The sequence below is a fragment of the Podarcis melisellensis genome (assembly GCF_964234715.1).
Source record: "Podarcis melisellensis genome assembly, chromosome: 4".
In the NCBI taxonomy this organism is placed as follows: domain Eukaryota; kingdom Metazoa; phylum Chordata; class Lepidosauria; order Squamata; family Lacertidae; genus Podarcis; species Podarcis melisellensis.
Window position 1 is genome coordinate 37,036,816 of NC_138531.1, and position 144,179 is coordinate 37,180,994.

General features: G+C 40.4%; 1 protein-coding gene across 1 annotated transcript; it reads right to left on the bottom strand.

Moving 5' to 3' along the window:
- Nucleotides 1-34,618: 34,618 nt before the first annotated feature.
- ANOS1 (anosmin 1) lies at nucleotides 34,619-114,342 on the bottom strand. Its single transcript, XM_081907600.1, has 14 exons — nucleotides 114,050-114,342; nucleotides 100,148-100,195; nucleotides 70,338-70,400; nucleotides 66,048-66,270; nucleotides 61,135-61,319; nucleotides 59,260-59,389; nucleotides 47,524-47,729; nucleotides 46,176-46,320; nucleotides 43,046-43,189; nucleotides 38,144-38,241; nucleotides 36,741-36,912; nucleotides 36,061-36,281; nucleotides 35,786-35,924; nucleotides 34,619-35,338 (listed from the first exon to the last, which is right to left on the bottom strand). The coding sequence occupies exons 1-14, from the start codon at nucleotides 114,293-114,295 to the stop codon at nucleotides 35,280-35,282; spliced, it is 2,079 nt and encodes a 692-aa protein (XP_081763726.1). The 5' UTR covers nucleotides 114,296-114,342; the 3' UTR covers nucleotides 34,619-35,279.
- Nucleotides 114,343-144,179: the final 29,837 nt, after the last annotated feature.

The following is a 144,179-nucleotide window of genomic DNA, read 5'->3' on the forward strand; positions in this document are numbered from 1 at the left end:
AGCCCAAACGTAGATTCACAAAATGTTTAGGGGTATGCATACCCCTGTACCCCCCCCAAAAAAGCACTGAAAATAAGTATTCTCATTCATGCTTGAATCCTGTTTACTGCACATGACCTCATCTGCTGCCATCCTGAAATTCTTCAGCTATGCTTTAGTTATATCCTTTATATCTTGCTATATGGTGCCCTCCCCTGAGTTAGGGGTGACCATATTTTCAATCCCCACCCCCGTTCCATTGAAGTCCAAGCATGGATTGAAGAAGTGTAGAATACGGTGTTTGTATGCTCCTCTCCTGTGCTGCCCAGTTCCCACACACACACTGTTTCATTCGTATCTTTGCCAATAGAGCAGCTCTGTTGGTTCACCATTCTGCCAGTGTATCTGAAGGTGTTCCATTGCATTTATCATGGTACCACTGTATTTGGAGCTTCCTTAAAATCACAGGGCTTGTGCTGAATCCCTGAACCCCATGCTGGCAGATCTTCACATATAGGATTATGCCCTTTGCTAGATTGACCTCTGCAAGAAAAGCAACAGTGGAGGTCCTATACATGCCCACTCAGATGAATGAGTTATTGAGCGCAAAGAAACTTACCTCTGTGTAAGGACTGTAGGTTTAGTGACCTAATCTTACTGGCTGTATACAATAAGCCCACAACTTATGTGGGTTTACATTCCAGGAATCGCACCTAGGGCCAAAATCGCATGTAGTCAAAACTCATTGAGTTCAATGGCGGGTGGGATCGCCAAAGTCATTTTTCCCAGAACTGCACCTCCTTCTGTCCCCTTTTTATTTTTAAAAAATAGATTGCCATGTACGTAAAGTTGGATGTGCACAAGTTAAATGTGTATAAGTTGTGGGCTTACTGTATAAGTGTATCTCAAATTTTGATATGGTAATGTTTACATTACTTAGGCTAGTTGACCAGCCTCCATGGTATATTAGTGCATTATATTGTGGGAAACTGCTTTGCCAAAATGTATATGTTTAGAGAAACTCACTGATGAATATATATATATTCGAATGAAATAAATTATTTAGTAGTGATTTCAACTTCTAGCATCGTGTCATATTTTACTAAATCTAGCTTAAATCGTAGCTGTCTCCTTTAAGTCTGCTTCCTTAAATATTTTGGCTCCGTAATCATTTTCCTCTTTATTGGCTCTGGCAACACACAGACTGTATTATTAGTACAGGAAGTGGTTTATGCTACTATTCTTATATGCAAAAAGATCAAAGCATTTCTACTGATCATTAGGTTGCTATTTATCTTCATGGTATTACAGGATGTGGACTTTCCCTCCATCTTGAAAGACTGTGGTTTTGATTTTTTGCCTCCCACCTTCCACCTACAAAGAATATTGGTCTGGAAAGTACCATCCACAGAACGCAGGAACCTGCCAAGGTTTACAGGAAACTTTCGTTCAGCAAATCAACCCTATTCATCAAAACCATTAAATATGTTCGTATTTTCTGTACTACTAAAGGACAGAATTATTTCTGAAGGCTTTGCACAGAGGAAGCATCATAATAAAAATGATAGTAATCATAATAATGCACCAGCATGAGCAAACCAAAAAATTGGAAAATTCCATTTTAACCTATGGGGATTTCACAGATACCTGAGACTTTCTTTCTTCTTCGCCAGCAGACCAATACCTATCTAGGTCTGTAGGTAAAAAACAGACAGAAAAGCACAATATTCTTCCAAGTTTTTTTTTTCTTTCAGACATTTCTTTCATTCATATTTGATGATTCAGCACTAAAATATTCGTGTCCTCTATCTCTGGCACTGTGGATAAAATAAATCAAAAATGTTCATTTCCCTTCCAACCCACACAATAACCCTCAGTTATAGCCAAGTGTTGAGGAAGTGTGCAATTTGTGGGATGACCAACCTCACATAACCAATGTGCTTAAGTCTAATTAATGCATGAAAGAGTTAACACAGTAGAGTAAAGTGTCCTGCCAGGCTTAGCTATATCATTTCCCCTTACCTTGTGAGCAAATAGGTAATCAAGCCTATTGTCCCCCCTCCCCAGTGTTCCTGAGAAGCTCAGTGTGTGAAAAGGTTGCTCCAGCTCAACCGCATGGCTCTTACAAGCCTTTCTTGTGTTATTTATTATACAAATAATTATCTAGGAACTTTCACCACTTTGTAACTAAGCTATGTTTTATTGCCTGTGCAACTTTCCTGAGTGATGTATGAAAAAGAACATGAACCTGATCTTTGAAGTATTTTCCTATGCTAGGCGAAGAGGGAGATTTTGGAACTCACTTAGAAAGGCATATTTTAAAGGTCTAACGGCCTATAGTTCCATGATTTACTTTGCTGCGGATTTTGTGACTTTAAATCTCTGCTAGGGGTTCTCTCACCAATGAGTAGATAGACACACACACAGAGAGACAGACACACACACACAGACAGACAGACAGACACACAGAGAGAGAGACAGTCAGACAGACACATCAACATAATTCAGGAGCAACACTAGCTTAAAACTGTAGTGGAAGTTTCTTCTTCCATTACTTGTTTCTTGTTCCATTACTCACATTTAAAAATGACTTTTGTGTGTTCTTATATAATCAACCAGACTTGCCACGACATTTTGCTGCCTAAGGTGAAAGACAAGTGATGTGCCTTCCACATCACATGATTCAACTGGCAGTTGAATATTACTTCACCACTAGTGGCGTTCAGCACCCTTGAGGCAGAAAGTCAGATTTAGAGTCCCAGGACTAGATTACTCAACAGGAACATACAAAAACTTGTTATGACCAGAAGCTTTTCAAATATTACTAGCTTGTAAAATGAGGTTGGATGCCAGTGAAGCCAAGCTGGCAAACGTAAGTCATTATGGTATTGGTTCCAGAGTTCCAGTTTCCCTCTTGGCTTCCATTTTTCACATGTGATTATTCATCAGGAACACCTAAAATACTATTTAAAGCTTTACAAGCTATGACTTGGTGACTGCATAATTGAAATCAATACACACAATATAAAACGGGATTATAAAAACAAGAGCGAGAAAACTGACAGGAGCACACACTATCAAGTGGAAAGAGATGAGACAGCGATTGCAAGCAGGCAGTGAAGTGAGATGCACAGTTCATTCCACCCAATGCAAGTAACAAACACCTGGCCATGTCTCCTGTGTTTTCCTCTTTTTATAGCGTTAAAGTGCTGGGACCTGTCTCAGGCACATTCGCACACCAGCGCCAGCCAATCTGGCAATTAGTAAGAGTGCTAAAATAAAGTCATGTGTCTCTTAGGTTTGCTCCTTTCCCAACACTAAAAGGTGGGTCTTGGCTCAAGCATATATCATGCCATGTGTTTAAACAATGTAGTTTATGGCCTCTTCAGAGTAATCACCTTTCAGGGTCACTGTGCTAATCACTACTCATTTTAAATCACAGCAAATGAGGGGGAAGGGGAGAGGGAGGAAAAGGAAAGCTGGCTGATATATTGTCACTGACATTTTCCTGGTTCATAGCTTACTTCTTCCCAAGAGCTTTGCTTTCCGAATTCCATCTCCCAAATAGCCATAGGCTAAATTTACAGGACCTACGGCACCTTTAGGTAATGTGTACCAATCACTACAAAGCCATGCCTGAAGCTTACCATCGTGCAGAAGACATAATGTAAGACATGGCACCTTCCAGTATTTAGCTTTCCCCTCACTCTCCTGTAATTTCACTAAAGAGAGGCAGCTTGAAATGTTACAGATAGGTAGCCGTGTTGGTCTGCCATAGTCAAAACAAAACAAAATTCCTTCCAGTAGCACCTTAAAGACCAACTTAAGTTAGTTCTTGGTATGAGCTTTCGTGTGCATGCACACTTCTTCAGATACACACTTTCTTCAGTTACACACTTAAAGAGAAGTGTATCTGAAGAAGTGTGCATGCACACGAAAGCTCATACCAAGAACTAACTTAGTTGGTCTTTAAGGTGCTACTGGAAGGAATTTTTTTAGCTTGAAATGTGTTGAATAAAGTTCCCTTCACAAATGGCTCAACTCAGATTGGGACTCTATCATGCCTTCAACCCCCTGATTTTCCCTCTGTTACTCTTTTCACAAGTCCCCACTTGTGAAAAGTAACAGAGTAACAGGTAGCATTACCAACCATATCAACAGATTGGTAACCAACAGTTCCCAATCATACCAACAGTAGAGGCCCCACAGGGTGGCCTCCTCAGGCGGGATTTTTCAGCCACAGATCAGAGTGTTGGCTTGACCACAGACCCCACTATGGCTGACCCTTCCATTAAGAAAAGTGAGACTATGCTTCAGGTGGCAGATGTTGGTGAGTGGAGAACAGCAGGAAGATGTTTGAAGACAGAACTTGTATGTAGACAATGGCCTGCATTGTGCTTCCTAAGCCAGCCTGCTGCTCTCTGGTTCAGTCAAAGACAGTCATTCTGGTCAGCTTTGATACATGGAATGGTAGGCAGTGCCATCTTGTCCTTTGCTTCAGGCAGCAAAATGCCTTGAACAGTCTGGCCCAGAACCCCATGATGCATGACTACAAAAGATGCACCCTAGCCTCGCCTGTTGGGGTGGGACAACATGGAAGCAGGAGCAGTGGCTAAACTGGGCCGTTGAAGTGCTCTGTCAAACACTCTTTTAAAATCTGTGCACCTAATTGAGCATTCTTTGGAATGTTTGAATTGCCTGATTTCTTTTCTGGGACAGGCAGGAAGAGCAGACTCCTTGCTGTAGCACTTTCAATGATTACAGGAGCACTTATTAAATATTTTGAATTTATTTATTCAAAGGATAAGCTGTTCCAGAAATCCAACCATGACTGCATTTGGATGTTATTCTCTTCACCTTATCCCAAGGGACAGTCAGGTCATGTTAAACCCAGGAGATTTGGGCTTTGTGAATTGCCACAATTTATGTCCACATCTCTGGGAGGAAACAAACAGGCTGGCCAATATCAGCATATTTATGCTTTTTTTTTTAAGCTAGTGCAGGAAATATCAAAATATTTTGAGATAATTTAAAAAGAAAATCAGGGGCTGCCTGGGAAATTCATTTAACATGAAAATTCTCAGAATAAGTAGGTGCACACACACACACACACGCACACACACGCACAGGATCACAGCTCACATGTGCAATCACATCAAGTAATAAATGCTTTTCCTTCTGCATGGTTGGGAAGTGTAGATTTAGTTACCTTGGGCACGTATTCGTTTTATGATAACGTTATGAGTCAGTTTATGAATAACAATAACTAAAGGCTACAGAAGTTTCTCCAGTCGCTGACAGGGCTGAGAAATGGGAGCCAGGTTTTCCTTCCAATGCCACAGAAACAACACAACCCGCAAATGAAATATTAGCAGATGCCTCATCAATAATGTACTCGCAATCTGATTTGTAGCCACCAGAGGTTGAAGAATTGCAGCAACAGGGGGAAGGACACATCATCCAGGGAATCTCAATTATTTTCCTGCTTTCCAGATCAGAAGAAACCGACAAGCACAAAAAGATGGTGTTTGGGCTTCATGCTGCAGAGCTGTGTCACTTTACATGATGTCTAGTGTCCTCCTTCAGATTGGCCATCTGGATCCAATTCAAGAACATTTAGGTTGTGAACATTTATTGTGAGGTAGCATAGCTGAATGGAACATCTAGCTTTCATCCATAGAGCAAATAAGCATAACACCCGTTGGTGGATGCAAACAAGCTATAGGTTCAGGGGCAAGCTACCATATCCACAAAACACAAAATTAGCTCTCCAGTTAATTCTTACATTAGGTTTAAATGGGACAGATCACCACCAGATACATGCTTTCATATATATCTGATACTGAAAGAAAGGGGTCTCCAAAATTCACCATTCCATTTACAGGTAGCAAACGTGTGGGGATAAGGGAGCTGAAATTGGCTAGATAATTTTGGTTTACAGGGTGCCTATCGCAGCAGTGGGTGGTAGTATCCTCTTTTTCACACCTGTTGGCCTCTGCCACTTATCACTATAATAAGTGAACACCAACCTTTCCACTAAAAACATTTGAATTATTTTTCAGGTCTCACTTCCAAAGCTTCACAAACCAGTTTCAAGACTCGAAATAACTGAAAGTTCAATTTCAGCCCCTTTTTGTCTGGGCCTAAGCATGTCCATTTTCATGTTATATGAAGGCGTGGAAGGAAGGGGAATGAAACTACACATGGCTGGTCTTCAAACATTCACATGTAATCTGAAAATCCCCTTGCCATTTACTGTTCTACATTCAGAAAACTTTCCTCAAATAATCAGGAATCCTCTGAAAAGAGCCTTTTATTTACTTAATTTCAGACAACTTTGAGTATGATCATTTTTTCTCTTGTGTGGTACATATATCATTCTTCACCTCATAAGACACATTCAGAATATTTCCCATATGAAACTCATTTCATGGTAGCTTTATCACATCAATTAGTAACATGACAATTAGGCTTCATTTCCCTCCAACAAGTGTAAAGAAGCAAATGACGTCTATCTCCAAGCTTTAATCTTTATTTTCAGGCTGCTGAAGAGAAATCAACAGATGGCTTTTACACCCTATAAAATTTCTTGTTTGACTTTATTCAGTGAGTAAAAATAGAGATTTTCCTAGTAGTCTTTGCAGAGATTGGCCTTTAATAAATATCAGATTGCTTTTATTTGTTTATTACATTTTCTTATACTACACTTTCCCTAGTGCACTAGGGGAAGTGTACATGGTTCTTATTCCTAACCCTGCTTTATCCTTACAACATCCTTGTGACATAGGTTAGGCCAGGGGTCAGCAAACTTTTTCAGCAGGGAGCCGGTCCACTGTCCCTCAGACCTTGTGGGGGGCCGAACTATATTTTTTGTGGGGGATGAACGAATTCCTATGCCCCACAAATAACCCAGAGATGCATTTTAAATAAAAGCACACATTCTACTCATGTACAAACACACTGATTCCCAGTTACAGATAGGTAGCCGTGTTGGTCTGCCATAGTCAAAACAAAAAAAGTATCTGAAGAAGTGTGATAGTATCTGAAGAAGTGTGCATGCACACGAAAGCTCATACCAAGAACTAACTTAGTTGGTCTTTAAGGTGCTACTGGAAGGAATTTTTTTTGTTTTGACACTGATTCCCAGACCATCTGCAGGCCGGATTCAGAAGGCGATTGGGCAGGATCTGGCCCCCAGGCCTTAGTTTGCCTATCCATGGGTTAGGCTTTGAGATAGTAATTAACCAAGAGAACTTCAGATCTTAGTATGATTTGGAGCCTAAATCTTCTTGATTCTAATCATAAATAACTGCTGCATGCACACACCTACATTTCAGCTGTGCTTCCCACTATAAACTTGCAAAGTGTGAAGGACCAGGGTAAGGTCCTTCAGATGTTGCTGGACTTTAACTGATAGGAGGTAGAGTCCAACTACATCTGGAGATCCATGGGCTCCCTTCTCCTTTGACTTTCTAAGTCTATGTATATCTGAAGACATATTGGTGTGTATCCAACAAAGCTGTCCTGCTAGAGCAAGGACCTCCACTTGTACAATGGAACTCTCTTTCCTGTCTCCATGCCTCCCCATACTCCTCAATATGCTCCAGAGGGTTTGGAGCAGATTTGAAGTAGAGTTCAGGGGAAGGAGATGGAGAGGAATTTCTGCTGTGAAAGCGGAAGTCCTTGCACTATTGAGATGACTTCATTTGATATAGCCCGTTGCACATTGGTATACAACGACATTTCACACAGAAACACCAGCATGATATCTGTGCAGAATATACAGCCGTCATGGTTTCAGCATAAAGATAGAGCTGTCCTGGGTGATTCATTTTTGCAAAGGGTAAAAATATGCAGTTCTGACAGAATCGGAGTCTAAGATGTAAATTGGTGGTGTAATGTCTGTTGTCTGCCAGATGTCAAGGACCAGAATGTTCTTGTTCCAGACTGTCCATGTTGCCAGTGGGCAGTCTGGAACAAGAACATGCACGTCATGGAGTTACTGATATTACTTCAAGCTGTCCCATTTACTAACCCCATCCAAAAATTCACAAACAACTGAAAGTTCCAGTACAATATTGTAGCCTGTTTAAATTTCATGCATGGGTGTTGGGATAATGAATCATTGCTTTGAAACATTTTTCTGATGTGCACTTATTATTACTATTTATTAAATCTATTAGTCATTTTTTCTTGCTACAGGCAACTCAAAGAGATATAAAGAAACTTACCCCCAGTAAGCACCTTTGAAAATAATGAGATTGCTTCTGAATATATATGCACAGGGTTATCTTTTTAGCTCTACACATGCACACACCAAAATCAATGTCTTTTTAATGTGACTGAGCACTATGACCTTATGCAATTAAGATCCAACTTTATAGGCTAGTTAATGCTGTACAATCTATTGAGAGGATGCCAAAATGGGATGTGGTGTTTAATCATCAGATAGGATGAGACATGAATTGAATTATCGGTATTTGTGATAAGAATATTGCAGAGTCTATGATTTGCTTGTCTGAAGTGGAGATGTTAATAATTTTAATCAGTGAAAGATTATATTAGCAAGATGTTGTACCACCATGCAATTTTAGCTAAAGATTATCTTTGCACACGCCAACTCTCATTTTTTCTAACAAAAACAAAAGCAAAGAAGCCCTATGCGTCAATTGGAAGTTTTCAAAATTGTGGGTTTTTTTAAAAAAAAATTCAATAGCACCCATGTCTTTATTATTTTTATAGAATGAATATATATATATATATATATATATATATATATATATATATATATATATATATATATATATATATATTATAAATTACATTATTTGTAAGTAATCAAAGGGGGAGAAAATGCAGACATTTGGTGAACTCTGCACATTTGAATAAACACCATTCATTATTCTAACATATCATTTCTACTCTCTGATGATACAGCCACAGTATAACTCTCTTCAGGTAAATAATAATAATAATAATTGTACCCTGCCCATCTGACTGGGTTGCCCCAACCACTCTGGGAGGTTTCCAAGAGAAAATAAAAACACAGTAAAACATTAAAAACTTCCCTATAAAGGGCTGCTTTCAGATGTCATATAGCTGTTTATCTCCTTGACATCTGATGGGAGGGCGTTCCATCTTTAGAAAGTCCTTTCTTTCTTTCAAATAAAATAAAAAGTTACCACAAAGAGCAGCTGGATTTAAGCCCAGAAGCGACATTTCTAACAGAAAGTTTGCAAGGTCATGATGGAAAACTTATTTTCTGCCACACTGCCTCCTACCAGGCTGAAGGGGTGAGGTAAAATTTGGGCCACTGAAGAAAGTGAGTCTTCCCAGCTAATAGAGGGAAATGCCCTTCTCCAGAAACTGACGTTCAAGCTGGAAGAAAGAAATCTAGATTTCTGTAGTGGCTATTTTATCAGGGCAGGTGATATTTGGCTCTCCCACAGCATTTTCTTTGGAATGTGTGGTTTTTCTTTTTAAAAAAGGAACTGGGAAAATTGTCTCTTCAAAGACACTGGCTTTATAACAATATAAATAACATGAGAGGAGACATGAAATTTTCTCCTACTCCACTAGATAGAGCAACAATGAGTTGATAGTTAAGGCTGTAATCCTGACCCCACCTACCTGCAAGTAATTCCCACTGAATTCAACAGTAGACGTAGTTAAGATTGCAGCCTTACTAAAAAAAAATAAAGTCTATCTGCCAAGGAATGCTGAAGTCCTAGAGTCTCCACACATTGTGAAATAATCCTAGAACATCTATCAACAGCTAATTATCTTTGGACAGCTAATCAATTTAATTCCTATCTAAATATTTCAGGTTTCTTGGCTTATTAAGTTCTCATCTACTTTAAGTATTAACCCACATACATATAATTCCCAAGGCAGCAATCCTAAATCCCTCAGTGGGAAATAAGTAATAATGTAAGTTTAAGTTTAAATGAAAATGGATAAACTATTGAGAGCATAATTATCCCAAGCTGGGAAATGTAGAGCTGAAATACAGTTTACACAGATACAGATAATGAGATGATCTATTTTTTCCTCTAAACTCTCAGGTATATTTTAAGTTTTGCAAGTATATTTAAGGTACAAACAGTTGTGTAAAATCAGTTCATGTAGACTTTGCTAAAACTATTTTTTTTATCAACTGCATGCAATAGAAACAGCAGATATAAATCGCAGCCCAGTTTACCTTAGCTTCCTTGACTTTGGATGTTTCTACATACTTTTTGCACATCAAGGTCCCAAGCCACCCCCAAGGAAATAAATTCACACTGAAACGTAATTTTAGTTTAAATGTTACTGGACAAATTTTGGCCACAACTTTATTGATTACAGCAATGTGAGCGGTATTGGCTTAGGCATTGGCAACAGACTATATCGAACTCCTGCCCCCCTGCAGGGTAAGCCACCAAAAGAGGGAGCTCCGTCGATAGCGACCAACTGAAGCTCACCCCGGGGTTCCCACTGTGTTCTGGCATGGCCCTAGCCCCCCCTTGGACTTCGGACTAGATCCAGACCCCTGGATTCTTTTAACGGAATACCCTTATTCATGGAGGGGCAGGTGATGGCCGCACCTCCCCTCTCCCCCACATCACTAAACCAATGCCTAACCGCCAGACCTTACAAAGTTGTGACGATTGCTAAGAGGTAGGCAAAACCCAAGTGGCCACTGCCAAACTTCCAAATGAAATAAAATTCTTACCCAGCCGCTGTTCCAAAACAGACGAGCAACCAAAGTCCAAAGCAAGGCCAAAGGAAAATCCAACTACAGGGCAGGTGGGTGGGTGTTCATTGGCTAGAAGCAAGCACTAGTCTCATGTCATGCAGCCCGCCCACCCAAAAACCATTGGCTGCAAGAGCCTGGCATGATCACGGGGCCATCCCAGCAGGGTTAGGGCAAAGCCCGGCCCCTGCCAGGTGGGGGGTGGACCGCAACCCATGTGCAAGCAGGACCCTCGTCTAAGAGGATCCCATTACCCAACTTCACCCAAGATATGAAAAAAGGCCAAGTTTACAGCTTAGTATGCACTATCCAGTAAAAGTTAGTGGTGAATAAAGTTTTGTTCACACAGCACTAGTAAAATGGGAGTCACTTCCACATGGGAAGAGTTTAAAGGCATCTCAGGAGGCATAAAATATTGTGGACATTTTCCTCTCTACAGGCCTAAAGGGGAGGAAGGACTGTCCTCAGATATCTTCTTGTGGTCACAGAAACCTCCATGACCATTTGCCCTCTGACGCTGGAACTTTTATTGGGTGGGGAGCAGGGATAGCAAAGGAGGCAATGGATCCCCCACCCCCCCAAAAAATAAGAATAAATCTATGCCAGCCCCAGAACTGGTGCAACAAATTTCCTTCTTATTTTGTCCCAAAACAATATCTAATATGATGGTGGTGTTGGCAGGTTTTTTCATTTGCCTGTGTTATCAATGTTTCTCCAGATGTCTGTAATTTCATACTTATTTGAAAGAAACTGGAAGTACAATGGCCATTTTACATCTGGAAATATATTGAGATAAGCAAACTTTAAAGGTGACCAAGCACAAAACACCCTCTATCTATCTGTCAAAATTTTGGCAGAATTATTCCCATCTGATGGAGCTATTATGTCTGCAGGTTTCATGCACCTAGGTGAAAAATCAAAGTTATGGCCATTTAGGTTTTCTAATGCAAGTCAATGGGAGGATGCACGCACCTATCCTGAAGTGATCCAAAGTGAATAGAGGCTTGATCTGATGCACCAATGTGGGCCCTGAAACAAAGTGAGAACTGGAAGATGCCTGATACTGAGTTAGACCATCTAATTCTGTCTACACTGACTAACAGTGACTGTTCAGAATTTGAAGCTATGGCTTTCCCCCCACCCTCCTTTGGCCTTTAAACGTATGCTAAAACTGTACAGTACTGTGAAGATGGATGAAGCTGCAAGAAATCAGCATCCCTCTTCCTGGTCACCCAAGGCTTGATGATGCAAGCCTAGAGTCTTCATCCAGGATCAAGCCCTCAGTAACAGCTGACCAATAAATGAAGTCATTAAAGGCAAAGCATTTAAGGGACACCACATCATATTCTGGATATATTAAGTAAAACGACAAACTACTCTTTGCCATTAAACATCAAGACACACTACAAGAGTTTTGTTCAAGATTCATTGAGTGATCCTCCACATCACAAATGCTCAAATTTACAACAAAAACAAAATGATACCAGCAATATTTTCTGGCTTTCAAGGCAAGGTCCAAAATCATTACATGGTTTACTTTAAGCTCCTAACCAGTTTTCTGAGCAAACATAATTTATATATGCAATACAATGTATTTATTTTTATGAGAAAAGGGCAATTATAATTAAATTGAGGTTTCTGATTGTGGATGTACTGTATTTTTTTTTAGTACCATCAGCTTTAGTCCCAAGAAAATCTGAAAACATTAGATGACCTACATGTTGAGGAACGACATCATGCTTATAAATCTGGCTGGGTGGAGGGGGTTGAAATTAAACATTAAAACAGTATTAGTATTAGTATCTCGATCCATTAGATCTGATTAATCTTCTCAAAATGAACTTTATTGCTATTGTCTCAGCATACCATCTGGACATAGGAGGAGGGAGGGCAATCCCAAATTAATCCTTATTGAGATGAAAATTTGAGAAACCGTACAACTAAAATTCATTTTGTTTTAGCTGATATTTAGCAGATATTTTGCTATAAAAATTCTTTTAAAACATGTTTCACTGCTGTACAGTGATTTCAGTGCACATAAGCGACTTTTGTGGGAAGCAATGCATTCCTATCTATGTCTATTCGGAAGTAAATCCCAGTCAGTTCAGTGAGTTACCTTTTTACCACCTCAGTACTTCTTTATTCTCATATCACCTGTGGTGTAGGTTAGGCTGAGAGAGAGTGACTGGCCCAAGATCCCCCAGCAAACTTCAAAACTCAGCAGGGATTTGCAATCCTATACCAGCACTGTAACCAGGACACCACACCAAGTGTTAAGAGCATACAGGGCATTTTCCAATGTTGTAGGAAATGGTAGGGATCAGTGGGTGTGTTTTATCTATATCTAAAATGTCCTGTGCTTCGATCTGTGATTTTGGTTCAGAACTGCTCTGTATAAAACAAAGCTTTGTGATCCCCATTCACTCTTATGGGGATTCTAAAAATGGCTAAGACATTTTTCCCTGTTGGCAAAAGCAGAATAAACTTGTAGGCACATAAGCCTTCCAAGAGTGGGTTAAACCTACCACATTCCTGACAAATGGGGTTTTAGTGAGTTATATAAAAGAGATCCACTTTCTTCCATTATCAATATTAGGGCAGTACCTGTATTAGGTGTCCTGAGCACACCCAGCCCAAGGCAGTCAGACAGCCAGTAGTTCAATTCTTTATTGACAAAGCACATACAGTAGCTTCTAAGGTCCACTGAGCATGTGCGCACGCACGCACGCACGCACGCACACACACACACACACACACACACCTGGTGACTAGGTAGCTGGCATCCCCTTCCCTCTTCAAGCCCCTCCTGGTCCTTGGAGTCAATGGGGAAAGGGACAGGGGGATTCTACCAGCCTTGCCCTCTCAGGAACAGGCTTTTCCCGCACTTCTGATGGGTCTTGCACCTCCTCCCCAGTCTCCAACTGCTCAGATTCTTCCCCTTCCTCCAGCGCTGACTCCTGACTCCTGGGTAGTACAAAATCCCATAAATTGCTGACCCCTTCCCCTGTGTAATTCCTCGCACTCCTACTGAACGTCTGAAGTGAACTTTTGTTAACCAGAGAACCAATAATGCAATAATCTAGAATGTCATGCATGCATTTATTAAATATGCTAACATTGTGATTTGTCACTAACTCCGTCCGTGTTTAGTGAACAGCTTGATGAGCATGCCCGTAAATATTGCTTCAAGTAATGAGAGAAAACACACCTATTTTATACAGGGATGGTTTTTCAAAGGACGAGTCTAGACAGTGTTTTATAGTGTTTTGCCAGAAGTTACAAATCTTTTAACTATGTGTCAGCTTTGTCTATCAGTCTATTTGGCTATGTGTCTTGCCTTCTATTGTAAGCAAAATGGCCTTGATTTCATAGAAGAAAATACATTAAATTGAAACTGTATTCTTAATCATTCTATGCCTCATATTCACTATATATATATATTACTGTTAAAAGTACTTTTTCAGCTGAGAGAAGGCTAGGTCCAGTGTTTATTGACTCTTGTATGCATTTACTGGTCTGTTATATTATGCTCCTTCTGATCCGTCTTGCATGAATTGGCAGAGTACCTGCCAAAAGACTTAGGCTTCAACATCTTACTGAAGTGGAACGTATCACATCATTTCTTCAAGGCCAGCAGGCAACACTCTCATCTCCCTGTATTGCCTTGTGAGTGCAGTCTCATTCAGTGCTGGTTGGTTTTGACTGTGTTGCCAGAGAGCCCATTTCATGTCCACTTCAGGACTCCCAACACCATGGTTCTGAAGGTAAGTCCAATGACATGAATGGATTTGATGGGTTGTTGCCTTCAGAGTTCAAATTACTGAAGCGGGAGATATAGGAGGGCCCTTAATGAAGGCCACAAACTTGCGACACCTTTTAGTTTCATCCCATTTGAGTCAAATTGTAGCTCTTCCCTGGAATCTTTTAGAAGGAGGGCCTTCACACAATATATAAAGGAGACTGGCCATTTCTCCCTCCCTTGGAGCACTGGTTGTTTTTGATACATAGAGCAAGACCTCCCCCAGCCAAAGCAAATGATAGCACAATCCTGTGCATTCAGAAATATGTCCCACTGAGTTTGGTGTAACTTACATGAGAGTAAGTGTGTACAGCAATGCAGCCTTCACATCTTTATGTACGCAGCTGCCTTGTCTATAGTTGGCACTTTGCACTTTCGGCCTGCAGCCTAAGGCTGTTTGCCATGACATCAACAATTCCCTGGAGCTTTGGGTTCTAAAATGAATGTGTGAAAGGTTTCCTCCCTGAGATCAAATTAGAGATCATTTATCTCTTCACTTTAATAAAGGAAGTCGATTCTCAGCAATAATATTGTCAGAAGCTGTGCAAAAGACCTCCTACACCACAGAAGTAGGAGAGGGTTTGTGGTTGTGTATTTTCAAGGCTGATACACTGCTGTGTCAGTTCATTTAAATCATGCACTTTGGCATATTTTACACACATTTTATGCTCATTTATAATGTACTGTGTTGATCCTTCCTTTGTTCAAACTCATGGCTAAGATCAATCACAGCAATCAGGTTGTTTCCTCTAATGAATCCTGCCGAGAGGCTGATCGTGTATGAATTATTGTTGTGGTCCCACACAGAATGTTCACATCAGTAACAGTTGCATAGCTTAAAATGATACATTAGTTTGCTGGGGCATAATATAATATTGTTTTTCTTATGTGACACTTCCATGAATCAGAGAAGGGGCAGCTGCAACACTTTCTGGACAGAGAAGGCACGGTCACTGTCATCCATGTTCTAATCTCATCTAGGCTAAACTACTGTAATCTGTAGCATGTAGGGCTGTGTGATAGCACATGCTTTAGCTTGCACCATTGCACCATTCCCTGTTTAGGGAAGTTTTTAATGTGTGACCTGTTAATGTATTTTTAATCTTTGTTGGAAGCCTCCCAGAGTGGCTGGGGAAACCCAGCCAGGTGGGCGGGATACAAATATATTATTATTATTATTATTATTATTATTATTATTATTATTATTATTAGAAAGAAAGACACAGAAACCAGCCAAAGCCACCCCTCTTTTTTTTCTCACACCAACCACCAAGTACATATCATTTTCTTCCTAGCTTTCTACCAATGTACCTTTCACATTCCTATGGATTTTTGACCCTCACTGAATCCAAATTTCGCTGGGATATGGAGTTAATCTAGCTCATTGACCATTGCTGTGGGGGGTGAGGGGATTGAAAAAAATCTCTTTTAAAAAGGAGTCTAATGATCGTGCAGTTTTTATTGTGGGACCTGCACAGACACCAGAGAATTTTAGAACTGTAGAGTTTGAAGGGACCGCAAGGGTCATCTAATCCAAGCCCCTGCAATGCAGGAACCTTTTACCCAATGTGGGGCTCAAACTCACAACTCTGAGATGAGCCTCATCCTCTACCAACTGAGCTAGAGCAACTACAGAGATTAGTGTACTATCTAGTACAATACTAGTAGTGGAGTCTCTTATGCCATTTTGGCTGTCTCTTAGGTCATATTGAGCTTGAGCTTCAACAGCCACTGGCCACCACAAACCACCATTGGCAGGAATGTCAGCAGCAGATACGCTGTATGCTTAGGATAATATTTTATTCTTTTGTCAGTTATGTGGTTTTAAACGTGCATTTTATATTTGGCTTCCTTTAGAAAGGATTTCTTTTGAAATATTGGAATTCTTTGTCAACTTTGCTGCATAAAATGTGTCTTTTGTAGCTAACCTTTGTAATGTTTTATTTTTGAAATATTTAAGATAATATTTTAGTTTCCTGTTAATTATGTAACTTTGAATGTATACTTTATATTTGACTTTCTTCAGTAACGTTTTATTCTGGACTGCTTTATTTGATGGTCAATGTGTTGTACACCGCATTGAGATTTTTTCTTTAAAATATAAAGCGGTAGACAAATGAAATGTTTATTATGATGCTGCTAAAAAACTTAGTAGAGAGAAAATAGACTCCAAGCCCTTTGTTTTTAAAAAAATTGAGTTGTGCTTAGAATAATATACTTGTTCAGCTTTCTTTACTGTTGAATCTCCTTCCAGCAGTAATTTCTGCAGTATTTTGCCCATTACTCTGCTTGAATACATGGAAGCTGACTTCAGACCAGTGGTCTACATTGTATACAGTGACTGGCAGCCCTTTCAAGGCCCCAGAGACATAATTCTTTACAAGTACTGCTACCTGAGATCCTTTAGCTGGAGATGCCAGGAACTGAAATAGGATCTTTGGCATGCAAAATATGCACTTCAGCAATAAACTATGGTCTCTTCCACTTGGCTTCAGTAAAACAACCTAACTCTGTTCAGCCACTAAGTGAGCTGTGCCACATGCTATGTCCAATAGTACAGCATCTGTCACTAAGAATGTTCTCAAAAGAATGTGTGTAAACATCCCAAAGTTTCTTGTCTCCTGAAGTAAGGCTACATGCCTGGAAAAGATATTGGGTCATTACTGCCTTCTAGCTTCGATTAAGCTAAGAAATATATATCTGGTGTTGCACGTATTTGTTCAACCAGATTAAATCATTTGGTGGCAGTTATATTTAACATTTAGCGCAACTTGGAAGAAAGTTCAGAAAACACTCGAAAAATGTATCAGCATTTGAACCTGGTAGTTTGTACTTCGCTAGACAATTCTGTTTGTTTGCTCTCCGTCTTTCTGATAATACATAACTACTGAAATTTTGTTTCTTTGTTCTCTTTATAGTTCTACACATCTCCTTAATATTGTTATGATAATTTCACCATCAATGTGCTTGACGTTGTACAGGGCGCAAGAGGAACCCATGATAAAAATATTGGCACAGAGGAGACAGAAAAACCAGGGAGGGAACAGAAAAAAATAATATGCTTATTATTATTTACATGTATACTAAGGCTGTAATTCTGTACACACTCAGTGAAACATACTTCTAAGTAGGAATGGACAAATCTGAGTTTTTCCTCAATTTCTCATTTCCCCCCATTTCAGTTCAGTACATTTCCTCATCAGTTTGCCATTTTTAAAAGTCCTTGTTAAAATTAATCAGCATTGTAGGGCACACAAACACATTTTTGCATGCTGTCTCCCCTGAAATAATGCATTTTTTGTTTTCACTAATATATGCATTGTTGTGTACACTTTCCTCCAATATATGCATTTTATACATTTCTTTGCAAAAACTACATTGCAAAAATTGGAATAGGTTGAATTTTAAAGGGTAAGCGCTTCTCAGTTTGCGCATGGTTTTGAAAAATGCAGATTGTGGGGTATGTCATGCCTCATATAGCTAAGGTGCTTGACTCTAATTAATGCATGAAGGGGTGAAGACTAAGCAGTCCTTCCAGGCTTAGCAAGGTCACACCTCCTCATTTCCATGTGAACCCTACCAGGAAGGAGGTCTAAGTTGGATGCTCCATCTTTGTGTTTCTATGCATATAATAAATAAACATTAACATTTTGTAACCTAAGTTTAACTGTCTGCCTTTTCTTGCTGCTGTATGGAAAACCACATGAATCTGACCTTTAGAAAGTTTGTAAGTAAACCATGTTTAGCTCCCCAAATGTGTGGTCTCTTTCTATGCTAAGGGAAGTGGGGAAATTTAGAAGCAATTTAGAAGAGAATATTTTAAAGATCTAACACAACCCAAATTTCCATGTTTTACTTTGCTGCATGTTTTGTGATTTTAAATGTCTGCTGGGGCTCTCACCAAAGAGTACTTGCACCAAACCTGGATCTAGACATCCAGGGAATCCCCATTTGATTTTACCATACTAAGTATTTCCCCTTTTAACAAAATACCAACACAAATTAGGTAGGTTTGCATTAAAATGCAATGCAAAGCAGATTTCTCTCCCATCCGTACTTCTGAGTATTGCACTGTCAACTTTGCTTTGGTAAGTTTTGGGGACTAAAGGGTAATCCATGACTTCATTATCATATGCTACTTTTAAAGAATTTCTTTCAGCATTCAGTAAGCGGCATGTTACTGCTTTAAAAAATGCTAGGGATCAAAAGTGGTTAAATTTTATAGTAAGTTTGTTATACTTTGTCACTTTCTCGTTTCTACAGACATTGTCCAGGTGAACACTCTCGCTCTCTCGCTCTCTATTTAATTGAAACCAATAGGCTCCATTTGGAAGTACTCAGAGATTCTTTTCATCTTTATTTCTTTATGAGTGTGGCCCAAACACATTTTTTTAGGTGAGTACATAATTCTCTGGAAGCCATTTAGCTAATTTATGAAAACAAGTCCACCGTTTGGAACGTGCTTCATGTCTAGAAGGCTTAATGATTCTGCTTTATGTTCCATCCCCCCTCCCCCCGCCTTTCTTTCTGGAAACAATCAGTCATTCGCGTGGTAGCAGTAATAGGTCAATATAGACTTCCCAAAATGCCAAACCTTCAAAGAAACTTCCCAAACAGAGAGCTTGGTGGGTCCAACGGATAGTAGACATATATGGAACAATGTGACATGTTAGGTGAAATGTTAGCCCACAGAGTATAATAAAGTAGTTCGGAACCTAGGAAGAATTTCAAAGAAGGAAATGGTACATAAAGCTGGAAGAGAAATAATGCATTGTTTAAGTCTCACCTACTTACAACAAAAGGGATGCAGGTGGCGCTGTGGGTTAAATCACTGAGCCTAGAACTTGCCGATCAGAAGGTCAGCGGTTCGAATCCCTGCGACGGAGTGAGCTCCCGTTGTTCGGTCCCTGCACCTGCCCACCTAGCAGTTCAAAAGCATGTCAAAGTGCAAGTAGATAAATAGGTACCACTCCAGCGGGAAGGTAAACGGCGCTTCCGTGTGCTACTCTGGTTTGCCAGAAGTGGCTTAGTCATTCTGGCCACATGACCCGAAAGCTATACGCCGGCTCCCTCGGCCAATAAAGCGAGATGAGCGCCACAACCCCAGAGTCGGTCACGACTGGACCTAATGGTCAGGGGTCCCTTTACCTTTACCTTTACTTACAACAGGTAGGTCTGCAGTGGCATCCATGTTTTCCCTTGAAAATACCACCCAGCAGATCACTGAACATTTGACCCGCTCCTGAGTTAGACCACTGGACTATCTACTGTCTAGGCCTCCATTTGGAAAGATTGGTCCAAAGTCTTCAATAGGGGACTTGTAAAGCTTTGACATCTGAAAGACCAGATTTTTAAAAACATGCACAACTCTTTGACGTGTGTGTTTTTCTCCACCTTCAGCCATCCCATATGCCAAGTCTTGGTGCCAATGACTGAACTACAATGGCAAATCTAAGCAGCTGAAACCGAAAGCTCTCATATTCTTGTGCACTGTTGCATATTAGAAAGGCTTGCATGTCACAGGGTGGATAGGATTAGTGGGTGTGAAAAAATGTCAAAAGAAACAAGATTATGGTACATGTGATGCCCAAGAAATCACAGGTTAAGTACGAAAATAGGGTCTTTGTTGGGTCAGGCTGCCAAAGCTGTCCTTTCAGTTTGACAACAGGTAGGAACAGCTTTCTGTTCTGCCCTTGAAATGAGTCAGCTAATTAATCGGCCTTGAATTTATGTACCTTTGACATACTTTCATGTTCTGCTAAGGGGAAGTATTCCTTTGAAGTGCAATGCACTGGAAATTTGGGCAAGAAACCTACCAGATCTTTTTGAGGAGAAGCTAAGTTTAAAATTTCATGTGGTGTCAGCTACAAAAAGATTGTGACAGGAAATAGATGCCCCAAAGGTGAACTATGAAGCTTCCCAGAATGCCAAAAGATATTACAATAGAATACTTGAATCCCAAACATTTCAGGGTGGACATGGTCACCAGGTGTAGAACATACCTGCAATGCATAGAGGGAGAGAAAGTCTCAAACAACTTGCTTGCACATCTAGTGGCTCCCTGGACTCAGCTATGCAGCTGCAAATAAGGCGTTTTAAGTGTATTGTAATGTGAAATATACAAATGTGACACTAGATGGTGACAGTGAGCTATGGCAAATTCAATATATTTTTCAAAACTTTTTTTTTTTAAAAAAAAGCTTTCTCATAGCATTTTTATATGGGTGTAAATTCCACCCGTGTCAGATTAGAACTGTGAGGAACTTAAAGGAACTAGTCTTAGTCCAATTGCCAGCCTGGATTCAGTTGCATTGTCTCCTTCTTCCCCTGACTAGCAGGGAACAGCTGCTCTAAATGGCTTTTACTGAAGCCTTTTCAGCAAGTCATCAAAGGTAAATGGATAGAAAAGGAGGGCACTAAGTCTGGATTTGGGCCTCATTTTCTACACTATTTCCCCTTTCTACCAAACATACAATTAGAACTGTGAGATGTAACTCAACATGAGTGCAGTAGTAGACTTTCATTGCTGAATTAAAACTAACAGAAGATTGTGTGTGGCGCTAGTAGTCTCATGTTCAGTCTTGTATCTTAATATGCTCAAATTTCTTCCTATCCTTGGCATTCTATGTGGCTGCTGGGAATGCAGTTGGAAGTAGGACTTGGGGTATTGGCATCCTGTATCATAAATACAGCTATGCGCCCAACCTAAAGCAGTAAAATTGTGCAATTCACCTAGGCCATTCCTAACAGAGAATGGTCATGTGGGAAGCTCTCCTCAAGGAGAAAGACTGCAGGTTCTTCAAACACTGTTTATTAAGTATTCCCTCCTCAGATTACCAGCAGTAATTTTCCTGCAGAAATGTCAAAGCACTAGTTCAAGAGGGGAAGGTAGACAGAGATTTGAAGTCAAATGGGACGTTATTGGAGAAAAAGGGAAATGTTATTCTCTAGAGGATCAAACTATACCATAGGTGTATATGAAGTTGGTGGTTTTGACGTGCACTGAGATGTGATTAGTGCCTTATGCTTAAACATCTACTTTCCTTAATGACAGAAAATTGATGACAACAATGCAATTTACATCCATTTTAGAAGCACAATTCACAGTGCAATGCTTTGTAATAATAGGTGATTTTATACAAGTTCAAAACTACTGAAGCTTATTTAAATTCTGTGCTAGCTGTTTAATATAGCACCTGATAAGAGAGTATTGGGCTTGCTTGGTGATAGTATCAAACTGTTTATTCTCTAGATTTTTTATTTGTAAATTGTGACAATGCGGGGGGAGGAACCAGGCAGACTGATATTTAGCATAAAGGAAGCCTTCATTTTTCAAAGTACAGAACTCTACCTTTCCATGCTGCATGATAGTATGCTCCCTTAACCATAGGTCCAGCTTGTGGGAAATTCTAGTTACAGTGGTACCTCGGGTTACATACGCTTCAGGTTACATACGCTTCAGGTTACACACTCCGCTAACCCAGAAATAGTGCTTCAGGTTAAGAACTTTGCTTCAGGATAAGAACAGAAATCGGGCTCCGGCGGCGCAGCAGCAGCGGGAGGCCCCATTAGCTAAAGTGGTGCTTCAGGTTAAGAACAGTTTCAGGTTAAGAACGGACCTCCGGAACGAATTAAGTACTTAACCCGAGGTAGCACTGTATCAAATTGGGATTCTGATTTCAGGATCATAAATCACAATAGACTTTATGCGACTTCCTACTGTTCACAGCCAGGGTGGTTATACAGTGGGGGGGGGGAGCATTTGATCCCGTGCTAAATTTGCCCTCTGACGAAGAAATGACCAGTCCATAATTTTAATGGTAGGTTTATTGTAGCTGTGAGAGACAGAATAACAATAGGAAAACCAACAGAAACCCAGAATCCTGGCAGGGGGACACCTTGATCATAATTTGTTCATTTATTCGTCTATTTTAAATATATACTCTTATCAAACTGCAGGATAGTACAATAATCCTGCCAATGTTCTTATCTGTTTACAGTTTGCTTGTAAATATTCAAGAAACCATTTCCATTCTTTTATGAAAAGTTTGTTAGCTTGATTTGTGATTTCCCCCCAGAGGTAACTATGTTTCAGGTTATTATGACACATGTTCTAAAAATGCATTGGTCTTCTGGAATTTAATCTTGAATATATCAAAGAAGAAGTATTTGATCCTTTCTGTGAACCTTTCCCCTCTACAGAAACCTGCAATGGTACTAATTGCTATCAACAACCAATGGAATCACTGTTTTTTGCACCAGGGCGGTCCCTCGAGGTAAGCATGTAATATTCTGTCATCCCCCACTCTAAGTGCGCTTTGGGATGAGGTGATGCAACGTCAACATTTCAAAAATGTGGGACTTTATTAAACCTATGGGTTTTAAAATAAAGAACATCTGCTTTGTACCACGAAGCAGCGAGGTCTTAGAATAAGAGATAATCTCATGGGCACCGTTTAGAGAAGGAAGAAAATATGTAGGACTGACGGACTCTCTCAAACACAGAGACATAGACACAATGTGGTCTATGTTTCAGACCACATGTATTCCTCAGATGCACCTCTGCCTCTCTGGTGATTATGAGCGAGAAGTAAAGCACAACATATGTTCTTAAGTGATAGTGCTCTTTTGCGATTTCATCTTGAATCTATCACCTGCAGGCTTTAGAATTTCACTAGGAATTTTCCACAACCTCATAGACAATTGCCAGGCTCAGTCCTCAGTTACAATTATACTTTATGTTTGTATATACTTGACCGTGTTTGATATTCAGTGGAACCACGGGCAATGCTGAGGTGCCCACCATTCTACTATGGTGACATAACAAGCACTAACTGCATACATTTAAAGCCCTAAGCTGAAGCATGGGGACATTTCCATTTTAACCTGCTTGGATGCAGATGCGTTCTGATTAACATTTCTGATGGGACTAAAGGACATTTCCTTCATTCAGTGTAACCTATTTCTGATTTCCATCTCCCATAGGTTCTTCTAATCACACATTCATTTCAAGGTTCAAATGACTTATAAATGGCGTATTATTTAAATTGCTGATCAATATTTCTGATACCAATGGAATTAGTTTTTTTAATGACATTAAGTTAGCCCTTTCCATTAACTTCAATGGGTCTACTTAGAGTAAGACAGGTATTGAATACCACCCAATGAAATTTATTCCCAAGCAAAAATGTTTAGTATCTCACTGTAAAGCCATGCTCCTAAAAAAAGGGTTAAGCTACAAACTTTAGACTGCTTACTTTGGAGTCATGCTATTGAAATCAGTTGAATTATTCTATAATGTATGTGGTTTAATTCCTGCGGGCTGTAAAATCACATTTTGAATCTGAAAGAAATGTTTAATCCATTTAAACCTCGAAGCTCAGCCTTGGCAGAAGAATTGAACAGTGATTTTCCTAAATAAGTTTGCAATTATTTTTAGCATTGTAATAATGTCTAAGAGTATCTGCATGCATGCATGCCTCTGTTAGAATTCCTGATCTATGATTACAGTCATGGGATTTTTATCTATCACATGATGGTGTATGTTTTGACTCCACAGAGTGGGGTGTGATGGAGACAGGATGTTTGTGTTACTGTGTTCCGTGAAGTGGGACTATTGTCCTTTATTCTTTTTCTCTTTGTTGTCTGATGCTAGAGAGAGAGGGAGCCATGTTGCAGTGCTCCGTGTCTGTTTATAAGTAAATAGATTAGCCAAAATGCTGAGTTGCTGAGATCTGTTACGCAAGTTGCAAAGACTCTGTGGATCCCTAAGTGTGCCGATGTCTGTTGGCATCGGTCGCTGTGATGTTCCGGCAGAAGAAAGCTTATGAAGCTCACAGAGTGACGGAGCATGGCAAGACCATGAGGCTCAGTGCACAGGAAGCAGAGCAGCAGGACCCATCACCAGAGCGGCCTCCACAAACACAGCAGGCTCTGAGGTGTAGGGAGCATCAGAAGGAGCGTTCTGGGATGTTGAGGCGGGTAACGGCCCACAGCTTTGCTCCTTAGGTGGTGGGGTTTGTTAGCTCTGGGAGAAAGTATGTGATTCCTCAGCTGGAGTAGGCTCAGAACAGGTGAAGCCCACATGTCTCGTCAAGCCCAGATGCTGCAATCAGCATGCAAAGTATCTAAGGGAAGCAGGGCTGAGGTGCTGTGTCTGCTTAACTGTCCATGTTGATGGAGTTTGGATTGGATGCTCCTGGACCTCTATGAAACTGTTCTTTGGGTTTAACTCTGTATCCTGACTGATGGACTTCAGACTTGGCTTACTTGGACTGACACTGGACTATGTTTCCTGAACTTTGGACTTTGCTTGCATGGATTGACCCCCGGACTTTGAACCTTTGACTTGACTTAACTTGACAGGTGTGCTGACAGGTTGGCCAGGCCTTCAGAACAAAGAGGAAAGTTCACTCAGTCTGGTGGCAGGCATGCAATAGCAGGTGAGGACCTTCCTCTGCCCTGAGCATATCTGGTTGGATTAGTAACTGTAATGGCTAGAAGCTTGACTTCAATAGGGTTCCGTCCTATAAAGAGCTCACTCATTGCTTCAAGGTGTAGGGCTCTAAAAGCACTAATAGTTGATATATCCCAAAAGTTGTTAAGGCAGTCCATTGCATTGACACTGAAAGATGCTTTCTAAAACATTTATAATCAGTGTGTTTGCATGGGCTTGCAAGGAGAAAACAAACATGGAAGAACATGCTCTTGGAGTCTAATGTTAGATACAGACACACTCACACACACACACACACACACACACACACCACTTTCCATGTATATGAATAGTTGTGTTTAAGTTATCATGGGGTAAAATCCTACAGATGACTAACTCATCATGTCTTCAAATTTTGTAAAGGGGTGAGTGAGCCATGTTCAGTTAATAGACACCCATTTCCATGCTTGCTGCTGTTCTCATTTAGTATCTTTGGGAAGTACTGATACCACTTCCAAAAAAAATATGGCTGTGTTTAAGGAGTGAATCTAAACTAGCAGGCTACGGAACTGTAATTTCATTCTAACAGCAGCTTATTAAGGTAATTTAAATTTTAAAACCACCATTAACCAATCCTTGCATTTAAGATAAAGCAGGGTTCTTATTTAAATAAAATAAGCTAAAGGAATAGTTTAAGATTATTGGAGCTCTGAGACTTTTATCTTCTTTCTAGTTGATGGTAGTCCTCCGTGGTCAACAGCAGGAAGCAGGTGCAGGAAGAAGCATTGTCAATATTGGTTCCTTTGTCATCAAAAGCTCAGCTAAAATGTTTTTTTTTAGGAACGACACACAACACTTTAATTAGAAAGCCTCCTTGAAAGGTTGTTGTGTCAGTAGCTGGTTGGAGACAGGTGGCTGATCAGTATCTAGCTACCACTGTACAGCATCTAGCCAGTCCCTTGACGGTTAGTCAACTTCTTGTGCCCACTGAGCATGCTCAGTTATGCACTGGCCTGCTTTGAGTCCCATTCCCACCACCACCACCGCTGCTGCAGCCTCTTTTAGATTTTTTCCTACTTTCCAAAGATTTTGTTGTTGTTGAACTTCTGCAAACCTTGGATCTCTCCCTTAGATTGCTGATACCTCCCTTTTGGGTGTAAATGCTGCCCGTTTGACAACATAAGGATCAAGATAATATGAACCAGTGCTGAAGCAATAAAGTGGTTTCTGTAGTAGCAAGACACCAATGGCAAGAATCCATAAACAGGATTTGAGGCTCAGTAATGCTTTTAAAAAATTATATTATTACCACATTCCTTTCTGTGTAGAAAAACACACACAGAGAATATATGTCTTTGAAGGAAATGCAGACCTCTCTCACACATATTATTGCCATTTTAAACAAGCGGGGCTTCTATTTCAATGAGATAAGAAAACAAGTCATTCTTTGACTATGTCGGGTATAGTTTATTATGTGATGATAAAATCAACTGCTTATTGTGGAATAATTTCGCCCGCTATCTGAGCATCAGGACAGTCTAACATAACATTTTCATATCGGTTAAAAGGATTTCACTGCAAATCAAGTTATCAAGTTCTATCTGACAGATGATGAGAGATGGGATTGCTCCTACTGTAACTCTTACTGCACTAGAGAGAGAGAAAATCCCCCCAAATATGGCTATATTTTTTTGCTGATGAAAGCAAATCCCTTTTCCAGTGGTATATAGACCTAAAGCAGCTTCAATGCTAGGCCAACAAAGTTGGCCAACAAGGTCTGGAATTTCTATCCAAGCTTTCTATTGCCCTTTCACTCCATATTGTATTGCATAGTTTCAATGTGGGGTGAGAGCCCCACTGACAGAATAGCCTAAAATCTGAACTGTAGCAAGCCACATTTAAATTAATTAATCCTGTGGTGTACTTTGAAGATCAGGATTTCCAGGAGCACATGCACTGCAAATTACAGAGGTGCACAAATACTGTTTCAGTCTGCATTCAGAGAGAACAAATCCCTGCTAACTTTGTCACTGTTCGAGTTCATGTTGGGAGCAAAATAACCCTTAATCTTTGTGCGAAGGCAATTGTTTTGACTTCTGTATGATTTGATTTGTCTAACTAAATTATCCATGGCATTCAGACACATTTTTTCACATGAGGTTTTTATTAGCCAGTTAATGTCAAAATGGGTGTTTAATTATCCCGTAACCAAACGTAGATTTTAAATGCAGAGATTTTATTTTGCAAGTAGCTTTTCCCCCCTCCATCACAAATATGGTAACTTTGTGGGTGAGAAATAATTTTACAGCTGTAGAGATAAGCTAACATACAAAAATAAATACCCTCAAAGAATTCTGACAAAAATTATCTATGAAAAAATATACTGTCTTAAATAATCGAATAAAGGCTTCAAGAAACCATGACTGTAAAAAAAATAAATTAAAAATGCTCTAGAAGCCCCAAGAACAGAAACTTAAGATGAAGTCTTAGCTTGGTTTTCAAGAAGAGAAAGAATCCCAAGGCAAAATAAACCAAATAGGATCTAAAAGGCCTCTCTTTTACGTAGTATTTCGTATTTAGCCTGCACATGTATTGCTACATTCGCTAGCTGACTTTAGGATAATTATTATCAGAAAACTCTGAAACAAAAGTCTCTTTTCGCACTGCTGAGACTACATATGAAAACAAAATGCAAATCATTCAAGTGAGATTACCCCCCCCCCCAATAAAGGTATGAAATGGATACACATTTGTAGTTCCTGAGGGACAAACATACAGCAAAGATTTACAGTAGTGTCAGCTTTGTGCTGCATGATATTATCCAGACATAGGGAACTTAAATTGCTCTTTCTGGCTATCCGGTTATCGGACCGTCTCTGCTATTCATTCACATCTGTTTAAGCCAACTAACAGAAAGTGGGTTCTTCCACAATCTAGGTCATACTGTAACTCCAGCATAATTTGTACGCCTTGCAGAATTTGCCAAGCTATAGGTGACAATTCAACTTTTTTTTTTAGCAAAAGTATTTGGCAAACACGTTTGAAGCAATATATCTGGGCAAGTTACAAAGCAGTCTGATGGAACTGATAAGCAGCTACGCTGAACAACGTATAAATTACGCTACTTCTTGAGATCACTGCAGCCAAGTATTTCAAAAGATGATGCATATTTGACATGGGCAAAATAAAGTAAAAATCTCAAGAGTAATCCAATAGGCCTTTACTATTGGGAAAGTATCTAATTAATCACAGCCAAGGTTATTGAAACTAGGAGTGGTCTGCCCTTTGTTTTTCTCTGGCTTTCTGGCAGAGATAAATTCATAAAGCAGGTGTGCAGATATCACAACCTGTATTGGTTTAAGATGTCACATTCTGCTTTCAACTGTTAGAATGCTCTCAGAGTTGAAGTACTTAAGCAGACAGTCAGATCTAACCTGCAGCTCTGAATGCAGTTATTCAGATCAGATCAGTGAGATCTACTCCCAAGTATATGGGTATATATGCAGTGATATTCTTTTCTTTTTTTCCAAACTTTAATTGCTGTTAACCTATTTTCTCTTCCAATTAGGTTCAGCCCACTTAGCTTCTTTTCAGCGAATCATACTGTTCATTTTGTGTTGATCATGACCCCAGAAGGTGATTGACTTTAGTCACCCTAATGATTGCATAACATGATTTCAAGTTCAAAGAGGCAGCAGACCGGCTACTAGACTTTGGAAAGAATATCATTCTCTATTAGAAAAGAAATGCAGTTCATTGTTGTTGTTGTTTAGTCGTGTCCGACTCTTCATGACCCCATGGACCAGAGCACGCCAGGCACTTCTGTCTTCCACTGCCTCCCGCAGTTTGATCAAACTCATGTTAGTAGCTTCGAGAACACTGTCCAACCATCTCGTCCTCTGTCGTCCCCTTCTCCTTGTGCCCTCCATCTTTCCCAACATCAGGGTCTTTTCCAGGGAGTCTTCTCTTCAACCTAAATTAGACCCTACCATGTGGGATCTGCTCCTTTTCCTTTTGAGTGTAAAAATTAGGCCAGAAACAAATATTTTAGTACATAAATTCTATCCTTTTCCCCACCTTACTACCCAGCAAGTTATGCCCTCATTGAAACCTACATGCATAGTAAAAAAACAAAAAACAATCTCTCCAATGGACTTTCACTATGCCCTTTCCAATCTGCATAAGGCTAAAATAAATGTATGTCCTCCAGAATTTATGGGGAAGTACAATGTGTTATCTTTGGGAAGGTATCCTATTATTTGCCTTTACTTCTGCAGTTTCAAGAATGATGGCTACAAACCAGCTACAAACGTTAAGAAGACACCAAGAAGTGTTACCTTGACAGCAGGAACAAAGGTGGGAAAATCCAGCGTCTTACTAGCAAGATTAATTCTCTGTCGCATCACCTGCAGTTATACATTTTCCAAAGCTCATATCTGTCTGCAATCCACAGTCTGGTTCCTTTGATTTTCCTTGTATTGTCATTGGAGAAAAGCCAGTATTTTGGCTTCAGGCCTTTCTTGAGGAGATTGGGTTCATTCCAGGTAATAAAATTATATCACCTGGAAACAAAAGATATAGACATTCCTCCCCCTTTGCCAAACATGCACCTTGAATAGTGTAATACCGGTAGCATATTTGAAGAGCAATAAACTATCACTAAATCAGATTTAATTTGGTTTGGTGCCACATAGTATTGTATTTGCTATATGTGGGCTCCCCCTCCCCAAAATAGACTTCCAACTTGAGATGGTTAATTGCCTCCTGCTTTCACAGCCGCTGGTAAAAAACTTGGCCCCTATCAATGACACCTATGGCATTTTATTTCCCAGCAAGTATTTAAAATACAATTGAGCTGACCTTCCTTTGGCCACTGAAAGGACAATCGTTGGAAGATGAGTTTCAGCCTAAAAATTAGGAAACAGAACATATACCACGGATTCTACCTTCGGGCTCTTACAAAGAGAAAAGAACACCAGCCTATCTACCAAAAAGTAATTTTGAGAAGGCAATAACTTAAATCTGTCCACAGTAAAAGCTTTTTGCTATTTAGCTACATGCAAATCCCTAAAACAAGCAGCTAGCTGAAAAGGATCAATGCTAGGAATGACTAAGGTACAAGGCAGGCAAGCAAAGCGGTCCAGAAAAGAATGAGCAAAACAGTCCAGAAAAATATCCCATAATCTTTGCTTTACCAAAGTCGATGCTGAGTGATGTTCCCAACTGAAGAACAAGGGAGGGGGGAATTCCAATGCTACAAGCTTCTAGGGGTGACATGTTTTGTACAAACACTACAATCACTGCCATCAGGAATACACAACAACAACCCTGCTGCCATCCTAAAGGTATAAATTTTAAGCAGGACTGCCTGCCTGGCTCTTGCTTCGAAAGGTTAGTCCCCTGTTTCCAATATCATAGCTGCATTAGAAACAGGCATAGGAATAAAAGGGCTTGTAAGAAACACCATTTAAATCCAAAGACGCCACCTTGCTTCAAATAGCAGCTCCATAAAGGACCTGAAAAATTATCTTAGCATAGAGAACCTTAGTAACAGAGGCAATAGAATATGGTTACCAGACGTCCCCGGTTCCCTGGGGACAGTCCCTGGATCCACCAATCTGTCCCCGGGCAGAATCCCCCCCCCCGAATGTCCCCGGATTTAATGTGATGTCCCCAGATTAATCATATGCCTGGGGACTTCCGGAGTGGGAACATGGCAGGCGTGTGCAGGCTCAGTGGCAGCCTCAGCAAAACCCTGCTGCACCTCTGGCTCGCGAGGAGACCCTCCCCAGAGCCCAAAGCAGACATCTGGTACAACTCCAAAGAGGGTCTCCTCGGGAGCCAGAGGTGCAGTGGGGCTTTGCTGTAACTCTCCCACCTAACAGCTGAGGCGGGAAAATAAACCTCCCTCTCCCTCAGCTCCCTCTCAAACAGCCCTGCTCCTCCTGCTTGCTTGCTTGAGCCAGGTCTCTCCTGCTTGCTCAAGAGGAAGAAAGATCACTTTTTCATGCCTTTAAAGCCCCCTTTGCTGCATTCTGCCTGCTTGTGAGCTGAGCTACCAAGCTGGCAGAAAGCAGGATGCTGTCTTGAGCCTTCCCTTCACGTCTTCCCAGACAGAGGCTGTTGCTTCAAAGTTAAGGGTGGTGGTGGTGGGGAATTGTCTTGCCTCTTTTGCTCCATTCTGCGTGTTTGTGAGCTACATTAGACTGCCTTCTCTTTCTCTCTGTGTTACTACAAAAAAATTCCTTCCAGTAGCACCTTAAAGACCAACTAAGTTAGTTCTTGGTATGAGCTTTCGTGTGCATGCACACTTCTTCAGATACACAGTGTGCATGCACACGAAAGCTCATACCAAGAACTAACTTAGTTGGTCTTTAAGGTGCTACTGGAAGGAATTTTTTTGTTTTGACTATGGCAGACCAACACGGCTACCTATCTGTAACTCTCTGTGTTACTGTCTGTCTCCCCATTTTTTCCTCCTTACTCATAAACTCTTCCCAATTCTCCCTTAGTCTTTTCACACATAAAACATATAAAATAAAACACATATAAAACAGGGGCTATGAATGATCAGCCTCATGCATAGGTTAGAATCACAACCACTCTCTCTAGAGAACTGTGGTTATAGGAAGGCACTTTGAATCAATGAATTAACAATTAGGTGAGACTAAATTTCTATATAGAAGGGTAGTTTATTACTTAAACTTATGTACAAAATCTAAACATTAAAATAATGAGGAAACAGCAGCCTATTTACATTTTTTTTACAAAATGTTTTTACAAGGATTATTCTAAGTAACATTGACACGCACAAATGAGCCATCTTTTGTAAAACATATATAAATAAATACTGACTTTTAAATGACTGTTGTAAAAACATGATTTCTACAGCCAATTTAGTTAGCAGATAAGTAGTTTTGTTATCTCCACACTACAATATAATTACATAAAACGGAAAAATATTTTTACATATAGAACCTCTATTAATTACTTTTCAAATTGTACCTTACCAATATATTCAAGAGAGGTAATACAGCTATAGACCTCATGCCTATAACTGAATTATGAGTTTTGGCATGCAAACCATATAGAGCCATCAACATCTGTAGGTATTAATTTACTAATTTAAATAAAGTTTTAATTTTTTATAATAAAAAACATGCAACAACATATAAGCATCATATTCCTGGTTACAATGTGCAAGTGTATATGACATTTATAGCAACTTGCATGTCCACAGGTATCAATCAAAGGTTTAAGAACACTTGACAGCCACAACAAAAGGATTAAGGAAAAGGATATGTATTCTGAAAATAAATAAGTTAGTATTTACTGGTATATCACCTTTTTTGTCAAGGGCAATACATTGGAATAAAACTATTTGGGCCCTGATCCTATATTCTTCAAGATCTGGTTGAAGGCAGATTATATTCTTGTAGCTAAACTCATCCCTACACAGAAAAGCCCTGGCATAATAATATAACTCAGTGATTTCAATGCCATTTAAGTATGTATTTAACTGTCTTCAGAACTGCACAGATATCAGCTGAAGTTTTACTCTCCATGCTCATGGATGTTCACTGATACATGTGATTAACTTGATTACTTGCAACTGATTACATAAACCAATGCTATTGAACAGCATTGGCCACATTCACATCCAACCCTCTACCATAGTTTAGGGCTAAAATCCAAACTGGAGAGATTAGGACTCAACATGAAAACTGAATGCATACAAGCTGTTCTAAGTCCCTCAGTATTTGGAAGCTGTCTGCATATACCGGTAACTGTTTTCAGCATCCAGGTGATGACTGCAATGCTTGAAATGTAATGGCTGCTTCATAGGTGTTAAAGTCTTCTCTTGATACTGTGGTGAAGTGATGAGCACATGTAACCTCTCTGAAACAATGAATTGTATTTGCAACAACAAGTACAGAGTTGTTGCTCAAGCCCATAAATGCCTAAGGAATAATTCAAGGACATCTGCCTAGTAACCTTTAGAATGTTGCCTCCACACTTTGTTTTCTAGCTTTCTTTATAGAGTGGCTTACTTTAAAAAAAGAAAAGGAAAAGAAAGCTAAAAATCCAAGCCTGCTGCTGAGGGTGGGATGAGGGAATGAACATGAAGATGAACTAGGTATTGTTCAGGATTCTACCCCCTCCCACATTAACTTAATCCACTTTCAGATCCCCTGGCAATTCTGGTAGGGTTGCCATATTTCAAAAAGTATCATTCCTGACACCCACAAAATTTCCCCCTGACACCATTTTTACACCCAAAAACCAGGACATGTCAGGAATTTTCCTGATGTATGACAAGCCTAAATTATAGGAACTATAGCAAGAGAAAAATGATTAACTGTAAATCTGAAGGCGTCACCCTGTACTATTTTGCTGAAAACATGTGGAAATTATTTAGGCTAATAAAGTTTGGCTGTGGTGCTTCATAACACAGTAAAGGAGGTTTCCTTTAAAAAAAAATATTCAAAATCCTCTGAGGTGTTGCTTAGTTCAATAAAATGACATCAATATTTGAGTATTTAAGAACACATGTAATTCTAACAGCTTCATCCTGAGGTTCATGTGTATTGGAATTTCTCCATAAAGTTCTCTCTGTATCTGCTTCCATGTTCATTTACATTAGAGGTGGGAAACCTCAGGCCTCTCTATCCAGCCCCCAGAACTCTCAATATTACAAATCCTCCCAAAGTTAACACCCCTCACTGTCCTTGCTCTGCACCCTCCTCAAATGCATTTACCTGGCTGGAATGTGTTCTTGAATTGTAATAATGTCTCTTGCTTGCCTGAGAGATGGAGACATTGGTGGAGTGGACTTCTGATTTTTTCATAACAGGAATGTAGCCTACTATACAAAGGTACAAGTTGCCTAGTCCACTTTTATCCTCTAGTCTATCCAACCACTGCCAGGTGGCCTGGAAAGCTCCCCATGTGAGAATATGTCCTTCAGACTGAACAGGGTTTTCCTTTCTCTGATTTACGGCAAGAGAACAGATTACTACAAGCATTCTTGTGCATGCACACAAAAGCCACTATTATTTAGATATTAAACCTCTTGTTTGGGGGAGGTGTAGTATCTCTGGTGTGGGACACGTCATGCTCCTTCTGGGGTAGTTTGTCCACCTTTGGTCCTCACTCTGCACTCAGCTCTTACCCGTGGCTTCTAAAAGCTGTCAGCATGTGATAGCAGCCACACCCGAGAAATGGCTTCAACTGGCCAGCTAAACCAGGTGATGGTAGCCAATGGGTCTCAAAGCCTCTGTCAGTTAGGGATTGCCCCTGCATGCAGAGAGAGGCTCCAGTGGATTGAGCGGATGAGACCAATAATGGATCTAATGGTCAAAATGACAGTTTCTGCACATGTTGTAGATGGAAGTGAGGGGCAAATGGGGATAATCAACCTGGGAAGGTAGCCCATCTAGGAAAAGGAAAACTCTGATCGTAAACCTCCAGTGCCTTGCAAGCTATCTTTGGGAGAAGAAAAGGCTAAGGCGTAAACCCTACACAGATCTGGAGGAGAGTCCCTAAGATGTTTGGATGGCACCTTGTACGCCTCCTTCCAGCAACTCCTGCCATTGTCTCTTGGGACAGATGGATGCCAACAAACCTCTTGTATATTTCTCCTAATGCACACACCTTTCTGCCAAGATCATCTGGGATTGGCAGCATTTACAAATGAATGATAACACTTTAGCTGGGGGGGGGGGGAGGTTTTCCCATCTGCCACAGTGCATCAAAGGTCCTCATTAAACCAATCAAAATATGGGATTTGTGGGTGGTAGCCATCTAAACAATTAATCTGGCCCACAGAAACAGAAGTGGGAAGGGAATTTATACCATGCAGCTAAAAGTAGTTGTGCTTGCATTGGAGCTGGAGACTGCCCTGTCAACAGATTCTGTTTCTCTTGACAAATAGTTACAGGATCAGAGATATAGTAAATTGATAACAGATAAATGTTTGTTTACATCTATACATTTAAAACTCTCTATAATACAAAAAAACCACCATGCACATAGACAGTAATAAAGACTGAGAAGTGTGTGAATGTCAAACAGTGTACGCTATGATGCTGGTAAATCACTATATTCATATACTCTTTAAATTTTCATAGACGTCGGATGTTTCTATTTACGTGAATACCGTGATCCTTGCCTGGCATACTTCATCCTGGAGTTCATAAAACATTTTTTCAAATGATGAGCATCCACTGAAAGCACAGACCATTTCATAGTCCAATACAGATGCGTTTTTCTGATATTTTCGCAAGAGCTCTTTTATGTTCTTTTCCAGTTAGTTAATAATCCAATGCAATTTAGTACTTTTCAGGTGGCGGCTTATAATGATGTGAGTGGTGTTGCTTCAGATGAGGTCCTATAAAGGAAAACATTATAAATCAACTATGACTGATACAAATCTGTATTAATATTGGTAGAAGAAAAAATATTATCTTTTGCATCACTCTGAAGATTAAATAAGCAGGGGGGGCGTTTTCTGGGCGGTGGAAGGCTGGCACACATGTAAGCTGCTCATTGAAGGCACCAGTAGTTTTCCTGCTTCTTAGACGTCTGGTGCACAAACCTGAGCCACTGAATCAAGGCCACAGTGTATGGTGAATTCTGGCAACAGGGTTTGGTTCCACCATGTTTAAATGAAACAAACAAAAATACCCTTGAGCGGGTATTCCATCAAGGTTTGTATGGGCATCAAAGTACCTGCCAGGTGTGATCTGTACCTCAGAAGAACAAATAATCTTCTAGTTAACAGATATACTACCTGGACATCTTTCAAAATACTTCCCCATAAATTGTCAATACTCACTGTGTGGAGACATCAGTAAGTCAGGTGTTCGGAATGATTTTATTGTAGCTGGTCCCTCTCCACCTGTTGTCAGAACTTGTACTTCTAAGCGGTAGAGAGTCGATGGCCTCAGGTTGGGAACTGTCAGTACATAATGATCCTTAAAAGAAAATAGGAACAGTAAAAAGAAAAAAAAGCATTAGCTAGATCAAAGATGTTCATTACAATGGTGCACATGTTATTGTCCCCTCAAGTCTTCCCTCCTATCCCACAACACAGAAGTAGCAGATACTTACTACTGGCAGTATTTGTGACTGGGAAATAATGCTGTTGGGCAAGCTGTTTTGTCTGCTCTCAGTTGTAACCTCTGCCCAAGTGACTTGGAACCCTGTCATGGGTTGGTGAAGATTTACTTTTGATATTTTCCAGGAAAAGTGTCCAGTAATGTTGATGTCCTGGACAATGAAAGAGGCAGAGAGATTCTCGGGCTTGGCCAACACTTTGGGGACAACTGGAACTGCAAAAATCATCATCACAAGGAGAAGAAACAATATATTAGCATTTCTTTTGAGCTTAAAAACATAGACACATAAAAAATATAGACACACAGAATTCTTTCACTTATTCTGCCCCTATTTTACTGATTCTCACTTTTCCTCCCTGCATCCCTCCCTAGAGGGCTATAGGTAAGGGAGAGCTCATTCTTGTCAGGATTCTGAACTGACTGCTTGCAGGACTCTCCACCACCCCAGAGTTCCACCTGCTTTGACTTGCCAACACGCCTATTTACAATGAACTCTCTCATAATTTTATTTTATTCTAATCTTTCGGAATGGTTTTCAAGAGATACCAGATTGTGTATATTGTGATTTTATGTTGTGAGCCGTCCTGAGTTCTGCTGGTATTGGGAGTGATACAAATTCAATACATAATAATAAAAATAAAAATTCTGCCAGTTTTCCAGATCTCTGCTTACCTCCTTCAGTGGGGCAATTGATGTGCTTGTGCTTCTTTCCTTTAAGATCAGAACAAGGTGGAGTAGTAAAGAAAATACTTTCAGCCTTTAATTGGCCTTTGGATCTTGCTGGCTGGACTGTAACTTTGTATTTGCAGGAAAATAACAGGTCTTGAAGAATTATATAGTTTTCCTACAAAAATATAGTTTACATATAAATCAGTTTATTAACTTTCATTTGAGGTATCTGGCTTCAGATTAAATGTTTACTTCCACCCCTACATCAAGCTATCTATGCTAGTCGTTTTGATTTAGAAAACAAGATTACAAAAATTAAATGACTAGTTTCCTTATCACGCAGTTAAGTCATCTTCTGCTATCCTATCCTAGTCAACGTATGCTTACCATCGTCCAGACATGAACTATCTCCAAACCCCAGTTCAGAGTTTACACCACCCACCTAGCATCTGGTTATGGAAATGAAAGTTATGCCTATGTGTCATCACCATAATGGAAGAATTCAAATCCAAGCTACTTGATGGCATCGCAGCACTCTGAAACCAAAGGACACAGAGTGGAAGAGTAGTCCTCAAACTACTTGACCATCCAGAATTTATGAGAGCCATCACAAATCAGCAACTCTTGTTCTTTCTGATGTCTTACACAGTAGTAGCATGTGTGGCGGAGCTGCCATCCCAACACAGCATCACTAATGCTTACCTGGAAATGGCTGGGGCACGGTGGGGGTGTAGTGAGATCAGGGCTATGTGAATGCACCAGTACAGCTATGCAGTCCTGCTCCCTGCCCAGGTAAGCAGCAGTAATGCTAGTGTCAGGAAGGAGTTTCCATGCAACCACCACAACACACCACTACTAACCTTACATAGGCCAAATGGACAGGAGGGGGGAAATGCAATTACATTTTCTTACAGCTTGCTTACAGTTGGGAATAAAGATGAAGGATATAAGTCACATGCCACACAGAATAGATAGCTTTTGAGGTGTGCTTTGAAGATGGGAGGGCTGAGGAGGCATCATCTATTAGGGGGGACGTTCAGACATAAAAGCAGCAAGGAAGAACAGCAGAGTCATTTAATGTAGCAGGAGATCTTTGGCTGGCTTAGGTGCTAGAGATGGAGGATTTCATGGATAGGAACATAATGAGAAATAAGGACCATAAGATAGTATGAGGTTTCAAAAGGTAAGGACAAGGAGTCTGTGCTAGATATGGAAGGGAATAGGTATAGGATGATAAATGGGATAACAGGAGAGGTAGGTTTCCTCTGTTGTGGCTCCTCTGAAAACAGTGAGAAGAATTGGATGCAATGGATTTTTTATAAAGATAGTTTCCATACCCCCATATGTTCTTTAGGAAGATACCCCTCTTTCTATTTTCAATTTTTGATTACTAAAGTTCTACTTACATACGTTATACCACTGGATTTTTCAGACCCTTTTGTATCATTGTGCAAACAGGACTCTGGGAACCATTGGACATGATATCTGCTCCTGCTGCTGGCATCTTAATGGAACAAAATAGGAAAATACTATTTACACGTTAAAAGAACTTGCAACTTTCAAAAAATCACTGCCAGTCCCTCATCATTCATAAGTATTTCACAATCTCATGTACAAAAAAAGGAAAACATAACCAAGTAAAAAGGACAAAGCTAAGCCAATATATAATATAGCAGAAATGTAAGAATCAGTTGTTATTTCCACAGAAGACAGGATAGCCTTCTCTTGCAAAATATGTGGTGAATGATCAAAGGGAGTCTGTGCAAACTTTCTAACTTGTTATACATTCAGAACATTGTGATGCAGTTCCACACAAGATCTAAATGGATAGTGAGAAGGAACCGCGTGCTTCATCTTCTTGTTGAAAGGTTGCATGCACCCATGTTATACCCAAGAAAGAAACATATTTCAATTTCTTGGTGTGGAGGACATTCTAAAAAGAATACTGGTTTTATATCTCATTAGTGGATAACAATATGAATGAATGAGCATTCCTATTGATTCTACAAAAGCAAAAACCTTAAGAAGGCCTGAGTCAGCAATCCTTGCTTAAGGGAATACTTTAATTAAGATCAGTATCAGCTGCATGAAATAGCTGAGAGAGAGAGAGAGAACTTTCTTGTGATGACACTCACTGGTATAGAATACTAACACCCATTTTTTAAATGTCTACCTCTTTTTTGCCTCTATTTTACACTGGCACCCTCATTTTGTGCTGGTGCACACCCAGTATATGTGTACCAAAAGCTAAAAAAAAATTAACCAATAAAGCAAAGGTGTAATACTTTGTTCCTGTTTTTCAATGTTTTTTATTATTGTTAGTTGGACATTTATTTCAATGCAAGATTTCACAAACATAATCATTTCTGTATTAGGTCCTGTTATCACAATTACTTCTACATGAGGTGACCATAAAAACAGCCTGCCCATGATGACCTCTAGGTGTTTCTAGTCTTTGATGGCACAGTGATTTGCACATGTTCTGCATGTGTGGCCAAGCATCAAATTCAACTTGTTACACTATGGGCCATATTAAGGTAGACTTCAGTTGCATAATGATGGGATGAGCTCAACTCAAGACAGCATTAGATGATCTATTTTGTTTTATTGAGTATAACAAAGCTGCCTATGACACAGGCACAGCTGCCCATGAACAGGTTCTTAGTAAACAGCAGACTAAGTACTGCTTGTTCCACTGTGGTTTGGAATCTGCCACATCAATGAAAGCCATGTGTAAATCATGCGCATCAATCAACAAGCTATGCTTGCTCTCTAGCTTATTATATATTTCCAGTGCAGTCCTTACTGTTGAACCAAGGTTTATTTATTAGCTAGCACACTTTCCATTTGCTGAAAATAATACTGGACAAGTTGAGTGTAGGACAGGAGATTCTCTACATGTCTGCATGATGGTTGTGGTACAGTGCTGATCTATGGTGGATTTTGCTTCATTAAAAACCCAGAGATAAAGTTTACCATCCAACAACTACAAGTATTCAGATGGGAAGAGCAGATATTGTACACTACACTGAGAAACTGCAGTCATTCTGAGATACTCATATATAACAAATCACCCAGGGTGTGCCTGAGTATAGTACACAGTTTCATATTAAGTGTGAGCAACACTTATCATTAAAAGGTAATTGTGTTGCTCCAGACACTCCGTGTGCAGCCTTTGGGGAAAACAGTGAATGACCCAAAGGATAATAAAATAATCAGCACAAAACGAAAATATGCATCCCACATTTGACGTAACTTGGCTAACCTCATGGTGACTGGGGTGGGGGGAAGCCAAATAGCTCCTAGAATGTTTGAATAGAAGTGCTCACAAAACTGAACATCCCTATTGAATACCTGAGAGGAGTATCAAGGTGAGGAGGGCAGAAAAAGAGGGTGGTAACAGCAAAGGATACTCCCATAACCTCAGCATGTGTCTTCTCCCACAGGGGCTACTAGTCTCAGAGTCCTTATGACAAAATGTCCAAAAATATTCTGGGAGTGCTCTCTCCACCCTCCCTGCTGCTGCACATAAGTTGCTGGGCTCTCAGGAAACCATCAAAGAGTGAAGTGAAGGAAGCAGAATTGGTGATCCACAGTACCTTCAAGTTTTTTGTGCACATCAGAACTGGCCTTTCAGAAATACTTGATACTTTTTTTTGCTTGTGCATCCCCAATAGCTACCCAATTCTCCAGACTGCCTCCAAAATCTCATGGCTTTCATAAGCACTAGATTTCTCATGCCACTTCCTTCCACCTAACCCAGCACCAATGAGATCAGAGGGCCAAGGGTGAGAAAGCTTCTTACTTTAAATGGCAAAGTGATCACAATTACTGTATTGCAGTAAATACGAACCGATTAAAGCCTTTAAAAATTAGGGGAAGAAACGTTTTACTTTAAAGGCTTGAGGATATTGACACTGAAAGGACTTAGAGGCGTCTCATACAAATGCGAAACTCCCAATTCTATATTCATCAAACAGTGGAGTGGAGAGGGTGACATGAGAAACTTTAATTTTAGCAATTTCAGTACTGCACATGACCCTAATTGTCACATGCAGTTAATCATCTCAGGCTGAGAGTTGAGCATGCATCTGTTCCTGGCAACATACTCCCAGAGTTGTCAGCTCCCAGTGCCAAAGAGTTAAAAGCATTTGAGTAAGTTCCCCTGTGTTACATAAATAGCACATAATTTCTAATTTCACACAGCTAAAATGGCCAAAAAAATGCAGCCGCAAGCACCCCCCACCCCCACCCCTCATTGACAAGGGTTGAATTCAGGCTGTTTGTGGGATCTACAGCATTTCTCTTATCCCGGCTCTGTGTCAAAAGGAGCAAATGAAAGACATCTTTTATTTTTCCAAAACAGAAACCCATTGTCCTCACCTAATTGCTATATACTTCAGTGACAATTATACCTAAGTAAATCATGAATATTTCCTAAACTTTTTATACTACCTCAGGCATGTGTCTATTCATGTTAATACGCATCCAAAAGTGAATGTATTATTGCTATCATAAAAACAGTATTTCAGGCTTAATTTCATTTTAAAATGTGATTAAGATTTTAACAAACTATTCCAGATACTGCATTCTTTGCATTCCACAAATGCTTTCAGGCAGTGTGGCATACTGGATAGAGCACTATATATGTGAACCTGGTTTCCAGAGATTTAAATCCCAGCTCAATAATTAACTCGCTGGGTGGCCCTGAATAAGTGACATACTCCTAGATCCCTGTATGTGAATAGCAACAACATTAGTCACTTACAGCTCATATAAGGGGGAAATAGTTTCTTTAAAAAAAGAAAAAAGGATGTTGTCTATTACAATATGCTCAGCGAAGTCACATAAAAAGGAAGATTATACCAAGGGAAAATAGCCTTGCTCTTCAAACATCACAAACTGATAAATCTAAAATGACAGGAATAAGGAATAATATTCTAATTAAGTTTTTGTTTTATTTTTAGGGAAATATAAAAAATATATTTTTAAAGCTAGGAAGATGGCAAAATTCATCGTTGTGAAATGGATTTTAAGCAAACAGGCAAGTCAAGACAAGCATCACAAACCCACCATTATGTTTCCAAGTTATAAAATCTCTCACACAACGTGTATGCTTAGCACGTTATCATATTTCTCCAATTCAGCCACCTTAATCTTAAAATATCTTGTTTCCTAAGTGCCAAGAACCAGCTACCAGCCAGATGAACAGCACTTATCAAAGCATGTAAACAGTAAGAATAAATGAAAGCCAAGGAACACAGTGCTGGTCCACTTTGGCTTGGTTCAGGGGCAGACTTTGGTAATATGCACCCTGGGTGATGACAAAATATGCCCCACCTCATATTTCTTATTTTCATAGTATTTTTTGTACTTATATGAATATAGGTGTATTATATTATTATTATTATTTATTATTATTATTATTATTATTATTATTATTCGCCCCTCAGCTCAGTGCCCTATGTGCAGGAACCACCCGCACCACCCTAAATCTGGCACTGCACTGCTTGGCTAAATCCACAACTTAGTTTTAAAATGCTTCTATAATTCAATCACTGAGTAGAATTGTTCTACTGCTTAATTAAATCTGCATTTTAGTTTGCATCACTTTATAACAGCTTTCGCTTCTATAGTGCATATTCAATAGTACAGATAGTATTCAAGGAGGAAGCACATTAAACATGTAGCCTCCAATTATACTGTATTTTGATAGAAATGTATTGGATTCTTTCCAATGCCAGTCCTACTCAAAGAAAATCCATTGAAGTTAATGGACATGACTAACCGAGGTTCATTCATTTTAGTGGGTTTACTCTGAGTAGAACTTAGTTGGCTACAACGCTTAATTTTCTATTGTGAGTTTTACAACTAAACATATACCCTAGTTAACTCTGTAAAGAATCACATCAAAACATAGAATCTTTCTTTCTGGCGAGGCAGGACAAAGCTTTGTTGTAAGGTGCGAAGGGGTTTCCACAAAAGGTCCTGTGATTGGTCTCAATACAACATTTGCACTAAATTGCTGGAAAATATGGTAGGTTAGAGAGCTGAAATGGTGGGGACAATGCAAATATAAATAATTCAAAAGGGTACTGTATTTAAAATGTGGTTCTGTGACTTGTATTTCAATTTCTTCACTTGTAACAAAAAGTATATTTAGTCCACAACTGCTCTCATCACAAATTCCCAGAAGATTTTATTATCCTTCTCCTAAAATGCTAATCAAACTTTGTACAACTAGCAGAAGTCCTTCTGTAGTTGGGTCACCATGAACCTATCTGGATTTCAAATAGATTTTTACCCACCTTCTGTTTTCTTCCAATACACTTTCACCTGAAGTTGATCATCTTGATAAAAAGGCACTCCGATTTCAAGAAGACGAGTGGGTCTTCTTCCTTTAAAGGATGGGGCAGCATCAGTTGCTTTCTCAACTATAGATACCTGTTCTTCTGCAAAACAAACATCAGTGGGAAATCTGTGTTTTCATTGGTGAAGGGCATTGCTTTGATTCCATTGAATTCACAGGATATTGCAAATTATTCCATAAATGTAGGCTTTTTTAAAAAAGAAAAGTACACATACAGTAAGACATCCCATTAAATTACAATTCCCGAGTTCCTTGGGGAAGAGGAATGATGTAGAGAGTTGTGGTTAAAAATGGTATAAAAATGTGGTGTAGCTATATCCTAAGAATCAGAAATTGCCCCTTTCTTAAGCATCTGGATTTAACTTTTTTTGAAAGCTTCGGTCCCATTCAGGACTTATCATATTTGAAGAGGTCAAGATCTGGCATGAGCCACAACTGAAAATTACATGAAACCACATTTAAAAGCTGTTCAGCCACATAAAGACATAGTTGGAGTATGCCTGAGAACATGCACGTTTGGGGTGGGGCATGCCCACACTTCCGACCCAATATTTTGGGGAGGAATCTCTACAAATGTAGATTAAATATAAACACACAAGACTATGCTCAAACAGTACTATTATTTATTGCCAGTCCTCCCTTTTCACATAAATAATGAACTGGAAAAAATAAATCCAAATACCTACACTTTTTTCTCTCTCTCAGATTATCTTATTTTCTGCTTCTTTCTCAAAGAAACCAAAAATTCCCTTGGAAGATCATGAAATATATTCATAGCCAAAGTGAATCAAAATGAATTGCAGCCATTATGAATTCATATTATTCAGATAGTTGAACATTCAAATAAATGCAATATTTGGCTAGGCCTTATATAGAGCCAACCAAAGCAGTAGTTAGTAAAACGATAACTTGTATATACAAGAGCCAACCCAAAAAATATAAATTAACTAAACTGGAACAGAATATGTGGGGGGAAACCTCAAAGGTGAAATGGATAGCAGACTTCACATAACTACATTCTCTGCTATTTGCTGAAGAAACAGGAAATATTAGACAGCCCTAAAGCAGTGTTTTTAAAGTGAGTTGTAGTGATAACTCTTATCAGTTCTGTAGATTACATAGGAGAATGTGTTACATAGGAGAATGTGTTTCACGAACACATTTTAAGGTAGAATCCCTTTAAACGAGTTACAAAAAGAATTCCTAGTTAAACTAATCTAGGACAGTGGACATGCCAGTTTCTCATGAGCTAACTATTAAAATGAAGCTTTACAAAGAAGGTCATCTTAAACCCATCAGTACCACCACCTGCCAAGATTGTGTCACACAAAAGTTATTATTAATAATAATAATAATAATAATAATAATAATAATAATAATAATAATTCTATACTGCCTTCACAGGGCTGTTTGCAATATAAAACACACTATTAGTGTCAGGACTACAATGATTAGACCTTTGCAAGTCATGCGTAGGCAACAATAGGTAAAGTGATCTGTGACACTGCTTCTGAACTGCCAATCCAAAATATAAAAATCAATTGGGGGGGGATGATGGGACAGATAACACATTTCACAGAAATATGATCTACAAAAGAGGAAGAAGGAAAGTCAAGAAAATATTAAAAGTCCCAAAGTAGCTGAAGGTGTGAATTTAAAACTAGCTGTGGTAACGGAAAGAGCAAGTGAATTATAAACTGCTGAAACCACAAAATTCACATGAGCAGATTAGGGTAACTGAAGCTAGACTGGCAAAGACTTCGTACACTGCAAATTGAATATGATATGCAGCAGAGAATGTAAGCTAACCATCAAAACGTAAAAATGTAACAACTACTCTTTTTCTCCATCACTTCTAATGTGCGTAGGGAAACTAGATGAAGTTTCAGAAGTTGGACACACGTAACATGTACAAAAAGAAACTCTATTGATGGTGACCACTTAAACATCAAACATTTTAGCCAAGAAGATGAACAAAGCAATTTGATTTCAGATATTTAACCTTACATAATGTATTTCCTGAAATCCCTCAATAAATAAATAGAACTGAGACTGGTGTTTTACAAAAGAATGTCCTCAATATATTGACTGGGAGACAAGACACATGTCTTCCTGCCGTACATCACTCAGGGCTGCTTCATAAATTATACAAATTAGCATTATGAAACTCTTTGTATAACATGTGTCCTCACAGTGTCTCTCATAATACATAACAGCTATGCTCATGCTTTTGCTGTCTGTACACTGTAGATAATTATTAATTATCTCCTGCCTCCTTGCAGCATTTAAATTGGCTCCGCATGTGTACATGCTATAGGAACTGAAGACCAATACTGGCTCTCACGGGACAACCACAAACTATAAAAAGAGAATAATAGTTCACATATTCCCATGTGTAAGTACTTCTTAGTGCCTTCCATTTAGCTAACACTGGACAACATATAATCTATGAGCCAGACACATAACGTGAGCTAGACGTATAACACACATAATTTTTACCCAACTCAGAGATTCTTGCTGGAACTCCAAAGAATCTAGAAGAACCACACAGACAGATCAGATTCCAGACTTTACCACAGAATCAGCACTGCCGTGGGAGAAGATTCTGACTGTGTAACATGACTGGGTCCTGCCCATGTAGTTAGTCACTTAAATATGGTCCCAGCCATGTGGGAAGTACTCATGGACAAGAAGCAGCAACTCCCACATGTCTGGGTGAGTGTCTAAGGGCACCCAATTCAGAAGAAACAAAGGATCTGTTTTTCAGTCTCTTTCAAATGCTACCATATTCAGCACTAACCTCTGTGGCACTCATTTTCAATGCACCTCTGGACTCACACATCTCTGAATGAAAGGAGGAGGCAATTTTCAAGCTATATCAGTCAAACTATTCTCTACACACAGGAAGGTTGTGCTGCAAGTAGATTGCTAATGAAGTGGTAGAGCAGAGAGCATAAACTATGAATTGGACATGTAGCAAAGGTGTCACCTAGAACATTCGTATAGACAGATAGCTCCTTAAGCAAATGTTATGAGATGTTAGGTTTCTTTCTAAAAACGGCACTTACTGTTAACAGCTGTCTGAGTGGAACTGAAGTAAAGAGACACTTTGGCACTTTTCAGGCGTACTTGACCCCAGTATGTAACTGCCTGCAGTTCCACCATGAAGTTACTGTTCGGCTGTAGGCCTTCAAGAACTACATAATTCTGGGACTATAATTAAAAAATAAAATATATGCACAGTTCAGTGATGGATTTCCTAAAACACAATCACATTAGAAGTTGTGTGTTCTATCAAATGAACAGGTGAAAGTGGATAAACTGTTGCTGTCTTCTACGCCAACTTAAATTCAATAAAGCAACCATTTTGCCTACAATATAGGTACATTTTATTGCTTTGTGTGTGATGGTTAGGAAACATTTACCAGTCACAAAGCTGGCCATTGCATTGATCCAACAAGGGGACTTGCCAAATAAACATTTGTAAAAGCTGAGGTTTTGTTTTTTTAAAAAAAATGGGATTGGAAGGTAATTAAATTTTAGCACTCAGAGCTGGAGCAACTAGAACCATCTCCTCTTCCTTCGTTTCTTTTGTTGAGTTAGCAACATTTGGCTACATCACACTGTAGTACATTTGACACTATTGTACTTGAGCTGTATCAGATTTGGCAACAATTAGCTTACTACAGCATGTATCCGTATGTGCTGGGGTGTCAAATCTTTCTTTACAGGTATGCAGACTGAAGACTAGTTGCCAAACAGTTAGTGCACCCTATGGGCTTAGTTGCAGCAGGGCACAGACAGTCCCAGTGAATCATGAATTCATCTGTGTTCAGCAAAGTAGTGTGACATACCCACACCGTCTCTTACCATTTTTTTGCCTTTTGCCCTTGCTGTAGTTTTAGTTTTAAAAACCCAAATCAGTGGAGCATATGAAAGTCGTTGCCCAAATGTGTTTTGGGGGTAATATAAGACTATAGTGTTCTTTATTGTTATTCTCACACTAAACGCAATCAGATTTGGTTTAAATGGCACCAGATACTACCTTAAACTATTATATTGCTATTTTGCTTTTTTTATTACCACAATGTGAATGTAGTCAACGGTAGCCTACACAGGTTTCTGAGTGGCAACTGCCGAAATGTCTGAATACAGTAAATTTAGTGTCTGCTACTTCAGTGAATGAACCACAAGTTGCCAATGGTGTGAAATCAAACATTGTTTTATTATTTTCCACACACAACAAAAATAAATAGCCTTCTTTAAAGTTTTTATGTTCCCCTTTGATTATAGCCAACATCTTAATATTCTCTCTCTTTACTTTTTAGTATCATCTTAAGTCAAGGTGTTAAGTATCTTTGACTTAAGTCAAAGTTAACAAGGAATCTACAGTGTCACATTTTTAAATTTAATTACCCCATCTGTAGTCTTCCTTCTCTTCTTTTTAGCTGGTACAAAAGACTTGCTGTTGACTGTCCAACTCCAGAAGACTTTGTAGTGATGGACTGGAATGTCAGGTTCCTCTGGAAGATCCCAAATAATCTTGACACTTACACTTCCATCACTGTTCACTGTTGAGTTGGCAATTCGGAGATTAGATGGCGCAGGTGGAGCTGATGGGTCTGGTGGGGGAGAAGTAAAGTTAAGAGGGCAATTTGTGTTGCTTTACACATATGTAAACATCCAAATGTGCATAGCAAGCTACAAGATACGTGAGTATCAGGCAGCACAACCACAACCTGGTTTTTTTGCTGCTTCTGATGTGTGCTGTATTGATATAAACTGAAAACTCAATGAAATATTCATTTGAAAATAAAGTTAACATACACAGTATGAATATTTACCAAAAGAAAGAAAAAAGAATCACAACCACGTAATAATTAGGTCATTATATAAAAAATTAAGTCAATAATCCAGAGAAATGTACTACAGGAACCAAGTATCATAATGGAAAAGGTTCAATATTTTTAAAAATCTAAGATGACAGAATTATCCATTTGCAGAATACACATTTTTGTTGTTAGGCCAAAGCTGATAGTTCAAAGATCACTTTCTGATTACTTTTGTGCAACTGGCACTTAGCCTTAGATTAGCCTAATTATTATTAATAATAATATTAATTAATTAATTAATTATACCCCACCCATCTGGCTGAGTTTCCCCCGCCATTCTGTACAGCTCCCAATCAAGTGTTAAAAACAATACAGCATTAAATACTGGGCCGTGTCCAGAAAGTGGTGGGGGGGTGAGTGTTCAGACCCCTGGGCTCTCACTTGTGGGGTGCCTCAGGGTTCTGTCCTCTCCCCCATGCTTTTTAATATCTATATGAAGCCGCTGGGAGAGATCATCAGGGGGTTCGGACTGGGTGTTCATCAGTATGCAGAAGACACCCAGCTCTACCTCTCCTTTAAATCAGAACCAGTGAAGGCGGTGAAGGTCCTGCGTGAGTGTCTGGAGGTGGTTGGAGGTTGGATGGCGGCTAACAGATTGAGGTTGAATCCTGACAAGACAGAAGTACTGTTTTGGGGGGACAGGAGGCGGGCTGGTGTGGAGGATTCCCTGGTCCTGAATGGGGTAACTGTGCCCCTGAAGGACCAGGTGCGCAGCCTGGGAGTCATTTTGGACTCACAGCTGTCCATGGAGGTGCAGGTTAACTCTGTGTCCAGGGCAGCTGTCTACCAGCTCCACCTGGTACGCAGGCTAAGACCCTACCTCCCCGCGGACTGTCTCGCCAGAGTGGTGCATGCTCTAGTTCAGTGTTTCCCAACCTTGGGCCTCCAGCTGTTTTTGAACTACAATTCCCATCATCCCTGACCACTGGTCTTGCTAGCTAGGGATGATGGGAGTTGTAGGCCAAAAACATCTGGAGGCCCAAGGTTGGGAAACACTGCTCTAGTTATCTCACGCTTGGACTACTGTAACACGCTCTACGTGGGGCTACCTTTGAGGGTGACCCGGAAACTGCAATTAATCCAGAATGCAGCAGCTAGACTGGTGACTGGGAGTGGCCGCTGGGACCACATAACACCGCTTCTGAGAGATCTGCATTGGCTCCCAGTACGTTTCCGAGCACGATCCAAAGTGTTGGTGCTGACCTTTAAAGCCCTAAACGGCCTCGGTCCTGTATACCTAAAGGAGCGTCTCCACCCCCATCGTTCAGCCCGGACACTGAGATCCAGCGCCGAGGGCCTTCTGGCAGTGCCCTCATTGCGAGAAGTGAGGCTACAGGGAACCAGACAGAGGGCCTTCTCGGTAGTGGCGCCCACCCTGTGGAACGCCCTCCCATCAGATGTCAAAGAGATAAAGAATTACCTGACATTCAGAAGACATCTTAAGGCAGCCCTGTTCAGGGAAGTTTTTAATATGTAATGCTGTACTGTTTTTAACACTGATTGGGAGCCGCCCAGAGTGGCTGGGGAAACTCAGCCAGATGGGCGGGGTATAAATAAATTTATTATTATTATTATTATTATTATTATTATTATTATTATTATTATTATTTTAAAAACTTCCCTAAACAGGGCTGCCTTCAGATGTCTTTTAAAAATAGGATAGCTGCTTATTTCCTTGACATCTGATGGGAGGGTGTTCCACAGGGTGGGCACCACTATTGAGAAGGCCCTCTGTCTAGTAATGCAATTTACATGCAGCACAATTTGCACTGCAATTTTATAGCCCCTACTGCCAGAGAATTCACCCTTGCACTGCAGACCAAACTAGTAGGTCTCACAGGGTATCAGAGCTGGAGTCAAGGCTAGGTCGGCAATAAAAAAAGCATGGCGTCAGTGAAGTTAACTCTTTATTCAAATAAGCACGGGTCTAGTGATCCTAGCAACTCATCCCAGTAGGACTTGTCCCACTGAGGCAGTTGTGAGGATGCAGGTCCCTGCCTTTGCACCACTCTCTAAGGCTCCTCCTTTCCAGGGTCTTTCCCAAACAGTTGCAAACTTTGTCTGTGCACAACCAATCTCTTCTCTGCTCTGTTCATTTCTCTGTGTGGTCTGGGAGACCAGCAGGCAGGGGATCTAGTCGCATCAGGAGGGAGAGACTCCCTGGATTCTTCAGCAGCTTATTTCAACTCTGCCTCCTAGCCCCTCTCCTCTCCAGCCTCTGCTTCAGCCTCAAAGTTTAAATTGCCCTCTGCCACAGCCTATTCTTGCTCACTAAGCCCTGTTACCTCTTCTGCTTCCAACACATCCTCCTCTCCCAAGTCTGAGCCTTCTTCCTCTGACCACACATTGTCATCCGACCACCACTTTCCTAGCTCCGCACCTTCTTTCCCATGGTGTTCCCTTGAGGGTTCCTCAGTTGCTGCCTCCCATCACTTTTCTGCATCCAGCCAGTCCATGGCACAAGGAGGGGATGCTTTAGGGAGCATACCCAAACTGTAGGATTTTGCTACCCCTTCTGTAAAAAGATATCTATACGAGCCACAGTAATAAGTGGCCTATCTGCGTTAGCCAGATAACATGAGGTTAATGCCATCTAACCACTCATCAAAAACTAGCCTAGTTTAGGATTGTTAACATCAGTTCGACTTCAGCCCCTCACTGCTTAAGGAATGACAAATGCCCAATGATGCAGTATTAGATTCAGAAAATTTAATCCCCCAGATTGAACTAGCAGTTGTAATTTAGCATATGATATAGTAGCTTTATCTTGAGAAGGCAAGAAGTGTATAGCTATTGATAGACTTGTTGTTGTTGTTGTTGTTATTTTATTCGTACCCTTCCTATCTGGTTTGGTTGCCCCAGCCAATTGAGCTGCGAGAGAAACCACATGTCTACTATGCCATACTGAAATGCTGCTATAGTATTTTGAAAACCACACTTCATTTTGAATGTCATATTCACTATGACATCAGCATATTCACACTGCTGGAGGAAGAGGGATGCGGGGGAGTGCACCGCCCCTGGCACCGCGATCCCGGTGGGGTGCAATCGCGGCTGTGCCCCCACAGGTGGCGTGCCATGCCCCCAGGATGCGCATCATGCCCCTGCGGGTGGTGTGCCATGCCACACACCCCGGTTCCAGAGCATGAAGCTCCCCCACTGCATATTCACTATACAAAAAATGCATTTGCTTTGAAAATACAAAGAGAACTCAAATTCTCTAGGACTAGTTTCTTTAGCATTTAGCCTAAATGAAGTAACTTTTGCACACTCTCCAGCATTTTAAAATTTCAGTGATGTATTATGCTAGAGATAAAAAAGAGAAAAGAATAGATAGTGTACACAACAAAAGAAAATATTTGTGAGAGGTGAACTTTTTTAAAAACCAGTTTAATGACAAGGAATCATGGGAATGGTTTTCTTTTGAAGGTGCTGAATATTTATCTACCTTTAATAGAAGACGAAGCCCCCCTTTGCACCTTTTGTCAAAATCAAAGGAAGATAGTGGCTCCAAAGCAGTGTGTATACTAATATTATGGTAACTAGAGAGTGCCACATTGTTTAAAAATGCATTTGCTAGAAGAAATCTTTTGATACTCCTGATGTTTTATTATTATTATTATTCATTTATACCCCAACCTTTATATGATCAATCTTACTCGGAATGATTTACAAATAAAAATGTGTCCCAGAAAATTAGAAACAATGTTAAACAATAGGAAACAAATGAACAGAAGAATGATAAAACATGCTGCATATAATTCACACAGTATGTGTGTGTATACATCCTTCTTTTTGAGCTACTACTTGGCAGTGAGTGAACCATCACTGTAGCAGATATTAACTGTTTTCTGCAGATTTGTTAAAAATAGAATTGTAAGTGAACATTTTCTCAAAAGTGTAAGCCAAATGAACCCAATTCAAGCTAGAAGAAAAGTTATTGTATTTAACCGAACATTTAAAAATAGACATTGACATTTGCTCATTTAATGCACAGTTCACTTAGTTGTTTTTGTAACGGTAAATAAGATGCCAAATGCACTGACCATGGCCAGACACATTAAGTTCATCAAATAAACTCCAAGATTAACGAGTTCACTGAAAAATCCTCTCATTTGTGGTATACAAACTGACACAACTACAATTAAGGAAGATAGGACTTCCTATTTAGAGATTAGTAGATATGAAATAATTCATTATCATGGGAGAAAATTGAATTGTATGTGCTTCCATCTTGACACATACCAGTCAAAGTCCTGGGTTGTAAACACAGCAAATTTATTGCTGTGTTTTGCTCAACACTTCTGAGCAATGTAAACATTACTTGCATGATTGGGGGGGGGGGGAATGTTTACTTCTCAGAACAGTTTAGCTGTCTTACAATAGTATTCTCTTTTTTTCCTCAGGCAAACTGCTATGTTTTGGAAAGAGGAGACAGGCAATTGTTGTCTTACCTCTAGTTTCCTTTCATTTGCCTACGCTTCTGTTCAAGTGTAAAATGGGTATATGCCTTTTGATTTTCCCAGCACGTCCTGCTTTGTTTTTCTCTCCTCATAGCCTGCAGAAAGCATAGAGGGAAGGCAAGCAAGGCAAGGCACAGAATGACTTCTGAAATAGCCAAGACCATGCCCACCATTAGGAAAGGGCTGCACTGATAAGAGGTTTACTGATCTGGCAACAGCAGTGTGGTTAGACATTTCCATAGAAGCCAACTCCTTAGGGCCTGAGGTCCCTTTGCCCCCCAAAAAATATTTGAGGGGGACAGCCCCCCCCAATTGATGGATATTGCCATTCAAATGGTGTGCGTGTGCCGTATCTTGTAATTGATTATTTGGAGTGGGGCTTGCCTGCCCCCACTAATATTTTATTCAAGTTGCCAACACCTGTTTCACCTGTGCCAAGACAGTACTAGAGTCTGTCATGTGTAGTTGTTGGTAGACCGTACCTTCTATAAAAACTTGAATACCTAATCTTACAGTCTTGACATTCTGTAATAATGTATCAGCTTTTCAGTCCACAAATATGTCCCTTCATTCACCATCTTTAAACCCAATATGGACGGGCATATTTGTGTGAGGTAAAGCCCTGTCATTAGAAGATGAAAAGCATGCACAATATTAGTTTGAATGCTACTGTTGCATGTTACATTACCATCAAGTTATGAGGCTATTCAGCATACCTATTGTATGTGAAGGAACTACAGTATACAGAATATGTTTGGGTGTTCACAGATGGATATTTGTCTTTTTTCAATTCAGTCCTTGGTGGTCAGTTATGTAGTCAAGGCAAACAATAAACAGATGGGTTTTGGTTTAGCTCACAGAGCTATCCTTATTGTGAACAAGCCTTGGACTAAACAATGTGACAGATATAACACCTTTCACTCCCAGAAAGCAATAGCCTCTGAGTCAAGATTAACATCACACTTGCAAAACACTGCAAATACAGCAACTGGCTAACAAGCACCGAACAAACTATGCCCATGAGGTATTTGTTTCTGTCCTTAATCAGAAAGCTTCGTTACAACTTTAAATCATGATTCCAGTTCCTTTTCCAACCTAGATTTCAAGTTTGAACACAGCTCCACCAAGTCTATGGAAACTTCTTCAAACAGAAGCCGAAGGCAGTGTGGTTTGCAAATTAAAGCTGATCAGTCTAGACAAAGAAGAGCCTTTCCAAAAGCAAAGCCAAACTCTGCCTACAGGGTTTTTTCTTGAGCCATGGTTTAGTTTTAGTTTTATTAAAGATCAACAGTTGGATACTGATTATTTAGCAAAAAAAAAAAAAACTATCCAAGGGATAGCCCTGACCCCAAATTTTACTGTTGGGATTCCTCTTGGTGCAAATTTGAAGACTGGTGCTGGTACAGTAGTACACAACCCAGTGGGTTCAGTTAGGGTGAGGAAGGAGTGATCTCTGGATGAATAGGTGCAGGCATGCAAGGTGTTTTAGTCTATGCTAATCCTCTAGTTGCAAACAACTGACAGAGACAATAGTGCAGACTAAGTAGCCTACACAGCCACACAGATGTAGTCAGTGTTAGGGAAACCCCATCCAGGGATGTTTTACCTTCTCATTTGCTAAGAGTGTCTAGTAAGTAACCAAATAAAGCCATCTCCACTATGGTGGAGTTGCCCTGGCTATAGAGATAATGAGCCAACATTACCCCCATTTGGTCAGGTAAGTATAGGTTGTAGTTCTGTTTGCTTGCAATAATTCCTGAGTAGGTCTCCACAGTGGGTGGACAGAGCTGTTGCAAGTTGCCTGATAGCTTAAACTGAACTCTCAACACAGGCAATAGGTGAGCAGTCATAGAGAATTAGGTAGATTTGACATCCATATGTGAGCTCTTGACATGTATTGCCAAGCAGGTTGAGGAAGAAGATGATATAAAGCAGAGTCACCCCTGATTCTAGGCTGCCCTGAGAATCCATGACCTGCCCGAGGCCACTAAAATTACCATTGAAAATGTATCACATCTGGATGAACATTAGTGTTGCATATTTAACTGGTGAGCATACTTAAATGGTGAGAGAAAAGAAAGAGAATGAATGAATTCATTCCACAATGTGTGCCATAGGGGGAAAGTACATAAGAATCTGGAAAACTCATTTTCAACTGTGTGTGTAACTGCAGGTTTAGCTATAAATTCAAAATCCTTTTACACTTTAGATGAGAGTGCTTTTCTCTTCTAATTTAAGGTGGGATCACCCACGGCTCTCTCTAAAAAAAAAATGTAACTCTTTAAAGGACCATTGAACCTGAACCACAGACAAGTTTCCAATTATTAAACAGCTTCATGGCATATACAAAGGGATATGCTTTGCCCACTGGAATTGGCACATACAAACCAGCTGTGCAACAATATAAAAAAAATTCATTGGCCCCAAAGGAACAGCAGAGAGAATTTTATTGCTACCAGTGGGAGTCTGTTCTGCTTTTACAAACACTCTGTGTATGTGTATGCATGAAATCACAATACAGCATGGGCATTTATGTCCTGTGAAAACAATACTGCCCGCTTCACTTACTCCTGATTTTGTAGGAAATGCTAACACCATTCACCTTAGTGAAGAAAATCTGTTTCCAACTTTTGGACAAGAATACGTATCTGTTCGTTGATAGGACATAATTTTGGTTCTGCTACCATGGCATTGTACAGGCGTTCAACATAGTGCAGAGAACACTAAACAGATTTAAGGTCACATTCAATCTTACAACTAATCTGCAGGTATGTACTCAACTCTCAGTGGCGCATGTCCTTTTCTTATTATAAAAGTCATCTTACCAAATGGCAAAACTCATGCCTGATTTCTGGGATGGGGTTGCTTTTTCGACATCCCCACTAGCTTTTTATTCAAGTCAGTACTCAAGTCCCAAAAACCATGTACAAAAATTGTGCTGTCTCGACAAGCATTAAAGCACACACATCTTCCTCTTCATTCTATCCATTATGTTTCTCATCATTCTTCAACAAGTGCTGTATTCCCAGATTTATTTCCAGGTAGCTGAAAGCTGTTCTCAAAAGCAGTGACTAAAGGCAATTCACTAGATGCGAATGGGGTGAGGGGAAGACACACCATGTATGCCGCTTTGAAAGTAATGTGGGATAAATAAAAATCTGAGACAGGTACGGTAGATGTAAAGTAACTCTTCTAGGAGCTTATTGTGTCAGCTGTAAGAAGATGTCTTCCCTCTTGCATCAATTGAAACAGAATGAAGAGGTGGTTGCTACTTGAGTATATAGACATAAATATCCTGATCCAGAACTCCTATACAGATTCAGATATAACCCAAAACAGATTGCATCCAAAATGTGAGGGACAACATATTTCATTCAAGAAGAAATACATGCAAATATATCAATGTCAACTGGATACTGTTAACCTCAAGAACAGTAGAGTGTTCACTGCCTTCTGCTGCACCTATGGTTCTTGAGATAAGAGCAATGCAGTGTTATCCAGAAATTTAAGAATGCTTAGATTCCATTAGGTTTCAGTCAATTGTGCTTAAGTACATAGTTAATAGCTTGAACCCCAATGACTGCAATGGGAGTCAAGCATGCTTAACTCTATCTAGATTGCACCCAAGACCATAAAATACAAATTTAGCAACAACAACAAAAAGCATACTAGCATTGCATAAAAAGTATTGTAATGAATTTCTGAACCTCTTAACCATATTGTATAAGAAACGAACTGCTAAGATTCATTTTGTTTAAATTTGCCAAGTTCACCTTCACCTATGAAGAAAAACGTCAAGTATTTCAGTGACAATGAAAAAGCTGTCAATAACATTTTTATGAAAGATCAGGTTAACCTTAATGAAGCAAACCAATGAACACCCCTTCCTACATGTTATACCTTTTTGTGTCATAATTTAGGGGGGGAAAATAACAATATATAAATCCTGAAACTTTGATAGGGCTTGTGACTTTCAACTGCTGGAGCCCTTGAACCTGCAATTTCTGAAAATTAAGCTCATATTAGAGCAATATATAGTTCAATTATGTACTTTTCTATTAAGGTGCTTTTAAAAAAGCATAATGCAAAAATATGTATAACCAGCTCTATAAGCTATCACATGTGCAAAGGAGATGGGTTTGCAAAAACACAGCTGCTGCTACTACTACTACTTCTCAAAGTACAATATATATGCAATAAATACCAACACACACTGGTAGCCTACATACACCTGTATGCATGAGAATGAAGCGCTATGTTGCTCACACACAATACTGATAGTCTGTGCCTGTCAACTGTCAATAAGAGCAGCTGTATCATTTAGTAAAGATTAAACAAAATGTAAACTAAAACACAACCTTGTTTCTTTCTCTTATTTGATGAGTTCCAAGCTGTTATTAAACTAGAAAAACAAGTTCTGGCCTGACTCAAGTTGGTATCAGTATATAAAGCCTATGTTGAAAGCAACTTATGATAGAATACCCAAGTTTATCTCTGTCAATCCTACTAAATATAACTCTTGTAGATCTAAAAGCTGTATTACAAAACTGGCTAAGTTAATGTACCTGTGAATGAGATGAACAAGTAAAAAGCAATTGTTTGTTGCAGTTGTAGAATTCAGATTGCTTTTCATCAAATATGTTATTTAGCAATGCTTAGTACTCCAGTTGACTAAGAGGTATTTAAGCCCTATTTGGGAATTAATAATTCCTGTGTTTGACGACAATGGAGGAAGGAATAGGGGTCCCCTGCCACTCACTTGACACCAACATGTATTTTGTGAACCTCTTGGGGAGGGGCCCCCAATTGTTTACTGATCCATTTTCCAAGGAAACCTTTTCAAATACCACTATATGTGTGAAGGTGTTCTCTTCAAACAAAGCACTCATATTTATTAAATGAATCTTTCATCTTTGTTTCAGATTGCACATCCCCAGTAATTATGCAAGCATTGTTGATTTGCGATTCTATTCCATGCTGATACTTCAGCATATATGTTCTCGTTAAGGTATATGGCCAAATAAATTCATTTGTTTTAACAAGTGTTTTTTTTTTAAAGAGACTATTTAATCTGTCTGAGGCCATTTTAAAAAGCAAACAAGACGGTGTGGGAATCATTAAAGGAACACGGTAACAACAAATTTAGCTGACAGTGCAAGCCTTTATTACTCCCACTAAACTTCATCTAAATTTTATCCTGATTGAGGCAGCAGGAAAGGAATCTGTTCATTTGTATTGCATCCCATTCTGTGACAACAGAGCCTGCTAACACCAAAGGAATGAGAAACCTATTAACACTTCCTAGTGTCTATTGATAGGTTCGCACATGCTTTTCAGAATGTGATATTCGCTACATGAAAAGAAATCTACTATGGGACAGCAGGATTATGCTTTCAGGTTTTCAAAAAATATATCATTTTGCAGTTGTGAAAGAGGAAATAGATTATAAAATGTCAGCCTTCAATTAGTATTGACACCATTTTTTTTTAATACACATATTAACCAAATTATAAACTTTTTGTGGTACCTTGGTTGGTTGGCATTTTATATATATATAAAATACACACACACACACACACACACACACACACACACACACACACACACACTGGCGCATACAAACACACCCTAAAGGTCATTATTATTTCAAAGCATATAAAAATTTGCCTCCTTTGAGAGTTAAAAATTAATAGCAACTAATCACTATCAATTGTAAGAATGGAGCCACTCTAAGATACTATAACTGAGGAAGTAATTGCAACTTTGTCCAATAATTATTGCTTGTTGTTTGAAGGATTTTAATGATGTTTGTGTTAAAAACACTTTAAATATGTTGAGTGAATTGGCCATGGACTCAGAAAATATATTGTTGGACCATCAGCACAGTCACACAACAGTTTGAGTTTAATGTAGCACTGAATTGAATATAATAAGGGTTTCACATAATAGTACTATTACCCTATCAGAACGTTTGTAGCAGTACAGCATAAATGAAACAGGTCTTTTTAGTGTATTTTTGGATTATATATATATTTTTATAAGCATTAAGGTATTATTTGCAGAGAGACATTGGGGCTTTTGCTTTTGGAACTTACTTATGAACCAGAGGAAGATGAATGGCTCTTGTTAAGGACTACACTAATCCAGTAACTCTTGTGTTTTTAAAGTTTAGTGGATTATTAAATGTTCCTAATTTAAAAGAAAAGAAAACCAGAATTTAGACACACTAAAGAAAGTATGTCTTAATTTTTTTCCAGAGCAATTGTTTATGTGTGAAAACATGATTATGTCATGAAACGTGTTTGGAAAATAAAAGCAACATACAATGAGATAGAAATGCTGCATCCTAGTAACAGCATAAACAGAAGCAAATAAGAGATGGAAATGAAATTCTAAATGTTCAAAAACTGTTTTCTTAAAATGGCAAGAAGTCAGAATCACTAGTAAAGCTCAAATATAAGCCAAACTGTATTAGACGCTGACCAGGCCAGCAGATAAACAGTCTCAGATTATTTTCACATTTGATGTTCCATGTTGCACAAATACATAAAGAAATCTCAGTTGTTATTACTAATGATAATGTTCAAAGAAACTGAAATGGAAGGCCTATTCGTTACAGCATTGCTTGAAGGATCAATGGCACCTTTAAAAAGAAAATGATAAACTACCTTGAAGCCATTCATAAAGGCAATGATTCAATGAATGAAGAATCACCTGTTGGAAAGTTGCAACCACAGAAATGTAGAGGGTTGGGTTAGGGTAAAGACAGATGTGATATGCACAATGTTGGCACCAACCTTTTGAAGAGCGGAAGTGTTTGCTAGGAGCTGTGAAGCCTCTAGTTCCATGCACGTTAATGGCAGCCACTCGGAATTGGTACCACCTGCTTGGCCTGATGTCGGACAGTTGTATTCTCTCCTCTGTAGTCTGCAGTAGGAAACCAGGTTAACACAGAGACTTAATTTACTCTGAGTGAGTGAATCCTGTATTCACTTATACTTTGTTTATTCAGGAAGGCGGAAGCCTTGGGTCATGGTTTTCCCCTTCTTCATATCCTTAGGTGCACAGAAAATGGCCTTATGTCAAGCAACTCTTTATTTATTGAGTCTTTCCTGTGCTACCTGATAAAGGGTGGAATTCAAAGTAGCACTAAGGAGATCACTGTCAGCACATGCTTGCCACATGGACCAATTTCCATTCTCCTCCACCCCACCCCCACCCCCACATGTGCTGTTCTGAAGGTTCTCCTGACCTTACAGTGCCAATTTGGGGAGGCATAGCAGGAAAGAGGGAGGGAGCCCTATTGTGCTAGAAGGACTTGCTGCTCTGGCTCCCATTAGTGCAATGATTTAGTTGAATCAGGGCCTTAATTTAACTAAAGTTTCTACAGACTGAATCTGGGACAGTCTGCATGTAGAGCAAGTGAACTACCACTGAGCTATCTCAACCATATGAACTTGTGAACCACAGATGTAGGTTGGATCTTCATTAGTAATTTCACACCACACCAGTTTGTATGTATAGCTGTATTTCACTCCTTCATGGAATGTGTTCCTTAGGCAATGCAACACTAGTTGCCATATTTCAAAAAGTGAAAATCCAGACAAAAAATCAGTTGAGCTTTTTTTTGTGAAATCTTTTTTTAAAAATTGAGTTTTTGAGCTATTTTTAATGAAAGTCGCCAAAATCTATGCTACCAACATGGGCTGCCATATGGCCAGATTTCCCCTGACATGTAAGCGATTTCTGCCCGGACGCTGTTTATAAGGGCTAAATACCAGCTGTGTCCGGGAAATTCTGGACAGATGACAACCTGATGCAACACCAAGAACATTTATTTGCCATGGATGGGAATTTAACTTAGCTTCTTTTAGAGTTTCCCTGTATAGTAGATTAAAAAAGTTTTTTCTCTACGCTACCTTCAGTCCATCAACTGTAAAATGGAACCTATCCCAGTATTTGATGCAACAGATTAACAAAGACATGCCTCTGTATGCAAGCCCAAGCAACACAACATTGAACAATGCATCTATGAATGAATACCAGGGATCAAGATTTTTGCTATACTTGTTTTTGGCAAGTAAGAGAAGCTCTCTCCCAACCCTGGAGCCGTGAAACAGAACTGGAGATGACCTCCACCCCTCAAAGCCCAAAAGCTCAGCAGAAGTCTGGAATTTTTATTGGTTCTGTGCTTGTCAGACATATCAAGCCCCCAGCTCCTGTCTCCAGCTGCAGGCTTCCCTTTGTGTCTGATATTTGACACCTAACAGGCACAGAGCAGCCAATGTTTCCCCACCTTGGAGCTGAAGTCAGGAGTTCCATGGCTTGCTCCTGCACCTGGTGAGTCTTCTGAGTCCCCAGAAAGCACAAAGTCAAGGCAAACCACTGACTCCTGTCTTGTTCTGAGCTTAAGGGGACCAGGGGTTTCTTTTTAAATTGGCAGAATCAGTCATCTACACTTAACCCTGGAAAGAGGAGCAGCAATTTTTATGGACCTCACTTCACTTCTTGGTGCAGCAAAAGTCTAGATTAAAGGCTGCACTTTGGAGGAAGTGAGTCTCTGGGACAACAAATTCATAGCTGGCCACCAAGACCAGCCAAAAATATTTCAATGTCTGATACTCAGGATGAATGGCCTGAAAATAATGCAGATTTATGTAGAAAGGACTAACCTGAGCTACAGTTTGCCAACTGGTAGCATCATCTTCGCTGGGATGAATCCCATAGTTCCATCTCCTTTGCACCACATAAAGCACAGGCTCAATAGAGATATTGAATTTTGAAGACCACTTCACTTCCAGCTGTCCAGATTGAAGTTCACTGAATTTTAATTCTTTTCTGGGTTTCAAAGGGACACCTGAAACATAAGTGATGCATGCAAAAAAGCTGTGCGTAAGTAAATTTGTGGCTCAACTATATATTACTACCACTAAATTTATAGCCCAAAGAGATCTATCCTCATTATCATGCACTTTACCTTACTGTTCTTCTCCATTGACTGAATCAGAACAGAAGCATATTGATGAGTCACATTATTCAACCACAAGCCATCCCAAGAGTTGCAAACAGTGCCTGTGGTTGCAATGACATCTTCAAGAGCTTCCATTAGTGTCCACAAAGCCTCTGAGCTACTTCACACAGTCATGAGGTGGCCAAGGTGGTTACCTGTCCCCGCCTCCTCCCCCCCCCTGAGAAGTATGTAGAGCTTAAGGAGGAAGCTTTAAGAGAAATGCTCTTTCTTTCCCACTTCCTGTTGTAGCACTCTGTGATTTCAAGGCTCAGATTAATTCTACTGAATCTGACTTTTACTCAGATTGCTTGGGAAGCAGTGAACTGTGCACACACAGATTCTCTTCCTGTGTCTTGGGTGGTGGGGCTGAGCCAGGGGAGGGAAAAGTAGCGACCAAACAGGGGTGGCACCCCCAGAACTTGTTGAAAAATCAAAATGTTCCCATTGATGACCCCTATTCCATTACATTTGTTTGATTAGTAGTACTGGTGAGTTTATAAATGAAACCAGCTATTTAATTCCTCCAGGTGATCCTTTCTGCAAAGAAAGTCAAGACTGAACCATTTATAGCAGCAAGCAGCCATTTCTGTGACTACGGTGGTTGCAAAAAGCATCACCATACTAGGAAAGCAGCTGCTAGCTATTACATACTGTTTCACATTGGGAATTATATTCAGAATGTGGTACCTATAGAAGGGTTTTCAAGGCATTGGAGTGGAATAAAGCCAACATCTGTATATACATGTTAAATGGGGGGGCAGGGCGGTGGCAGAACTCACATATTAAGAGCCCCACAAGTCTTAACAAATTTCTATGTAATATTGTTAAATGACACATCATCTTTAGAGAAAACTAAAGGCTCAGCCTTGACTTCAGAGTATGGAGTTCTAAAATGGACTGTGCTTTCAGTACAGCAAACATAGAAGCCCAATCAGTGAAAACTGTAATTGAAACAATATTACTGTTTTCACTGACTGCTCTATGTCGTAAAATTCTCATCATCATCCTTTGCACACCCTTATCCCAGACGTAATATGGTTCCCTGCCCACTTTCCACATGATTGGCTGCCACTTGTGAGGAAGGGCACAACACTGTGCTGCAAGTTCACAGGTAAGTGTACTTACATCTTGCAAAAAATTGAGAATACCTTAACAGTTACAGTGGTACCTCGGGTTATGGATGCTTCATGTTACAGGCGCTTCAGGTTACAGACTCCACTACCCCAGAAATAGTACCTCGGTTAAGAACTTTGCTTCAGGATGAGAACAGAAATCGTGCTCCAGCGGCGCAGCGGCAGCGGGAGGCCCCATTAACTAAAGTAGTGCTTCAGATTAATACGTTTCAGGTTAAGAACGGACCTCCAGAATGAATTAAGTTCTTAACCTGAGGTAGCACTGTACTGGTTTTAGCAGCTGCTCCACATTTATCATAATAGGCAGTTCTGCTTCCAGAGAGGTCAAGCTGGAATTTCTCTCTCCCCTCCAATTCCATTTTTTGAAGTGACTGCAGATTTAGAGGACTGTTTGAGATTTACATAAATTCCCAGCTTAGTTTATGACTTTGGCAAAATCTGAGGTTTATTGTTTCAACTTCTACACTTCTATGAATAAACAAACCACCTTTCCTAGAGATCGAAAAACAGACCCTTTATCCAAGTGTTCCAATGTATTACACAAACGAGAGAGAGAGAGAGAGAGACCTAAAATTGCCAGGAATAAAGCATATCATCAAAAGCTCATACATTTATTTCTGGATATCACTAGATAGCCACCAGTCTTCGTACACTGTAACTAATATTGCTAAGAATGATATTTCAGCTTTATGCATTTGAAAATCCATGCTTAATTATTATGTATAATAACCCTCCAATCTGCATGCTGAGAAACCTTCCATCTGTTTTACATTAGGGTTCGTTGGATTCATTTGATTGGAACTAACTTAGCCCCCCTGGTGGCTGTAATTGTGTTCAGATGGTTCTCATGAGTGCAAGCAGAACATAGCACAAGTGCATTTTGGAATATTCCAATACAACCAGAATAATCAATTTCAAGTCCAGCTGTACATTTGCAGTCATTTAGAAATGTGCTTTTTATTAGATAAAAAGATTTGTATCCATCATTGAAGCACAAATTAGTCCTCTGAACTCCAGATTTCTTGGCTTTTGGAAAAAATGTGTACCTCTTGGCCTTTTACTGGGTTAATACCAGACAAGTTTTATTTCTTCTCTCCCCCCTGCCATTATTTATTTTATTTTTTTACATGCAGAGCTGCCGTTGTGGAAATCCTGTTGTCCACCATGTAGACTCAGCATTAAACGGTGACAGGTTGGGCTGAACTTCCACAGTAGGCAGTATTCAAAAGAACATCAAAGGCTTACTAGCTTAGATTCTAAATTTAGATTCTACAAACCTGTGTGGCAGCTTGAGTAGCAGCACATGGAACACAAATCAAGTTCAACACACCAGTGCTCCTCAGTAAATTATAAGAACAAATGTAGATTTGATGCATTAAGAACAGTTAAGTCAGGTTCTCCAATGACAAATAAATAAATCTCATTTTAGCCACAGCACATATTATCAAGAATTGTAATGCCTTTGTAAATTACAGTGAATATCTGAAGTATGGTGAAAATTAGCCTTCACACCCAGTGTGTGTCAACATTGAGATAATCAAATTGATCATCAAAATGTGATTGCCAACATTCATTACTATAACTCCCCAAAGATGGTCCTGTGAATGGGCGGCTCTCAAGCCTGGATAAATGGTCAAATGCCTGCTTTGGAAGAGGTCATACTCCCCCTGAAGGAGCAGGTTCATATTTTGGTGGGGTGCTCCTCAATCTCTGTCACTAGAGGCTCAGGTGACCTCAGCGGCTAGGAATATCTTTACCAGCTATGGCTGGCAAGTTGGATCCTTCTAACAGAGGGTTCATGTTGTGCTCGGCCCTGAAACTCTTCCCCAACTGGCTTGTGGGCAGGGCTTGCCCTGCTCCAGCTGGTGATGCCAGACTTATGCCACTGGCCTTTAGCCAATCGGCAGTGTTGGCAAGTTTGGGGGTATTTATTTGGCAGCGCAACGTGGGGACTCCCTCTTGCTTTGCACTGCTGAACACCCACCTGCCCACCCACTAATTAGGTCATGTTTGGCCTTGCTTGGAACTTCAGTTGTTCACCTGTTTTGGAACGGGAGCCGGGTAGGAATTTTTTCCAATGTGGCAGATTGGCTGTGGCCACTTGCCTACCTCTTAGCAATCATCACAACTTTGTAAGGTTTGGCAGTTAGACATTGGTTTAGGGGAATGTGGGGAGGGGAGGTGCAGCCATCACCTGCCCCTCCTATTATTAGGGTATTCCATTAAAGGAATCTGGGGGTCTGTATCTTGTCCGAAGCCAAGAGAGGGGCTAGGTCCATGCCAGGACCCAGGAACCCCAGGGGTGAGCACCAGTCAATATACATTGATGGAGCTCCCCTTGCTGGTAGTTTACCCTTCCAGGCTTCCTGCAAGGTGGGGCAGGAGCCAGTTATAGTTTTGATACCAATGCCTAAGCCAATACCAGTCACATTTGTGTGTTTAATAAAGTTGTGGCCAAAATTTGCCCATTAATATTAAAACTAAATTCTGTCTCCACTGTGTCTTTATTACCATGGGGGATGAGTTTTGGAGCTCGGAGTACAAGACAGATAACATCTGTTTCTAGACTGGAATACTGGTCCACTACTGTACATACACTGATGAGCCTCAGCTTGGATTCCTGCAATGAATTCTGTATGGGGCTGCTCAAAATTCATCTCCGATCATCAGCATTCCCCCATGTATGTCAATACTAACTAAATAAAGGGCATTTGCTGTAGTGTATGAATTGTTTTTTCTCAAGCACAGCTTACCTCTGCCCCTCTCCCCACCCCAAAAAACTTCCAGCACACTTCCAGCATGTTCCAGTTTCTGGCAGAAGAGCTAATCATGTAATCACCTACAAGCAACAACTCTGATTAGAGTCGGGATTTTTAAAATAAATGTAGGAGTGCATTCAAACATGCAACACCGAATAAGTGGGTGTTACCAATACTGTCTGTCCTGCCATCCCTTTCCTGTGAGGATATATCTAAAAGTCACTAAGGTGGGAATGGAGAAGAAGGTCAACTAAGGTTAATCATTTTTCATTATTACAGAGGGTCTAATCCCATGTCCATTAAATCTAGTGAAATAAGTGAATTATTCATTTGAAATATCTTTCTGCTTTTAAATCCAAATTAATTCATTCAGCTTTAATCAACTGAAATTTTAAAAAGTATTTTCCTTGGGGGGGGGGGCTTTCTATTTTTTATCTTAACCTAACTAAAGGGGGGGATTGATGCCCCAGAAGTGCTTAGATAGGACAGGGAATATGAAATCCCATGTACTAAATTGTATTCTGTAGGCAGACTTATGGGGCTGGAAGAATTATGAACCTCTATTTCATTTCCCCTAACCCCTTTCCCATTCTCCAACACACTTTGCACTCCTGCTACAATATGCAATAGACCACTTCAATTTGCCACGGGCTCCAAAATAAATGCCTACAAACAATCTCTACCTTTGTATAAGTTTTTTGGTACTTGGCATGTATGTCCACATCCATTGGAACAGCATTTTTTCACGCCAGAGCATTCGCTGTCAGCCTCACAGCTTTCCACACAGGCAGCCGCAAAGCCACTGGCCTTCTCAGGTGCTGGGCAGTCTCCTTGCTTCACCGACAAAATGTATTTGAGGAATTCACAGCTAGTTAAGCATTCGTAGTTCTTCTTGGGGAAAAGAGGCTAAAGAGAAAACAAGAAAATTGTACAAAGCCTTCAGCAGGAATATCAAATATTGCTGAAATATTTCCAAGTTGTTGCTGAAAAGATCATTCAGATTACAGGCAGCAGCTGTCCAGCAGAGGTCTCCTGACCTGCTTTTGCTTGCATTTCTGCTGCTTGACAGAAGGCATAGGGGGACTGGCAGCAACAAGGTTGGCATGGGGCAAATACAACAGTGGAGCTAATATGGCACTACCACCAGTGCAAATATACCACATCAACATCCTTGCTGCCTCCCCCTACATCTTCTGGTAAGCAGTGGCATGGGAGGTCAGGTGAGCACCACTGCCCTACCCCCGCAACCACCCAGTTACAGGTCTAGCCTTGAGAATTCATATAGATTTATAGCTTCTGAACAATACCTGCAAAATACAGAATGGAGATGTCTCTGAAGCTGTACCATCATCCCTTACTAAATGAAATCATTTGCCTCTGCCAGGTCTTCCATATAAAGCTTTCAAGAAGGTTACTCCATAGCCACAAATCACTGCAGAACGGATGACTACATTGCAAAGTACTGTATTTGCAAATGAGTATATGCAAATTTATTTCATTCTTCTTAGGCCAAAGCTTTGTGTCGCATTCATATACAAGAAGCAAAAATCCAACTGCTTTTCCTATGAAAAGGGAACTTCAGGAGCAGAAAAATAGCAGAAGGAACAGAAAGTGCTTAATCCTTGATCTGCTCTGCCCCCTAAGCCACTTCCTGCTACCCACTCACTGTGGCTCCTGTCACAAACATGTCTTTGAAACTCCGAAGAGGGGGAGGACCAGAAATGAGTAAGAAAAGGATGAAAAATCCTTTCTATGTTCCAACCCTCATCCACTGCAGCTCTTCCCTGTGAAAAAGCAGCAATCAAGTTTGTGATACAGATGCTTTGTCCATAATGTGGCCTTAGTTCAGTGTTTGCTGTTTTGCACATTCTATCCCATCATTTCTTACATTCACACTCACTTTATACAACACATTTTGTGCTTTAGTGAAATATCACTCATCAACAATAAATGTACAGCATTTGTTCTTACAGTAGAGCTCAGAATGCCTCCATTCTGATTGTATGGAGAGATAAAGAGCTACATTTATTGAATCACTATTTCACCATATATCATCAGAGACTGCAGTCTGGTTGCCTTTCTATGGCAGCCATGGGCTACAGTGCCTGGCAGAGCTAGAAAGTCTAGAATGATCATCCATGGAAAACAGAGCCTGGGGAAGAACTCTAAGCTTGCTTAACTTATTCTCTCTTTTGGAACCATGATCATAGCTAAATGGTTGCTTTCAAATATAATGCTGGGTAAGGAGACTGTGATTTGTGATTGTAGCTGACAAGGGCAGAGGTTAATAGAAACAAAATGCACCTGCTTTTGTGATTTATGTCTGTGATCAGAAATGGGCAGGTGTACGTGTCTGGGTATGTGCCTATATAAAACATCACAAATTTTCAGCTACTTAATTAAAAATCTTTTCTAGTCCCTTGAGGCATAATATGCCTTTGAAGCTTCTGTTCTTCACCCTAGTTCACAACTTATTTTTTCAGTGAACTGTTAAATATGCAACTTTTTACTTCCAGCCTTTTAAGTTTCAAGCTTAGTTTCAAACTCAAAATCACTAATTAAACAGGGATATTAGCAGATCCTAACTACAAGTGGGAAGTGTTTATTCTCCCAGTCAGCCAACTCCTTTTACTCAATAAACATTTCACAAACATAACAACTTCATATTATAGCTCATCCTTGTCAAGCTCATCATTATTCTTGTGATAGGATTCCAGAAGGGGTGTGTTGATACTTTATTTTGTTTTTTAAAGACATATAAGTAATTTCCAAGTTACAAAATCTGAAGCCCACTTTCCACACAACAAACCTCCCTTACTGGTACACATCCAGACATCTGAATCAATAAAGAAAAAATTTAAGATTCCTCTTATCCTGTAAGTGCAAGTGTACTTAAAAATAAATACAAACATCTGCCCTTAAATTAAAAACCTAGTGTAACTTATTTCTGTCTTATAGTTCCAAAGTCTACTACATTCCTGCTTCAGATTTTACCAGAAATATAGCATGATGTTCCTTATCATGCAGTGGACAGAAATAGGATCCACATTTTACATAAACATTAGATATGTCCAGCAGGGTGATCTACATACGATATGTGATAGCCAACTGGATGTCTGAGATTGAATCTAACCAATGTAGTTTACAATATAAACCACCAATCTCAAAGAATCTTCTGCACTATCCCTGCCAATGTACAGTTATGCACCTCATTCACTTTTTTACCCAAGCTAAGACACAAGCAAAGTGCTTTTTAATTCTCTTCTACTGAAGTATGATAATCAAGACACATGTGACAGATGCCTCTATTGCTATGCACTTCAGCTACATAATTTTCATGCAGAAGCTAAGACACAAGAAGCAGCTAGGAAGAATTCTTTTTAAAAAACCTATCTGTTATTGTTTACACTGATAAAAAGAGAGTTAAAGAACACAAGATCCCACTTAGTTTATATGAAACCGATTCAATGTAGCTTGGTTGTTGCTACTAAAAGCTGTGCATTAGGCCCTGTTTAAAATGAGTTGCCATAATTTAAAAACAATTTACAGTGTATGTCAAATAAACCTAAAACTTGATGAAGTTGTAAACATCAAGCTTGCAAATTTTGTTGGAATTTTAGTTGGTCTTATGGATCTGGTTTTATATATTACTTTAAGAGTTTTAATATTATTATTCCCCTATTTTATATGCATTTTTGTAGTGCTTTGTTAACCACCTTGAACTATGGAAAAAGTGGAGCACAAATGTATAAAATAAAGCTCAGTGCCATTTCCTTAAACCCAAGGGACAGAAGCAAAAACAACAGCAACTAAGCCATTGCAAATTCATGCTGTGTTCAGCCCAATAATGTAATATAGTTCAACAGAGACATGCTGAAATCATATTTACCTACAGTACTGGTGAACAATGTTGACTATAATTAGGTTCCACAGTGGAACCTGGCATAATGCCTCAAGGTAAACAATGTTATGGGAGTGGACTTGTGCAACCAGTTTAAGAGGAATATAGAGCTGGTGAGCTTATGACATTACAGCTTGTTTCCCATGAACAAGTACTGTGCTCACATGATAAGAAGGCCATATCCATCATACCTATTTTGGGGTGGTTTTTTCACATAGTACTATAGCTCTAATACAGGCCAAACACAGTTGTTCATGTCTCAGAGATTTCTCTGTGCCCACATAATCACCGCTTTTGCTAAGAAGGATGACAACTTACATATGTGTATCATCAATAACTGACATGTATTTTGCATTTACCACTGAATGAAACTGTGCTAAGGAGTAGCAGAAAGATGTGCATTGTAGCCAATTCCTGGAGTCTAGATGCTTCTGACACTGCACAACCCTCCTCACAGGCCTAGGCCACCTCAAAAAGCACATGAAAAGCCATTTGTTTGAAAGTACACTCAAGCTGAAGTCCTCTTGCATGTGGACAGCTTCCATATCAGTAAGCCAACTTCCAACATAACCATAACGTAGGACTTCAACACCTGCAAGTGAATTTGAGGTACAGTTGCTTACAAACAATTTCCCATGTGCTGTATGGATGACTGTATCGCATGACTGTGTGCACATTTGAATTGGTCAATCAAAAGTTAGTAGGTTACTTTAAGCATTTAAATAAACAAACAAATGTGGAAGACATCTTGCTGTTGCAGCAACGAAAGGAAAAAGGACACTGATAACTCATGTATACAGCAATTGTACATATAAGACAAAAGCCCAAGAAAGAAAAGTTAATTGACACGTAACAACTTGATAGGAAACATAGAATGTTACAACAGTAATTATTTCAAAGACTCTGAAGACCATTTCAAAATGGTCATCGATCAGTTGTAGTCCTGTTCAGCTACTGGAAATAGAGAACATATCCTATTTGTTAGTTCGCTGTCATCAAACAAACTCATTTAATAGTGTGAATGAAATATACAGGACAGAATTTTAAAAAGAGGTCTTTAGAAATGGCATACCTCACAGAAACTTTGGCAATGGTTTTTCTTCAAGTCCCAGGATTCTTTGCAGGGCTCCAGACACTAAAAAGAAGGGGAAATTAATAAATAAACTGTCAGGAATATATATATGTCTCAACTTGTTCAGCCTACAGGACAAGCCTGTTTATTGGAAGCATTAATAAAAGAAATTTTGAACAGAGTTTATCAGGAAGACAAGGCATGTTCCATAGCTACCGAGCAAAGACTAAAGATAGATGTAATCTAAAAGGAGCTCAGCACTGTGAATGTGCTGTCAACATTCTTTTCATATTAAAGGGAACTAGCAGCACATTCAGAATACTTTACGTTACATCTGTCACATAACCGAAGTTATTCTGAACCATTATTAGATTAACATTTCCAATACTCTTCCTCTATAGTAGCATCTGTTTCTTATGCCCACGTTCCATTAACATGCTTGCTTAACAAGGGTTCCAATTATAGCTCCATTGCACTTGATTATTCTACAGAGCTTAGAGACATCAGAGGAAGATAGAGAAAATCATTTCTACAGAGTATTAACAGATGAAATAGTATGATAGTACTTTGCCTACCCATGATATCAAATTGTACTTTCTTCTGTAAAAGTTCCGCCTCAGTCACATATTCCATTTATACAGGAAACAAGTGTTCCATGTGTAAAAACCCATTTATTTCACCCAAGGCTACCAGTTCGCAATAGAGCCCATTTGTCCTGAACTGAAATGGGAGAGGAGATGGAAGCAATTTTTCCAGTCACACAATACTAAAAGGCATGACATAAGCATTGGGTTGGTTGCTGCAAGAAAAGGATACAGAACTAGATAGGTCTTTGGTCTGATCCAGCAGGGCTTTTCTGATATTCCTACTCTGAACTGTCCCTGCTCACCTTTCTGATCTGTCAAAGGTTCCTTCTCTAATTTTTCAGGCTACCTAGCAGCTGAGGATGAAAAAGGAAGTGCAAGCTCCCAGCAGCTTTTGACCCTTAGCTCAGAGACAGCTTTTTCTTTCACCTACTCTTGCAGCAAAAGCCCAAGTTACCTGTGGTTCAACTTAAATTTATCATTGTTTCCAGGATCAGAACAGAGTTTTCTTGATCAGCAGTGAAGAAACTGTGGCCCTCCAGATCTTGTTGGACTCCAACTCCATTAGCACTGGCCAGCATTGCCAATGGTTGTAGATTTGTAGTCCAAAAACATATAAAGGGCCATAAGTTTTCCCATCTAGATATTTTGCACCTTCTAATACAAAACACCTTGTAGTAGTCACGAGTACATGATACAAACTTTTGGAGATACTTTCCCATTATGAGTTCCTCTGCAACTCCAATTGTTCCTTAATAACATTAACAAATGATTGTGAACCCTTTCTGGAGGGAAAAGAAAATCCTTCCTGATTATAACCACATCACCTTAACATTTTTCTCTGTAAAAACCATGTGGTGATTATGAAGCCTCTGATAAAGCTCAAAGTAGGAGATCTGTGAAACTGTTTTCCAGATTTTTCAAGCATCCATTTTGAATATGTTTTTAAGGAAATAGCAAACTCTAACAGCTGTAATTGGGGAACGGGGGGGGGGGAGTCAATTAAGTGAAATAACAGTTAGTGGGTGCAAATCTGATCTGACTGTGTTTAAGCGACTTTTGGTTAGTGAGCACCACCCTTTGGTGGGAAGGGGAAATTTTATAATCAAAGCCTAGAGTCTTAAGTCAATTAGTTCCAGCTAAGGTTTACTTGGCAACACTGTCATGTGTACTGGGAAAACAGGCAATGCTGCTTGAAACCATTTGATGACTGAAATGCCACTTTTGAAAGAAATCCAGGCCTTGGATTTGCAATGGTCATTAAATTTGAAGGGTGAGACATATGATTAGATTTACATTGTTTTTATTCATGGGTTAGATTTTTTATATATATAAAAAAAATGCAAGTATTAACATAAACACAAAAAGGATGCAGAGTGAGAGTCTTGATGGTAAGCTAGTTGGAAAGAAACCTTTTATTGCATTTGCTATAATCCACTATCTACTGTTTTTATTGCCTGTCAAGTTGTTGATATCCATAGAAGGCATGCCCCGGTGCATATCAAAGCAAAAAGCAAGCATTGATTAAGGAACAATAATTTAAAATGCCATTTTTCACAAGCGGAGGGGCTACAACTTCCTATAAATAATACACTTTATACAAATTCCATGGCTCTTCTTGCTTGCACATAATTTATTTGCATGTCATATTTCCTCAAAGTAAGGCCGGCTGAAGATATGTTGGCACCTCAGGTGAATTGCAAAACGGAGCCTGCTCCCAACCAGGGAAGAAGTTGAGAGTGAAGTTCTACATCAGGAAGAGGAGGAAATAAATAATATACATCAGGGTCTCCTGCCCCTGTGGAACCTGCTGCCTGAAACAATCACCTCACCTTGCCTCATGGGCGGGCTGGCCCTGTCTCTAAGGTCTTCAAGGAAGAATTCATAGTGCTCATCTCCCAGTTTATTCTCACAGCAATCTTGTGAGGCAGCTTAGGAGGAGATAGTGTGACTGCACCAAGATCATCCAGGGAGATTGTTTCTTGGGCCAATCATATAATGTCTTGGGGGGGGCAGCTATATAAATTTAGTTAGAAATAAATAAATAAATAAATAAAAATAATTATTAATGGCTGAGTGGGAATTTGAACCCAAGTCTCTTCACACTTAATCCAATCACCACACAGGTTAGCTAAGCTATAGCTAAGCTATACCAGGTTCTTGTTCAGTTATCTCAGTTTCATTCCTCTCTGAAATCTATTTTCTTTATTCAGATTTCTCTGAAATCTCTTTCTTTACTCTGCTAACAGGCAAAACCAAAAGACATAGCCAGCAGTGTGATACCACAAACCTTAGAATGCCTTTCCACATGATCTGTGCAAGAGAGAGCTTATGTCCTAGATCTGTTTTAGTCAGTATTTTTATTAAGTATATATTTAAAACATTTGAGGTTATTTTTCATGATCTGCAAAACAAACATAAGAAGATACCACAATAATCTCTTTCCCTCCCCCATCCACCAACTTCCAAAAGGCTTCAGTTACAACATAATTCAGTTATTTAAACTTACAATTACTTTACTACATTTAATTAAGTCCTCAGGGAACATTATTGGCATTGTACAAAAAGCACACAGAAAACAAATTTATTTAGCTTTTTTTTTTTGGAAATGAAAATGGTACTTTAAAACTATGGAAGGATAGTGACTTGGCAAGTTTTCCATTTCTAGCTGTTACAAGGTGGCTTCAGATAACTTCATTCTGCCTTCTTGAAAACCCCATCTAGTTATAGCATTAGATGGTCAGAACATCAAATCTCCGTTTTTTGTAAAAGTGGTTGCTTAACTTGTAAAACTGCAACCAACCTATATTTTAGTTATTAGAATTGAACTGCCATCAATTATTCCTCTTCTTACCTTCTACTGCAAATTCACATTTGCGCACCTTATTGAAGGAGATGCAACAAAATATTTTTGCTCAGTTTCTACTACAGAACTTGAGTTTTACAGACCACCGAACAGTCAGAAACAGGGAGAGAAGGGACCGTCTTTGTCTGAACTGCTACTAGGTTTCTCTTTTTGCCTTCTGGCTCCTCTTTCTAGCACTACCATTGCCATCAATGGCGACATATTCCGCATTACTAAATAGCAAAAAAACTGTAGGGCTTTTCACTTCTAATTTCACGCTATAATAAGATGCAGTAGTTGTTTCACTGAAAGACCTGAAAGGGCTTTCTTTGTGAGGCCCATTTGATGGCCAGGTTACCACATTCCGGCATCAGGCATCTGTACTTCCCCAAGCTGGGATGGCGGTGGGAAAGAGAAAGCGTAAACAAGGAAAGCGATGCAAGGTTCTTAATAATGATCTTCCTCACTAAAGAAATTAGGCCTATTCTGTTCCCATTATACCAATATAAGTGAAGTACAGATCAATTTAGGTTCTCCCTTGGAGTGCACAAATCAATTAGGCCCTAATGATTAGAGTCTACTGTGAAACTATTTCAGCTAGTTGCATTTTAAACACAGTTAGCACTACAAACGTTGCTATATTTCTGTTCCTTACTCTAAGGGTTGATATGGTTATTGCTTAGAAGGATCACGGTTAAAATCACACAGCCCTTTACTAAGGTCCCTGACTCATGTTACTTCCATGGTTTGGCAGGCACTGCATAGCAGGTTTTTCCACTGCTATGAAGGCAAGATCAAAAGCCATAGATCATGTGGGAGGAGGCCACAATGTAGCTTCTTGTCACACCAATACTGCCCCTCCCAAAAACTGGAGCAATGCTGGTATGGACAAGAACCATGCTGTGAACTCTTTGGGTTTTCAAAATGACATTTTCTGACATTTGCAGTGTAGGAAAGCAGAGTACTGCATTGTGGCTACTACATTATAGAGGAAATGGCAGAAAAGGGCTGTAGGTGAAGATGATTGAAGTTCATATTAAAACTGCTTTCCATCTGTTTTCCCACAGCAACAACCCCTGAGATTCCTCAGAATATTATCAGGAGTTCATTTACTGGGAAAACGTTTAAGCTGCCTTTTAAGGAAAGCCCTCACAAGGTGGTTCTCAATGTTTCTTATTTTTTTATTCCCAACTTTAATAAAGAATTAAATTTTAAAAAACAAAATTTTAAAAAAGAAATAAAATAATAACAACAACAATAAACCATCACCTCACATTAAGGATTCAATAATAAGCAGTATTTCTTAAATTAAACATATAAATTAATATAAGCCATCTGTCATGGATGATTTAGTTGAGATTCGTGGCAGAGCTGGACTAGATGACCCTCGGGATCCCTTCAAACTCTGCAGTTCTGTGATTCTATGGCCAAATAGGTATTCGCCACTAATTGCTTCCTCTGGTGTTTGCTTTAAGACTACTGCTCAGGGGAGCCAACTTGACCCCCCGGTTATGGGTGCCCAGTGCATGTGATGTCATGCACCACCACCACCCCGCCTCAGAACCCGACTTCCGGTGCACTGGAAATCAGGTTCCAAAGCCTTGTGAGACCTTGGGGGTCCTGAAGTGTGGGTGCTGAGCACCCGCAATAAAAAAAATTGTGGGTGTTCAGGTACCCAGAGCCCCCTATAGTTGGTGTCCCTGCTATTGCTACTCTGCCCCACCATTTGACTGGTCTTCCTTCCCTACCTTTCCCTTCTCTGCCTTCTGGAACCTCTTCTAGTTCTCAGCCTGCCTCACCAAATAATAATAATAATAAATTTTATTTATATACCGCCCTCCCCAGCCGAAGCCGGGCTCAGGGCGGCTAACAACAACAAAACAGTACAAAAGTACAGCACAAACAACACTCTAAAATCATTCATTATAAAATTAATTAATTTACCAGTTCTTAGGGATGCGGGGCGAAATCTTAATTCCAGCCAAGCTGACAAACTTCTATCATTCCTTAGGCTTAGCGTTATGTGCAAACCTGCCCACTGTCAGATGTATCAAGTATTGTAAAAAAGCAGGGTGAAAAAATCCAGAACTTCTTGGTTTCTCCTAAATTTACTCCCAAAACAAATGGCTATGGACAATTTCTGTATTCAGCAACAGTCAATGAATATGTCAAAGGCATCTGTAGGCATTGACTAGCCAGCCCAACAGGTCCAGAGCTGTTCGTTTAATATTAGCCTGTGAGAAAAGCCATGTATTTGACTTTGGGCTTAGCATTGGGAATAAGTCCTACAATTAACCACACACACAAAAATCACAGAATCTTAACTCTAGTGGCCAATTAAGATTCACTAACCAAAAGCATTTTGTAGACCATGAAAGATTAAAGGGAGAGAGGGACAGAGCACTGATGCTTGCTGCAGTAAGACCAATCTTGGAAAGTTACAGTAACAATGGCAACAGCAGCAATAGCCAAGTTTAAGCCTTGTTCAAACATGGGCACCAAGTTTCGTTAACAAATATTCAGGGAGAAGAAACTGAATACACTAATAATTATTCAACAGTTAATGCTTATTCTCTCTAGGCTCTTTTAAAAACCTGTGCATCTCCTTAAATATACTACAACCCAGTGTATTATTTTTATTTAAAAAAATTAACAACAGCTCTTACCCATTATAGTTGGAAATAAGATTTGTCATAAAAAATACTCACATTAGAAAGCTAGAATTATCTAAATAGGAGTTACAATCCATAAGAATAATTGCTAAAAACATTTCAAAAACCACTCAAAAGGATACCATGGAAGAGTCATGAGATATAATATCCATAACTAATTCTGTTACCGCTAACCCAAAAGAATGATGCTCAGCTTTACAGGCTACAATGTTTGTACTTACTTATACAAACTGCCAAGTTTCAAAGACATTAGGACAAATTTATCACAGAGAAAAATCTAAGAGGCCAATATTTTTCCATGCAGGAATACAAACAAAACCCTTAACTGTGTTGTATGCTTCCACAATTACTTTGCTGGCCAAGGCAAGGATGAAAATATGCTAAGCATTAAAAGGGAGGGTACAGTAAATCTTATTTTGATAAATATTAAGTTTATATTTATAAGAAATAAGACTGTCCTCCCTTATTTCAGGTTATAAACCTATCTTTTATAAAAGTAACAAGCAATCTCTCCTTAAAATGTAATATATCTATCAGATTATGGAACGCTTCCATTGCTCATATCTTAGCCTTATAATTTAATAAATCTCTTTGCAGAATTAAGCTAATTTTCCAAACTATCCATGCCATGTCGTCTATAAATGTCATTTCACATGAAACCAAACTGTAACAAACATCTTGTTATTTTCAGCATAGTGAATAGAATTTAAGGTGGGATTCCATGTAGTGTGTGTATTGGGGGGGGGGGGTTCCAATGTAATATTTCAGAAGTTCTATCATCTCTCATGTTCCATTCAAAAGCACAATCTTTCCTAAATATTGCTAGAAATATAAGCTCTGCAGAGTAACTTTCAGGCTTTTTTATTTTAATGATTTAGACGAGTGGTCCCCAAACCTTTTCCCCCCATGCACCACTTTAAAAATTCTAAGTGTCTTGGCTGTCCATGGCCTATCATGGCAATTGTAGTGGGCATTCTATGACTTTTTAATTGTAATTTTATTGCTTCTTTTATTTCTTATTTTATTGGGGGGGGATTCAATATATTTAATGTGATTGGTGCACCATCTCTCATTTTCATTAACAGATCTATAGGTATGCCACAGACCATATGAATGAAGCTTGCGGCCATAGTTTGAGAACCCCCTGGTTTAAACATTTCTGCCCAGCTGTTTAAAACAGTTCTCCAACTGACATAATAACAAGAGGTGTTTCCACTTACTGTAAGCATTGGCTGCCCACAAGTGGTAAATAAAACGTTACTTGCAAAGCCATGCTTTTAAACAGGCCAGATTAAAACCCTATATTTAAAACATTTTTCCAATAATGTGCAAAAAGCCTAAAACTGTAAACAGATGGTGCACATCATGCATACGGAGCCAAAACAAACCACATCCTCAATGACCATGTGACTTATTCATTTATGTTGACAACCGTCACTATATCATGAGCTCGGGGTCAGTTGCAGCAATTTCATTAAAATAGAAACATGAGCAGAGTTCACAGGTACTGCTAAGCAAAAAACCAAGGCTCTTGGTTCACAGCTCAAGCTTTGTCGGAGTGGTACAAACCATGAGGCCAGGTCTGGATGACATGCTAAGCTAAACTATAATTTAGCTCACAGCACAGCACACAGAAGGACAGGAGGAAAGCAGCTGCAATATCTTATCCAGGAGTACCTGGGATCATGGGATCACATAGTTTGGTGTAGCATGCTAACAGTTTCAGAGAATAACAAGTCACAAAGAACTGGAGAGGAGAAGGGCTTGAATCCAAAGACCCTTCTGCATGAACATTTTCACTGAACACTAACTAACCAGCTTCTCTCCAACTGTCTTCTTCTCAGAAGCCACTCTGTTAGGACTCCAAATCACTCGACCAGATTTTGGAAACCATGTGGATCCATATGGTTCTACCACAGCTTCAATGCAAATGGAAGATAATTTTCACTTGGATCTACACAACCTGAATCTATCAATACACTGGAGTGGGGGGGGATCCAAAATTTTCCACCCCATTTCTCTCTTGCTGTTCCTCTTTCAAAATGTTCTGACGTGGTTCTAATCATCTAGATTTAGATAATCTAAATCTAAATCCCACCCCATATTATTTATTTTACTTCTTATTAGCATGATAATGCAGGAATATGATAGACCATGTATAAGCATGCATGTGCAGGAAAAGCAAACCACATTTTGAACCACCAGGTAAGGGTAACGATTGTACCAAAAACATGACTACAGCGGAAGCAAACATTTTGTAACAGAACATCTGAAGATGCCTTTTCCCCTAGACACAAGATTCTACAGAGGGACAAAATTCACAAGTGACATGCAAGCTCATAGAAACAAGATGGAGTACCATCTCTAACTGGAAGAGCATGGTGCATGCTCTGAAGAGACAATAGCAACTGTACAGCAACAGAGTTGTTACTTGCCTGGCTGAACTGTGCCTGTTGCAGATACTGTTGTTGACAGCTACTGTAATAGATTTATCAGTCTCCTCAAAGTAGTTACAGGATGGCCTGTGTAACAGCAGCCCACTTATTTGCATAAGAATAAAGAAAGTAAGCTCCTTTACTTTTCTTTGCACAAGGAAATTATTTCTAGGCACATTTGCATACAAGCCAGTTGATTAGCTAAGCACTGTTTGAGCTACAGTGAAAACAGAATCTAATTTCTGCTTTAGTTCTTTAACAAGATATAAAGCTGTCTCAATTTACAGCGCATACTTTTCATGTGCATATATACATTTTATAACAAACTGGTGAAGTAAAAACAGGCTACACAATCTGCAGTAGTGAGCTGCTTACACAGATTTAAATTAGCATTCCCTGCCTGTGTTTCACAAACAACAGCCTTTCAAGCTGCAAATAATTTGTAATTCAAAAAAGGTCTATGGTCAATAGAGTGAGCATGTGAAACATGTTTTGCACTTAAGAAATCCAAGACCTGTTGAACACACAAAGTATTAGTTTTCATGTTCTTTCAGCTACTGAAAAACTATTAAAATAGTTGTACAATCAGCAAGAAGTTAGGGATTAATCTCAAGTAGAAAATTCATGTGTGTCAATTAGATGGTATCACTTTTGCTTAAGTTATCTCAAAATATCTACTCAATATCTTGTGTGTTCTTGACATTAAAAAAAAATACACTGGCAGGGATGTTATATGTACATCAAACCATAAATTTGTTGTTTTAAACAATCACAATTTAAGATATAACTAACAGGGTTAGTTTCACTAGGTATAATATGTATTAACACTTCTGTCTGGACTTTTACACAGCAGTGCCTTGTTGTATTATGGAACTGTGGCTTTTTGATAAATATACTGACATGATGCACTAAATTTTACATGGCAGGATTCAAAGCAGCTTAGTCATGCTAGCCATATGACCCGGAAAAACTGCGGACAAACGTCGGCTCCCTCAGCCAATAAGTGAGATAAGCGCCGCAACCCCAGAGTTGTTTGCGACTGGACTTAACTGTCAGGGATCCTTTACCTTTTTATGCATATTTACATGGAACTCATAAGTTGACCTGATTACATGTAAGTTTGCATGATTTTAGTACATACAAAAGTTTGCTCAGAAGTAAGCTTACTTCAGTGAGGCTTACAATGCAACTGGAGTTAGCTGAAACTGAAAGGAGTCAGAAATTTCCTGTGTCTGCTCTGTTCTTATTTCAGAGAGACAATTAAACTCCTCTTTAACATATTGACTGATGTGCTCTCTAATCCTTCCATGACATATTTGTCCAGGTAGGTGTGCTTACAACCTTAAATCAAACAACAGGTATTGGATTCTGAATTTCACAGCCTTTTGTTAACAAATGCAATAGAATCAATATTAGTGGAACGAAATTCTACTCTGCAGAAATGTTAGAATAAATTCAATTTAAAACCATAAATTATTATGCATGCAGAATTTAAATGGCACTTGGCCTATGCACTCCACTGTGGGATTGTAAATTTAACCTCCGGCATTTGTTAACAAGTGGATCTTTCATAGAGCATAACTGTGACTCCCAAAAGAATGTACTAAAACTACTACTGACTGCTCTAGAATTAAAAATGGTCACAGTACATAAAACAGAGATTTATCAAAAAGTTGTCATGCTTAGAGCTATATGCCTCATTCCTGCTTAAGAAATCTTCCACCATTAATGTTTCCCCCCCCACACACACACACACTTTCACAGGTGTACATGTCTTCAATGAACGATGGAATCATAGAACCGTAGAGTTGAAAGGGACCCCAAGGGTGGGTCAACCCACCTGTCAGTCACATGAAGTTATTATCACTCGACTTGAATGTCAAGTGCTTGGGAAATGAAGCACAAGGGATGTTGCCAACTGTATGCTCAGCCCTTTGGAAAGTTCTCTTTTAAGTATGAATATTAAATCCAATTAAACAATGGTATCTTGGGTTACAGACGCTTCAGGTTACAGACTCCGCTAACCCAGAAATAGTACCTCGGGTTAAGAACTTTGCTTCAGGATGAGAACAGAAATTGTGCAGCAGCAGCGCAGCAGGAGGCCCCATTAGCTAAAGTGGTGCTTCAAGTTAAGAACAGTTTCAGGTTAAGAACGGACCTCCAGAATGAATTAGGTTCTTAACTAACCAAAAGGTACCACTGTATTAGGTTAGCTCTACGTGTGAATGCCATGCCAATGTATTTCCACTAAAGATAGATATTGCAACACTATGAGGTATCTTTTCAGGCTGCAGCCCAATTCTAGAACAAATGGAATGGTGTCCTTCTAGGAAAAAAGACTGCTTCCTGAAAAGCTGGAAAGACACTGACAAAGTATGAAGTCTTCACTACAAACATTATTTAGGTGGACAAAGCAGATGTCTGACTCATAAGGCAGCTACCTACGTTCCTAAAAAAAGGCTGAAGTCCATTTTTGCATGACACACATACTGAAACATGTGTGTCCAAACAGTCCTCCCCAGAAAGCATTAGGAGAAGCAATACTGTCTTCACATGTATGCATATTGCACACATACACACCCCAGAGATCACAATACGCACAGACCTATAGGGCAGGTAACAAATGGTCAGCCATGGCTTCAGGACAATTTAGCTTGTATAACAAGGAGTGTTATAACAGTGGCTACAAGAACTAAGAAACTAAGAAATGGCCTTTTAAAAACTTCATTAAAGTAATGTCAAAAGAGGAAGGGAAGAGGTAAGAACCAAGATTCATGACATTTTGTTCCAGTTTTTCAGAGTGTGCTCCAGTTCAGCCTCTTTAAAACTCCCCTTTCAACATCTTTGGTTTACCTCTACTGTATACTTACAATCACAGACACACTAATCCCCTATTGCCCCATGCAATGTCCTAGTTATTAACTTCAGTATATCAGGGGAAAAGCAGTGAACAACACTACAGACATATTATCTGCTGTATGTGTGACTTTTCAACAAGCATATGTATGCATTTTATTATGGAAATTGCTTTGCAGAAATTATATAAAGGCAAAATTGCATACAAAAATGTATACTGTATTGGGGAAAATCTGCACTAAAATCGCAAATTTTTATGAGGGGTTTTATTTTTTTAAAAAAAATCACAAACTGCTGTGAAAATATGAAGAACTAAATTTAAGATGTAAATTTAAGATGTAAAATGAGAAACCAAAATTGACAGATTCACCTCATCCAAGTTAGCTTGAAGCTAATAATCAGAAGGTTTTTATGCACAGCAAAGCCAGCACAGCTTAGAGAAACTTATACCAGCATTAAGCATCTTTTGGAATTGTAAGAGTCATACAAACTTCTGCTTGGCACTAATATTTGGAAAAATAAATAAAAAGCCACCCACCACAAAGAAAGATCTATTCTAATGCTCTTCTGCTGGCTGCACATTTCCTGTTATTCATGGAATAGTATATCCAATTTCCATTCTTAGAAAATTTGTGTCCAAAATTTATCAGTTGTCTGAAAGCTTCCAAGTCCCATTCCAAATAAAAAAAGCAAAATCCAGATTTGCACCACAGGGATTTTAGCAAAGAAAACATAAGCATTTTATCTATCACTTGACTGCCATCTTGCTATGTCCTTTGAGCACAGGGGAGGGAAAGAATTAAGAAAAAGGTAGAAGGGATAATTTGTGTTTTCATTAAAAAACAACACCAACATACACACACCCCAAAGCATTGTAACACCAGAGCAAGCTGAGAGAACCATTACTAATAAGCCTAATAACATGTACTGCCATAACATTTTTTAACTATCACTGTCATAATTTTATGGGGGGAGGCCCACCAAGTCATAAAGGGTACATGAAGGTGGGAAAATGAATGTTTAGAAATACAAATGAAGAAAGAGGGACATGTGGGGAATCAGTGGGGTATGAGGGAGTGGCAATGGTGTCCTCCTATGGGCAGTAGCACTGTCACTCACCAGGACACAGCACATGGAGGTTGGGAGAGTTCTATTTTGATGGCTTCCCCACAAGTGTGCACATACCTGCAAGCCAACTACTGGTGCCAACCATAGCTCCCCTGGCCTTGCTGCTGCCTCACCCCATCCCTGGCTGGGTAACTAGCAACAGTACCACCTGCCTCACAAACTTCTGCTGATGGAAACTGCCACTCCTTGATTTTCCTTAGCAGCAGCCAAGCCTTGCTTCTAGTGCAACACTAGAATAAAAAATCAAACTCCTCTTATTCTCACTAGGAAACTTCCACAAGGTTTCAACCTTCCTGATGCTGAATCCAAGCTATGATATCCCCTCATAGAGAAGTCTTTCAAGAGCTTCTCTGAGCCCTCCTGCCCTGGGTTGAGGTGAGAACCAGTTTCAGTTTTCCCAGTTCTTCCTTCCACTAGATGAACTTCCTCTCCACCTTAGAACTCTACTTTGCGTTACCTGTTTATTAGGCAGATCTTGCACCTTACACAAGCATGTAAAGCCAGAGCACAGACTCCTTATAATATAGGTGCACCATATGTTTAACTTCTGTTCTGAAATATTTCCCACCAGGGCTTTTATTCAGGGAGAACTCACATGAACTCAGTTCTGGCATCTCTCAGGTGGGCACCATTGTCATTCTAAGAGAACAAGGGAGATGTTCATGGTGAGTTCCAACACCTCTTTTTCTAGAAAAACACCACTGCTTCCCACACACGACGTTACCAAATATAATGTTCAGATTCTTGAAAGTCAGTATCCCTTAGCCAAATTGGAAAATAAAACATGAAACACATGAAACACAATATCATCTCAGGAGTAATATGCCCTGATTTTTATAGCCTTCTAATCCAGTTCAATTTCTTACTTAAATAATTTCACCTTGCTTGAATTTGTGGAAAGCTTCCATGAGAATATCTACAGAGCAGTAAATGTTTGCCAGGTCATAACTTCCTTTTCACACTAAGAACTCACACTGACTACAATGAAAGATTTGCAACAAGAAAAAAAAGCAAAGCTTTAAAGCATTTGGCATTTAGGGATTTTATTTCATGAATCCTTTGAGTCTCTTTATCAGCACAATTGCTGTTCCAGGTGGTCAGGGGCAAATAAATTATACTTTCTTTACATTTCTGTTTGTTTCAGCCTAATTTTAAATTTACAAACTTGCAAATGGAAGACGTATGGGTTTCTCTGAAGCAGAGAGAAAATATGTGGGTATTACAGTTGGGACATTCATCAGGAGCACACATGTTTTCAGCAAAGGAATAGTTATTCGGGTGGATGGGGGAGGGCATTTTAAAAACAGTTGAGTCACAGAACACAAACCAAAGTAGTACTTTTCAAAGTTACATATCTATTTCACCTCGCCCCCCCCCCCCATGACTGAAGGTTTAAATATAGAAATGAGAGTATCTTCTCAATGGCAGATCCTTTTGTTCTATTGAGTAAATGTTGAAAAAAGAACATTTGCAAGCCAGGAAATGTTAAAATAGGAAGACAAAAGTGAAGCTAGATTCAAACAGTTGATCTCACATGGAAAAAGCAAAGATGGGAACAGGGGACCAAGCAGGACATAATAAAATGGTTACCCTTTCTTGCCCCTAAGAGAGTATGGCATGGACCTAACACTTTCCTAATGGATTTTACCTGGTACTAATCCAGAAGCACAAGTGAGAACAAAACCCATGGAAATTGCATTCCCCAGGTTCAATTATTGGAACATACTGAACAACTGGAAAATTTTACATCTCTGCAGATCCTTTTTAGAAGCAGAGTCATATTCTTACCATCAGATATTACTGTGGGCAGATATTATCATGCTAACATAAGCATATGCTATTAATTATGCTATTTTATTTCAGTATTCTAGCCAAACATGTAAAAATGGGGCCAGGAACAAAGGACGGCACCTTCTACTGAGTCAGTGGGTCCCATCCAGCTCAACATTGTCCACATTGACTGGTAGTGGCGGCTCTTGTGTTAGGCAAGATCACCTCCACATAGAGCACACACGTCACATCATCACTTCTGATCTGTTATAATTCAACTTACACACATCACTTCCCCTTAAAAGGTTACCATGCATATGGACCTTGGCCCAGAAGGTTCAGAAAAAGGTGCTATGTATGAATAAGTTAACTGGAGAACAAATCAGGCCTTGGACTTCAAATCTGACAAGTTCAATAGCATTCAGTACATCTCTCTCCAAGAGATATTCCTCAAATGCACATTTTTAATCACATAGGGAGGCAAATATGTGAAAAGAAATGTTGTGAATACTGTGCATACACCTCTCCAAGTAGCTTCTGAGCATGAGCATGATCAACCATTCGCTGTGGATGAGAGTATTACTAATAGTGTTGATATACCTTTAATCAACAAAATATGAAATACTGTAAGTACTTTTAATGATGGCATGAAAAATGCTGACATGAGCTAACAGAAAATTAATCAGACAATTCAGATGGCATGAGTTTTGCCTTGCACCACAAGATCAAAAGACTTCTGGAGAACAGCCATATGTGTATAGAAAATTGCTAACAACAGATCCCTGCTACATAAATTGTGGATATCTGAACTTTAGAATATTTCAAACGGCAAAAATAGACAAGTCCAAACTAAAATTATTTAATGTTCAGCCAAATAGGGATCCCCAAAGACTCTGAATGCTAATGCTTCAAGAAGCATTAAGAAACAAGTAACTGGGTTAATTCTGTCCATTACCAAGAACAAAAATCCATTGATTTTATTTTCTTTAAAGTTCTTAAGAATGTAGCAAGTGTCTTTTCACTTGTATTGTATACAGCAAGTGGCATTTTTAGGTTGTGAGCAATAAAAGCTCAATGTAACACAGTTAAATCTTTTCTTACTACAAGGCAAAGATAAAATTACATGACATTGCCTTGAAAAGTCATAGCAAGGGGGAGTGGGGACTTGACAGCTCTTCCAGGCTCTATTTACTGTTCTTGCAGCATTCACAGTAACTGTGATCCATAATCAAACAAGGACACAGTATCATGTTATCCACAAGCTTGATAGAATATAACTCAATGTGCAAATTGGGTACAACAGTGAAGCTCATGTAACTGCTGATGCACATAATGTTCTGCTTCAATGAGGTCATGAAAAAGGACTGACCATGACCCGAAAATTTCCCAACCATGAGAATCATTTGTATTTGAAGAAGTAAGAAAGCAGGCATTAAACACATATACTTTTAAAAGGTCTGTGACTTTTAAGTAAATAAAAATGGATTAATTGTTCCAGATAGTAAACAACAATTAGGATGCCTTCTTATCAAACAAAGCAGTGTATCATGTAGCAATTTAAATATCAAGTGTGAAAATAGGTGCTAAACCGAAATCATCAGAATAAATAAAGGAGCAAAAAGGTCAAAGAAGGTCTGACAACTTTATAGTCTTGACTTTGCCATGACAGATGTCCAAACACACTAAGCTTCTTGTTCCAAGTGACACAAGTTTCATCCTGGTTTCTATTTAAGGTGTTAAACAGCTCTATGTCCAAGAAGCTGAAATTGTTCACCCATCGAAACTAAATACAAATGTTGCTTTTTTCTTTTAAAAGAAATTGTGAAACTCAGAATTTAACACTTCACAAAGCTGTGTGTATCTTTCAGTTTTATCTGAGATAATGCTGGAAACAATCTGATTCTTCAGTATATGCTAACTGTATAGTTTGTCTAAAATACTGATCTCGTATGTATAAGTTACCGCCTCAGTCCTGTATACCTGAAGGAGCGTCTCCACCCCCACTGTTCAGCCCGGACACTGAGGTCCAGCACCGAGGGCCTTCTGGTGGTTCCCTCACTGTGAGAAGTGAGGTTACAGGGAATCTTCTTGGCAGTGGCATCTGCCCTGTGGAATGCCTTCCCATCAGATGTCAAGGAAATAAGCAACTAGACCTACCTTACTTTTAGAAGACATCGGAAGGCAGCCCTGTTTAGGGAAGTTTTTAATGTTTAATGCTGTATTGTGTTTTTAATATTCAGCCTGGGAGCCACCCAGAGTGGCTGGGGAAACCCAGCCAGATGGGCAGGGTATAAATAAAATTGTTGTTGTTGTTGTTGTTGTTGTTGTTGTTGTTGTTGTTGTTGTTACAGATCTTGTTGTCACAGAAAAGATACAAGGATAACCTTGGCTAAGTACTTCATGTTCACCTTCTCCTACCCTACAGGCTTGTGGGAGGATAAAATGGGGATACACTCCCCTAAATTCCTTAATGGGGAAAGTAGGATACAAATGTTACACTACTATTTATCATTTTATATAAAGGTCTTCTTGTATTCTTTACAACATTTGCCACTTTGGTACCAGGCCAAGTTTAAGGTTCTTGTGCTAGTTTGAAAAACCCTAAACAACTTGAGCCTAAAGTACTTAAGGGCCGTGCTCCACCAGATCATCAAGATCTTCTGATGGGGCATTCTTGGTGGTCCTCCTGAAGTTCAGCCTGACTTTAGAAAAGTCCAATATCCAGGGTTGGTTTCAGATAATAGCACTGGGTGATTAAGTGTTGCCCTCTGGCAACTGCACCACAAGATGCCTCTATTTAACATCTACATGAGGCCATTGAGAGCACTCATTAGATTTAGGGTGAGGTGTGATTAGTATGCCACTGATATCTGGCTCTATTTCTTTGAATCAGCAGAGACTGTGCAAGCCCTGGACTGGAGCCTGGACTTGGGTGTGGGCTGGATGAGGGCCAACAAATCGACACTCAATCCTGGCAAGCTGGAGGTGCTGTGGGTGGACTACTCCTGAGTCCAGGCAATTGGTCAACTGTCTGCTTTGGATAAGGTTGTATTCCCCCTGAAGAAGCAAGTTTATAAACCGGAGGTGCTCTTAGATCCATCTCTGTCACTCTAGGCCCAGGTAACCTCACTAGCTAGAATTGCTTTCTACCAACACATCTAAAATATTTATTGCAGTTGGTATCCGTCCTGGATCTGGATTGATTTTATGTATGTATTGCTGTTTTAAACTGTTTTTATATTTACCGTTCTTGCAATTGTTTTTATATGCAATTGTATTAAACTGTTTTTATATATGTAACAGTTTTATATGTCATTTTTATTGCAAATAACTTCAAGAAACCTCATGGTAAGCAATTCATAAACAAAATAAGCAACCACAATAGCCAATTTGTCCTGAGAATCCCATCTGTGCAAAAGCAATGACCGAAAGTACCAAAAGTTTACAACCAATGCTTACACAGGAGGATGCTCAGAGTAGATAAATTATATGATCCCACATAAAGCTTAGGTCTTTACTGTTGCTAAGGATGAAACATTACAAGGAATAAAACTTTATGTTCAGGTTACACGGTGTTGTACCATGTGGGGATGTGGTACTAGTTCATAACATTTCTTCATCTTTTCAGTGTTAAATTCACATCTCTATAGCAAATTTTACAAGTGGGGGTATTTAAAAAATACTGATTTTCAGATCTTAAAAAAGATATTAATAACTTCAGTTAGAGAATGTCTAGCAACCACAGTGATATTATTCAATTACCCAATGCCATTGTCATGCAGATATACTTAACCAAAATAAGGATACCATAAAGTGTAAACAAACTTGAAGTTTACTCCACAACAGAACACCACCAATGAAGAGGAAATGTCCACCTCCCATTTAGTTGCCAGCTGTAATTTAAGAAATACTTAGCAAATCTGTAATTTCCTCGCAGATAGCTAAAAATGGATGGATATTTGTTTTCAGAGGCTTAAATAGTAGGTGTCAGCTGTCCATCTTGTGCAAGTTTTCAAGCATCAACTTCTGACCCTGCCTAAAATTTTTCTCAGCAAATGCTTTTAATGAACATTACATCCGTAACTGCCACCCAGTGAGTGAATAATGAGAGTTACAGATATCAGACAGCAGTATAGTCCAGAACCAAACAAATATTAACAACCGTTAAGCGGACAGCTCCTTTCCTGCTGAGCACAGCCAAACTCCAAATCAGCACTTTTGCCACCCAAGAACAAAAATATCTAACTCACAGAGAAGCACTGGATCAAGACCCATCTTTTAAGGGGAGAAGTGATGGGTATGTGTCTCTTAAGACACTGAGCCCATACAGATGGCAACAACCAGGCAGAGAGCACTGTCTCATTCCAGAGTAGTTGGTCATCTATATCCTCTTCCCAAGATTTCATATTTGCCACATATGAAATGCAGGTCTATGGAAAAGCACATGGTGAAATGATCATCTGTATGGTCTTATTCATCCATCAAGTCCTGTAAAATCAGTATTTGCATGAATGACTAACCTTAATGAACAGTGAGTAGCTTGACTCTTGCGTAAAAGGTTTTATATTGCCCCTTGTATCTTTACTTCTTGGAAGGAGGAAGTCAAGCCAAAACCAAAACCAAAAGCTCTTTTAATGAGATGCTTTTGCAATGAAACAATAGATTTAACTGTAAATGTCAACCCCCTGAATACACAAAACCAGTAACCTGGTCAAAACAAGTGATTCAAGAAACAGAAGTTCGGAAGAGTCTCTCTTTGGGAGGCTGATAAGAAAGGCTGTCCACTCATTCTCCCCCTCCAGTATTAGGACCAAACCAACTGAAATTCAGATGATCCATGATCTAGAATCCCACCTTTTTCCCCTTAAAAGCAACTGTGGGGGTTTCCAAGTTGATTATGACCCAATTATGAAGGAAGGGGGTTTAATCCTGTAAATATACAGCTTCCCTGTTCAAGATACTTCCTTTCTTGCTTCCACCCCTCAGCAAAGTTGCAGTTTGTCCTGCAGAAGTAAATCTAAGGAGAGAGAGGCAAGCAAAAGAATTGATGGTTTTGAATTATGGTGCTGGAGGAGACTCTTGAGAGTCCCATGGACTGCAAGAAGATCAAACCTATCCATTCTTAAGGAAATCAGCCCTGAGTGCTCACTGGAAGGACAGATTGTGAAGCAGAGGCTCCAATACTTTGGCCACCTCATGAAAAGAGAAGACTGCCTAGAAAAGACCCTGATGTTGGGAAAGATGGAGGGCACAAGGAGAAGGGGACGATAGAGGACGAGATGGTTGGACAGTGTTCTCGAAGCTACCAGCATGAGTTTGTCTAAACTGCGGGAGGCAATGGAAGACAGGAGTGCCTGGCATGCTCTGGTCCAGGGGGTCACGAAGAGTCGGACACGACTAAACAACTAAACAACAACAAAGAGAAATTTCTCTCTCATAATACTAGAATTTTGGTCCACTAGATGAAATCGAATAACAATATTATCCATGTTTCCTCAAAAGTGAGACTCAGTGTTCAGTGTGGCTTGTTTCATGAATCTGAGGAAGTGGGCTGTAGTCCAAGAATGCTTGTGCCATAATGAAGTTGTTAGTCCCTTGCAACAAAAACTAGTCTAATATGGCTACCCCTCTGAAGACAGTCTTCAAAGTTATACAGTACATCATACTTCTCCTGTGATATGAAAATGTTTGACATACAAAACAAAATATTTCAATGTTTTCCCAAATTTCCACTTTTTCCCTAGGGATGAAACACACACACACACACACACACACACACATACTGCTTTTACATGGCTTCAAAATTTCTGCAAGTTTTACATCTGTAAGTCCTAGAGCCATTGATTTCATACCTTTTCTCCAATCCCAATTACGGAGAGCAAGACATACAAAGGTTAGGGAAAACTGTGCGACTAGAGACATGGGAATGCTGTTTAAAAGTTTTACGCAGTAAATCTGTTACTTACTTTGAAATAGACTTGACTGTTAATTTGTCTACTGTCTCAAAGCACTGTCTGTCTTTAAATCTGTTTGATCAACTCTGCTTCGGCACTGATTGAACTACTGTTACATGGCACTTAATCAACTGCTTTATAGATGGCAAAGATTTACAGCTGATTAGCCAGCATAGTTCAGTTGCTTTTGCTAAAAGTTCTAGGAAATGATTGTTTTTGTGCCCAAATTGCTCAAAAGAATGGAAAAGAGGCTTGGTTAGAATCTGCAGTGTGAATATCCCAGATTCTCAACACAGTGCTCACTGAAGCAGATAAAGCCACATTAAAGGAGCATTTACTGCTTCAAAATGCCAGCCTTAATAAGTATCTTTTTGTGTGTGCTTTTTTAAAAGCCTTGGTACACCACTTTTCCTCACATCCCTTTATTGAGCAGACACGCATATACTATAGCTGGAGATGTAAAACTAAGCCTCGGATGTTTCATTAGGAAAAAGCTACGAGGTTTACATTACTAGTCCTCAACAGTGGCACAATTCAGAAGTTAGCCATGATTCTGTGTCCTTTGGAGTGAGGGGAAAGCAGTACTCAGCAATGAATACTTTATCTTTGGCAAGTTAAGTTCAACAAATCAGTTACAGACCAAGAATACAGTGATCAAAACAGGGACAAATAATTCAGTAGAAGAGAGAAGCAAGACACCCAGTGGTTTCCTCTGCAAAATATAATCTTAGTGGAAATTTGTATCAGTGAGTAAATGCAGGGTGTCACTAAACATGAAACGCAAATCCTTCTTACTGATAAATGGCTCCTTCTCCCCTCAATGGTTACAGAAACTGCAAGTATAAAGGGAATTACATACAACTAGCTCAATTCTGACAGACACATCGTAATGTAAAAACACCCTATCCTTCAATACATCTGAAGCAAGTTCCTGTGTATTTACTGCAAGAAAGTACACTTGAAAGCATAGATTGCATCTGCATTTAACAAGGCGTTTTTAATGCAAAAGAAAATAACGTCTGAAACATAAAGAGCATTTAGAACTGGGAAAGAACAGCTTTTAAAGGGTAGTTTAAAGCAGCTGTTTTTCAGCATGGCCAGCTATTGTCTTTTGATAGATAGGCACAAGGCAGAAGGGTTTGAAACTGTTAAGCAAACAAGTGTTCTAATCACATCAACAGGATGCATGCTTCCACTTTTGAAGTCAGCCATCCATTGAAGGGGCTTAATGGTAACTTCTTTGTTAGCAATTGTTTCCCAAGTGGAGAGATTCTTGAAGAAAAATGCAGGAATCTTAATAGTTATTGATATGGACAGGATTCTAAACTCTGGCTACCTGTACAAAAGGAATTCTGTAATGTGTTTTGTCAAAGGTAAGGCAGGAATGGGAAACTTCTGCAGCTCCGGATGTTGTTGGACCATTCTAGACTAGGGCAATGATGGAGTATGTTTCCATGGTGCCTGGGGCAGGGCAAGGCACATAGGATGAACAGACTCCACCACAGCCACCCAGCCCTCGCCACTGCCAGAGGGACACTAACCTGATTCATCACTGCCTCTTGGCGTCCCTCCTCTCCAGCCTCCTCTTCTGCCTCTGCTTCTGGACTGCTCTCTGCCACAGACTCTTCCTGCTCACTAAACCTTGTTGCCTCTTCAGCTTCCAGCACCTCCTGCTCACCATCTGCTCCCTCTTCTTCCTCTGATCATTCATTGTCATCATACCACCAATCTCCTGGCTCTGAGCCTTCTTGGGGGTTCCTCAACTGGTGCTTTCCTCCACTCCTCTGTATCCAGCCAATCCATGACACTTGGTAGCAACAGTTGAATGAGTCAACTACTGTGTGCATTTGGCCATTTTGCTAGTAGAAATATGCACAGGATCTATATCATTTGCTGCATTATAAATCCAGCTCTGCTACTTTGTAATTTATAAGCACCCCAAAACATTTTAACTCTTACAGATAAGAAATCCCTATATATAGCAAATTGCATGAGCAGTGACAAGTGAAGATAGGCTTGTAGAATGCAAAAAAAATTCCTTCCAGTAGCACCTTAAAGACCAACTAAGTCAGTTCTTGGTATGAGCTTTCATGTGCATGCACACTTCTTCAGATACCTTCTGGTATCTGAAGAAGTGTGCATGCACACGAAAGCTCATACCAAGAACTGACTTAGTTGGTCTTTAAGGTGCTACTGGAAGGAATTTTTTTTGTTTTGACTATGGCAGACCAACACGGCTACCTATCTGTAACTTGTAGAATGCAGTTTTCCTTTATGCAGGGGTGCCCAAACTTTTTTCAAAGAGGGCCAGATTTGATGAAGTGAACATGCGTCAGGGCAGACCAAAGTTGTTGAGCTTTTTTAGGATTTTATACCAGGACATATACTGCCACAGGGGCCAAATTAAAATGACTAATGGGCCAGATTAGGCCCCTGAAATAGACTTTGGACGTGCCTGATTTAAGGTCATCGCGTGTATGGGAAAGGTAAGCAACATGCTTTCTTAGTTATATTTTTAAAGCTAAAACACATTCTAAGCAAATATACCCCAAGATATTCGAAGTAAAATGTGCCCTAACTTCAAATATCATCCATATTACCATAATTTTCATACATATTTTGTGAATATGCCACATTTTAAAATAAATCAGCATTTTTATTTTTATTAAGATACACCAGTAGAGGAAGCCATTCTCTTTCTTCTCTATTGGTATAAAGCCTGATTTCAAAAGTAACTTCTCCCACTTTCTCACAGGTAATACTTAAAACCATTGCTCTACTATAAAGTTACAACCTTGCACGTTTTTTTTTAAAAAAATAGAGCTGTGATGCAATTTTATAAACCATACAACAGTAACTCAGCATACTTTTCAAAAGAAAGGGCTGCTCCTAGAATTATATTTGTATTTTTTTGTAATGAAATGTTCCCATTAGTCCTCAAATGCACACTTAATATATTTGATAGAAGTCTCCCAGCATGAAAACATAGAACACTTACCATAAGAATGACAGTACCATGGAGCAGGGCAAATCACAACATGATTTCAGGCTGAGTTTGATGCTGGAGGCACAAATGAAAACTGTGCACTTTTATTTCAGTGGACTTTGACAGATGGAAGGGTGCAGCAAATCTCTAATTGTTTAGATCATTAACTCATCTTTCCACCTGCATTCTCTCTGGGAAGAACCCAGTAGGAAGCCTGAAGAACAGCTCACAGCAGCATTTTGGAGTGTGAGCTATTCTACAAATAAATTGGGGTTTTTTTCTGAAACATGATGTTTATCTGGCTGCTGCATTTGTATCCTTAGTTAGCTTTTCTTTCTCAAAATCCTCTCTGTTTTGAAGACTACAGATGGCCTTTTGGCCTTGCCATTGGGTCAATCAATCAATGACTATTGTCAATGTATTGTCGGCACAGAGAAGAAAAAAGAAAAGAATACCAGATTGAGATTCATGGTGCGTCATGATGTATCACCACTTATTTCCAGCCCTTGCAAATGCCACTGCATAGGCATTCCTAAATTATGCTCTCTGGTCACTTAGTTTTCAACTGTGCTCAAACTGCAGTACTAGAATTCAAAGGTGTAGAATTATCAGTATTCAAAAATTACCTCAAAGTAGAATTTCCTTTCTCATAAAATGCTTGCACACTTAATTATGTTTGAAGTAATTCATCCCATCCGAAACATATCATCAGTGTTTATTCACTATAATGGCCTGTTTCACACAGTAGGGTGGCCTTCTTGCAGTAGCCTGTTGCCTTCACAGAAGTCTTTCATTCATATGATCAACTTAATAGATGAGCTGGAAGTTTACAGTTCTCAGCTACTTCTGCCTCCTATGCACATTTCAAAGTGCCAGAGAAAGTTCTTGCAGCTGCAGTTCTAAACTATAGGCTCATAAATTATGTTGCTGAAAGGAATGAGCAACCCTTGCTAGTGAAAAAATAAGTAAGTTAGCCCACTATGAACCAGCCCTTAGTAGTAATGAATACTATTTAATAACAATTAATTAGCAGTATTTAAAAGCAGTTGGGGTCCTTCCCACCCATGTTGTTACACTGATTGCAAATTACAACAGCATGACATTATATGAAGTTTATATATAACCAGCTTATTGTACTGAGGAAGAAGTGATTTCTTCTGTTGACATATAGGGGGCTTTGGGGGATCCAAATGTGCTTGTGTACAGAAGCCTGTAGACAACCATACAACACAAAGGTATCTTATTAGAAACTGACAAACAGGGATGCACACTTAGACGTATTAGTGGAGTGGACAGAATCAGCACAACTTGACACTTGTCAGCCAATGGATAATTAAGGAGGGATGATGGTTATGCAGATCTTTGAAGGTGATGACAAGAAGATTAAATCAACTGCAGTACATAATTGTGAATGAATGGCCGGATTCAAGGAGAAGAAAAATCAAAGACAAGACTCAATGGAACAAAGTTTAGATTTAATTAACTCTTTTTCAGTTGATGTTTCATTAGACAAGATACAGATATCCTTGAGAACATTCAGCAGCCTATCATATTCCACAAACAATCCAACAGCAACAACTTCAGGGTTCTGATATTTGCTGTTAATGGAGAAATTTGGGAAACCTGAAATAGTAGACAATGCTGGTACAGAAGTTAAATTCTGACCCTTTTTTCCCCTAGGCATTGTCAACTGCCTTAACTAAGACTTGCCAAGAGTCTGGAACCAATATAACAGAAGGAAAAATGGAGCTTCAATGCACATTATATATTTATTTCCTAAAATTTATACACTGCTTGGTTGTGAAAAACCTCAAAGCAGTTTACAAAAAATAGCAGAATAGCATAGCCTCACATGGACCATAGCATGAGTCAGTCACCACTTTTCTCCTCCAATGCAGAATCTGAATAAATGAATATCTTAGAACCAAAATTCATGTTGAAGTTGAGTTTAATGGATAGATTTACATGACCATTTGCTTCCGACTCTCTTCTGTGTCTTCTACCATGCTGCCCCTCTCTACAGCTATTGCCTCCTTATCCTTTCTTGGCCAATAAATTATACTAAAACTGGACTTCCCCGTGACAAGCAAACCCAGCCATACCACGTGAACCTACTTGCTGCATTAAGAACTGTGATACTGCAAATCTTCAGATTCTTAAATTAGGCACCAGAAACACATTCCAGGTCCGAGATGCACAACATTATGGAGGACAACCCCACCATACATTGTTCTATTTGTTTCAGCCACAAATCACTCACCACATGACAACTTCTTTTGGCAACAGCTCTATGGCTATGTTGTTTAAGGTGTACTGTTCACCCCACCCCTAGCAATGGTTCCTTTCCAGGACAGAGTTGGCACTACACAGATATTTGTCTGTAATCTTTTTTTACTTGTAAGGATGTTCACTAAGTATGTTCACACGGTCATCTTAAGTGATCGAATCTCTCATTATTAAAAAGAAAAAGAAAAATCATCCCACCAATGCCTAACAATACACTCACTGCACAGAGAGGCGTATATAGGCACCTTGATAAAATGGCCAAAAAAAATTAGAGAGCCACTAGAAGTCCTATTCCGTGATTAACCATGAAACATGTGTGCCACAAGAGCTAGCAATTGCCAGACACCAGCATTCTTGTTGTTTCCTAACTAGATACCAACTCATATACATAGATATATATCTATGTTATATCTATATAACACAGAAGAGGGTAAAGGGCTAAAGCTCTCCTACACACACCCCATACACAAACAAGTACCAATCCTGATTGGACATTCAGTGCTGGTTATTTCTAAATGAAAAATAATGAGTGTGTGTGTGTGTCAGAAAAAGGGAGAGAAAGATAGAGGGGGTGGAGTGAGAGAATATGCAGAACAGAACAATACTGAAGAACAGATGAATGTATGAAATCGTTTTCATTGTTTCATTACGGTTTTGTTTTCAGGTAGCTTACTTTGGGAATAACAACCTATTCATGTCAACATTAATTACCAGCAGTAATCATGAGACAGTGACAGGCTTTGTTGCCCTTCGTTGGTTTTTATGAAGTTTAGTAGTCCTAATTTAAAGAGTCGCTTGTGAACATCACATGGGAAATAGCTTGATGGATGTTCCTTATTTCGCAGCACAACTGCATCACTCAATCAATGGAGGAGACACCAGGATTAAACATTATTTCTTAAAAGAAATCCTGTATCTGTACAGAAATTCTATAAAGAACATGACAACTAATCCCAAACTAAACTAAGTAATTGTGAAATTTGGAGGATTACCTCCCTAACTGACCCTTTATGTGGTGGACTCCCATCGACATCCATTTTACATGAGGACTAAAACTGCTTCCTTAATCCCCTAATTTCTGCTGCTACCAGCCATTTCTGGTAATATCTTATTCCCCAAATGACACATAAACAGTAGCAGGCGTAAGACAGATAAACAAGGAGGCTTACTTTAAAGGTTAAGCAAATATATTATTTATTCAATCAATACTAGTAGCAGACAGCTTGGTGAGGAAGCGGTGTTCACCTGACCTCCAGTCAGTCATGTCACTGCTGCTCACTAGGTGGTGGAAGGAACAAGGTCAGTGAAATACAAGTGCAACAGCAGGAGCAACAGAACAGCACAGTGCAAATGGACTGTGTAGCCAATCCACTGATCCCACGAGTGCATTTGCACCACACCAACCTTACCCCTCCTCCTCTACCTCCCTATAAGCAGCAGCAAAATCTTCCAGAAGACAGGTGAACACAATCATGCCACCCAGCTGTCCACTGCTGAATTGTATTTACAGGATGATTTAGCGGGATAGATACAAATACTTGCATTCTTGCTTGTAAAGTAGCTATTCCATTAAACCAGTTCCTCTTCTAATTAAAACAAATAGCGCTTCTCCCAACTTCTCCTCCAGTTAGCACTCATAGAAGTCTAAACTGAAGTCTTCCTGCTGGTCAGGAACTCACAAAGAAAACATCATAGAAAAAGTATTTCAGTTGCACGCACAGACACACACGCCAGCTTGTTGAGATTCACTGTTGTTGAGAATTCCATGTACGTTTTTGTTTCAAATGGAATGTCTCAATTCATAAAACAGGGCAGTTCTTCACTGAATATCACTCCTTACAGCACCTCAGAGCTTCTGGGATTTTGGTCCCCACTTAATATAAATTCTACAGAAAGTCAACTACGTATTAAATATAGATCTCAGCATACTGAAGCATGTCCTTGTACCATTATGAAATCATGGAAATTTTGGCTAAATACTGTTTTACCTACCATTTTTCTACAACACTGGTTTAATAGTTTAGAAGGTAAAATTCTAAAGCAGGGAATAGATGCACTCGGCATTGTATGGGAATGAAAAGAGCAGTCAGTGGCTAAGCCCTGTGGTTCCACTCTGACCCTCTAAAGCTGAATAATAATTGTTGCTTCTCTCCAGGCAACTTAGCAAGATGCTTTTCCAGTAGAATCAAATAGTTATTAGCTCACTTGCACTCTAATCTTTCAAGGGTCAAAGAGTCAACACACACACACAAAGACAACAGTAAGACTAGCTGAAAGCCCCAAAGAAATTAAATTACTGAATAGCATAAAATATATAATCTCAGGGAAAAGCACTTCTCCTTTCTTGAACAAGAATTGCTTGTAGAATAAATATTAAGTACATTTTAGGTCATGTAAAATTAACTGGCACAATCCAGCTCTAATAAAGCAACTGTAAAATCCCACAGGGTGGTATCCAACTACTAAGTCATACTCAGAATATACTCACTGGCTTGGTTTGCATGTTGTCTTACCATTCAGCACAAATAAGATAGCTCCTGGAACTTTGCTGCTCCATGCAGCAGCCAAGTCATGGTTTAGCTTAGTGTGTTGTCCAAGCCTAAGCTATCTCCTCCTTAACCATCATTTGTAATTGGGTTCTGATGTCATGCCAAGCAAAACATTGGCCAAAGGGGCTGCTATCTCTGCCTCACAAGCCAGCCTTTTTGCACTAAGCCATAGTTTGGGCTTGGGACGCGGGTGGCACTATGGGTAAAACTTCAGTGCCTAGGACTTGCTGATCGCATGGTCAGCGGTTCGAATCCCCACGGCGGGGTGCGCTCCCATCGTTCGGTCCCAGCGCCTGCCAACCTAGCAGTTCGAAAGCACCTCTGGGTGCAAGTAGATAAATAGGGACCGCTTACCAGTGGGAAGGTAAATGGCATTCTGTGTGCTGCACTGGCTTGCCAGATGCAGCTTGTCACACTGGCCATGTGACCTGGAAGTGTCTGCGGACAGCGCTGGCTCCCGGCCTATAGAGTGAGATGAGCGCACAACCCTAGAGTCTGGCAAGACTGGCCCGTATGGGCAGAGGTACCTTTATAGTTTGGGATTAGTATGAAATGTGAAATCAAGCTATTGAGCTCTGTTATATTAATGGGTCTACTCTGAGTAAGACTAACACTGGCTATTGCCCCTTAATTACAATCAGAAGAGAGCCAAGATGTTTAATTGAAGTAAATGGAACAGAGAAGCAGTTGCGTCACAAAGTGGTGGTAAGGGGGTGATTCACCCTGAGTTCCACATCTGGGAGGGTGACAAGAAAGCACCCCACGTGGTGCTTGCCCTGCAGCCCCAGCTGCATATGAAAGATCCTCCGTTCGCGGCTGTAGCCACGAGCAGAAGATCCCACCACTGTCCATGCGGCTATCGAGCACTGGCGGCAAACAGCTACATACAACACATGTGCAGTGGCGCAAGCATGTGCTGTACGTAGTGACGCCACACATGCACTGTACATAGGGGTTTGCCACTGGCACCACTGGAGCACCATACAGACCATGGTGGGATCCCTCTTCCCTGGCTCGCCACAATTGGCTCCTGTTTTACTGCTTTACAGCGAGCCAGGGAGGGAGGGAGGAGGACGGATGGGCGGGAGTCGTGGCTCCCAAGAGGACGAGCTTCAAAGCTTTGTCAGCGCCCTGGCAAAGAGGCATAGCTCCCCACTTCCCCCGATGGCTTGGGTTACTTTAGAGTTGTGGGGGTGGGGCGCAGAGGCGTAGGAAAGGGGACAGACATTCTGCACCCACCCATGACTTCCAAGCCTACCCCGAGCAGTGGATGGGGGGGAGGGGGTGACAAAAAAAAAATTAGCACCGGGTACCACCTGGGCTTACTATGCCTCTGCAGGGAAGTTCTTAAAGGGCAGGATAGAAGAAGAAGAAGAAGAAGAAGAAGAAGAAGAAGAAGAAGAAGAAGAAGAAGAAGAAGAAGAAGAAGAAGAAGAAGAGAAGAAGAAGAAGAAGAAGAAGAAGAAGAAGAAGAAGAAGAAGAAGAAGAAGAAGAAGAAGCAGCAGCAGCAGCAGCAGCTACCACAAAGTCTTAATATACAGCAAGTGATTACATACATATATTCATTGTAAACAAGATTTTAAGAGTTTTGTTGTATGCGAAGAATATGGAAATAAATGCATTGTAGTGCTTAGAACAAAATGAAATGCATAGCAATCCATAAACAATAAAGTATAATGATGGATAACATTTTTGCACTGTATCTTGGAGTGAGAGAGAGAGAGAGGGGGGGGGAGTTTCATACCTTTGAACACTGTTTGTGATTCTGGCACCAGACTAAGGAACCATTATTCTGGGGGAGAGAAAAAAAGTAGTATTAGTGACATATCTCCTTCTCAGGCTAGGCCAATATTTCCTGTGCATTCCCATAGTACCTCTTTCCCACTCTGAAAACAAAACAAGAATTTGTTTCCATTTCTGGTTAGGTTGGTGACTTTCTAAGAATTTTTTGTGATGCCAAGTTCCCTTGCTGACTTGACCAACAAGGTGATAACAAGTGTACTCACTCGCAAGCTTATTCCCCACAGATAAGCCACTTGTGAAGAACATCCTGGAGAATAGAACTCCCTGCTCAGTCAAGGGAGAGGAACGATGTCTCCTTTCCCACTCCATCATGGTTGCGTGTTTAATTAGGTTCCCCCCCCCTTATTAAACATTAGTCCCTGCCCACAAAGTAATTTGGGACTATATCCAAGGTGCAGAGGGTGGTCCCTAGTTGGCCCAGGGCAGTTCATCTTGACTGGGGTCTGCAGATTGGAACCAGAGAGTAGACTGGCAGGGTTGTGTGCAGTCCTAATAATTAGTATATAGCTTTTATTTTATTTATTTTAAAAAATGATACATACAATTCTGGACATATACCTCACAGCAGATGTAAAATAACATGGGATGAAGCACTAGCAGGCAAAATCCATATGCTCATCCACCCAGTTCCTTTGATCTTTTTTAGAAGCGTAACTGATGCTGTAGTTCTTGACATTGTGTGCACTATCCCTAGCGCATGTGGTGCTTTTGAAAGGTGCTTCTTGAGTCATTACCATGCCTCACACTAGTCAGGATGGTCAAATAAATACCTTTCCAAATACATTAAAGGTGGAGATTCTTCCTCCAAAATATTTAGAAACATAAACATTTCCGCCTCCCCTGATCTTATCCTCATTAGTACATTACATCTTCAGCTCTTAAAACCATGTCATCTTAAAATCTAATGCTCTTTGGTTGGCAGCAACTACCCATAAAGTTATCTTAAATATACTAAAGCACACATATAAATAAATGTGAAACATAAGACTCATGCAAACGCTTGTGAATGGACAGGAACAGAAGACATAAAAGTTTAGGAGGATGTCATAAATAACATACAGTTAACAGAAGTACTTTAGCGGTCCCCGTGCCAGCCAAGAATTTATTATTTCCTTTTCAAAAACCTAGCCAGTAGTAATGTTAAACTAATATCTCATGGACTGCTTTCAATCCTTTATTCTCCCTATAAAGGAATGACAGAAGAGAACAATGATTGCAGCTGCAGATTAGTAGCAACTAGCTGCATAGTTTTACAGCTCGGTGGCCTCTTTTCACTAAATCAGATGAAGCACTTCTGCTTTTGGAATATGCTGGTCACCTGGAACATTCTATCATGATAAATATCCAAATGCAGAGGCTGCTTCTTCTTGCCTAGAAAGCTGCCACACTAGAGGCTTCAAACACAATTTCAAAACACAAACAAAATATGTAGCAAAGTCATCTGCTTATAAATTGCTAAACTCAAATGCTACAACTGGCATTCCCTTTACATATCCGAATGCAAACTTGTGCAGGGAGAAAATAAATAAATAAATAAATAAATAAATAAAAAATAAACAAATGGAGAGCAGGGGAAATCTGCCATTCCCTGTTCTCCGTTTACTTGTTTTTCTTCCACTTGCACACCCAGGTTTTCCTTGCTTGCCATGCTCTCGGAGGGTCCCAGGGCCCTCCTGCAAACTTCCCAGAACCCAGTAAGCAGGTCTGAACCTCACAGGCAAGTGGTTCCAAGGGTTCCTGACTTTGCATGATTTTGCCTTTGGAGTCAAACTCTTGTGTAAGTGGCGGGCCAGCTGTAGATCTGCTAACTGTGTGCGCTCATATGCCAGATACATTTGCAGTACATGTCTATACATATTTCCTCCAACACAAGTCCCACAGTGTTCAAAATCCCGGGTAAAGGTTCATAGGATTGTAGCCTCAGTCAGAGCATAACCTCTGCACACAGTCCAATATTTGAAGCCATTTCTTTCAAATCCCAATGTTTGGGATAGGTGTGACTGCAATTATTCAGGCTTCTTTGGAATACTAGGAAGAATCAGGGAATGGGTTCTTCATAAATACCACAGACAGGCTTCAGTTCTAAAAATGTCTACTTAAAAGGAACCCTACTGAATTCAATGGACATACTCCCAGGAAAGTGGGGTTAGGATTGAGGTCTAATGCATCAAGTTGTAAGGTAGCAAGACTTTTGCTATGGCAAAGTAGAACTCTTTCCTTTCAGAATCTGTCATTGCTGTCTTCTAATTCTTAGTATTATAAGCAATGTAATAGAAGACTAGCTTTTTGTTACATTTAGAGTAAATTTCCCATTTTCTATCCCCTCTCCTTCTGAAAATATTTCTGTTCACAATATGGGTGCATTTTAATTTTTAATGTAAAGTGCAAAAAATGAAAACTGGCAGGAGGTCATAGGAGCCAACTTCTAGGGGCCAAGGTTCCTTCAGCTTCCCCCAATAAAATATTGAGGGGGCTGTCCCACACAAGTTGATGGGAATTGGCATTCAAATGGTGTGCATGTGCTGCATCTTGTGGGCTGGGGCTTACCTGCTACCCCAATATTGGCACCCCTAAATTAAAACAGGCTACAAAAGTTACTTGCCTGCAAAATTGTTTAGTATGTATAGCCAAAATGGCAGTAAGATTTACAAGCCAATTATCACTCATGCCATTATTTTTCTTTCTGAGGTCTCTGTGGTTTAATCAAACTTTAACCACCCATGTAAGTCTTTTTCCACTTCTTTCAAAATGAGGAATGAGACTTTCAAATGAACACCAAATATATATCTGAGATACAGCTATGGGACATGCAGGCAAGTGTTGTGCCCCCACATTCCTTCTAATATCAAAGTTGGTATGCGTATCACTTTGTCTGTGAAATGGGCCACTGTCAGAAAAAGTACTGGCTTCTGCAAATTCAGAGAACTCCTATCTCTTTATATAGCTATTAAGTTTTCTGCCCCTGAATCTGAGCACTTTAGCAGTAGTTAGCACAAGGATGTGAAATCTGTCGTCCTTCAGATGTTACTGGACTACAATCATTCATGGCCATTGGTCGTGCTATCTATGGGCACTGGCAGAGGAAGAGGAGTGTGGAGGGAGCGCACCCCAGTGGGGTGCCATCACAGCTGCCCCCCTCCCCGTGCTGGGCACCATGCCCCCACAGATGGCACGGCACGCCCCCAGGACATGAGTCACGCCCTTGCAGGCGGCGCACCATGCCCCTGGGACGCTCGCCAGCCATGCCCCCACCTGCTCGCCACCCCCCACCCCCACCCCCGGTGCCAGAGCATGAAGCTCCGCCACTGTCTGTGGGCTGATGCAAGTGAAATCCAACATCCTCATCCCTGACATAGCACAACAGGAAAGACTTCAGAAGTGTGGGAAGAGACAAATGTGTACATTTCCCCCCTCCTAAAATCTTTCTCATCCCTGCCCTGCAGTGCTATCGGTTTCTGTTTCAAGAACACTTCTGTTTATGCAAGAGGAATATTGTTGCAAATCCCAAATTGTATACTTTTATCAGAAACATCAGAAAGCAACTTGTGCAGGTCTCTCTCACTTTCAACCACCTCTAGCCATTCAGCTCACTCATGCACAAACTCTGGAAAGCACTGGTCTGAGACCCTAATCCTGTAAAATGAATTGCCCATTCAGGGGACCATCCACAGTCATTAAAAACATAACCCTGAGAAAACAAAGGCCCTAGCCACTCATTCACTATGATGAAGCCAGCCAAATCCACAACACTGTTACTGCCCACAGATGCATATGTGGTATATCTACAGGCCTCCGGGCAATGTGCAAGTAGTTTAAAAATTCATTCAAGTTCTTTTCCAATACCTTTCTTTTCATAACCAAGAATGACAGAAAATCTATCTTCGGGAATATGGAAGAAAATCCTTTTGAACAAGAAGCAACCTTCTTCTCATCTATTTTGTTTCATCACAGTGCCCAAGGACAAAGATTTAAATTGCAAGATCATGAAGTATGCTTTTTGCAGGCATGTGATGATTTGATGCTATTTGACAAAATTGATCGCTGCAAATGGAAAACGTAGAGCATCTTAATCTTGAGCTAAAGCACAAAGGTAGGTAGAGATATTTATTGCACATACAAATGATGAACAATACTGATGCATTTCAGGCTATTTTTTGGTGGATGAATCAAATTAAAAACACATGGTATAATTATCAGAAAGTGTCTTGGAGGAATTGATTTATATAAGAACTATTCATGCCCAATAAAATGCCAATCTAACAGTGTCCCTCCATTCTTACATTTCCTGGCAATAAAGTTATATGTGCTTGGTTGGTACCACTTCAGAATGCAAGCTTAATACTTAAATGGCTGAATAATTCTTGAATGGTCCTCCTCCCTAGCTTCCTTGACAGATTCATCACACAGCACATACATGTACTTCCCTACTCCAGACATCCATGCTCAACAAGAGGAAATCAGGGCAAGGAAAATTGTGACATTTCCCCTCCCCTTCCCTTTGCCTTGTGTGCCGTGGATTTTTAAATTGTAAGGTTGTGGGCAGGGACCTGTCTTATTCTATTTGATTGTATGTAAGCCACTTTGGGAGGGACGCGGATGATGCTGTGGTCTGAACCACAGAGCCTAGGGCTTGCCGATCGGAAGGTCGGCAGTTCAAATCCCCGCGAAGGGGTGAGCTCGCAGTGTTCGGTCCCAGCTCCTGCCCACCTAGCAGTTCAAAAGCACATCAAAGTGCAAGTAGATAAATAGGTACCACTCACGGTGCTTCCATGCACTGCTCTGGTTCACCTGAAGCGGCTTAGTCATGCTGGACACATGACCCGGAAACTGTACGCCGGCTCCCTCGGCCAGTAAAGCAAGATAAGCGCCGCAAACTCAGAGTTGTCCACGACTGGACCTAAGGTCAGGGCTCCCTTTACCTTTACCTTTAAGCCACTCTGGGAAACCTTTTTGGTGGAAGGGTAGGGTACAAATGTTCCAGATAAATAAATAAATTACTATTTTTCAATTAGCATATATATATTAGATGTAGAATTATACCACAATGCAATTGTGACATTCAATATCATTCACAGTTCGTTTAGCACCTTTTTAATGCCCTTCCAACTCTTAAGCCAGTGGTGTCCAAACTTTTTCCAAAGAGGGCCAGATTTGATGAAGTGAAGGGCCATGAGGGCCGACCAAAGTTGTTATCCCTTTTTTAGGAAAACTGCCTTTCATTCAATACCAGAAATGTAGTGAAAGAAGAAGAAGAAAAATAGAATTCAGATAAATGATGTCATGGAAATGGCACTCTCCCTCATTTTATGAGAACTTTTAAAAACTTATACAATAGGGAAAATCCTGTTCAGAAGCACTTTAAGTCTAAGAAAGTGCATACTTGTTTGTTAACTATTTACAGCAGGCATCCCCAGCCTGCAGCCCTCCAGATGTTTTGGCCTACAACTCCCATGATCCCTAGCTAACAGGACCAATGGTCAGGGGTGATGGGAACTGTTGTCCAAAACATCTGGAAGGCCGCAGGTTGGGGGATGCCTGATTTACAGTAGAAGAATATAAAGTGTTTAATTCTTCTGCATCATTTATAATAATAATAATAATAATTTATTATTTATACCCCACCCATCTGGCTGAGTTTCCCCAGCCACTCTGGGCGGCTCCCAATCAGTGTTAAAAACAGTACAGCATTACATTTAGGGCACCAAGGATCCCAACAGAATGCAACCCATTCCCTTGCACAAGGGAGCACTATTAGGTTGGAAGGTCTAATTCGCTATAAGATAGCTTCATACATTCATAAAATTTCCCCCTGAAATAGTCTCCCTCTACAGCTTGACCACTCCCAATTCTTCACCCAAATTCACATAAACATGGGAGAATTTAAGTACATATTCTGATGTAGTACTGTGCAGGTCCAGATTCCACTCTGCGTCCTAAAATTTTGTTTGAAGAAGTGAAGCCTTAGTCACAATGCATTGTCAAAATAAATATTAGCAGTCACTTTACATGTTATTCAGTTTTATGATTCATTTTGACTGATTTTATCTAGGGTGTCTCTTTTGTGAAATATATTGTACACCACTTAGAAACTACTATATTAAAGGGTATATAAATTGTTGAAATAAACATAAATACACGCATACATTTTGGAATGGGGCATCAAGGTTCACTGGCAAATGAAATTATTATCTTCTGTAAGTTTTCTTTTTCCAAGATCATTCTTGTAAAAGCTTACACAGACTTCCAATGAGCATCAACACAAAATGAAAAAAAAATAACACACAAATGAGATTCAAGGGAGGTATGGGATTTCCGAAAAATACTAAGAAGCAAATTCACATTAGTCAGTCAGGGATTCCCTGATGTCTGTCCTAAACAAACAAGTTTAAATATCCAAGGTTTCATCTTAGAAATCTATTTTGGATTATCTCCAGAACCTTGGAATCCACCTACACAACTAAACTCTATATGGAAACATCTGCATGCCTAGCACTTAATCAACATAACACACAATGTAATTTATTAGGTAGCATTCTTCTGCCTGTGTCTATCCATCTGCACTTTGCCACTCTCAAAAAGTCTGGTTTTCCTCTAATGGAATAAAGAACACAGGAATAGGAACTGGATCACACCTGGGCATATGGGCTAAGAATACTGTCTTTCCTATTTTATCACATTATAAGCAATGCTCTGCAGACTACATGGCTCTAGAGATTCATATAAAAGCCTAATGCACTGAAATCTGAAGGTTCTCCAGAGGCATCTCTTCTAGACAGACACACAGACTTTTCCATTTGTCTAAAACAGGGATGGAGAACCTATGGCCCTCCAGCTATTGCTGGGCTGTTGTTGGGCTCCAATTACTATCAGCCTCAGCCAGCATAGCCAATGGTCAGGGATGGTGTGATTTATAGTTTAGCAACATCCAGAAGGCCACAGGCTGCCCATCCCTGATCTAGAACATGTGGGTAAAGTGTAGTGAATTTTCCTAGAATTGTAGAGTTGGAAGGGACCACAAGGGTCATCTAGTCCAACTCCCTGCAATGCAGAGATCATTTGCCCAACGTGTGGCTCAAAGCTATGGCCCTGAGATTAAGAGTCTGATTCTCTACCAACAGAACTATCCATGACACTGGTTAAGTTACATATGGATACCACAAAGAATATCATAGTTACATAGTTACAGAGATCTATACATGGCAGGAAGTGAAATAGTTTCATTCTTGCCAGAGTGACTACATTTACAGAAGCAACGAAAACACTTAAGCATGAAATGCAGGTATGTTGCTTGTCCATTTTCCTTTTCATTGCTTCCCTTCGAGACTTTTTTTTACTGTCTTGGGCCTACTTGGAGAGATTGCACAGGAAAGCATTAACAAGTTGGTAAAAGTTAAGAAACACACCCACACACTTCTCTTTTATTTCATTTATTAAGATATTTCTATAATATTTTCCCCAAAAGCTAAAAGTGCTGTAGAACAGCAGCAGCAACAACACCATCACCACAAAGACACAAAATCCAACCACAAAATCAGAAAGTTCTGTTGTGCTAAAGTACCTTGTGTCTTTAAGCTTCTCTACAGTTGGTGCAGTTTCCATGCATGACAGAGAACCAGGCAGCTCAATCCGAATTAGAATTTCATTGCCATGCTCCCAAAATTATAGCAAATTATGAAGTGTATGACACAAAAATGATATATGGAGTCATTAGACGCAAGAAACACTACAATATGGTTCACAGCCAAGCAGGGATTAAGAGGTTTTATCCAGAGGTCGGCAACCATGAGGTTCACTTAACTGGCCCAGGAGCCACCCCCAAATTGAGCAGCCTGCTTGGTGAGTCCCCGCACGCTGCGCTAAACTGGCACAGCGCGGCGCAGGGACTCTCTTCCGTGGCTCCGGAAATTGCTTCTGCACAGCTGTGATTTTCGGCATCTGGGCATGTGCAGAAGCAATGGACATTTGATGCAGTGGACATGTGCAGACGCGATTTCCAGCATCGCTCTGTCTAGTCCGGCCCATGGAGGATCTCCACGGAAGTGATCCAGCCCATGCCCAGTAAGCCTTGCTGACCTCTGGTTTTATCTCACCCCCTAAAGAAGAGTACAAGCCATTCACATCTTAGAAGAGACTCAATTTCAACAACTATGGCTGAAAACTATGGCTATGGCTGTGTTCTTAATAGCCTTGTATTTGTCATGTAGATATATCTCAACTCCTGATCTTTCTCCAAGGAGCTCAAAGTGGCACACATGGAGATTATTATCCCACTTTAGCCTCACAACAACTTTCTTCCACAGGTTGAAATCTGAGGTTGGGCCTCAGATTTCCTAGTGAGCTTCAGGACTGAGAGGGGAAATTGCCCAATTCTCCTTGGCCCAGTGCCAACTACCTAAATGAATGTGAACAACAACTGGACCATGCAAGGTGTGAACAAGTTTCTGAAACCATGTGCACAATGTGGATGTCTAATACAATAGAACACAACCTATTTCTGTCTTCACGCGACAAAGATTCAGCTATGTTTTCTTCCAGCTGTAATCCGCCATACTCTGCCCTGCAGCACCACACATTTATTGCTATTCACAAGTGCACAGGGGTATTTTACTACGAGTTGAACTATCCTTTTTTTACCAATTACAGAACACACAGTTCAATCCCATTCCTCCGGAGCATTTTATGTAGAGAAAAAGTGTGTATGTATGGAACTATTTTTTAAAAACCAGCTCTGACAAAACTCCAAAGCTTGTATACTATTCCCTACAGATTGTGGCCCAGTAAAAAGCACCGTTTAACCTACTTTACTTCCTTTGAGACCAGCTTAGTAACTGCCATCAAAGCAATGTCTCCATACAGTAAATCAAAGACTGGTGCAGATGAATCAGAGATCTCTTAGGACGGAACATGCAAGTCTTGTATTTCTTGCTATAAGACAATTGGTCCTGCTGTTCAAGCTATAGCAGTTTTCACTTCTTTTAAAGTCTGAAGACAGGTAATGGATTATTGTACTGCAGCATCATTTACACTTTAAATGTCCTTCTGAATTGGCTATGGTAAAATAACAGTGCAAAGTTACCTTTGTTTTCATGACAGAACAATGCTGACCACACCTGCTTGACCTGGACATCACCTGTATATCCCAAGTAGTAAGGACAATGTTATGTTTGCCATATCCCTCTTCACTTCCTCTCTTTTCTCAATTAAAAGAGAACAGAAAGTTTAACCTTTATTAACAAGATCACTTTGCCTTTTGTATGTTACCACTGCTTCAAGTTTTAGAAGCATTTAATCCCCTATAATTTAGATGGATTGAATTTTTCTTTCACAGGTTAGGATTAAAGCCACTGATTTGCAATTGATTTGCATGGGGGGGGGGACCAGCCAGTTATTAAGTCCTAACTGAGTAATTTGCAGCTTATTTCACCCCAGCTAATTAAAATGTAATCACTATTGTTTGGCAATGTGCATTCTGTCAGCAGTTTTTACTTCAGAAAGAAATCATGCCAAGAAAGAACGCACATAAAAAGGCCTTTCACTAAGAACTGGCTGGTGTAAATTGCTTCCTTTAGCCAGTGAAACTAAAACAAAAAGAGTTACAACCAACTGACAACAGTAAAAAAAGGGGGAGTAACTACCGTAATCCCCTTTCAGGATAATTAACTGGGTTTAACAATTTCCAGCTTTTGATATATCTCCTGAAGAAAAGACATGTTCATAGATGGCAGTTTTTGGTTTGGATTTTTATCCGGTGTATCTTTATCTAATCAATACTTAACTATACTAATCATGAATGCAGATGGGTTACAGTGGGGGGGGGTGCACATGCTCTATACACCCTGCATTCTTGAAACAACAGAGTGCACTTCTGATTCTTCTTCTTTCTGGTTCACCTGGGTGAAGAATAATGCATTGCCTACAAAAGTAGGCATTTTCACAGACAGATGAAATGTTCTTGCCCTACCACAGATTGTTCCTTGAATGTGAAGTCCAAGTGCTCCATAGGATAATAGTGAGGATGACAATCAAGCTCTATCTCTTTACTTTTTCATCATCTAGTCTGGATTTGATTTTATTTGTCTTGCTTTGCTGTGCTTTGGAATCATCATACATACATTGTGCATTCAAATGAAGAGCTTGTCCAAAAAGTGAATGTGTTAGTTTTCACTTGCAAATGGGATGCTGGGAAATTATTCAGTTCATGCTTCAGATCTTCTTCTTTTTCTAGGTCTCAACAACCAAGTAAAGAATAAGTGAAAATATGAAAGTGAATGAAAACTAAGAGTAATAGAAGCAGACCCATTGATTTCATTACATCTCCTCTGAGTAGGACTAACATTGGATATCTCTCCCATGAATGCAAAAAAGAAAAAAAATGCAAAAGTAGATGAATAGCACCTTTCATAAACATTATTTAGTAAGAACCATAAGGTCTTGTAGCATTTTATAGCCTAAAAAAACTCACTATGGCATAAACTTTAATGGACCAAAGTCTACTTCAACCTTTAGAAGTGTGCTACAGAGTGCACCATACAAACAGGTGCAATCAATCCTATACAGCATACATTTGCTTAGTACGATCTCCCATTGAGTCAGCAGGATTTTGTCACAGGTAGTAAGTGAGAGTACTCTCATGCCATATCTTTGCTGACTAGTCTGTATTGTAATTCTTGCCTACTTCGTGGAAAATAAGTAATCATATATACATTGTGCTGTGCATTATGCATGTATTTAATGTGAGAGCTTAGCTCATCGAGAAAACTCTACAAATGTTGATGTTCCCTGCCACCAGTTAGCAAGGCTCAATCATCTTTTTATATACAATAGCTTTCCTCCAAACCCTTCAAAATGAGCACAGGAACTTATCTCTGCTCACTCCAATTATTACACTCTCCTCCCCACAAAGTGGATACCAGCACATGTGAACAGAGAAAGTATTTAAAGTGGGTTTATTTAAAAACCAAGCAACTGTGATATATCAAGAGTCTTTTAATTTATCAGAGTTCCTGAGTCACTGTGTCAGCAATATGTGCTGAATTTTAAAATGAAGAACTTATGGATATGATAAATATGTCCATATTGGATTTACCAGTAGCCAGCTTGCTCTTATTTTTGAAATAAAATCTACTCAAATTGGTGAAAGTAGAACTATGTGGCACAATATATGCTATGTTCTGTTGTAGAATCTGGAGAGGCCACATCTGTATAAATGTAACAGCAGGTGCTGCCCTCTACAACTAGACTACAACTCTGTACCCTGTAACACACCTACATCCTATTTATTTCAACAAGGCTTAAGCACACTTAACTGGACATAGGATTGTAGCCTTAGGGGACACACTGCATCCCTCCCACCCGGCAGCTTCCCACGCTGTTGATTGAACGCTTTGCAATAAGCAAGAGATGCACACAAATAGCCTCCTTGTTAAACAAGGTGCCCTTTATCCCTGCCTTGGTTATCCCAGAACTACTCATGCAAGCTGCACTGGCAGAACAGATACCTGGATGATTCTGTTCCATGGTGTGAATTGCCAGAAAGTGAAGAAGAACTAAACAACACTAATAGATTCATGCATACCCATACAAGAAGCAAGGTTCAAAGGTCCAAGGAATATAATTATGAGACGCAGATGCGCATTTAGATAGCAAGCTTTGGACTGGGAGAAAAATAGTTAGGCCACAGTCCTATATTCTATTACATAAGAGGAAGCCTCATTGGGCATAATGAGACTTACTTCTGAGTAGGTGCCAAGATAAAGGCTTGTACTGTTAGCCCCACATGATCAGAGGTTGTGCTCATCTGGATTTTTAGAGTAACTGTGGTTTAAGCATAGAAAGTGATGGCAGGAAAAGCCTGAATTTATTTTTTCTTTTATTTTATTAAAAAAAAAACAGATCAGAAGGCTACAAGAATAACGCCCTCACTCAGGAAACCAGTACCTATTCTGTACTAGGTTTTTGTAATTCTACACAATAAAACCATGGTTGCATGTAACATCCATATTCTAAGAGGCAGCATAGAGGGATGTTTTGCTGTATCTTTTTTCTTCTGGTCTGACAATGGACATTTATATAAATGAATTTCTGAAACAATGAAAATCAAGAAAACCTTTGCAGAAGGAAAAACTATTCCCCCAACACAAACATGAATTCTGAATATAAAGTAGCTTATGTTCCCATCATCTTACCACTTCATACTTTCAGAATGTCAACCTAAAACACAGTACCATCAAATGTGCCTACTTTTTAAAGGCGAGCATACATAAGAAACAAGATACTATATGCTGCAAAAATGCTTAGGGTAGGTAACACAAAATACAGTTATTGATTATCACATCACCACCCCCATTCAGTTGCTTTTGGAGTCAAAAGCACTGGTGGGAAATTGAGCCATTATCGTCTCCTGCTTCTTTTTCCAGGCAATATCAAAACACGATCTGCACGTGAGTGATCAGGGAGAATTGCTCCAGCACATTGCCTTTGGCAGGAAGCACAGAAGCTACATTACACACACTGTGCTATCAAAATAACTGCCAGAGAAAGAAATGCAAAGTAAATGGGACACCTGCAGAGATCCACATAAGAAATTAACTTCTTCCCTCCCTGCCTTCAGGGGTCACCTTTTTTCAAAGTGCCCTGTTTTCTGAACTTACAGCCCAACCCTATGCAGCGTTAGGCAGGCTGGAACATCTAAAGCCCGTGATTTTAGTAGAGTCAGGCAGCCTGAACTCTGAAAAGAATCAAGCAGCTTGTGTGCTAAACTGTTCTTGGCCAATCAAACTAGCAAACCGGTTGCGAGCCGAATTGCAAAGACACAACTGTAGAATGCAGGGCTGCATTTAACCACAGCGAAGTGTAAGAACAACTTCAGCATCTACCAGGACTCTCTCTCATTCACACATGCAGACACTTGCAGGCTTGTACTGAAAGGGACCAGTAAGAATGCACTGAATGTTTTACTGGGCAAGGGAGGGGTTCCCCTGTGTACCTTCTTCTACCTTTTCAGCAATTTCAGGAGTCAAGCAATATAAACATGCCATAACGCTTTCCAGTAAGAAAGAAGCTTACTGGAAATCACAAACTTTTATCATGGGTTGGTGAATCCAGAATAACCACCTCTCTCTAGTTACTCGCACTCACTAGAAAGAATAGAGACCTCTTTGAGCATTCGGATAAAATAATAATTACTGTACTAACTTAGATGGGAAATATGTCGCGGAAAGGAAAGGGGACGTCAGCCCTTATTTGTTTGTTTGTTGGTTTGTTTTATTGTGTGTGTTGCTAGTGCGGTTGCGAGTGACTGTTAAGGAGTAAATAATCTGCTTTCAGAGGTTCGGCGATCGCCCTGTCAGACCAGGCACCCCTGTTGCCCCACTTCAAGATCGGCGTGGCTTGATCCGGAGTAACTGACCACCTTCTGGTTCTATGGTCAATGCAAACACGAATCCACTTCTCCCTTAGAATCACAGAGACGTGTGTGTGTGTGACCCTTGGGTTTGTGTAAATAAGTAATCGGGGGCCACTCTCCGCTCACTGCGCTTAACGCCTCCCAAGCCCCCCCCCCCACCTCCTCCTCCAGCTTTACGCGTGTCTCCCGGGGAGCAAATCCCGCCGCGTTCCACGGGACTCGCGTAAAGCGCGAAGGAGGCTCCTCAGCCTTGCGCGCAGGTGCCGCCCGCCACCCCTCACGTCCCCTTCCTCCCGCTCCCTCTCTCCCGGCTGAAGCCGCCCAGCCTCGCGCTTCCTTCCCACGGAGAGGAGCGCGCGAGTTGGAGCAAGCCAGGTGCGAACCAAGTCTCTGCGGAGGGAGAGAGGCTTCGCGCTTTCCCTCCGCCGCCGCTCGTACCTGGAAATGCTTGAAGAAGGCGGAGATGCGCGTGATCTGCAGACTGAGGCACCTGGAGGTGCACCTCGCTCCGTAGACGCTGGCCGCCGAGAAGGAGTCGTCCTGCCTGCGAGCCGCCTCTCCTGCGGCGGCTGCGGAGGCGGCAGCAGCAGCGCCGCCGGCCGCCACTCCGGGCAGGCAGCCCCAGGAAGAAGCCGTAATCCAGAGGAGAAGGGTCAAAGGCACGCCGGGCTCCTGAAACCCCATGGCTTTGTGTATAACGCGCGCCGGAGAGAAGGAAGCGCGGGAGGAGCAGCCGCCTTCAGGACGCTCTCGGTGCGCCACTGAGGCGAAAGGAGGCGAGACGAGGCAGCCTCGGCGCGCGGAGCAAACTCGGCGAGGAGGGGGGGGGGCGCGAGAGAAAAAGTTCAACCATCCAACTCTCTTCAACCCCCCGCCAGACTCCGCCGAGCTCACCGCCCTCCCCTCACTCCCAGGAGGGGGTGGGGAGAGGGGTGACAGAAGGCGGCGCGATTGGCTGCGGGAGGCCTGAGTGGCAAGCGCGGCGGGAGGGGGCGGGGTGTCTGACCGCGGGCAGGTCGCGCGAGCGGCGGTGCTGCTGAAGCGAGGGAATGGGTTGTGGGGCGGGCGGGGAGGGGGCTTGGCGTTGTCGAAAAGGCGGGAGGCTTCGGGTGAAGAACTTTCTGCCGTGCTGCACACGGCATGGGCTGAAGCGTTGCGAAGCTCCCGCGAAGACGGGCGCCCCTCTCCAGCCAGGCGGGCGGGAATCGTGCATCTGTCGCGCGCAAAACACCTGACGGAGCACCTTTGCCAAGTGCAGCGCGCGGGCAAAGGGGCAAAGGCTCGAAGGGATGAGGGCCTGAGGGGAAGTTGGGCTGCCTGAGGTGGAGCGCCAAATGATCCCCAACACACACACACACACACACCATAGCTGTCAACTTTTCCCTTTTCTTCCGAGGAATCCTATTCGGAATAAGGGAATTTCCCTTTAAAAAAGGGAAAACGTTGACAGCTATGACACAAACCCACAAGTATTGAGTTATTCTGACGCCTGAGGCACGAAATCCCACAAGAACCTCCCCTCCCCAACAGTAAAAATTAAGAATTATTATAATTATTATTTATCAGCATCCCTTTACTGACATTCTGAACCATGGGCAGGCGAACTAAGGCCCGGGGGCTGGATCCAGCCCAATAACCTTCTAAATCCAGCCCGTGGATGGTCTGGGAATCAGTGTGTTTTTACATGAGTAGAATGTGCCCTTTTATTTAAAATGCATCTCTGGGTTATTTGTGGGGCATAGGAATTCGTTCATTATTTTTTCAAAATATAGTCCGGCCCCCCACAAGGTCTGAGGGACAGTGGACCGGCCCCCTGCTGAAAAAGTTTGCTGACCCCTGCTCTAAACAAGCAGCCCGAGGCATCCACTGCCTCCTACCTAATGGTAGGGCTGGTATTGTTGGCTGGTATTAGCTGGTGTGCATATTAACACTGCTTATAGTCACAAGCACACTAAGCCTAGTGACATAAGAACAGACATTTTTCAATTCTTGTAGGTCCTGTTGCATTTTCTTTGTTCAAATTTCATATTTCTTTGGTTGCCGAAATATTTCATGGGTTGTTGTTTTTTAACTAAACATAACATTTTGCCTTAGAAATTCAGCAAAGGGGCAATTGCTCTTTTTCCTTTGAACTGCCATCAAAACAGAAAAGAGGACATATGTATCAATTGGGGCAATGCTGCAACAAGAGGGCAGCTCTGACATCCCAGATCAAAGATGAACATAAATTTGCATCTTGGCAATATCACTAGAAGATTGGAAGAAACCTTGGCAAGAACGTTCTGTTTATGCAGCACCATCCTAAAAGGTCTTTCCAGCTCCGAAGGTTCCTGGAATTTTTGCATGGTTCTGCACTGAGTCTTGCCAGTGGCTTTGCCTGGAATTTGGCAGTGATTTCATGTTGTGGCAACAGCAGAAACTTCAGCCCTTTTTGCACCCCCAGCTACCATAGCTTGGCACAACTGAACTACAAATCTTACTTTTCCTAAGGCTGTAAAAAAAAAGTGTCAAGAGATAATAGCTTGGCAACCTAATCTTTAACATATTTATTTGGAACTAAGCCTTTCTGTTTAAAGTGAGACTTGTTTCCAAATAGCTGTGCTTATTCCAATTTCATGCTGAATGTAGCAGGTGAAGCTTGTAGAAAACCTCAGTGCGTTGTTTAAACATGAAGTTTTGAAATCATTAAGTCCAGTGCCCTTAGGTAAAACCTGCAACATTTTAAAATGCCAAACATCTTGAGCTGTTAAAAGTTTGCTGAAGTTATGGATAAGAACTACTTTCTTTTTTATTTTTAGCTATTATAACTGGCATTCACACGGCATCAAACTCTGTAAATTGAAAGTACTGTAGTAGAGATACTTCGCAGCCTAGTGCTGGTATCCTAACCTAGTAACAGAGCAATCCATTGAGTTCAATGAGGCTTGGGTAACAGGGTGTAGGATTGCAGCCTAAAGCTACCTGGAAGTTAGTGTGTTTGCTTATCCAGCTTATAACACTCTTCGAGTGCAGAAGGGAATAAGGGACGTGCAAGACGAGACCAGGCAATTGGCAGGCAGTATGAAGCCTCTGGATTGGCAAGGCCTGGCATAAACAGGAGAAGCCTGGCCATCTGCCCTTGCTTGTTCAAGTAACCTCTCTCAGCTGCACTTCAGTCATCAGCAGGAATCTGGAGACTGGATGTGTCTAAGGCTGTTGCTAGCTAGAGACCAGGCTGGCCCTGACATGTACATGCTGGGCTATATGTATTATGAAAATATGCCTTGGTGTGAGCATACATTTCTAACTGTACCATGTACAGTGGTACCTCAGGTTAAGTACTTAATTCGTTCCAGGGGTCCTTTTTTAACCTGAAACTGTTCTTAACCTGAAGCACTACTTTAGCTAATGGGGCCTCCTGCTGCCGCCGCGCTGCCGCTGCACCATTTCTGTTCTCATCCTGAAGCAAAGTTCTTAACCCGAGGTACAATTTCTGGGTTAGCGGAGTCTGTAACCTGAAGCGTATGTAACCTGAAGCATACGTAACCTGAAGCGTATGTAACCCGAGGTACCACTGTAGATTGAATCCTCAAAGTATTACGTATTATATATTAGTATTATTAGTCTTCCCCCCCACGAAAAAAAAGGAACTCAAAGCAACTTCCAAAAACAAACATTAAAAACAAATATAAAAGCAAGCGTTTGAAAAGATAGGGATGCAAGTAAACTGAATAGAACAAGAGTGAGTACTTCCATATGAGACTTGAAGCAATATCCAAGACCTCCCCATCAATCCCCAATTTGTTTTGCAAACCCTAACATTCCATTTCTCAACTCCTCTCAAGACATAGGTGTTGGACTAGATGATCCTCATTGTCCCCTCCAACTCTACAATTCCGTGAAAGCCTTAATTCTTGGAGTCACACAGTCTTCAAACTTCTGATATAATTTTCTCTGTCTGTCTGTCTGTCTGTCTGTCTGTCTGTCTCTCTCTCTCTCTCTCTCTCTCACACACACACACACACACACACACACCAGGGTGGATATACAGCTAGACAGCCTATATCCGGCTAGTGAGCACCCCATGACTTATTGTTAATAACCCAGGAACACAACTACCAGTCCATACCACTCAAGCATCAGCCCATATTCCCCTTTTAACTGAAAGCCTGTAGAAAAGCACAGCTTTCCACCCACCATATTCACCATGAAGTTGTTACAGTAAGTGCCACACTTTTTAACAACAAAAAGAGGTGCCAGTATTGTGTGCCCCCTGAAAAAAAGCCCTGAAGGGAACTATATTACAGGTGGAGCAAGAATCCAATCAAGCTCCAGGTTCCAAATTAATTAAGTTTTATTAATTAAATAAGAATATAAAGGGAAACATAAGAAAGGCGGCTTATTGGCCTGCCAAAATATAATTAAATATAATAAAACAGCTTACTGTTCTGCCAAAACCTAAAATAAGCAGTCTTCTGTAGCAAGCATGCACCTAGAAAGTCAGGGTCACTTTGCTGTTTCCAGCAGACCCTTACAATAGTTGGGAAGTGACAAAGCATAAAAGGAAATTTCAATATTGTCTGCTATCTTAATCAGAAAGCTCTTGAGTGGCAGCCAAAGGGCAATTGACTGGGGTGTGAGCCTGCATGTAGACATGTAAACCAAGATGATCAAGGGTTTGGCAACCAAGCCTTATGAGGAACAGTTGAGGGAGTCGGGTATGTTCAGCCTGGAAAAGAGGAAACTGAGAGGAGATATACCAGTAATAGGTATCTTCAAATATCTTAAGGGCTGTCACATGAAGACGGAGCAAGCTTGTTTTCTCTTGCTCTGGAGCGTAGGACCTGAACCAATGGCTTCAAGTCACAAGAAAGGAGATTCCAACTTAACATCAGGAAGAGCTGATTGACAGTGGAACAGTCTGCCTCGGGAGGTCCTGGACTCTAATTCCTTGGATGCTTTTAAGCAAAGGTTTAGTTGAGATTCCAGCATTGCACAGGGTTGGACACAGAGTCCCAACTCTACTATGATTCTATATCTGAAGGTGTTATTGGAGGATATAGGAGTCTTAAAGGTGACAGGCTTTCTGAGTTCAGATTTCCATCACAATGTCCTTATACTCACACTGTTTATAATATACGTTTGACTGACTTTAGCCTTCTTCAGGCATTACTTTCATGCAAAGTGTAAGGGGGCTGTGGAAGTGCATATTTAGCAACACTTCCCAAAGGCATATGCCTTGCCATTCCCACCCACCCCCACCCAATGGGCATAACCACCCAGTGAGCATACATGCCGTAGCAGTGGAGATGCTCCAGACAATTTAGAAGCCTGGGAGATGAGGGTTCCTAAACCATGCCATCAGTATCCATGCGTAGAACAGGGCCCTAACATGGCATGGGCAGAAGGAACCATGAGACTTTGGGGAGGTCTGACTAAAAGCATAGTCCCACTGCCCCCATTTTACCACCCTTGCCTCTTCATGGAAGGAACACCTGAAGAGTGAATATGCTACAGTATGTTTCTTTTCAATAGAGATGCATGTTATTAAGAGAAACAAAAAGAAATAAATGAAACAAAGTGTTGCAAAGTGTATCACTTTTACCTAACATACTCTGTTTATATCTAACTGATCTGTCCCCATTAGACTCATTTCTATAATATATTAGCAGGGGACTCCATTGCCAACCTCCATTAGATGTACTTAAGATTAAAGGTACTTAAGAGGTAAATGCCAGGGAATTGAAAGAATTTAACTTGTATTAAATATGCAGCTAAGCACACATTCCATTCCATGAAGATAAGCATGACACAAGAAATTTGCAGCCCAATCCTATGTAACTTTACTCAGAAATAAGTCCCACAGTGGCTACCCTCTTATGTCAATTTACTTAAGAGTAAATCCCATTGAACTTGGCCTGTTAATTTTGAACAAATATGCATTGCATCAATTCACTAGTGGGACATATCTCCAAGTAAAAGTGCATGGGATTGGGCTTCAGAGTGCTGAAATCACTAGTGTTAACAGATATTCAAGCAATCAATATAAACCCAGAGGCGAAACTAGACTTTATTTCACCCAGGTCAAAGACCCAGTTTGGCACACCCGCACACCCACATGCATTTACGTAAACACACAACACACACACACACAGGCTCAGAGCCTCAATGGCACCCCTCTGGAGACTTCACCTGGGGCAAAGGACCTGGCTACCCACCCCCCAGTTACGACTCTGATAAACCATGTTTGGTTCTGGGTTCTAAAGTGGCATCTGCCCTGTTCAGTATGCACACAGGGGTTTTCTGCTCCCACCTCCAATTCACAAAGGTGTGTATATGAATCTCATCTATAGGCCACTTGGGGAGTGAAACAATTCTATTCCATTCTGTAGCGTGTGTGTGTTCAAGGGTTCGTATATTGGCTTTTTAAGCCTCTGTACTGGTATGCTAAGAAAAAAGTGTTTTATTGGTTGAATCAGTAAAATAGCTGGTCATGCTAATGCTTTAAGTATTGTGTCCATGTTTTGCTTTCAGTTAAGATCTAAAACCACCCCATATATACCCAACCTGTGAGTCACATTCACCGTTGGACTACAACTAATACTGAAGTCCTAATCCTATTGACCTGGGAGAAAGCACTTTTGAATTCGGTAGGATTTCTGAATAAACATGCTTAGGATTGTGCCGTAAGTTATATCCACCTTTGCCTGATACACCAATAGTACATGCAGCATAGGTCCTGTGGTATTGCTACTGTGGTTTTATATGCAGGGCGCACCAATACATCTCCACTCAAAAGTAAATCCCAGTAATTTCAGTGGGACCTATTGCACTGAAATAGGCAGATTACTTATAAAATAGCATTTCATTTACTGGAGAATTTGGACCCAACAGGCTAATTCAAAAGATGTGAAGAATCATCACAGTCCCTAATGGGCCTATTCTGCTCCTCAAAAAAGTTATTCATTCTTTTATTATTTTTTTCCTGGAAATTAGCAAAAACTAACAAATTCTCCCCCCCCCCCCCCGTTCTGGCTCACTGTCGCAAGAACCCCCTATGTTCTGTCAACAAACTAACCCGACTAACTGTAAACTGGCTTCATGCCTTGTTTTTCATCCCACTTTTGTTGCTGCTGCTGTTGTTTAGCTTTACCTCAATAGCAACACCATGTGAGATGACAGGGGAGAGATACTGCAGCCTAATTTAAACCATAATGTTGTGAATATAACCTTTAAAAGGTAAGAAAGTTCTTCTCATAGGGCAGAATATTTTGGCTCCAGATTATATATTATCAGTAAGAAATATAAGTTAAATGCTTCTTCCCTCTTAGCTCTGTTAAACTCTGATACTTTAGACCCCTGGGAGACTCAGCCTTACCATGAGGTTACATATAACAACCACAGATTACAGAGGATTGCCATTTTTTCAGCCTCCAGTCGCCATGTAGTTGAGTAAAAGAAGACTGGGGAGGAGGAAAGCAGCTGGGAGATCCTCCTTGAGAGCCCATACATTTGCCTAGTACCCGTAAACCATAGTTTGGATGACCATGAAATGTAGACCAGAAAATGCTTATTACTGGTTTTGACATACTGTAGCCTCCCGGCAAATTTGAAAGCCCAGGAAGATGACAACATCAAAACAATGATCAATGAAGCCCCAAACAACCATGTTACCTCTTCCTATAGGTGTAGAACTGTCAAAAATGCTGCTTTTTAAAATTGGGTGAATGTATTCAGTAACCCTATACAAGTCTGGAACAATTACCAGTAGTGGTCACTTGTTTGGGGCAGCACTGCTTACCTGGCTTCCAAATACTTAAGTACTTAATTCGTTCCGGAGGTCTGTTCTTAACCTGGAACTGTTCTTAACCTGAAGCACCACTTTAGCTAATGGGGCCTCCTGCTGCCGCCACGTCGCTGGAGCACGATTTCTGTTCTCATCCTGAAGCAAAGTTATTAACCTGAAGCACTATTTCCGGGTTAGCGGAGTCTGTAACCTGAAGCGTATGTAACCTGAAGTGCATGTAACCCGAGGTACCACTGTACAGGGATCACTGCCAGTTAACAAGAGCGGGAGTGAGCAAGGTAGAGGTCAGTATGGTGCAGGCGCAGTGACAGTCTACTGTTCCTGCTGCTGAGCCTGCACCGTGCTGATCTCTTTGCCACCTTAATTCTTAATCCTCTTTCTCCGTTACCAGCAGATACCCCTAGCATCAGCAAGTCAATAAAGGTATCCAGCCAAGCCATGCTATCCACTACAGATGACCAGCCTCACAAGCAGTGCTTTTCCCCCCTAGAGAAATAGGTGCTCACCATGAAGTTGTTACAGTCAGTGTCACATTATTTTACAACAACAAAAAGAGGTGCCAGTACTGTGTATCCTTGAGTACCCCCCCTCTCCCCACCAAAAAATGTCCTGTTCTAGATTCAGGTAGTGTTGGTCTGAAGCAGTCAATATATAATTGTCCAGTAGCACCTAAGAGACCAGCTATGTTTGTTCTTGGTATAAGCTTTCGTGTGCAATTTTATTATTATTATTATTATTAATTGGGTGGAGCAAGAATCCAATTAAGCTCCAGGTTCCAAATTAATTAAATAAGAATATAAAGGGAAACATAAGAAAGACAGCTTACTGGCCTGCCAAAATATAATAAAATACTGTGGTGCCTCGGGTTAAGAACTTAATTCGTTCTGGAGGTCCATTCTTAAACGGAAACTGTTTTTAGCTAATGGGGCCTCCTGCTGCCGCCGCTCCACTGCCATGCGATTTCTGTTCTCATCCTGAAGCAAAGTTCTTAACCTGAGGTACTATTTCTGGGTTAGCGGAATCTGTAACCTGAAGCGCCTGTAACCCGAGGTACCGCTGTATAATAAAACAGCTTACTGTACTGTTCTGCCGAAACCTAAAATGAGGAGTCTTCTGTAGCAAGCATGCACCTAGAACGTCAGGGTCACGTTGCTGTTCTTGGAACCCTCTTACAATGATACTGCATACCCTTGCATGACCCCTGGGGTTGGGGAGCGCTGCTCACCAGTACCTCCCTAGATCAATGTGTTCACTTTAATAGTTAATGCATATTTTTATTTTACTGATTTGCATGAAACCCATCAGGAACTGACACAACTTGGGCTCTGCTTCAGGACTTGTTGGCGCTCGTGTGACTAAAAGATGACTTTATTATTGTCCTTTTGGATTGAAGCACCAACACAGAGCAAACAATATGGAATTTCAACACACTGTGGCATCTACAGCATGACGATACGATGCTGTGAGGCTCGTTGAGTTCAAAGGGGCTTAGTGGGGATATGCACAAGATTGCACTGAGAGTGTCATTCAGTTGCAAGAAATAAATAAAAATAAAGCTTTGCTGGTGGGCAATAATGGGTGGGGGGGATATAGTATAGATTCACAGAAGGATTTCCACATTTACTTCCTGGCAGAGCCAAGTCTAGAAAGAAACAATAAATGACTTTGACAAGATTCAGTACTTTTTATATTTGCAATCTGTGACCAGGTATTATATATGCCAATTCACTTTAAAATGTATTTTTTTATTTTAAAAAAAGTTTGAAAATTCTCCAACTTTCCATTGTTCACTTTAATGTCTAGTAATATTATCAACATATGTTTGTATAACATGATCACATTTTTTTAAAAAAAAAATCCTATGAATTCTGCTTTCCTTAGATTAAAAAGCTGCAGAAAGGACATAAAGCCCTTATTCATTTGAAAGTGAGTAGTTACAGAGATTATGCAGTTGGTTGTGTTAGAAAGGTCATAGTTACCAAGATCATCAGTCTTGCTTTGAATTCCTTTTAAGTGGGAGCTTGGTTGTTCAGACAAAAGGCTGGCTGTTCTACGCCAGTAAAATTGGATTCCCACATAAAATGTTGTCCTCCAAGGAGCAGGAACACCCAACCCGGCCCTAAAATACATTTACATGGAAATAAGTCTATTGATTTCGATTGAACTTCAATGTGTGCAGGATCAGGCTATAATAAAGAGTGAACACTACTTGCACTCAATCCTTGGTTGTACATTCATTTAGGTACAAGTCCCCACAATTCCAAGGGAAATTACTTGAAAGGCTTGATTTGAACCATAACTAAAGTCTGGGAATTTCTTTTCAATGAGAGAGCTCCATCTTGGGAAATTAGTAGTAATACTAAAGGACAGAAATCATCTGGGCATGTACAGAGTGCAGTTCACTTAAGAATATTTCACATGTGTATTATGTGTGCATGTAGCAAACATTTACACAGAGAGCTGGGATTGGCTGTAGCTCCCTGTCTTAAGTACATAAACTGACAAAAACTGTATTTGTTGACATTTAACAAGTGAAATAGCTCAGTGTAATCATTTTCAGTCAGTACACATCTGTTTTATACTCTGAGTGAATACAGATGGCTATTTACCAAGTGACAACTTACTACAGTACATGTAACTATGCATATAACCAGTGACCTGTAGCATCATGGCAAATAATGAGAAAAACATTACCAGTCCTCAGCTAGAACTATCAAGAAATCAGGAGTATGCCGTGTTTGATATGTTGTTTATCTAAAAAGACATGGAGTGCAACCCTAATTCAGAAGGAAGTCCTATTGCTTCCTTACTCCTGGATAAGTGAGGTTAGGATTGCAGCCAAGCCATTTTACAAAAATTGAAATGGCACGGTCCTTATAATCTAAAAAGAAACATGGCACATGAGGAATATTCCTCTACCGCTTTACCCCTAGGAAATGGTAGAGGTAAAGGAAGTAAATCATATGAAGATGTAAAAAGGTGAGCATTTACCGTATTTTTTGCTCTATAAGACTCACTTTTTCCCTCCTAAAAAGTAAGGGGAAATGTGTGTGCGTCTTATGGAGTGAATGCAGGCTGCGCAGCTATCACAGAAGCCAGAACAGCAAGAGGGATTGCTGCTTTCACTGCGCAGCGATCCCTCTTGCTGTTCTGGCTTCTGAGATTCAGAATATTTTTTTTCTTGTTTTCCTCCTCCAAAAACTAGGTGCATCTTGTGGTTTGCCTCAGACCAGAAAAGGGAACCATCACTCATGACAGGAGGAGAAAGTACATAATATCTAAGACTTGTTGCTTGTTTGCATAGCTATGAACCATGATTTGCATAACACCTGAAACCACAGACTGTACTGAACGTAGTTTATGAACCAAACCATAATATGAGCCATAAAATGTACTGGCAAGGCATGTTTCAGAACTGCTTCTCTGCTTTTGCTTTCCTGCTCAACATACCTGTCTCAAATGCACAGCAGCTTTGAAGGGTGATTGCAAAGACGTGACTATGGTTTGTCAACAGAAACATTACAAAAACCCACAATTAAACTTCGTTAGTCATTATTTGGAATAATGTCTGAATCACAATGTGATTTCCCAGGCTAGCTGGAGCTCAGGAATGTCTTATAAAACCCTGCTCACTTATAAGCAAGCAAGCTTGGGACTGCAGCTCTAGACAGCAGATACTAGTTCAATCCTTCTGTAAATAAAGTAGTCAGGGAAACACCCAATAAAACATAACAGCACATTTATAAGTATCTATGTATACCTTCATTGCAGTGAAAGGGATTAAACTACATGGTTAACAGAACACAGTTTTGGAAGCAAGTCAAATGTACAGTTTTCACATTTTTTGCAATCCTAAGAGGAATGATTATTTGAGTTTCTCACAGAAGTACGCTTGACCTTTTGAAGCCAGAAATAATAGAATTAGTCACACACTAAGCAAACAAACGTATCCTTTTGAACTATCTTTTTAGCAACCATTAGCCATGGTTTCATTTTGCGTTTTGATATTAGAAATTCTCTTCCTTCTCACCATCCATTTTGAAATGGATAATAAGTTAGAAAGTTTTACATCATAGCATTCTCATGTTCTTGCTGATAGATGGAAAAGGTATTTCTGAGCTCAATACAGAAAGTAATTCTAACAGAAACAACACTTATACAGTCCCCAAACAAGCCAGTGCAAAATCTGGAGTACAAAGATGGATGTTCAATAATATGAAACTAGTCTCTAGTGCTAGAAACTCTGAAACTATAAGCCACCTTTCCTGAATAGCAGGCTTTATGAAGGTCGTTGGTTGTTTTTCTACAGAAAACACTGCCACATACTGGTAATGTGGAGCAATTAACAGTGCATAAAAAAGATCATTTAAAAGGAATTCTGGTTGAAGTTTAAATAATCATTTCCAAAGAGTATTTACAATAATCACCAGCCCCAAATCAATATGCACACCAAGATTTTAGCCGGGAAGTCAGATAACCAGCAGGTTCATGACAGAAGAACCCATTAAAGTAATAGCACCTTAATCCTTGGCATGTTTATTTTGCAAGCCTTGAACTTGCTTTGGTGAGAAAAGTGTGCATAGCAGTCAAACATATTTCTTAGCAGAAAGAGAGGAAAACTTAATTATATTTCAAATACATGGGTAAATTTTAAGGTGACCATGTGCAAAGGACAATAAGGCATCTCTGTACCTTTAATAAATACCTAGAAGGGAGAAATTCGGCATAGAAGAGGGACAACAAAAATGGTTTTCTACAAGCCCTTATGGTCGCCAAGGGACTGATACTTTGAGCCTGGAAGTATAAATACTCTCCATCTATAACACAACAGCCTGAAGAAGTCAATGCCCTTGCCATATACTTTCTATAAACATCAGCTTCAAGGATACCTATTTGGACATTTTTGGATGGAATATATCAACCTGTATGTGTAAATTAAGATGGATCTATTGATGTCTGTTGTGGATGTGGGCTGACAATTCTGTCTTTGTTTATTGTTGTTTTGCTTTCCCCTTCTTGTGTTTTTATTTCTTATTTTTAATTTCTTTAATAAATATGCAGTAAAAAAAATTCAGTCAAAAAGAAAACATACTGTAGTTGAGGGAATGTCTCTTGCCCTGCGTGACAAAAAATCCATTTCTATACAACTACTTGAAGTACACACATCTTGCATTATATTGCATCAGGTTTCCAAGATGGAGAGAGAGAGTTATGCAAAATAGGCTTATGTATATTCAATGTGAGGGACGCGGGTGGCGCTGTGGGTTAAACCACAGAGCCTAGGACTTGCCAATCAGAAGGTCGGCTGTTCGAATCCCCATGACAGGGTGAGCTCCTGCCGACCTAGCAGTTTGAAAGCACGTCAAAGTGCAAGTAGATAAATAGGTACTGCTACGGCGGGAGGGTAAACGGCATTTCCGTGCGCTGCTCTTGTTTGCCAGAAGCGGCTTAGTCATGCTGGCCACATGACCCGGAAGCTGTACGCCGGCTCCCTCAGATGAGCGCCGCAACCCCAGAGTCAGTCACGACTGGACCTAATGGTCAGGGGTCCTTTTTATATTCAGTGTGACTTTGGGGTGTGGCTAGGTGTATGGCCCTGCAGCAGTTTCCTCTTCACATGAGGAACACTTGAAGAATGGTAGAGAATAGAACAAATATAGTGAATGGCTAACCCTGTTCACAACCACTAGTCCCAATAATGGCCAGGAACCTGGTGTTCAGACCATATTCCTTCCTTCCCTCCTAGAATTCCAAAATTTGCTGTTATCTCTTTCCCATGCAAGTATCAGTGACTTAGATTCCCCCTGTTTCTGGTATTGACTTGTTGGCTTCAATTTGCCTCCTCAGGGATCAAAATGAAAGTTGCCTGTCCCAGAGATGTGGTTGATAGAACTACCTCATTAATTTTCTATCTGTCTAACTGTCTTTTAATTTGTATACAGTACTGTCCTTTATTCAAAGATCCCAGGGTGGTTCACAACAGAAAAATACAAAATAAGAATACAAAATACATAACCAAACAGAAACAAACCAATAACCAAATAATAACTACTATTATTTTTATTTTATTTTTATTATTGAAGCACCCATGAGGATGGAGCTTTTGAGCAAACAGCTTAGCATTCTCCCAGCCAAACTTATTTAGCAAACTGCCAGGGGGAAAATCAGAAGCCCAGAAATTATTTGCAGACTCGCAATAATGCCAACCACAGCAATTCCAAACTACGTCATATATTACGTACATAGAACCCAGGTTTGCCTTGCAATAACACTTTGCCTTACAGTCATAAACCGGGGAAGGAGCAGCCTAAAAGATGTTCACCAAAGTATGTGCATTTATATATACCTTCAGCATTTTGCCTGTTGACAAATGAAGAGGCTCAGTGGGAGAATATAGTCCTGTAGGCACACCTGTCTGCAAACCAAAACACAGCTGCTGGGTCTAATTTAGTCTAGCTTTGCAGTGTCCAATTAATGTGTTGTTTTTTTCAGAAGTGCCGCCATGAAAATGACACCTTCTCAAAAAGTGCTTTGTTCCCCATATAGTTGCTTTCTTTGGCTCGGATTCTGACAGCTGTAGGCAGGTCGAAACTACCTTAACATCACAAATACCATAGCGGTGTCGTTTGCTTGGAATAATTCCTTTCCATTGCAAATGTGAACATGAGTAAGAATTAACTTTGGCCAAACTAGAGATGAGATACTGAGATGGTAATAACTTGATTTATCTTCAATAATTCCACTGACATCCAAGACTGAAACCAGCATCATACGATAGTTGTGATCCAGGATGTGACAACAGACAAGTGAAGTTCCCGTGGAGGAATTCTGGGGTTGGGATGGGACAGGGAAAGCAAGTGATCGTTTCACACATCACAGGAGTTATGCAACTGAGCTGGGCAAAAGGACGTGACAGGTATCAATGGTTGAGGGTTGCCCACTGACTTCAGTGGGCATGTTTAAACTTATTTATTAATCTACTTAAAATATTTGTATCTCATCATTCCATGCAATAAGCCTTCAATGTGATTCACATAATTAATACATTTAAACACAGCATTGGATCCAGGTGGTTAGTTCAACTTAAGACCCAAGTCCCAATGATTTCAACTAACTGAGGGAGCAATCTGCACCCTAGATCTGCCAGGGTTTGGTGTCTGGAATAGCTGGATTTCCAAGTAAGCTTGCACTCAGCTGTGGCTACATTGGCTGAAGTTCAACATACCAGCTCAGCTGGAAATACAAAAGTTGAAGTTCTCCATCCAAGGTCAGTTGGGATTTAATCAGAGTTCAGCTGAATATGGCTGAGTTGAGGTTGGGGTAAGTCCTAGCAGGGGGAAGTTTACCCTTATTCCAAGATCAGTTCAGCTCAGTCACATGACCTAGCAACATGACCTAAGAACTGGCAAAATGGTGGCCAGGTTCAGGCACAGTGTGGCATACATTGGCATATTTTACCTTGGCCATAAAATGTGATGGCTTCCAATAGTTTTGATTGCACTGCCTGTCTAGATCCAACCCATAAAATGCAAATTCCACCAGAAAAACAAAACAAGTTAAAACTCTTCAAATAAACGAATAGACCAAAAAAAGCAGTAGAAGCATAATATAAAACTGGTTGAGCAAATGAAACTATTTTTTTACTTAGCGCTGGAGGATTAAGCTGTCTGGGGGAGATGTTCCACAACCAAGGCACCACAACTTACAAGAACCTATCCCTGGTCACCACTCACCTCTGAAGCTGGGCCTCAGAGGGTGGGCAGGCAAAATTCCCCATGCCCTGGTTGCAGTTGTTTAGAACTTTATAAGTCAAAGCCAGTTCTTTGAATTGTACCCAGAAACAAACTGGAAGCCCGTGGAAGTATTTTAAGACAGGAATAATATGTCCTGAATGACAGATTCATCAACTGCATCAAGTTCACCTGGTACAGAAAATGGCAGCCAAGGTGTATAACAGTCTTCAAAAGCAATTGCAGATACAGCACATTGTAATAATCTCACCTGCATGTTACTGGGATATGATTAGCTATATCTTGCGTCCTAACCTTGCACCTGTTTTGCAAGGATAGCTATGCCATCACAGGATATCTGCAAACCATGAGAAAGCATATGATCCCTCCTAAACTCCTCTCCTCCCTCACTATGTCCCTGCTCCTTTTTCTGCCGCTTTCCTCTGCAATTTCCCACCTGCTTAAAGATTTTGCTCTCTGTAGCATCCTGCAGGTGCAGGGACATCATTATGTTGATGTGATGTTCTTCTCCACCAGTATCATGTTTTGTGCTGCTGGATCAATCCTGTCCAATATAACTCAAGAACAGTATAATTCCAGGGAAGTTTCACCCTGTGAAAATTCAATAAATACCTCATGCAATTAATTTTACAAGGGGGAAATTAATCTCAAATTTCTTTAAGGGAAAACAGAAAGAGTACATGTAAGCAAATACATTTGCCCGGTCCCTGACAAAGCCAATACAAGGCTTATTAAAATTAATGGTCTATACCACCAGAAAAAATTACTTGAGGCTTGTGACCTCCGCTTTCTAAATCAGGATGTCAGCCCACGAAATAATATTCTTCAGGCCCAGAATATTCTGAACTAGACAGATGTCAGCCAAGCAATCCTACACAAAAAATTAAATATTTATCATAAAAATGAACTTTAAAGACATGCTGACAAATCCAGCCCACCTTCCTTATGTTTCTGTTCCTCATTAATGTTTATATATGAATATGTAATTCTTGTCCTACTACTGAGGTGAGAATGTTCAAAACAGGGAGCCTGTTTTCAGTGTCATTGCGTACTTTTGCTAGAATTCCTTAGGCGGCCAGAATTCAAAGCCATCCATGCACACATGAACGAGACCTCCCACTTGTGTTTATCTGACTACCAACAGGATATTAACCACAATTCCCTCAAAGACCACTCTCGTGCCTCTCAGGCTGTCTTCAGGCCTGGTCCAGTTTCCTCAGAACTAACAGTGAGCTTAGCCTTGGCCCTTTGGAATTTGTGATCTTTAACCTTGATATTAGATCCCTGCATAATTTTATTTTTTTCATTACCATTTCAGCCGCTCGCTCTTCTCCCACCCCCCACCCCATGTTTATGGTGCACCAAAGCTTATGGAGCCAAAGCAGCAACAGCTGCCCACAAAAATGAGTTAACAGGTACATACCCTCCAACACAACACAGCCTAAATCTGGGACACCGAATCCCATGAGACTCATGCAACCCGCACCAGTTCGCTTACCCCCCCAAAAAATGCTTTACGGGGCAAGGTCTCAGCCCAAAATGGTGAGCAAGCAAGGCACCCAAAATGGTTGCCATACTCTCACAGGGGAAAATAGGATGTCCTGTATTTTCCAGGGCAGTTGAAGGGTATGCAAGCATGCTTAGCTGAACTCTGAGGTTTGCAAAATCACAAAAATCGGAGGACAAGGGAAGCAATAATCATGCTCCCCCCCAAAAAAAGGGGGGCTAGGAAACAAATATTCATGTACAGTGGATGCCTAATTCACCCATGTCAATTGCCAGTAAAAATAAAACTGTTGGACTCACATAACAGACTTTTTGCTAGGAGAAATAGGAGAAGAGAGAGAAAGAGATGCACCTAGAGACATGAGATTAAGGAGCCAGGAGCAGGAACCAGGAGAGAAAGCGGGGAAGAGATACATAAGGAAATGTGGAATGGATGAGGCAGGTGCAGAGATAGTTTACATGAGGGTGCAAAGGAGGGGCAAAGAAAGCAGAAACCAAAACTGAGGTGGGGAGAAGCAAAGGGGTGGAAGAAGATGCATTTGGGTGATGGAGATAGGGGCTGTTCCACACAGCAGAAGATCCCAGGCTCAATCCTCAGTAGGACTGGGATTGACTTCTGTCCAGAACCCAGGAGACCACGGCTGGTCAGTTGTCAAGCGTGGCGAGTCCTCCCCCTCCCCTCGGTAACTTCACAGATAAGAATTAACAAGCAGTTGATATATTTATAGTCATTTCATTATAGCATTGTGTTGCAAGCACAATATACAGCCCCCCGCAAGGAGGACAGTTGCCTACTCTAAACCCTCCTTCTGATTTCCGCAGCAAGAAAGGCACCAACGGGAAGTTCCTCCCCTCCTTCTGCCTCCTTTGTTCTCTGATTCGTTCCATTGTGGGGGAGGGGTCCCCCACACTCCCGATTGATGTCTCTCCTAGCCGTCCCCTCCCTTCTGATTCCCTTGCCATTATCTCGTAGCTAGGTAACTCCTCTCTAAGCTGTTCAGCTTCTGTGTCTGTGTCTGCCTCTTTCTCTGCTTCTGAAAACACTGGAGTTGGGGGGCACAAATATTTCCCCTCATCTTCTGAGAGAAGCTGATGTGCCTGCGACTGCATTCCCCAATCTTCAGATCCAGACCATTTCCTGACACCAGTGTACTGAGCTACATGCACCAGTGGGCCTGACTTGGGACTTTCTGTGTTCTTCACTGTTTTCACATATTGTTATCCTCACCAAAACGCCACCCTATATTCCATAGGTTAACAAAGCGCTGTGCGACATATCTTTGTATCTTGTTTTTCCACTCAGGAGCTCAAGGTTGTGTGTGTTATCCTCTGCTTCCCCTATCCTGAAAGACCACCTTTTCCCATATGCTCAATCACAATCCTAAAGATTAACCAGAAAATGCATCATTAGAAGCTCTGTAGTGGCCAATTTGTGATTTCTTCACAGGTGCGCCCTGTACTCCAGATAGGCTGACACTTGGTACACAATAGTACGTGATGAAACACTCTGTAACAACCAAAAGCTGCAACTACAAACTTTGGTGGATATATTAAAGGTTTCCTCACAATGAAACTGTGCTCAACCAAAATCAATAACAGGAAGGCAGGGGTGAGGGACGTTGAAGAATAATCAAAGAGTTAAACCCAAAAGTAAATTGCACAACATAAATCCCAGCTCAGATTCAGGAGTGCAGATAGTGTTTGCTCAGGAAAAAAAAAAATCACCATGCTGAAAGATTTCCTGTCAGGTAAATTGGAAAGATCCCCAGAAGACCTATAAGCCTTATTCAAGGAGGTGTCTATGGAATTTGAAAAAAGTTAAAGAGAAAATAACTATAGCAAGTGTTTGCTTAGTAAGAGTATCCATGAGTTGAAAGGGATGTGGCAACACTGTCTGAATAAATGCAGCAGAAATTGACTCCCGAAGAAAACCCCAAACGGCAGCTGCATTCTTAAGTCCACTGAAATGAATACGATAAATCTGTATTTGATTGTGAGTGTATTTGGTAATGTAGAAGGAAATTAGGGCTGTATTCACAAGGCAGTTCATTCCAGTTCCCTGACTTTTCCCTAACCGTTATGGAACTATAGTGGAATATTGCACAAGTTTAGAGCTCGTTTCTGTGTTATTTGCTTTCAGAAATATCAATTTGCAAATAATATGGAAATGAGCACTAAACTTGCGCAGTATTCCACCAGAGTTCCAGAAAGCTCAAATACGATGCAGAACCTAACAGTTTGGGGAAAGCTGTGAAAATATGTGTTATTTTACATTAGAGTAAATAATGTACACTATTATTTTATTTGATGATGATGATGATACAAAACCAGCTGGACTGTTATGTCAACTGAGACGCCAGGTGGCAGTGTTTCCATTGTGTTTCCATGAGTGAGAAAGCACTTGCAGAAACACATGAGTTCTCTTTGATATAAGGACCCCATGAGGGATTCCAGAATAATTACAAAAAGGCTAATTACAACGCTGGAGTGCCAGCAAGAGCTCACACTGCACAGACTGAAGGCTTCCTTTCCCCATTAGAAGCTCTCTATCCCTGATCCCTCCCCTCAATGCCATTATCTATCCGGAATGCTTTCTTCGTTTTGCCATGTCAAAGGAGACATTTTTTGATATGGTTTTTAAAAGGATTCTGTTTAATTCCCCCTCTCACACATGCAAAAGTAGTGTGGCGTATCAAGTACACGGTCACATCCACTCCTCACAGAAAACAGACAGCAAGCAAAATGGAATAAACGGAAAAGAATAAACAGAACAACGGGGAAATTTTCATAAGAAATAAATTGCGTAAGTAGACGATCAAACAAACATACAGCGTATTTATCACATACAGTGGTACCTCAGGTTACAGACGCTTCAGGTTATAGATGCTTCAGGTTACAGACTCCGCTAACCCAGAAATAGTACCTTGGGTTAAGAACTTTGCCTCAGGATGAGAACAGAAATCGTGCTCCGGCGGTGCGGCGGCAACAGGATGCCCCATTAGCTAAAGTGGTGCTTCAGGTTAAGAATAGTTTCAAGTTAAGAACGGACCTCCAGAACGAATTAGGTACTTATCCTGAGGTACCACTGTACTAAAGTTACAAAAACAAGCTAACGTATAGTAAAGGTTCAATTCCTCAAAGTGTGTGTGTGTGTGTGTGTGTGTGTGTAGGGCGAGAGAGAGAGAAAGAGAGAGATGGTGGCACCTTTTCTCTGCCAGCAATTGATGCAGCAGGGCGTGTGGTGGCAACAGCAGGTATGGGAATGGCAAGAGTGGCGGGAGTGGCATCAGCAGCAAGGCAAGGCGGCACTTCCTGTTTTGCCTCAAGCAGCGAAATGGGTCATGCTGCCCCTGCAGATTGGCCACTGTGAAAACTGAGTGCCAGCCGATATGGGCCTTTGGCCTGAACCAGCAGGGCTTGTCTTATGTACTTATGTTCTTAGTATTCACTCCTGCATTTGAAAATAAACAAATAAATAGCATAGGTAATCTTTGAGAATCACATGTGAAAAAGTTTCCAAACTTAGATGTAACTGTTATCCATGCTACTAACATTCCAGTTTTACCATCTAAATCAGGGGTAGTCAACCTTTTTATACCTACTGCCCACTAATGCATCTTTCTTGATGGTAAAATTTCCTTACCGCCCACCAGTGCTAGATGGAAGGAGGGTTCAGCTTGTGCCGTAGAACCCCCTACCGTTCACCTTGAATCCTGAAACGCCCACTAGTGGGCGGTAGGGACCAGGTTGACTACCCCTGATCTAAACTATAAATTTCCCATATGGGGTTATCTTCTTGCTCTTTAAAAGGAAAGAGAAAAGGTCATGTGATTACATTGTGCCCATGTCCCAGTCACATAGAACCAAACACATGAGCAGCTTCATAATGGTGGGTGGACTAATGTGTGGAGATCAGTGGTGCGGCCAGCAGGATGCCCAACACTAGGAGCAGGGCCAGGAATGTGGCCCCATTCCTCAGTAATCTCTCCTTTCATAAAAGTAAGGGGTTCTTGTTATCTAAAGCATCTACCTTTTTAATACAAAGTTAAGAGTGAAAAGTTGACAACTCTTAATGCAGCTCTGTTATAAAACTTTTCCTCCACTCAATAAAATCTACTTTTATTTTTCACAAGATGAAACTCATTCACTTTATCCAAAATCCCAGTATTAGAACCTGAAGAGGATGGATCAAATCTTTTCCCTCCAACTTGTATCAAACAATATTGCTCCTTCGCTTCTAAGGATTAGGATTGTATGTGGCAAAAATATTTATCTGGTTGTTCATAAGAGCATCTGATACGCTCTTATCTTGAGACCAGCTTTTGAATCCTCTTGAAATTTCTCACCAATATATCCACAGATACAACAGCAGAGTTCGCCTAAACCAAATGTAACAAAGCCTGAATTAAATCAAAGACTGCTTTCATTCCATTAAGCCAATCAGAGGGATGCCTTTGCTGCAATATACATTTTGGTGTGTTATTTAAAATATTTATATGCCTATTGGTGCCAAATGGTGTGGTTTAGCAAGAATGTCATTAAAACAATAATCATAAAGGGGGAAATGGTGGCTCTGTAAGAACAGTTCAATGGTAGACCCAATTACCTAGAGGGGTGGTGCGCTCTTCCTTGTTGCTGTTTTTCAAGCAGAGGGTGATCAGTCATCTTTTGGGTATGCTATACCTTTGAATTTCTTCTATTAAGTAGGTGTTGCAATGGATGACCTGTAAGTCCCTTCCAAATCGTACAAACCTACACAATAAGCACTTGTAAGGTGACATTGACAAAGAAGGATTCTGCCCTTCCATTGTATCTAAGATGGAGCTGAATCAGAGAAGAGCATCTTTATCCACACACAAAAGTTGTAGCTGGTTATGAAACGCCTTAAAATATCACCAGATGGTCCTACATGCAGGAGACACCTCACTACCCATAAAAGTTCTGCTGGGAAGATTTTTGATATGTTTAGTGGGAGAGGTCAAACGCAGAGAATTCTCCTTTGTAAGGAGTATCAAAGTGGAGTGTCCCACCTGCAGACGTACTGTGGGGTGTTTCAATTAAGACGTATTCATCAAATCTGCAAAGAAATAGCTATATTGTGGTTGGAGCTGGAACTTGGATCTGCAACACTATCAACACTATCAATTACTGCCCTGGCATTCCTCGCTTCTCAGCCCCCCCCCCCTTTTTTTGCAGGCTACCCTCAGGTTGATATTAAGATGCAAACTAAATCAGATTTCAACCCCATCACTGCACACAACTCAAGACACCCCTGGCACACTGTTTGACTCAAACTTTACAGTACATTTAGTGAACAACAGCTGAAAAGATGGAACATGAAGCCATCTTTCTCTTTTTTTCACATCCCAGATTGACAGCAATCCCACCAGGATTCCCTCTAGTACTACAGTTTGAAATCTTATGGCCAAAATCGTATGGTAAATGTCAAGGTTTTGAAATGTCAGCATTGCATTCTTGTTCTTATTTTCCTCCAAGTCTGTTTGCCTCTGCCTTGCCTTTCACCCACACCTTAGTTTAAATCTATATGCCTCTATACAATCTGCATGCACATAGTAACCTTAATTTGCACGTAAATGAGATGTAATTACATCTGTTCTATTTGTTCTTCTGAAATAATTTTAGAAATGCATTTTAACCTTGGTTTTTGCTTCATCGAATTCAGTAAATTAGCAGCTGTTTATCTTTGCTTTTTAACTCACTGGATATCTCATTAACTTTATTGCTCCTTGCTGAATTCTTCCACAATTGCTCTGTAATTCTAGTTCTGAGCTATGAAAAATTGGATGTAATAGTACTGAATGCCATTTCAGTCACCAGAGCAATTGAGAACGGGATTTGCATTTCCACATCCATAGATGTTAAATATTCCTCTTTTCATTCAACTCACACGTTGTACATTTTATTTCATAGACATTTAATGACCTTTTCCCCCCTATCTCCTGTCTGTCAAAGATCATGAAATTCCATTGAGACTGACACAATGGTAAGATGGAAAAGAGAATGTATGGGGATAATGTATAAAAGAAGAATTCATAACTCATTTCTCCTCCAAGGCCTTCGCTGCCATTGACACCCGGTTGTTTTTTAATATCTATTTAAAACATTTTTGGTCTGACTTTGTAGCTGCTGGATTTATTGCTGTACAGAGCAACATGCACACCCCTTACACCAGGCAGAGGGGGCGGGCATTGGAATGAGCAGAGGTATTCTTCTGTTCAGCTCTCCCAGCTAAGCCAGCTGCCTGCCATCCACTGATCATGTGGGTGAATGGGAGGCAGTGAAAATCCTCCAAATGAGGCATTCTGAGCGCAGGAAGGAAGCATGGCTGAGCCAAGATGCCCTGGATCCTGAGACAGTCTCACTGCCAACTGCATAGCACCATCGACCCAGTTTGGGTTGGGCCACTGTGCTCAGCCTGGACCTGTTGCAGCAATCAACCTGGATTGGGTCCAATAATCCTGTTCCCCACCTACCTTCCACCATGGGCGTTATGAGCAGCAGGGTTGCTCCACACAGCTTTGCTGGCAGGTGTGTGTGTGTGTGTGTGTGTGTGTGTGTGTGTGTGTGTGTGTAGGATTATACCCTCGTTTCCCACTAAATTATATGCAGACTAGACTCATTGAAATTAATGGGTCTAGGATAGTCATATCCATTCATTTCAGAGTATCTACTCTAAGTATGACTAATATTGGCTACATCTCCAGAAAATAAATTTTTCATGAATTTTGATTTTGAGAAATACATTTGCAGCAGTTTCTGAACATATATGAGAATGAGAGGTCTAAAATGAAAATGAAAAACCTACCGGTACTTAGAAAAAGCAATTTTATGGAGGGGGGGGGGGGTTAGGCTGAAGCTATTTGTATTTTGTGTTTGTATTTAAAATAGTTATATACCACTTTTGTATAATATATATATATATATATATATATACAGTGCTTTTTCTGAGGGGATGCAGGGGGATGCATACCCCTAAACATTTTGTGAATCTAAGTTTGGCCTCATTGGGGGGCAGTATTTCAATATGAGTAGGAAAATGAGAGTACCACTAAACTTTATTTTTAGTGGGAGAAAGCACTGTGTGTGTGTACATACACACACAGACAGTGGTTTACAACTTCAGCATAAATTGACCCTAGTTCACATATGAGCTATTGTCTTATGTGTTCTGATTTGGGAGTATAGATAAGGAGGCATGAATGTACGGTAACTATTTGTGCATTTGGGGTACAGTGGAGGGACTTGCACCAATATCATGAAGACTTAAGGAGTTACTATGAAAATTACTTAATGGCCAAGTAATATATCAATTACCTGGGAAAGTGCCAAAGGGTTCAGAGCTCATAAAAGCCAGAACATGTGACAAGGGCATCTGCTGCAGTTGTCTTCCTCTTCTAGTTTGCTTAGGAATTGATCCCCCCACACCATGGCTTTTTATGATCATCAGGCACTTCCCATGAGTCAGTTGGATGGCATTTCCCCCTACAGTTCTTCAGTTCTTATTCAGAGTCTTTTCTTGCCAAGGAATGCTCAAAGCAGTGCTTTTCCAGTGATCATTCCACAACCATTATCTCAGCCCAGGGCCATCTTCTTCTTCTTCTTTGTTAACTTTCAGGATCGAAATAACAGACTAGAGAGATTCCCGCGATAATGCTGCATAAATCCAAACAGAGCACTAGCAAAGGGAAAAAAGCAGTAAAAGCAGATAGTTTGAACATATGGAACTGTACAATTCCAAGTCAGGCTATTGGTCCATCTATCAAGCAGTAGTAGCCGAATGCTGTCTACCTTGTCAGGGAAACAGTTCTGCAGTGTTTTAAGGCTTGATCATCCTGGTCCTTTAACTGGAAGTGCCCTGGATTGAAACTGGGCCCTTCTACATTCTAAGCATGTGCTCTGCCACTGAATTAAGGACATGAGAAGAATCCTGGTGGGTCAGACCAGAAGCCTATCTCCTCCAGCAACCTCTTTCTTGCAGTGGCCAACGAGATGCCTACAGACCCTTCAAGTGTCCTTCTTTTCCAGGGACATCCCTGATTTAGAGGCTCTGTCCCGGTTTCTGATTTGATCCCAGAATGTCCAACTTTTCCTTAAAAGGTAAAGGGACCCCTGACCATTAGGTCCAGTCGTGACCGACTCTGGGGTTGTGGCACTCATCTCGCTTTATTAGCTGAGGGAGCTGGCGTACAGCTTCCGGGTCATGTGGCCAGCATGACTAAGCCGCTTCTGGTGAACCAGAGCAGCACACGGAAATGCCTTTTACCTTCCCGTTGGAGCGGTACCTATTTATCTACTTGCACTTTGACATGCTTTCAAACTGCTAGGTTGGCAGGAGCAGGGACCGAGCAATGGGAGCTCACCCCGTCGCAGGGATTCGAACCGCCGATCTTCCGATCAGCAAGTCCTAGGCTCTGTGGTTTAACCCGCAGCGCCACCTGCGTCCCTCACTTTTCCTTAGGATGCCCCTATTTTCATTGGAGAAATGTTGGAAGGTATGGAGTTATCCGATCCCTGAGCTGTCTGAAGGCAATCCTGTGTAGGGAAGCTTTTTAAAAAAAAAATTAATGTTTTATTATGTTTTTATATATGTCGGAAGCTGCCCTGAGTGGCTGGGGCAACCCAGTAACATGTGTGGGGTATAAATAGTAAAATTATCATTATGGAATGGGACATCCCTATTTTCATTGGAGAAATGTTTGGAAAGTATGTGCCTGTTGATAGGGCAGGTACACTTTGCCCTGATCACTTCTACCAACAGTAAAAGGAGTCATTTAATTGGGACCTGATAGCCAAATGAAGAGACAGACACAGAGGTTGGGTTGAACTGAGGTCACTTTATTTTATTTTAGTTATTATGAAAGAAAGAAAGAAAGAAAGAAAGAAAGAAAGAAAGAAAGAAAGAAAGAAAGAAAGAAAGAAAGAAAGACAAAATCCACAGCAGTGACCAGAGGAGAAATAACCACTGAGAAGACCATAGAGAGAAGAAATGTCATGGTGCATCTGAAGCAGCACATCCGAACGCCCTCGTCTGCCCCAGCTGCAACAAAACATGTCTCTCCCACATCGGTCTAACAGCTTGACTTCATTGTCTCCAAAGACAGATGCATTCCAACAATAACAACAATCACAGTTATCATCATCATCATCAAAACATTAATACAATTCAATATAAACTCAAGGTGGTTCAAAATATCAGAAATACTGGCTGCTGAGCACTATCATTCATACTTGCCCTCCAAACCAGAATTGGATATTGCATTCAAAGTAGACCCTTTGGTATTACCCATGAATTGCACTTATATACTTTTCATAAGTTATGGTGCTGTTTTCTTGTTCTGTGGTGGGTAGCTGACCTAGGTTCATCCAATGCCTGAACAGGGCCCTCCATATGTACAGTCACATAGCCAGCCCAAGACATTTTGTTTCCTGAGGTAAAGGACTAGATGCATTCCCTGTTCCATGTGCAGAAGCTAACTGGCCTAACAGTTGGATGCTGGCAATGTCCCCACTGTGGAAGGACGTGTGGATCCAGAATTGGCCTCCACAATCACTTACGGACTCATTGTTAAAACCATGTTTATGGAAGACAATCTTGCTTGGCTACGAGTGATCGCCAAAGAAGAAGAGGAAGATTACCTTCCACCACAGGATAGCTTAGAAGGTGACAGGAAGGTTGCATGCCACACATTGCTCTCTTTCCAATCCCCCAGCATTTGCTCCCTGAAGCAGCCCCCTCGTCTTCCAGAAAATGCACAGAGATTGGAGGCGGAGCCTGATGCTTCTGTGATGCTCCTCCTCTTGGCATGCAATTGTTGAACACATGGAAGAGAGTGGTAGCCAATGAATGGAAAGGCATTTCAGCTTCTCCAGAATAAAGAAAAGCTGTTATCTCGAGACGGTATTTATAGTTTAATCAATTTGTGGTGCCATTTCCATTTAAAGTTGCACATATCCAGCCACTCAATAGTGTTCCTCTCTGCAGAAAAGTGAATTTCTCATATTGACAAATTAAGACTGCCAAGTGGGCAGGTACAGATTGCTGAAGAAAATAGAGCTGTGTCTATAGCAGTGACTGATTATCCGCTGAAGAACTGCATGCTTTCTTCTGGAAGTAATAACAGAAATAATTTGATTAGATTCTTATTTTAAATGTTGAGGATTCAGGTGGGGGGGGGGGCTTAAATGCTATAAATTATTGCCTGCGGCTGATAGAAAAGACATTCATCCTGGATCTCCTGGGTGTGGAATGAGTTGCAATTTGCAGAGAGAAAGAGAAATCCATTGCAAGTGCTCGCTATTTTAAGTTCCCCAGATTTCCATGACAAATGAAGCAATTATTATATGTCAAGGATGCAAACAGTAATTCGTCAACATTTCAGCTTATTAATTCTAACATTTGCCAGTCTGTGTAACATATTTATCACATTTTATTGCTTGCTGATGAAAAATCAAGCTTTGTTCTCTCAATTATCTTTGTACCTCAGCCAGGGGCGGAGGAAGGGGGGCGGTGGGGGCAGTCCGACCCGGGTGTCATCACTGAGGGGGGGACATTTGGCAGGCCGCCCACCCACGACTCCCAAGCCTACCCCGAGCCTTCCCCCTTCCCCCTTTGTTTTGACAGCTCAGGGGAGGCTTGGGAGTCAGGGGCACACGGCACGCCATTGCCCCCTACTCCCGGGCTGCTTCCTGGGGGGGGGAGCCTCCCCTGAGCTGTCAAAAGGAAGAGGGAAGGAAGGAAGGCTGCTGGCAAAAGAAGGCTGCTGGCGACTGCCTCCTCCCCCCCACACACACCCAGGAAGCAGCCCTCCATGGGCGACTTGTTCCTCCCCCCATGGGCATCTCGCCCCCATGGGACGCTCAGCCCACCCCCAAGGTCCCACCTCTAGGTGCACAGTATGTGCACCACTCCAGGTGATGGAGCAGCTAGCTCCACCTCTGACCGCAGCATCAGTGAAAAAGCATCTGAACAGTTTGTTCCAGACCCCATAAAGGTCCATAGAGCTAAAACTGTAGCCCAACTCTTGCTTGGCATTCTTATTTGAGCAAGGAGTATTGATAGCACTCTGGAGAGGACACAATAGAGTTTTTGGATAATATTTTTGGGGTTCCCTAAACGTGTACTGAGAACAGTTCTAAACCTTAAAGTCTCTTTGAGCTCCCTCGAAGCTCATGCCTAGGACACTAGTCTCAATTATTGGCTTTGTATCCATTTTAGGAAATCTACACAGCTGATCGATTCATTTTTTACAGATGCAGTTTTTTGAGATTTTTTCTGTGGAAAGATAAACGAGAAAGCTAAAGCATGCATCAGGCAAAGAATTGAGGAGGTGGGTTTTTCAATAGTTAAAAGCCTCTTCCTTCTTGATCTTGTTCCCTGGTATGCTTGGGTTTCTGTATTTATTTTATTTATAAAAATGTTTGTATACCACTATTCATTAAAAAGATCAAAGTGGTTTACAACAATATACAAAAATACCCCCAAAAAATGCCAGAGATCTACTGTTACAGGTTAATGTACAGGTTATGCTTAATTGCCTGCATAAGCTTGGTGGAATAGAAAAGTTTTTAGCAAACTAGTTTTTTAAGACTAGAACACATTTTCAAAGACTAAAGCAAAGGGAACCTGTGAATCTCTATTGGTAGAGCATTCCTCGGGCAGTGGCAGACTTGGGTACTATGGCGCTCTGGGCAAGGCCAAAAATTTGTGTCCTCCCCCCTCCCCCAACCTTTGTGCTTCCTTCCCAAACCCAACTAAGCAAGGCACCAGGCTGTGGGAAGAAGCTGTCAGGCTTCTGTTAGTGTCCCAGAGCCCTCCCACCTCCTTTCCAAAGCTGAGAAAAAGCATCGCTAGTCACAGGGGACAATTGAGTTTCTAGTGACAGAGACATATCCAGGAAAACCCCCAGGCTACCTGCCTGCTCCTTCAGAGGGAGGGAGACCCCATCCCAAGTTATTGGGTAGCTTGCCTATTATCCCTATTTGGATAATTGGATAACTATCAGATGAATAAGGAGTTAAACTTACTTAGCCCTCCTAAATTTTGAAAATATTTTATGTTGGCATGCTGTAATTCTCTGCCAGAAGCGTAAATGGAGGCTTGAGTTAACTGGGCGCCATTGGAAAGGGCTGTCAAGAATCTCTATGTTATGTTGTGTGTTGCTGCAAAAAACTGAATGGGGTTAGGAAGTATTTGACGCTCTGACTGTTAAAACATTTACCTGGCTGACTGATGGGTGTCATGATAGAATTAGGCATAAAGGGAAAGAGCTGAGCAACTTTATTACAAAAAGGAGAGCCCTTTTTAAAGAAGTTAGGTAATAAAGAGGAGAGTTCAAATGATCTCTGAGTGTGTTTGGGATGGATGCAAAGTTTTGTATGTTTTGTTTGCATTATACTGCATGCTATATCCCATGCTGTTTGGGGTCTGTATTTTATAATGGCTCTGTCACCATATAAGCAAATCCAATATGATATTACTCCATCAGCAGGAAGGTTTATCACAGTCCGCAATGCTGTTGAAATGGTTCTCTTTCCTACAGGATGAATTTGGAATATGGCCTGGACCCTGCAATCATATGGCAGCTAGGATGGCCTACTGGGGCTTTGAAACTGCTTGGGGTCAGGATATCTCACTAAGTGCCTCCTCCTTTATAAACTTTCTCAAGACTTAATTGGTGTCAAAGGCTCTCCATTCCACTACTATTAGAGATTCAGCTGGTGAACTAAGGGACACACACTGCTTTTTCACCAAAACTTTGGAATGCCATTCTTATTTAGATCCACCAGGTTCCATTTTTCCCCACGAGTTCAGGTGAACTCTGATAACTTATTAGTATAGTTGGGCTTTTTATGCCTAATAATTTGCTGATCCTGCTCTTTTTACTGGTTTTTATGTTTGTTAGGTTTTTATTTATTTTAGTGAGCACTTGAATGTGTTTTCTGTTCTTTTCTGAGCATACAATTTTAATGAAAAAGTAAAATATAAGTTGAAACAACAACAACAACAGTCTTTGATACGGTCTTGCATGGAAATACAGTCAAGAAGACCTTTCTACTTTGCAACCTTCAGAGAAGGGCCAGTCAAGGGCAGGATGTCATAGGGCAGTTTGTGGCTTTGCTCTCTCTGTTTTACTTAGCCAGTTGTTGAAAATACTGAGGATGATTCATGTATTTTGTATAACCAAGATGTTGGAAAGAATTGGCGGCTCAGCTGATATTTACAGAAGAGGTGCAGGTGGGTTCAAGGGCAGAAGCCATCATTATATCAGGCAACTCTTGTTTACAGGGAATACAATATCAGTACGCCACAATACAATATCAAATGCCACAAGAACGACCTAGGAAAGAAAATAATCCGGGCAAACACTCCACCAAGGGTTTAGAAAGAAACTGGCTTAGCTTAACAATGCCATCTAGTGTTGAATGTATGGCATGGAATATAAATAGAATTGATGGTGTTTATCTTGGGGTTTTAATTTTTCCTGTCTGATACCGTGTAAAATAA

Excerpts from the sequence above, each read along its gene's own strand:
- ANOS1 (XM_081907600.1), bottom strand. The coding sequence starts at position 114,295 with ATGGGGTTTCAGGAGCCCGGCGTGCCTTTGACCCTTCTCCTCTGGATT. Across the intron at positions 66,271-70,337 it reads ATTGCCAAAGTTTCTGTGAG|CCTCTTTTCCCCAAGAAGAA; the intron begins GTATGCCATTTC and ends TTTTCTCTTTAG. Across the intron at positions 36,913-38,143 it reads AATCCAGTGGTATAACGTAT|GAAAACTATATAATTCTTCA; the intron begins GTAAGTAGAACT and ends ATATTTTTGTAG.